Source organism: Takifugu rubripes, chromosome 8 (assembly GCF_901000725.2).
Source record: "Takifugu rubripes chromosome 8, fTakRub1.2, whole genome shotgun sequence".
Classification (NCBI taxonomy): domain Eukaryota; kingdom Metazoa; phylum Chordata; class Actinopteri; order Tetraodontiformes; family Tetraodontidae; genus Takifugu; species Takifugu rubripes.
The window spans coordinates 7,754,990-7,894,657 of NC_042292.1; the positions used below are offsets into that span (position 1 = coordinate 7,754,990).

The window sequence follows — 139,668 nt, forward strand, 5'->3', positions numbered from 1 at the left end:
GTCCAATCTGGGAGTAAAAAATGCATGGACTAGGAGGAAATTTGAAGACATCCAAGACTTGATGTCACTGATTCTCAGTGAGGCTGCTGCACCTTCAGCAATAGCGTCAACCTCAGCAGGGCTAAGATTATAATGATTGATCCCTGGAGAAACACACGGTGGTCCTGGGATCAGCACAGGGATCACTTCCTTAAACTTAGCTACAGCATTGTCTGAAAGACATCTGCTATAGTAAGACTGTGTTCTGAATATAGAAGAATCCTTAATAATAAATGTAAACGTGATTAAAGAATGGTCTGACAGGAGGGGGTTCTGAGGGAACACTGACACATGTTCTACCTCAACACCATAAGTCAGGACTAGATCTAAGGTGTGGTTAAAGCTATGAGTTGGTTGGTTTATCTGCTGGAGGAAACCAACTGACTCAAGTAATGAGATGAAGCCATTTCTAAAGCGGTCATTTACAACATCTACAATAATCTGGTGGTTTACTTTGAGTTTTATTGTTTCTACATCATAGATCCAAACATAGAATATAAGCAATGACTATATTGTAAAATAAAACTGAAGACAGGATGTGATGCTGTGGAGGTCAGGATGGTGAGGAGGAGGAGGAGGGCTTTGGGAGCTCTAGAATTGTTGTTTGCTTCCTCTTTTTCCAGAACGTCCATCTCCAGAAGCTTTTTTTCTTCTGCTTCTTTAACACTTGAAGCTGCAGAAAAGAGAGATTGTGTTTTAGATTTCACTGATCATCTGAAATCTTCTGAAAGAGGAACAAAGGTGAAAGCGTCTCACCTCAAGTTGGAGGATTGCTTCAGAGAGCCTCAGGAGCTCCTCTTTGTTCTTCTCCTCCTTGTGTTGCCTCAAACTTAGGCTCTCCTGGAACCTGTGCTCCAGCTCTTCATTCTTTTGTGCCCATTTCTGAGCTGTGCTCTCCAACCACTGACAAACTTCAGCCACCATCTTGTTAAAGTTTTCTTCTTTAGCCATCAGCTGCTGCTTTATTGACTCTTTCTCTTCATTATTCCTCCGCTTCTCTTCCTCCAGCTGCCTCTCAAGTTCCTCCTCGATCACAAGGAGCTTGTGATTCAGACCTTCCTCCTGCTTCATCAGCTCTCTCCTGCGTCTCTCCTCTTTCTCCTGCTGCTGACTGTGGAGGGTTTCCTCCAGAGAAGCAAATTTGAGTTTGCTCTCCTTCAGAGCAGCGTGTGTGCTGTTCAGCAGGGTCAGGGTCTCCACATGGGCCACAGTCCTCATCTGTCTCCTCTTCACTGCCCTGCTGAGCTGCTCCTCCTTCTCAGCCAGGGCTTCTCTGAGCTGCTGGACCTCTTCCCTCCAAGTTTCCGCTGATGATTCCCTCGGTTCTTGCTCTGCCTTCAGCTGCTGGATACCTCTCTGTGCCATTGATGTGTCTGCTGGTCACCAGTGTGGTACAAGAGTGTTGAGCTCCTCAGGCGTGTGCTGAAAGAGGTAGAGCTGCTTGTGTTTGATCTCCCAGCTCTGATTTCTCCTTTGATCTCTTCAGTGATCTGACAACTTTGACATCAATGACATAAAGGAGATCAAAGACTAAAATGCCAACTTAAGATCAAAGACAACAATGACAACTTAAGATCAAAGACTTTAAAGTTTAATCTTAAAAGTAGAGATGGAGTCAGCCTCCCGTACCTGGACAGGGAGCTGGTTTAATAGCAGGGGGCCCTGGTAGCTAAATGCTCCCCCCCCCCCCCCCCCCCCCCCCCCCCATTCTACCCCTAGAGACTCTGGGGACCACAAGTAGACCAGCATTCTGAGAGCGGAGAGGTCTATTGGGCTGGTAAGGTGTCACTAGCTCCTCCAGGTAGGATGGAGCTAGGCCTCTGAGGACCTTGTAGGTCAAAAGAAGGGTTTTAAAAATTATTCTAAATTTAATGGGCAGCCAATGAAGAGACGCCAGTGCAGGAGTTATGTGATCTCTTTTGTCAATACCTGTCAGAACTCTGGCTGCAGCATTTTGGATCAACTGGGGGCTTCTTAAAGAGTTGTTTGGACACCCTGATTATAAAGAATTACAATAGTCCAGCCTGGAAGTAACAAATGCTGGACTAACTTTTCAGCATCATGCTGTGTCAATAATTTCCTGTGATGTGATCATTGTGATATTTCTCAAGTAAAAAAAGTTCTTGTAGAGACTGTTTTAATGTGTTTTTCAGGAACTATTCTCACAGATATCTGATATTGGGACTACCAATGTAAATCAGGATTTGGCTGCTATTTGGGGAATCTATTTTATTTTTCTTAACAAGAACAAGAAAATGTAATTAAAATAGATGCATTTCACATATTAATGCTGTCCATCCAACTTTTGTCAACTTAAATTAAGGATAAAGGGAGCTCCTTTTTTTTTGGTTTTATATTTCTTTGCCTTCTTTGCCTATGTTCCTGGAACTCCTTGTGCAAAGCTGACCTTGAATGGGTCAACATTGGCAAGGTGGAAGTGAGTTCTGAGACAGGATGACAGAGGGCGCTATAATCAAGGTTAAAAATAAACACTTTGCAAAAGACGTTGAAGGCCATTTGCGTTTGCTTGTACTGACGAAGAACTTGCAAAAACTTGCAATAATCTGTCTGTCTGTCTGCCTGCCTGCCTGTCTGTCTGTCTATCTATCTATATAAATAAAAACGATGGTCACACGGGTTTTGAATAATGGTGAACAGTGTTGTTGTGTTACTGAATCAACCCCAGTTAATATTCTTAGCCTTTCTTTTTTTAGCAGCTGCAACTTTCTCACCTCTCTGTCAAAGACACATTTGGGTTGATAAGATTATCTCAAAGGCCTCATGTGTGCTTGTGCGTGCGTGTGAGTGTAGGTCATACATGGCAGCCCGTGAAATGTGGCCTATCTGTGGCCGTGCAGCTGTCATCCCCTCAACCTGAGGGAGTTGGAGGGTGAAGGAGGGAGAATCAAGTCTTACAACACGAAGAGGGTTAAATGTTATTTGAAAATGTAGTCAAAAGGTTGCTGATGGAGAAACATTTGAGCAGGACCCAAGTGCTTTGACATTTAGCATTAAAAAAAACCTCTGTCTCGCCACTTGGTTCGTCGGGGTTAAAACGGTTGAAAGGACTGTGGCAGCGGCTGCTAATGCTACATGATCTGCAGTGGACTTACACCTACAGCTCAAGCTCACCAAAGGACGCGCGCAGACACGGGTTTGGCAAATGATTAGAGATTAAATATTTTCCTCAATGGATCGTGTTGCCTGCACATTGACTTTGTGTGGGTATGCAGGAGGATGCCTTTCAGCTTTAATGGCAGAAGTGAGGTGAGTTTAAACTGGTTTCATTACTTAGTAAAAGTCTATTTTAGTCAAGTGTTTGGATCAGCATTTTAGCAGACTAACATATTCTAGTGTATCTGCAATTGATTTTGTTTTAAATTCTGAGATCTCAGTTTGAAAGAAGTCATGAAAATTCACATTGGTGGCTGGAATAATAGGTTTTAGTGTATGACAGCTTTAAAATAAGCTTTTTCAGCTTTACAGAGAGCCAGAATTACTAACACAAAACAAAAGAAATGCTGTGTATGTGCAATCGCTATTCATGTGAATTTAAAATACAGAGAAGTACCCACCTGTTGGCTCTAGTCCAGATTTATTTTGGTCCCTGGTTGCAGAAATACTCAAGATACCTGTGTGCAACTCACCCCCTCCAAAAAAACACAGCTAACCAACATAGTCACATATAAGAAGCCCTACCTCCAGGAGGGTTTATTGTACCATTTTTACGATACTGTGATTGTAGGCGTGTGCGGGTCAGCCAGTGTATTTGTCTCGCTGCATAACTCAAAAATGAATTTAATTAATTCCTTGTATATTGGAAAAACCCAGTGTCAATAATGTCATGACGCATGGACAACTGTTAGTGACAGTAGGTCCTGTAGATGGCCTTCAAAGGTTATAATAATTATAATCTGGGCATTACAGGTCACAGTGCACCAACCTTGGTCCAAGACCCTCTGTGTCCTCACTGTGAGCCTGGAGAGAGCTGACCAGATGGAGCCCCTCAGAAGAATCCTTCGTTAGCTCGTGTTAGCACCTCAGTGAATATAACGTAGTCGCTCCCTGAAACTACGAGTCGCCATGGCAGATCATCTCAAACCCAGCCCCAGTCCTAACATCCCGAATAAGAGACCCAAAGTCACCAAGGATCAAACGGTCCCTGACCCTGGGGTTGCATCACAAGAGCCCCACCCCCCGGCATTTATCCGTAAACTCCATAAGGCGGCGGTGGGAACAGGTTGTGACATCAGACTGAGGGTCTCTGTGACTGGATTTCCAAAGCCCTCGTTGGCCTGGTACCACAACGATGACCTCCTTCCCCCATCAGAGGCTCAGGACTCGGGAGGGCTCTGGATTCGTGACTGCCGCACCAGTGACGCTGGCTTGTACACCTGTGTGGCGACCAATAAATCGGGCGAGGCTAGCTGCAGTGCTGTCTTGGCCATTATGGACCTTGGTGAAGGTAATCAAAGGCATAAACATAAAAAAAAAATGTGAATTTACTTTGGGGGGTAAAGCACAACGGTATCCAAACCCAGTCCTACGAAAGCTGCGATCCAGCGGGGTTTCTTTTCTTCCAGGTAGACACCTACAATCACCTGGGAGCACTTTATCCTGCTGGATCAGGACCCTCATAGGACTGGGTTGGATACAGCATGTGCACTACAGCTGGCTTCAAACACATTGCTGGTGACTTCTTCATCAATACAAGCTGTGACATTACAGCAACCACGGGTCTGGCGTTGTGTCAGGACAGCACTCAAAGACACCTCAGTGCTTTGGATTTGAATGGATTGTAAGATATTCCTGCTGCTTCTGTGCAGAGTGGATGCACGTGCACGTGAAGAAGCTGTGGACTAACTAGGTTCAACATGACTCTGGCCTGACGTGTTTCAGGTGCAAATTGCAAAACTGCAAAAGTGCATTTTAGGAAAACTGTTACCTCATGAATGTCTCCGTTTGTCACAATGGGGATTTTTTCTATTTCGCACATTTCAGTGGAGATCTGTGCAAGAAGGAGGAAAGTTTCCCATCGTGGTCGCGGGATCAAGGGCACTGGAGAAAGTTGACAGTTGAGCTCACATGTCACCAGCTCTCTCACACATGCTGAAGCTGGCACATCACTCAGCCCCTCTCTGTTTCATCCTGCTTCTCATCTTCTTTTCCATTTAAAGTTCCACTCAAAGTTTTGTCTTCTCCATTTAACTTTAAAACTTTGAACTTTGTCTCTTTAAGATGCGACTCACCTGAGAGTTGAGGTGCTGAAGAAGTAATGTCATTAGCATTAGCCTCAGTGAACCCTTAATTACCAGGTCTTTGCTTCTGAAGACTTGCCAGAAGTTAATGCAAATTCATTTTGGTCTTATATTTCCACTAGTTTGCCTTCATATTCTCCGTCCTAAACACCATCCCGTTTTTGCATCTCCCCTCCTCTCCCTCTGTGTGGATATTTATGGGATGGTATGTGCTGTGTCGACCACGGGGCCCGTGCTCTGGTGATGTGCAGATGCCGCCAGGCCCTTCTCCTATTCCAGCAGCAGGCGTCACAGATAATTATAGCATCGCCACGGTCAAGGCGGCACTGTCACACTCCATCACACAGTCAGCGATGAAAGCGATAAAGCGAGGCGACGGGGGAGGGGCCTTGGAGATAGCGGGAGTCTCTGGGCAGGTGTCTGCTGCTGTGTCTGGCAATTTCTATTTTCTATTACCGTATAGCCTTTAACCTGACTGACATGAAACACGAGGTCTGGGAAATGGCAACATTACAGCTGGAGAGGTGCACAAACGCAAACTGACTATACGTTAAAAGTGTCAAATGCCAATACATATATATATATAATGCCAATATATGTAACTGTCACCGCCTTCACTGGGAAACGTGCAGTTGAACCCCATTTTGGTTTCATTTTGCTTCCCTGGTATTTACGTGAAATACAAACACCCGTGTTTTTGACCGACACCACAGCATGTGCTTAGCATGTGTTTTTAGCATTATGCTATGGTGTATCCAGGAGAATCATAGCATCATATGGATCCAGATAACAGGAAAAACGGGGATTTATCTTAACATTTGTCCTCTCACCTTCAGTTTTAGTTGCTTTGACTAATGTTTCTTCAACTGTTTCACTGTGTCATACCGAGAGTGCAGTTTAATGGAGTTTTACATCCCCTCTGCTCTGCTCGGGCTGCGGTGCTCCCCACATTCCAGGCAGATTGACCTCCAGAGGACAGCAGTGTTTAATCTCCTGTTGGGGAGGGAGGCCTGCCCTCAAAGGGGGTGCGGGGAGAAAGTACAGTATAAACGAAGAGGCTGTGACACCCACACCTGGAAATAGAACACTGAAGCAGTCAAAGGAGTCAGGAAGAGGGCGAAGAAGACAATCATGGGCTGAAGAGAGCTCTAACTCAGAACTTTAATCTTAAATCTTAAATTCAGCTTCCTGCATCCCCAGAGGAAGTCTGAGCACATGATATGATAAGACAGAACAGGAAGAGGAACTCTAGTTTCATTTAAGTTTTGCTCCAGGCAACCAGGACCTGCATCATGAGGACCGTTGAGGAATAATCAGCATCAGGCCTGTGTTTTGCCATGTTGCGTAAGGAGCTGCTCGATGCACGGAGGGCTTTGAGAAGTGTCAGAGAAGGTGCGAGTGGGCCGAGAAGTAAGAAACACCGAGGTGAGTGGGAGCTGGTTACTGCGCAGTGGGTTGTTGCATCATTTAATGGGGTCGTCGAGGAACTGCAGTGGAAATGAAAACACAGCCGTGAATGTTAGTGTTGCTCAAATGGATTTATTTGACTTTCTCTCTTGCATTATTCCTCAAGGCTCTGAGTAATTAGAAGGCTTTGCTTTGTTACTTACCTCCTAACCTGAGGACAATCAAAAAGACATCCGCAAAACCGTGTTGACTTTAACATCCAAAAAAAGATGCCACTAATTAGCTTAGCTTAATTACCTGGAGAGTATGAGTTCTGCATGAGAGTTAACTTTCTAGCTTTTTGCCAACTTTTTGAGGAAAGAATGGGAAGCACAAACAGAAAGTGATCTGGTTTCACAAGTGAGGACTTCATTAATGAAGTTCCTTTATTATAATCCAGGGAGCTCGGTTCAGCTGTCCCACTTGGTACGTTCCACACGTTTACCTCGTCTAATGTCTGGATTGAAGCCGACTCATGTTGGCATGATGAGGCAGAAATACTTTAATCTATAGCTGCTCCATCATTTCACATTCTCTAACGAGAAGAGGGTGATTAGCGGCTATAGGGGCACCTGAGGCAGAACAAGGACAAGGCCAGCGTGGTTCTCCTGCTGTTTGGTCTGGCAGGAGGTGTGTTTGTGTTCCATGCGGTTGGGACACGGCCGTTCGCTGGAACCTGCAGGGATTCTGTCTGGATTAGGTGCTGGTATCAGGTTGCGGTGTGGCTGTCAACGTCGGCCACACTCATTTCCAACCCACGGTGTTGGAAGCAGATTGACATGTCGCTCAAATCTTTGTATGATGAGTTTTGGATGGAGAGAATAACTTTGATGACTCGTAAAGCCACGCGTTGACATCACAGCTCGTCTCCGTTGTTCTTAAACAATAAGCATTCAGTGTGTTTTTTTAACTTCTATTTGTTTTTTAGACTCCAATTCTGTTTATCTGCGTATCTTAATTGTATAATGAGGCAGATTTGTACCCAGCTAGTTTCTGTTAGCCTATTTCTCTGTGCATTTTGTAGCATCACAAGTGTTGAAGTTCTTTCACTGGTAACCTTAAACTTATTGACTTATCTGTGCACATTGGTCAATGCGGAGGATAAGCAAGTAAAAACTTTACTGGTGTCCATAAATAAACTTGACTTTCCAAGTTTGGCTGGACAGAAGCATCAAATGCAACTTTTTTGGTCACAAAGTGGACCACATGAGGATTTCTATGGTCCAAAACCTCCCACTCTCTATCATGCTATGACTGGTTTGATATGACTGGGTCTGCACAGGGAAAAAGAAGGATGTGATTTGTTTGATGCTGAGACATTCGGAGCTTGTTGCTGAAAGAGCTGTATGCTCTGGAAGGCATCCATTACTGACTGGCCCCTCTCTCACAAAATCGATGGGGTTTCATGAAGTCTGATCTCCGCTGACGTTGCTTTAAGCTAATTAAACATGCTACAAATTCTGTCCAAGTCTGTGACTGCTGTTTCTGATCAGGGATTTTATTTTATTTTTTATTTTTTTATTTTTTTATTTTTTTGTCTTATAAACCATCAAACAGATGCAAATTCGGTCTAAACATAATTACATGCCCCAATAATAGCAAATGATCTTTTATTAACGACAGTTAAGTCTCATTCTGCAGTAGATCAAGGCTGAGTCACTTTGGCTTTTAGCGAGTGCACCTCTGGTGAGCAAGGTTTCCAGACACTATGAAATGGAAGGTTTTGCATCATATCTGGATGAGTTTGGTATCATGATGGGCTTATTGATCTGGGGCGTTTGAATTGCTACTCTGTGGTGGATCCCGTATCGTGCATAAAGCACTGGTATTGATCGCTGGAGCGAGTGCCTGATGTTGGTGATGGATGGAAGAGGAGAGGGAGGATGGGGACGATGAGGAGAGGGAAGTTTGTTAAAATAGGTGCTGCAGAAAGCGGACCGAGCAGTGGGAGTGGGAGAAGACGGCTATGAAAAGGTTTTTTGGGGGGGGGATTTAATGCAGAAAGGAAAATAACGACGAAATGCTGAGGGATAACACGGAATTAATGTGGAGTTTATTGAAATATTAAGAGTGATTGTATATGACTGGCAGTGATGGCCGTCACTGCTCCTGATGGCTGCCTGGCACTCACTCTCCTTCACTTCTGACTGGTCTTTCAGCTCATTGTCTGTTGATCTCACCCCAACTCTTCTATCTGTCAAGTCTGAACTGTTCTCATGATGGATCAGTCTCAGAACAAATAACCCAATATGATATAAAGTGTTTTCATGTTCCTTTGAAGACCTCATTTGGGTTTAGGATTAGCAAACACTAACAGTCTGACATTGGATAAAGGTAAATAGTAAACATTTGTAAATGTTGGAATCAACAAGTGTGTATTTCACACGGAACAGTTTGAGGAGGAGAGCGGTTTGTGGTTTTTCATCACCGTGCGCCTCCACTTGTGTCTGCTCTTCCGTGCCTCTTGCCCTTGGACATTTTCAGGGTGGTAACCTTGATTTACCACAGGACGGAGCCGCCAGACGCAGCGCGTCGCTAAATACTTGATGCTCCTTTCAGGGTCACTCATTAACAGTAATCAAGGCATCGTCCTTATTCCTTGTTCTCTCTCCATCCCCCCTCCCCCGCTTCCTCTTCCTCCCAGTATCATCCTTGATGCTATCTCCATCACTTTGTTTACCCCCACCCTCCTTCTGCCCTCAGTCTCTACTCTTCCCCTCGGTCTCTCCCTCCGTCACTCCCGCGGCACAGAAACAAGATCACGCTCATTTCAGGGCACTTCTCCTCATCACCGGTCTTATTCGCTGCTCTCATAACCGCAGTCAAAACCAATCCAGCCCCCACGCTCAGCCCATCCACCCCCGCCTCCTTTGTTTTGAGTGCGCTCTCCGTCGAGGGTGGGGGGGGATTTGGTCCAACCAGTGGCGAATTGCCCCTCCGAAGGCAGCGTCGACGTCATGGGGAGCTGCTGCTCACATCAGCGGATACACAGTGAGACACAAAGACACCTGGCTCGGCGCATCCTCGCTCTTTCTCCAAACGTCTCGCTTCCAGGCTGGTGGAGCACAGAAAGCTGCTGAATTTCTTTTTCCTCTTTCTGGCTTTCTGTCCCATGCCACACCCTGGGCTTGTTGCACTCACGGGGTTGTTTTTGTGAGCCGATGCCACAGGTAAATGTGCACACTTGACAGCAGAATTAGTGGAGGAAGATGAAGAAAATCTGGTCCAAGAAGAGATTTCAGGTGAGTCTGCAAACGTCAACTCTTCGCTTTTAATGGTAGAAAAAGCTGAAATCTCTGAAAAATCCATTTATTTCCATGCAACCTGCACAACCTGCACATGATAATGTAATGAAAATGAGTTTGTTGGAAAGCATTCTTTTCGTAAAATTGGGATAGACTGTATGTATTGGAGAGGTGTTGTTGTTTTCCTTTGTTGTTGACAACGCGAGCGCAAATCACGATGCAATCGTGGAAAAAATTCAAGGCGGGAATATTCTGATATCCAAGTAAATTTGGATGAACTCCAGCCCAGATTTCCGGGGCGCCCCTGAGCTCATTCTCATCTCGGTGCCGCTGACATTTTTATGTCAGGTTTGCAAACATTTGGAGGGAATGAAAAGTGTGTCAGTAGGCTACACTGCACAGCTCGGCATCGGGCCTTGCAACAGGACGCAGGTTTGCAAGACCATTTTACATCAGTCTCCTCTTTTGACGTTCGTATTGAACCTCTGAGACCAAAGTGGCATATTTGTGAGAATAAAAGCAGCAGGATTTGGATCATTTCCACAGAACATGCTCACAGATCTCAGCAGGTTCGTGGCGTTTCCTGATATGAAGGTCGCAAAACTGTCAACTCTGTTAAAGAGCATTTAGCACCAGGCAACCGTCACTCAAACCCTGGAGACACAACGTTAACCAATGGAGGGAGGCAAAGGGAACGTGTGGGGGGGTGTGAGTCACTTTGCTACTTTTGCTTTCTTCCCACTGCGAAACAGTGAGTCATTCTGGGGCTCTGTTCCCCCGAATGACTGACGGACCGTCCAGGAAACAGAAGTTTCGATTCCCAATTTAGAAATTCCAACCTGAAACCCGGGATGCGGGATCTGTCGGAGCGAGCGGTGGGCTGTGTGTTTTGTTAAGTAACGTGCTGTGCTGTGTGTCTTGTTTCAGAAAACTGGGCATCCCACACGGACATTTGGCAGATTCACCCATGGTGTGTTGTCAGTATGAGCTCTCTTTTTCAAAAATTCTCTTCCTTCTCATCAGCAATGTAAAATACTATCTCATTATTCACGCTTTTCCCTCTGCTGTGTGCAACTCCTTTATGTGAAAGTTGCTGATGTAGACCAACCGGGTGGCTTTAGTCAATAAGTAAAGGACTGTGAACAATGAGCCTGTTTCTTTGTTTTTGCGTCAGAGCCCACCGATGTTATTCCTGTAAACAGGCCTCTTTGTGCTAAATTTTGGAGTTCCTCATTTGTAATAGCGTTTGTAATGTTTATTAAATGTGTGTGATCTAAGGTGGCTCAACAGTAACACAGGCTGTACCATGTGATGGAGATCTCCTCATAATTACATTGCTGAGTCTATTCCTCCTGCCTGGCGTGCAGCAATTTAACTTCATTTGATGCAGATGGGTGGATCTACATCCGCACGCCCAGGAAAGACAACACGCTGTGAACAATGTAATGACTTAATGGCACTGCTTGATGGTGCATCAGCTTTCTTATCATCAGGCGGAACCGTCTGCAATGATCTAATCAGAACCTGACTTGCGAGATGCAGTGAGGTGCAGCCTGTTTTGTGGCCGTCGTTCTGCTCCTTCACGACCCGTCTAACCACTAAACGTATCTGTCAGGCACCCAGCAGTTTGCCTGGTGATTTTAGACCCTAATGGGTACGAAGAGGATTGGTCGTGTGGGTGAGAGAGATGCTGGTTTCCATAGTAACGGTGCTCTCCCGTCTGCCCTCTCTTGCTGCCACTATGGAAGCGAAGTTTTCCGCTCCTGCCGAAAGCAAAGCTACGGTAAAACCCGCCTGCCTTGATCCATCTCCCCCTCCGCCCCCTCCCCGACTCCATCTGCTCAGCCTGCTGATGTAATGTGATCTGAGCCCCGCTGATGTGGCTTCAGGCAGCTCATTTCTCTGTCCCCTTCCCTTTATTGTGTGTGTGTGTGCTTGAGAAATCGCAGGGCAAACACATAGCGTCCATATTTATCTTCACTGACATACGCTGTGATTATTTATTTTCGTTCAATCCTTTTTCTCTTGCCATTTTCTTCACATTTGCACCCAAACGTGGCCGTAACTTTGGCTCCTGGCTGGTTTGAAAAGGTTTCAGAGGAATCTTTTTTATACTTCTGTTGTATGTGCACTTGAAATGGAATTGAGGCATTTAATAGTCTTAATAACAATCGAAATAAAAGGATAAGATCATCCTTCTGCTGGGTTACCAATTGTTTCAGTGGAATCATTTACACACACCCCCATCGCCTCATCCTATCTCAGCTTGGCTCATGTCACGCTTGTGATTCAGCCCATTTATTTCCCTCGGGGGGCCCTTGGTTCTTTCCAGGGACCTGTCAAGCCCCGCGCCCGCGCGTCAGTTGCTGTTTTCAGCTTTCTCCAGAATGTCCTCCCCCTTTACTCACCTGCTGTTCTTCACCTTTCAGACTCTGAGACCACAGAAGATGAGACCACAGAACCTCAGATGGAAACCAAGGAAGGTTCTGGGAGGCACCAGGACAAGGCCGGACGGAGAAGAGCTTCAGGTATCGCTGCTAAAGTGCACCAGTAATCAGTAAAAAAAAGCATTTGTCGAAGCATCGAGATTTAAGGAGCCGATGCAGCAGAGAGGATGGCATCACCAGGGCCCAATATGTGAGGTGGCAAAATATTCACGGCAAAGAGTCCCTCCTAGCGTGACACACTACCCCAGATTCCAGCTGAGAGCCTGACAGTCCAGGTTGCGTTCAACTGTGTCGTCCTACAGAGGAGTTGAAGATATTTTTTGCCAAACTTCAATTGAAATCTAAATGTGTGGCTGATCAGCTGAGCTGGAGCCTGATTAGTGGTGGATTAAGATTCACCCTCAGCCGTAATGAAAATTGTTTCCAGTTTAAACTTCACATTCAATGCAACTGAGAAGAGCAGTCACACTAAAATCCAATATTCATATCCTTGTTTATCCAAACACGCTGGAAAAAGTGTAATATTTGCCATTTGTTTGTGGGTAATTTTACATTGTTACCTGCTCTTCTCATACAGACCTAGTTTGGTTTCTTTTATGTCGAGAACATGTGGCACGTGTTGCCCCCAATGGCCCCCTCTGAAGATTCTCCTTTTGAAGCTACATAGTGACCAGATGCTGGGTTTTTTTTTCTGTTTTTTGTGCTGCTGAGTCAGTGTCGGTCCTGACTGCAGCTGATGCCACACTCACGCCTCTCCCAGTTAAGTGGAGATGCTGACCGTTCTTTCTTTGTGCTGCTGAAAGCATTCCTGTCTGCGTTGATCCTCACTAAAATGTCAATCAGTGCATGATTTGCGATTGGGGGAGGATCTCTTCAGCTGTTTTATTTCCTGGTCACCAGCAGATCCTGCGTGATACTTTCTGAAACTTTCAATGGCTAATAATTGTTTCACACACACCATCCTGATGGGCTGGAAAATCAACTGGAAAATCTTAGCTGCATCATTTTTTCTCATTGATTTAAAACATTTCAAATCCAAGAACTATTCATCTCCTTTTGCTCCAGGTGAGGGAGGAGGGATGATGGACTACAATCCCGATGCCTCGGATCGAAGGGCAACTCTTCCTGGTGCCTTCGACCCAGTGGTGGAACGAGAGCTTCGAGCTCTGGGCTCCCGCCCTCCAGGGCTCCATTTGGACCCCGCAAACCAAGCCAGGCAAGCCCTCGGTGGTGCTCCTGCTGAGGGGGGCCCTCCTGTCCGTCACCTGGGTGTAGAACCGCTGATCCGGGCTTCTCGCGCTAACCTGGCCCGACCCGTTCAAGGGTCAGAGGAAAGTGTTTCTGTAGGAAGCGATTACTATGGGAGCATGTTCAGCCTCTACAGAGGAAGAACATTTTCGATGCCGTTATAGCACATCTCCGCTGACACGACATTGGGAACACAACAGACTCATCAACCCCAGATTTCAGAAAAAAGACATTAAATCCTCCTTTGACCTTGAAAATTTCCCTTTATTACATTCAAACTGTTTTTATGCAGTTGTTTTGCTTCTACCTTTTTTTAATCACACTTTCCTTTGACTCTGTCTTATAGCTGTGGTTTGGTTTTATTCTAATGGACCTTGGAAATATATTAACTTTTCTGTCTAAACAGTCTGACTACTTGTGTGATCACCGCATGCTTCCCGGAGCGAGTCCTGGGGATTGGATTACCCTCACGTATTATTTTGGTTTGCTTTGGCATGCATGAGTTTGCTAACTTTGACAAAGCTAATGTTGGCATGAACGTTCTCATGAATGCCTGATATTTCCTCTGCCTTTTGTAAGACACCACGTTGTCATTTTTTTATTACTGCCACAAACCTGTAAATTATGACTCTTGCCGAAGTGTCTGGCGTCTCCAACTGTAACATGGACATTGTTGCATTGCTTTTAAGCCTTTGTCTGACTTTTCATTACTTTACTTGTTCTCTTATAATGAGACACTGTCAAAGAGCACAGGTGAAAACCAAAATTCCAACATAAGACAGTGACATGGAAGTTTGCCTGCACCTGTATGACTCTTCCAACACCTGCAGCAGCTGCACTAGTGCTCTAACGTCACACCTCCATTTCCCCCTCAATCCCCACTCCTCTAGGACTCAAACTGCTGAAGAATCACAGGAGCTCTCCCCCCATGCCCCCTTGTTTTCTCCCCAGCCGCTTGCCAATTCCCACTCAAACACCATCCCAAACCGCAACCTGGACAAAGAAAACCCTTCAGATCCCAAGTCTGAAAGACATGATCCATCAAATGTTAAACCCGCTCATCAGGGACCTAAGATCTTAGACAAAGTCCGAGCTTTTGAGACCCGCATGGCAAGTTCGGAGAAGCCTGGTGGATCTGTTGGAAGCCGAGTAGCTTGTCACAATTCAAGTGATGATGGGAGGAAGAATGGAGGCCCCAGCGGAGAGGAGGTCAGAATTCTGCAGGGTGCAGCCCAGAAAAGAGCCACGTTCAAGCAACGAGCTTCCTCATTGGAGGACAAGACCAATTATTCCCAGATTGTCCAGAACTACCAGAGCAAGTTCGCAGAAGAGCTCCAGAGAATCAAGAAGCTTGTGGGAAAGCCGAGCTTGAAGAAGGCTTATTCCATGGAGCAACTGTCACCAAAAGACAGGCTGGCTGCGGAGAAAGTGGAGCCCATTCCGCCCCAGGTGGTTCAAAAGTTAGAAGCGAGGGAGCGAGCCGTGCGGGAGAGGGAGGCTGGGGAGAGGGAAGGCAAGTCACAGATGACCCTGGAGGTCAAAGGTCGGAGACATCCGGACATCCGGGGAAACCCAGCGGACAGCTCAGCACAGGGAAGCACAGTGCACAGCCCTGTTGCCATGGCGACAACACCAGTTCATCAGTTACCAGGACAACCACTGCCAACAGCCATTGGGACAAGTCACAGCAGGTTTGTTAATGTGTGATTATTTATTGTCTGTTTAACATTTATTTAACCAGGGGAAAAATCTCTTTAATATTCTGTCTGTGCCTCTTTGCTGAAACGTGTTACATAAGTGTTTTATGTCTTTATTTGCAGGGAAACGAAACCAAACTTTCACTCCACCCCCAAAGATGCATTTGCTGCCACAGGTCAAAAATCACCCATGGGAGGCACGGATTCAAAAGCAGCTACAAGACCTCGATCATGCAGTTCACATGGGAAACGAGCTACCCCTTTAACCGCGAGGGAACCTGGGTCCCCGTGTCCTCCCAAGCCCTTCCAAATGACCCCATCGCCCGCCCTGTCTGTTAGCCCCCTTCTCAAAAGAAGGAAGGCAGAGGCGAGTCAGACATGTCGAGCTGCAAAGATGAGCATCCCGACTATTCTGGTGGAGAATGAGCCCATGGAGACAGAATGTGGTCCTGATATAAGGAACAAAGGAACCAAAGCTCGTCAGAAAGAGGGGAGAGTTCTCCAGAGTGAGATGGGTCCTGGAACTCCAGACAAAGGCAAGGCACCAATCACATCAGTGGATCGATCTAAAATGGTCCTTCACTTTTACTTATTGAAATGTTTTACCTTAATTTGTTAGCAATTACTGAAAGTTCCTCACTCGATGTGCAGAGGATTTATTTTAACACTCCACTGAAAGTGGAGGCAGATCCTTCTTTTACTGTTAATTTATAGCAAGTACAGTAGCAAACTGTGTAACCTTAGCTCCTCGTTGAGCCTGCCTGAGCTGGCTCCGTCTTTAAGTTCTGGGGGTGAATTTTACGTGAAATTCAAGCTTGTAATGATTTCAGATGAGCATAATTATCAGATGTGATGCTCCATGTAATGTAACACGAAGTATTTATTTAGCCCTCTTAAATGTGGACTTCTTGTTCATGGACGTTCAGGATCTATTTTTTAGTCTCAGTGACATAACTTTCCTCACTCGGAGACCTAAAAACCAGAAACTAGATCAGGATTATCCTGGGGGCTGACCCACTTGGAATAGTGGTGAGTGCAGCAGGAAATTCCACTTTAACACGACCTGTCATCGTCAGGTGATCCAGACCTGTCTGTTGGTGAGGGGACTGCCGAGGGCCCCAGGTTTAAGACTCAAATCCAGGACACAGTGGCAACCAGCGGTGCAGCTATCGTACTCAAATGTGTAATTACGGGGAGGCCGCCCCCTACAGGTAAAACTTTGGAGAACAATTATTTGTCTCCATGGTTTAGTCACATAAGCAACTTCAGTCCCCCCCCACCCCACAGAAAAAAAAAAATCAGTTATGGTGTTGTGTGGGCTGAGCTGTGTGCTTTTCTGTGGGAGGTTTTGTTAGGTTCTTTTTTTCCTACAAGTGAATTTTTTTATTTTATTTTTTTACCTTTGCTGCCTCCTCAGTAACATGGAGGAAGAATAATGGTGCGATCCAGAGCGATGCTTTCCACGTGGTTTCATCTGAGGGAGACACTCACAGTCTGCTGATAAAGCAGATGAGTCCGAGCAGCGTCGGGTCATACTGCGTCACAGCTGTCAATCCAGCCGGGACAGCGTCCTGTAGCGCCACCCTTGACATCCAGCCAGGTGAGACTGAGCCGTAGGCAGATACGACGATACAAACATAACAGATGAGTCACATGATGTGACGTGCACTAATGTTCATGGATCCAGCCCTTCTTCACCCCACATTCCCTTTTAATGAATACAAAGGCCTGCCTGAGCTCAGCATCCTGTCTATGGGGCTCCTGGCAGCCAGAGTTACCATGGCAACACATGAATTCTTAAAGCCCCTGAGCTCCCTTTGGTGCCATCTGAAAACCATTCAAACCCAAATGCTCTCCGGAGCCCTCCCGGCGGGCACAGCCTTTATGATATGCGTTGTCTGAGTTCAGACTGCGCAGCGTGTGTTGAATCAGCTTCTCAACAAATGTACACATTGACTGTGGCTCAGCAGCAGCACAGGACCTGTGTTCCCTTATTAGGTCAGTGGAGTGTAACAAGCGGGGGTATTTTTAGCCACCCTCTTGTTCTCTTGGGTAATTGCAGTCTGGTCTATGTCCTCATACAAGATTACTGCTGCAATCATGAAGGGTTTTTTTTTCTTTGTCAGAGATTTCAGTGGGCTCCTAAATGGAAAAGGTGGTGGGCGATTTTGTGAGTCATTTTGTGAGTAGAGCTTTGAGAGAGTGATTTGTGGGCTAAAAAAGATGTCTTTGGTGGAAGAGATTAACACTGTATTCGTGTTATTTCTTCATAAAACATCACAGGAACTGAAGATGTTCCCAACTTTTTGAGGTGTGTGTCTGCGTGCATGCGTGTGCGTGTGCACAAGAGTCTCAGGATGTCATCAATGGTAAAGAATATGGAAGTGACAGGAAACCCTGGAAGGTTCGTGTCAGATGGCGGTTGTGTAACTGTTGGCAGGTTTGTGTAAATACTTTTGGGATCTGCAGCCCCAACGCTGCTCAAAGATGTGACTCCAGGTCAGTTCTCTGCTTTATTATTTCCATTTTTCCATGTATAATCATAGAAATTGTCACATTTTTACTTGCATGGAGAATGGGGACCTGCCTCTTCCAGCCAGTGACCCTGTTTTTCCATTTCGCAGCACCATTTGTGCACTCCTCTCCTCTCTTCTCTCTGCTGTTCCCTGTTATAGAAAGACAGTCTACTTCTCCTCAGCTGGTGGATCGTATTTGTTTCAAATGTGCATGCTCATGCCTCTGTCAGATGTCTCAGTTTTAGGTTCCTCTGGAGGAAATGAGAAGTAAAAAAAAAACCCACAAAAAACTGCATTGCGAAAACAGAGTGGCACAATTGCTGAAAAGATATTGTTTTGTGTCAGTCAATTAGATTCCTCCCTGTGACTACAAGTGAAATCATTCTGGCTCGGTATGGCTTCTGAAGTTGCCATGCACAGCAACTGTTCTGGATCTCCCTGGGAATTCATGAATGATTGGGTCAGGGATTAAGGGATTAATTCATTATCTGTTCAGTTACGGCCACTTCAGAGAGGTCCCAGTGCAGTGTGTGTGTGTGTGTGTGTGTGTGTGTGTGTGTGTGTGTTTTGATGGCCCACTTGTGTATCTACTTGATGTTGCCAACTGCTTATGTTGGCAAAGATCTCCACCCAAGCAAGCAAAGACTGTAAACATGGGAGCTTTGACAGATTGTTCCTGGCTAAAGGTTTTCAAAGAGATCTGCTTGTAATACACACATTCAAATTGGACCTGACTTTTTTTGCGGGGACGTGGTAGCTGAGGTCTCATATTTATATCTAGTTTGATGCTCTTTCAGAGCTGGAATGTAGTCTGTCTCTGTCAGTGGAGGAGTGCCTAAGCCCCCGGGAGGAGGTGATGGCGCTCGGGGACTCGCTCGCATCCTGTAAAAACGTCCACTTTAGAGACCCGCCCTCATTTCAGGTTGGACAGTGTGACTCAAAAATGAAATACTTTGAGTACGTTCCATAGCTGTGATACTTAGCTTTGTGATGCTCCTTTAAAAAGATGGCACCATATGACCAAGCAGTTACTGAAGGTCAAGATGTGGTCGTCTCAGCGAAGGTCGCTGGGCAGCCCAAGCCCATGGTGTATTGGTATGTTTTATGGTCAAGTGCCATCTCTGCAGACACTGGGGAGCTGCTACCTCAGCCCAAAGTCACCTCCCGTTCCCCCACATTAAACCATTGTGACAGCTACTTTACGTTGACCTAGGTTGAGGGACAAAGTCCCAGTGAAGACAATGGGCCGGTTTGCCTTGCGGCAGACAGATGATGGCACCATCGAAATGAGAATCAGCTCGGTTCATAGGTCAGACACAGGGCTTTATGTCTGCAGAATAATCAATGAATATGGAACCAAGCAGGCAGAGTGCAGAGTGGACGTCAGAGGTGAGCAGTGGTGGCTTGGACGGTCTGTTTCATCCTGATTTATCCCCCTGGGGTAACCCTGTGTGTTTACAGGTGCAGGAGAGACAATGCTAATGATCACCAGGGAGGTGACCGATGTAGCGGTTAGGGCTGGCGAGTCGGTCCTGCTTGAGTGTCATGTGGCAGGAGCCCCAGATGTGGATGTCGACTGGCTGTCGAACGGGAAGCTGATCCAGCCGGCACTACTCAACTGTAAAATGCACTTCGATGGCAAGAGGTGACATCAAACATACCAAGATGGTCCGAACGCAAAGCTACAACTTTGATCTCTTTTTCCTCATGATTTTTGGTGTTATTGGAACTATTTTAACACAGGTGCCGCCTGCTGCTGAATTCAGTGCATGAAGATGATAGTGGAAGGTACACGTGCAAGCTGAGCACAGCCAAAGGTGAACGCCAAAGACCGTTGGCATATTTTAGGGCAACAAAACTACAAATTTAACATTTCATCTTGGTCTGCCTCTTCTCGTATTTGCCTTCACTCACTTGAATATGTCTCTCATTCGCAGATGAGTTGACCTCGAGTGCAAACCTGAGAGTCATGCCATCCAGGGAGCCTCTCTTTACCCGTAAACTGGATATCCTGGAGGTCGTTGAAGGCCGCAGTGCCCGGTTTGACTGCAAGGTGAGCGGCTCTCCTGCTCCCCGGGTCACATGGATGCACTTTGGTAAGAATCTGTTTCAAGCTGGTATTTTGTCAGTTAACACCCCCCGCCCCAAATGGCCACAGAGGTTTCATTGTCCATCGTGTTATTGCAGAGACGAAAGTGGAAGAGGGGGAGAAATTCCGCATCCTTCAAGATGGCGGTCGTCACTCCCTCATCATCAACCACGTCAGCAATGACACCGAGGGCTTCTACACTGCAGTCGCCCAGAACATCCACGGAAAGTCTGAATGCACCGCCGAGCTCTACATGCAGGAACAGCGAGCTGCCATCTCCTCTCATATGTAAGAGGAAAAAATCAGATGGAAACGACTGAACCTCCGGGTCACTGAAAGATGGCGACATATTTGTCCTTTCTGAACAATCTGTTCTGCCTTCCGTCAGGGCAAAGATGGAGAAAATGCCATCCATCCCAGAAGAGCCTGAGGTTCTGGAGAGTGAAGTGGAGCGGCGGACCATGCCAGACTTCCTAAAGCCGCTGGCTGATGTGGAGGTTGTTGAGGGCAAAGAGGTGGTGCTGAGGTGTAAGGTAGCCGGCCTCCCGTACCCGACCATCAGCTGGTACCACAACAGCAAACGCATAGAGAGCAGCGAAGAGCGTAAAATGACCCAGCGTAAGCAAATAACTCGCCAATTAGACCACAGTGTGAGGTGTGATGGTCAATAATAAAACTGCTTATGCTCTTCAGACAGGGATGTCCACAGTCTGGTCATCAGGAGCGCTTGCCACGCTCATGGAGGCGTCTACAAGGCCGTCATCTCCAACAAAGTGGGCAAAGCGGCTTGCTATGCCCATCTATATGTCACAGGTATAAAATCACTGTCACATTCATTATTCTGTTTCTGTTACTTTTTTTTTAATCATTCCTATTTTATTATTTTAATAGACATTGTCCCTGAAGCTCCTGATGGTCCTCCAGTGATCGAGACCATTACAGGGAAAACTATAACAATCAACTGGAAGAAGCCAAAGAGGCTCGACCCTTCTCTTGGTGGGTTCTGTGGTTTCTTGTGATAAAAGATAGAGATTTTTGCTGGACTAAAATCCATTTGTGTGTACAGATTCTGGTTCCTTGTTGTACGTGGTTCAGCAGCAGCCTCTGGGCTCCATTCAGTGGTCTGTTGTGGCCTCTAACCTGAAGGAGACCAACTACACCATCACCAATTTGTCCAAAGGAGTACGCTATGCTTTCAGAGTGCTGGCATCCACCGGGAAGACCCTGAGCAAACCGTCTCCTTCCACAGATCTGATCCAGCTTCTGGACCGAGGTACCAAAGCAAAGGGAGGTTGTGGGTTTTCACCACAATTTTAGATGATCTGTTTCACCACGGCATGTTATGGTCCTGCTGCAGGCCCTTATTTAAGAAAAGCACCAATCATTCTGGAGAAACCCGACATTGTCTACGTGGTGGAGAACCAAACGGCGAGCATCAGCATCACACTGAACCATGTGCACGCTGTTGTCACCTGGAAACGGTCAGTTGCTGTCCACCACATGAATTCCCCAGTTAAAGCCGACTGAAGTAGAGAGGTATTTTAAGTTCTACAACAAACATGTTTCAACGTGTTGTCGTCCACAGGAGGGGGGTGGTGTTGACCAGCAAGCCAGGGATGTACGAGATGAGCATGCCAGATGATGACCAACACACCCTGACGCTCCAACGAGTACGCAGCACTGATGTGGGCCAGTTGGTGGTCACGGCGAGCAACCAGTTTGGGAGCGACCTCTGCGCCCTTCAGCTGGCTCTGGCAGGTGGGTTTAGTTAGGGCAAGCAAAGCACCCAATAACCATTTTTGGCACATCATGATTTTATTCTATTCCTGTTACAGTGCGCCCAAAGTTTGAAACAATCATGGAGGATGTGGATGTGTATGTGGGCGAGACGTCACGTTTGGCTGTTGTGGTTGAAGGGAAGCCTGACCCGGATATTCTGTGGTATAAGGTATCACCTTTGGACTCAGCTGTGCCTGTAAGATCAGCCTGTACATTACAACCCATTTTAATGTGATTGCTTTTTGAAGGACGATGTCCTCCTCAAGGAGAGCAGCCACTTCACCTTTGTCTACGATGATCCGGAATATTCTCTGGTCATTCTCAACGCTTGCCCCGAACACTCCGGTGTGTACACCTGCACTGCCAAGAACCTGGCTGGTGCCAACTCCTGCAAGGCTGAGCTGATGGTCCACACAGGTCAGCAGAACAACAACCGCCCATTTACAGCTATGCTAACTAAGCTGAAGATGCATGATGGTACTCCCTGCAGAGAGGAAACAAGAGGCGGAGCCAATGGATGACGAAGGAACCATTCTGAGGAAGATGAGGCATCTTGTGGATTACTATGACATTCACAAAGAGATCGGGCGGTGAGTGTACTTTGATGCTAGTGTGCGTCTGAGCTCTCAAGCGGACAGGGAGGGGTCTGCACCTGTTTACAGATGAGCAATGATTCACACCGGTTAGTGGAGGGAACAAAAACCGTGGACCAAATGCCACAGATATGTTCTTGTCTCTCCACTCTCCTGTTCTACTGAAGGGGAAGGACAAAATAATCAATATTTCATGATGGAATTATATGATCTCCAGTTTTTTTGTGTGTGTGTGCGATCTACTAATGATCGTCTAATCTGCCTTGATTTTATGTTAATAACCCCAAAAGTCTCCCCTCTCTGATGTAGGGGTGCCTTCTCGTACGTGAAGAGGGTAACTCAGAAAAAGGGAAAGGCCGAATTTGCTGCCAAGTTCATGTGTGCACGAGGCAAGAGAAAAGCCCTGGCTCTCAGAGAGATGGAGCTGCTGTCTGAGCTGGACAATGAGAGGATCCTCTATTTCCATGACGTCTTTGAGAAGAAGAACGTGGTGGTGCTCATCACCGAGCTGTATCCTTCCACAGCATTTGAAAAATCAGTCGAGAATGAATCCAATCCACTAATCCTCGTTCCGGGTACCCCTGGAGGCTGGAATGAAGCAGATCACAGATTCTCCTTTCTGACTCATCGCCGATGAGCGAAGTTAACGAAGGATTGGATGTGTGGGAGTTTTCCCCATTTATAATTCATTTGTCACTGCTCCCTTGCTTTCCTTTTTGTTTTTCCTCAACTGCAGTGTGAAGATGTCATGAGGAGCTGCTGGAGCGAATGGCCAAGAAAACAGCAGTCAAAGAGCTGGAGGTTAGCGTATTTGTGCTGACTGCACTGCACCATCCTTACATAATGCTCACGTTCACCCTTTGTTTCTCCTCAGATCCGCTGTAGCATTCAGCAGGTTTTGGAAGGTCTGTGGTACCTTCACAAGAAAAACATTGCCCACCTTGATGTGAAGGTCCGTCTCGCCTGTGACATCATTTAAATGTTTTTTGGGGGGGATTCAGACTCCAGCACTAAACCTTTGGTCTTCCTTCTTCTAGCCTGAAAACATTTTGATGGCAAGTCCTGCGAGCGATCAAATCCGCATATGCGACTTCGGCAATGCGATCAGATTGGACCCGTCAGAAGAGTACTACTGTAAATATGGCACGCCGGAATACATCGCGCCAGAGATCGTGAACCAAACTCCCATCTCCACAGCAACAGACATATGGTGAGCCACCTTCTCTCCAGGGTATAAAATCACAGTGATTCTGCAGCATAATAAAAATGTGCTGAATCATTCTTGGTGTCTCCTGAACCCCCACAGGCCCGTCGGTGTCATCACTTACCTCTGGTATAATCTATTTATTTCATTCATCCAATAAGTGTATTTACAATCTGAATAAAATGGGGGAATCACCACAAAATTTGTATTTCAGCCTGACTGGCGTGTCTCCTTTTGCCGGTGAGAATGACAGAGCCACTGCCTTGAATATCCGGAACTACAACGTGGCGTTTGAGGAGAGCATGTTTTCTGACCTCTGCAGAGAAGCTAAGGGGTTTGTCATCAAGCTTCTGGTGGTGGACAGACTGTAAGCATGTGAGAAATATCTCCGATTGTGTCTCCATATTCTGCAACCTCATACAGAGCTCTTTCACTCTCCCAGGAGGCCCAGTGTTGCCGAATGCCTTCGTCATCCTTGGTTCAAGGTGTGTATTTTCATTTAGGAGATTCACTCAGAATGCCTTAATCTTGGTGTGTAAAAGTGCTGAGTAATGTTTATGTTTGTGTTTACGCGGCCGTCCACAGAGAAATCCAGGTAAACTTCCCATTGAGATGATTACATCTGTCTTATTATGTCTTCTTTCCAGTTGTGAGTGATTAGGACGTCCGGCCACAGCCATTTTCACCCATGCATTAATGTTTTTGTTGACGCTTATCTTTTGTATGCAGCAGTCACCGACAAATAAAAGCATCAACACAGCGATGTTGAAGCAAGTTTTGTCTCGAAGGCGATGGCAGGTCAGCTAACTCCTGATGCTATCAGTTAAACATACTGTATATCTTCCGACCTAATTCATTGAAAATAAGATATGTTTAACTGATTATGATTGTAGGCATTATTATCAATAATTCTGTTGATTCTAAAATGAAAAAAATATTTGATTGCTTCTGTTTTTTTAGCGGTCTCTTATCAGCTATAAATCCAAGATGGTGATGCGGACAATTCCGGAGCTTCTGGATGAGTCATCCAACCATGTCTCCATCGCTGTGGCTCGACATTTAAAGGAAGGCTCCCCGCCACCCTCCTCTTCCTCGGATTCAGATGCAGATGTCGATGAACTTCCTTTTATCCCAATGCCACTTTCAGTAGTTTTTTCAAGTTCCAGGGTCTCCCTTAATGAGATCCCCGGGGATGAAGATGTCACTGCATCACAGATGGGGTACAATGACAGATTTTGTGATAGGACTCGAAAGGCAGATGACACAAGGGTCTCGACGGCCAATCAAAACATCCCACAAGATGAAGAGGCTCAAAATGAGGAGAAAATAGAAAAGGCAAAACGAGCACCCCTCAAGAAAGGATCTAGTGTGGAGTCAGAAGATTCTGAGACAAAAGCCAGGAGGACAACCATGAGGAGAGGCAGTTCCGCAGACTCGGCATTGCTTCTCCATGTTGAATCTGAAGAGGGAAATTCCTCCGGTTCAGAATTGACAAACAAAAGCCTGAAAAAGGCTGTTTCAATGGAGCTCCCCAATCGCAGTCCAAGCCCTGGCCTGGCAAAGATAAGCCAGGAGGAATATGCCCTGAAACTGGAACTAATGAGACAGCGATTGCTCAGAGGAGGAAACGTGGATAAAAAGATGAGCGGTCTTCGTGGGCCATTGTTTGAGACCCTTGGCATAGAAGATGAGAGGAGCACGGGATCCCTTGATCGGAATCTGAGGAGATCCAGAACAGGGCCATCAACACTGGCCAGAGCAGCATCCTCTGAAAGTCCATTGGAGGACAAGCCACAGACGAAACTTTTTCGCAAAAGTGCCTCCTTCAATCAGGGTGATTCAGAACCAATGCCCCTGCATCGCAGGTATGGAGCCCCCTTAGAAATCCCATTAGTTGGAAATGGGAGTCTAGAAGATAAGAAGCTCCAAGAAGCAACCTCAATGTCTGCACTTACAGAGCAAACCACACCGGAATCTGCCTCGCCTACAAAAAAGACCTCTTTCACGTTCCAAAAACCTGAATTGGACCAACAACCAAAGCAGAACAAAGTGAGAGAACTTGATGACACGCACCATGTGAAAAAGAAAGCAGATGGTACTTGGGAGGAAAGGACCAAAACCCAATTGGCAATGGCAGATTATGGAGAATCTGAGGCTAAATCACCTTCTGTAATTACTCCTATAATTGTGATAGAGGAAGATGATGAAGATGAGGAGAGAAAAGACACGCAGGAGTTGTATATTAATGAAAAGGACTATCAGGAAGAGAAAGAAAGTAGAAAAAATAGTAAAATGTCATCGGCATGTGTTGCTCCTTTGTCTGATAAGGCCCAGCCCAGACCAAATACCGTGGATAAAGGAAGTACAAATAGTATAAATTCTACCAACATCCCAGCTCTTCCTGAACATCCGGCAGTGTTTTCCAAGGTAGCAACTATGGTCGGACCTTCAGCATCTGCAATATCTAATTCCACCACCCCTCGCCAGCCTGTGCTGCGGACGGATATCAAAAACATCGACTCGGAGGAGATCTTTGAAGCCCGTTTCAAGAAGCGCGAGTCGTCTTTAACCCGAGGCCTCCGGAAACTGACCAGAAATAAATCAGAAGAGAAGTCACCAACGCTGAGCCGAAAGGGGGCAGACAGGGCCGAGGAGGTTTATAGGCCAGGGCCGAAAGGGGCACCCCTGGAAATGGTATCCAGGGGACTACAGGAAAAATCCAAATCTGTCCAAGATTTGAGAGCAGAGGATAAGGAGCCAGGCCTTGGCCTCATTGGAAGGTTTTCCTTGCGATCCAAGAGGTCATCTTCAACTGATAAGACGGGAGAGAAGCCAAAGGAAGGAAGGCATCCAGATGTTCAGGAATCGGCCGTGAACAAGAGAGTTTCGTGGTCTGTTGGTCGCAGCAAGTCTTTGGATACAAACGAGCCGAGTCGCTCGAAAAGACAACAGGATGAAAGAGAACAAAGAAAAGCTGCTGAGTCATCCGTTTCTGCCATGAGGCAGAAGTTTGAGTCCAAGGTGGCAGAAATATCTGCAAAAGTGAGAACTCAGTCGGCAGACAGGAAGGATAAAGCTACCGTTGGGAGTCAGAAGGATCTGGGACAGAAAGATACAACGAGACTGACTGATTCGCCCATCATGGCAATACGGCACAAGTTTGAGAACAAAGTGGCAGGATTATCCTCAAAAATCCGCAGTCAGTCCGAAGAGAGGAACGATGATCCCGATGGAAAACGGACACCTGTGTTTGCTCGCCATCGCCATTCCCACTCAGAAGGGCGAGGACTAAAGGGAATGGGAATACCTGAGAATCAACTGGCGAAGCAGACCGGCGCCACTGCATCCAAGGATTCGATTGAATCAACTTCCAGCCTCCCGTCTGAAAAAGTCACTGAGAGTGACAGACGGTCAAGATGGGACAGGTGGGGTTTGACCAGGAGTAGGAAAGACAAGACGCCGTCCCAGCCTGATCTGTCCTCATTAACCCACAAAGAGGAACAGCAGTTTATCCGTTCTGCTTCTGATTTTGCCCCTGTGTTCCACATCAAGCTGAAGGACAGCGTCTTATCAGAGGGGGAACCTGTCACTCTGAGCTGTCTCCCAGCTGGAAGTCCACTTCCTAGAATTACATGGAGGAAAGGTAACAGAGTGCCAGTTTATTGGGTTCAGCGAGCTTTGCTATTGATTATTTACTTCATTATTCATTCATTCATTGCGATATTTTCCCAGATCGGAAGCCATTGCAGGTGGATGACAGAATGAGCCTCGTATCCCACCCAGATGGCAGGCAGATCCTCCAGATCATAAAGTCCAACCAGAAAGACGACGGAGTTTACGAATGCGTGGCTACCAACCCCATTGCTACGATCACCACCTCCTGCACATTGTCTGTAGCTTGTAAGTAGCTTGCTGAGTCTGTCGCCACTGAGATATCTTCTAACTAGCTGCAAATTACAGTCGTGCATTCAATTTACAAGCAAATCACAGTCTATATTCTAGCATGTGCCATAGTTATTATTGAATAGCGCGCCAGGATAAATGAATGCCTCACGCTAGATTGAATTTCTGTTTTTAGATTTATAAATATTATACAGAAATGTCATCTGAGGTTTCTCGGCTGAATCAGCTCCGACGACAACAACAACATTTTCATTCTCCCCATGCTGCTGCGGAACAACACACTGATCAGTTTTTGGTTTTCTTCTACTGGAGGATTTATTTCCCATTTATCAGATGCAATCATCTGTGGAGATCAAATGTATTTGTCACGGCTCTTGAAATGCCATTAATCTAAGTCCCTCATCCTGTGTGTCTCCCCCTTCACCACTGAGCAGCTGGACAAAACTGTGTGTCAAATTTCATAAAACTCAAACCATAAATTAGATTATTTTCCAAATTTTCCAAATAACACTGATCAATGCTGTGATGACAGTTTCTGAATGCTCTTTTGAAGCTGTCCCAAAGCGTCCAGGGACCCCTGAAGTTGCCCAGACATACAATAACACAGCCCTGGTGCTTTGGAAGCCGGCAGACACCAAGTCTCCATGCAGCTACACCCTGGAGAAAAATACAGAAGGTGAGCCAGCGTAGTAAAAGTTCCTCATCACCATTTTTAAAACTTTCATTTCAGCACTCTGTTCCTTGTGCCGGTGTACGTCACCACCTAATTTACATTGAACTGCAAGAAATAAGATGCTTCAATAGTTCATACGTACCAAACAATCGTTTTGCTCATTTTGCCTCCAGCCTGTAAAAAAAACTCCACTTCACTTTGACAACACTTCCATCTAGTGGCCAAAGTAGGAAGTATAGCAAGTGTTGCTACGGTCTTTTCTTTTATAAATTATTGTCTTAAAACTTAAAATGTGTGTTAAAACTCGCGTCTCCAAAAATTCAGAAACTTCCAAATTCACTCATTTATCATTTTCCTTTTCTCTCAGGTGACCCTGACTGGACAACCGTGGCCACTGGAGTTACTGACTGTTATTACAATGTCACAGATCTCCCACCTGGTAGCACTCTGAGGTTCCGCGTCACCTGCAGCAACAAGGCAGGACAGGGACCCTCCAGCAACTGTTCTGGTCCCGTGAGTTTGGACCCAGCAGGTATTTTAGGCACAGAATGAAAATGACTGACTGCTGTTGGAGTGTCAAATTTTGAAAATTGGGTGTATGACTGACTGTTTTTCACAGGCGGAGGAGCTACACCTGCCACAATAGAAGTAAAGACAGTTCCAGTTCAACCTCAACCAGTGCCTGAACCTGAAGTGAAACCAGTCCAGAACACCCCCAGAACTGTTATTTCCACTTCCTCCCCTCCAAAAGGTGGAGCTCCACCTCTGTCCCAGACGGAACTCGGTTTGTCTCGACCTCCATCTAGTGCAGAAAACCCGCCCAAACCCAGCAAGGACAGTCAGAAATCCCCCTCGTTTCCCTCATCACCCCTCATTAAAATTCCTCCACCTCTTATCACGCCCAAACCACAGAGTCCAGTCAACGTGGTGTCCCCTCTGACCAAAATACCACCCATACTGCCACCGCCTCCTGTAACCACCCCTTTGACACCAACCAAGCCTGTGGTGCCAACATACGTCCCCGTCACCTCCGTGGTCACCCCCCGCACGGCCCCGACTCCCATCATCTTTTCCCCGCAGGTGCTCCAGACCTCCAGTCTAAGCCCCTTTGTTGATGGGACGACTACGCCAACCAGGGGGACCCCGTCTGGACGAGTGACACCCTCGACTGGGCTGCGTCAGGGAATTCCTCAGAAACCTTACACGTTCCTGGACGAGAAGGCCAGGTGAGGCGTTTTGGACCCATCTGCAGGACTCATCACCTGATTTCACGATCAGGTGCAATAATTACTTTTGATTCTTCGTGTCAGGGGTCGTTTTGGCATCATTCGAGAGTGCCAGGAAAACAGCACGGGTAAAATGTTCATGGCGAAGATCGTTCCCTACACTCAGGAGAACAAACAGGAAGTCCTGAAGGAGTACGAGATCTTGAAAACCCTTCACAGTGACAAAATCATGGCTCTGCACGAAGCATACGTCACGCCGCGCTACCTTGTGCTGGTGGCAGAGTACTGCACAGGCAAAGAGCTTCTCCACAGCCTCATCGACAGGTGAGAGCTAGCGTTGCCGTCAACTTTATTTTAAATACAGGCCGATCCTCCTGCCTGTTTAGTAACAGATATGCGTCTCTGCTCCTGAAAGGTTCCGCTACACTGAGGATGATGTCGTGGGCTACCTGGTGCCGATATTGCAGGGAGTGGAGTACCTCCACAGCCGGCGTGTCCTCCACCTGGACCTGAAGCCAGACAACATCATGGTGACCAATCTCAACGCCATCAAGATTGTGGACTTTGGGAGCGCTCAGAGCTTCAACCCGCTCAGCCTCAAGCAAAAGGACTCGAGGACAGGAACTCTGGAGTACATGGGTGAGGCGGGGGTCTTCTGTCTTAGAGTCCGTGTGGTTCCCCTGTTGATGCTAATTGTGTTTTCTTTCCTCGACACGATCGAAGCTCCTGAGGTAATCAAAGGTGAAGTAGTCGGTCCTCCTGCGGATGTTTGGACCATCGGCATCATTACTTACATCATGTAAGAGTTCATGTATGCTTAGACACACTCTCTCCAGCGAAAACCTGTTAAAAACAAACTTATGTTTGAGCTTCTGGAGCTAAAATTTCCAACTCGGAATCCTCTTGACTCTTCAGACTTCTCTATTTCTAAACAGGCTCAGTGGTCGACTCCCCTTCGAAGATAAAGATCCTCGACAGGTGGAGTCGAAGATCCTGGCTGCAAGGTTTGACCCGAGCAAACTTTACCCCAACGTGTCTCAAAGCGCCTCTGCCTTCCTCAAAAAGATGCTGAGCAGTTACCCTTGGTGAGGCATCTTCCTGGATCAGGGAGCATCTGATTCAGAGCCAGTTTGTGCGGTGTTGATATTCTCGTTGCCGTTTTCAGGGCTCGTGCGGCAACCAGAGACTGCTTCGCCCAAGCCTGGCTGCAAGACTCCTACCTGATGAAGCTCAAGCGTCAGACTCTCACCTTCACCTCTAGCCGGCTCAAGGAGTTCCTGGCGGAGCAGCAATCCTGCCGCTTGGAGGGCGCCACCAAGCACAAGGTGCTGCTGCGCACCTACCAGAGCACGCCACGGTCCCCGCTGGCTGGCTCCACGCTTCACGTTCCCAGCCCCAAGTGACAAGCTGAGGGGATGCTAAAATCTGGTTATGTAACCCAAAACAGCTGGGATTCTGATTAAACATCATGAACGCTGAAAGGACATTAGATGTGATTTTTTTTCCCCCCACGTGCACCGTTTCTTTATCATATTTTCCCGATATTGCACAATAACCTTAGTTTCTCGAAACTCGGCACGAATATAACGGATGATCGGCACTAAATTTAGTCGGAAACATGAATGTACCATGATTGAAGCTGCTAATGTATAACTGTTTGCATTTACTTAAGAAATTTGAAGGTCGAATTTGTTTTTTCTTGAAACTGTTTACTTTTTTTCATGTTAATTTATTTGCATGTGTGTGCACAGCATTTTGAACTCATTGAGAATTAGCGTTGCAAAAATAATAATAATAATGAAACTAAGGGGGGTCTTTGTGATTGGTGTCGATTAGAACACTCTTAGGATGATCATAGAATTGTTTTTTGGTGTCACTTGTTCCATGGTGAAAGCTGAGCCGTAACAGCTTGGACAGAGCCTACGTTTTTTTATCAGAAACATGACAAACTGGTGAATTGCTGTGGTCCTGAATGTCAGTTTTTAGGGTTAATCGGATCGTCCAGTCAGTGCCTAAATGTCTCCAAATGATGACCTTGGATAGCAGCATATAGGTTCTTAGGAACACGTGTACGCGTCTCCACAGCACAGGCAGAACTTAATGTAACAATAGTCTTGTGTAACGATCGATCACGTAATCGTTTTTGTATGAATTCAGACCGTCGAGGCTTTGTAAATGTACCAATTTGCGGTGTTTTTATGTGGAAAATGTTTTTAAGAGCTAGTATGTAATAAACTGTTGATACAATTGCCTGCAGTTTTTTGTTCGTTTTAAAAAAATAAAATAAAGCTGTTTATTGTTCACCAAATTTATAAAAACAAAACCAGTTATTATGAAAGAACTTGTTTTTTTTCATATTTCTGAATCAGAATTTCCTATTTCTATCTGTTGTAAAATCGCTCCACTGGTATTTACTAGTAGCCACGTGAGCTTCAGTTATTTTAGTCAAATTCAACGATTCAGTGATAAAACATTAACATTCCTGATTTCTTTGCATTTTAATACTATTTCTTATCCTGATGGTCTGATTGTCTTGTGCATAAACAATCTGCAACAATCTTTCATTGAGATGTGCATAATTACCTCCTCAAGGTCGGAGGTCATGTAATCACTGGCATGTTTGACTTTTATCAAATAACTCAAAAATGTTAAGTATGGATTTTCATGAAGTTCTCAGGAAATGCTGATAATGGGCCAAATGTTCTGGATTCCGAAGGGACTCTGAACACTGATTTCCCAACAATCAAGACCAAGTGGCTTTGATCATGAAACAACCTAGTATATTATGTAAGCTTGTATTGCTGCTACTTATATACAGTACAATACAATATATATGGTACTGTACAGGCATGAGTTTCAATATGTGGGGAAATGGGGAAATAGGGACCTGCATGATGGAGGTCTGTGATGGAGTTTTTTGGGTTTTTTTTCTTGTTGAAACCTACTGTTTGTTTAAAAATATTTTACTCTTTAAAATATGTCACCACATTCCATCAATTGCCAACTAACTTCGAGGGTAATTAACCAACTTATCGAATGACAGCAGGAAAACAACATTTTGGAAGATTTATTTTTTTTTATTACCACGATTTAAGAAGGTGCTAAACTTTGTGTCCTTTCAACTGTTGTCCCCGTCCTTCCTGCCAAATATATGTTGGGGGGCGGAGGGAAACGCAGACTTCGCTTGTGCGACGGTTCCTTGAGGAGTCAGTTTCAAGGGGGCCCAAACTGGGCGTTTCTTCGCAGTTGGATCTGAAAACATGCTCTGTTGAGCAACTGTTTACAAACAAACTGTTAAAGTAACGCATCATTCATCGGTAATCCAGTTGAAGTCGATTATCTGCTGAGTAAAGATCCCAACAAATCTATCGAAACGTGCAACTTGAGATCCTAACAGCTCAAAGTTAGCTTTAGCTGCGGTGATTGCAGCGATGCATCGCCTTCGCTCACTTGTCACGTTAAATCAACCGCTTTCGTGCCAACTGAGATGTAGTTTTTCGCAATGCACCTTTCTACCTGTCATTTGTGCCTGTAAAACCTCTGCTCGGTCTAGCCTGTTGGCGTTAGCTAAGTTTTGGACGAAGTTTGCCGTGAGATACTTTTAGGGACCGTCGTCAAAGTTTTAGACGTCAGGGGAGGGCGTAACTGTCCACGTCCAGTCCCTCTCTGCGCCACTTTAAGTGAAATGGGAAGCCTTGAAACCTCCATGTTTGTATCTTGAAATCGCGAGCGCAGCCGAGCACCATATTGAAATCAAAGTTGCCATATCCTTAACAAATGTTGTTCAACTTTGACGCGTCAACTTTTTTGGCGGCTTCGCGAGCGCTCGACGGCGGCCGGGCTGAAATGGCCTCGCTCTAGGCGACCTGTTGCGCTGTTTTCCGCGGCGCTTTGGCTTCGCTGCGTTTTTTTCCACCGTGAGCGTAAACTTCGGTTTTAATGCAGCTCCGAGTCGCCGAACTATCCGTAACTTTAAAGCTTGAAGTTAGAACAGCGGAGAAGACGTGGATGTGATGGACAACCCGTCCTCAGTGATCACCCAGGTCAGCCGGGATGAGGAGGCGAGTAAAGCGGCACCAGATCGGGGTGAGTCCTTTTATTTTTGTCCCACTCAAAAAAAAAAACTTTCGCCAACTCTGAGCGTTACAACTGAGAAACTTCGCTTTGGCCTGCTTAGTTGCGGCGACACAGACGCCAGAATGGTTTACTTTGCACGCCGGGTAACTTTAATAACTTTGAAGTGTCACGGTTTGACGGTTCTGCAAAGATTATTATGGTCGCGGCCCTTTGGCCTGTGATGAAAGTGGCGGAAGTGACGTCAGAAAGCCGTCCAGGCGGGAGTGTGTTGTTATTACGAGCGTTGAAACATTATAATAACCAAAAACCAACCAAAAAACCCTAGTTCTGTTTATTTTTCATGCGTTATTATACATCCTCTTGAATTGTTTACCTGCCCAGTGAGGCTCTGTTATCTTGTTATCAGTTGCGTTTTTTCTGTCGCTGCAGTATCGAAATGCAGGTTACTGAATAATCCGCTGGCCTGACTGTCATCACCCCTGAGAAAACGCTGTCGTCAAACCTTTTTTCTCTCTTGTTGCTCACTCCCGTGGACGTGAGGCGAGGACCTCGGTGGTGGCACGGCCCTGCGCGCCTCAGGCTGTCCAATGATGAGCGGGTCAGCGGTGGTAACCGTGTAGTAGCGGTTACGTAATAGCGCCCCCATGCTTTGGTTCACATATTAACCAGAGGGGTCACTTAGCTGGTGTTTCCATGGCACTCTGCACTGAAACCGCGTTTTTTTTTTTTTCTGTCATTTTATAAGGAGTATTTGCCGATACTGAGTCCTGTCCTGATACTTTAGCAATGCAGGAAAAGAACACATCTTTTTTTTTTTAAGAAATGTTCTTGTTTTGTAACCTGAAAACCAAAAGTTGTTTTGTAACCTGAGAATTACGTAAGTAGAGACGCGTTTTCCATGTAAATGCCCTAATCCGTTCCAAGCCCCCAAAAATTCAGACATAATTTTTTTTTTTAAATCATAAAAATGCATCAAAACATGTAACAAATACATGTTACAATTAGATTACCACACAATAAATGTAGGAATTCAGTGCAAGGCTTCTCCAGGAACAAAATGAACTTTATTACAGGCTAATCTTACATTAGCCGTCATTACCAGCAATGAACGTTAACACTAGTGGTAACACCGCCATCTAATGGACAAACATTCGAACTACAACAATAAATCCTGGTTACGGCCATATTCTTTGGCCAGATCAACCAAACGCATCCCTTTTTCATGCTTTTCTATTATTTCTTGCTTTGTTCGTATGGACAAAAAGGCTCTCTTCTTCTTCTTTTCTTCTTTTTCACTCTTATCCATCACTTTCCTGGGGTCCATAGCGAATAAAAGTTAAACGGAGACGACGCTGGGACACACACACCTGTAAATATTGACGTCCCTCCTAGCCAATGGGATGACAGGAAGATGCTAGGCGATAGCCAATGGCAGAGCAGCTACTAGGATGTTTGCGTTCGCTAAACTCCACGAGCTGCGAGTAGCAGCGGTAGTGTATTTTCTTTCTTTCGTAACGAGGAAATATTTTCCCGTTGAGACGTTTCGTAACCTGAAAATTCCGCATGTAGAGACGTTCGTCAGTAGAGGTCCCACTGTATATGCAACACTATTGAGTTGTAGTTATAGCACCACCTAGTGGTGACAGGAAACTACCCGCTTTGAGCACTTGGAAAAAGTTGTTAAACTTTTTGCATGAGTCAGAACTGTTGAAGAATCCAAGACCATTGAAGTTGTCACTAAAAATGCAGGTATTTTAATTGCACGAGGGCGTGCCCAACGCTGCCTGCGGCTCTAGTTGTTATGGGGATCAAAAGTAGAAAAACCTGCCATTTTATCATAAATAAGTATCTTATAGCCATATCATTTAGTTCCGTTTAAGTAAGCCTCTTTTCTGAAATGAACAAAGGTGTCGAAAGAATCAAATATCAGACAAAAGTACTTCGGTTGGCTTTGTGTCTGCCTACATGGACTCAAATTGTGCTGCTTAACTCTCAGGTGCCGAACCTTGTTTGGCACGTGCGCATTTCTCCTTCCCACCACACCGAATCCCCATCCTGCCGACACTGCGTGTTGCTGTAGCATCGGCGATCCCGATCTTTTCCACCCAATTCCGATCAAAACTGTTGCGATGACCCCACAGTTGTCGTCAAGCATGTTGACAAAATGAAAACTCGGGATTGTCTCAGCTGATTGCGTTAGCCTTGGTTCGCTGCCTCACGTGATTGCGTTGTGAGGCAAGATTTTTTGGCAACACCGGGGTCAAAGGTTAAAAAACAGGCAGGAGAGCGCGTACTGTTGCTGCTTTTCCAGACGTCTATAAAAGGCAACATGATTTTTGCCAGTTCATCATTCACCACTAATTATGGCATTCATGGCTTGTGTAACCCGACCTCAAACTGTGTGGCGGCATGCTCGCGCACAAGCCTGTCAGTCAGGCAGGAGACTCTTTCCATCTTTTTTCCCCCTTTGAAACGACAGATATCAACTGGTAAAGGTTCTGCCTCCATTCTTGGTCCATTTCGTTGCGCTTTTTTCCTGCGATGTGGGAAAACGTATCAAAGACATGAGTCCAGAGACACACACATTCCTGTTTAGGTGCATGAATGAGGTCTGTTGCTTTTCTCAGGCTTCAGAAGGACCTTTGTTGCCTGACATTTTGAGGACCTTCCAGAGGTTTTTTTCTGGAGGAGGAGCACGTCATCTCTGACTCGGTCGTGTCGTTTTTATCCTGAAATGGCCTCGTGGTTACGCGTCGTGACCCGTGACCTGAGGACATTGACATTTGAGGAGCCTTAGCATTTTAGCACGCGTCAGCCTGCCAGGCACGTTCTTCCTGGACCAGAGCTGGTGGCTGTCAAACGAGAGGCTGCAAAGCTCATATCAACACCAGACAGAATGCTAGCAAAGCAATAGCGACCTTTTCAAACTTCAAACATCTCTGGCAGTCGGCCACCAGCTGCAGAGTGAATCAAAAATGGGAGCTCACACGTCATTTAGACAACGCAGGCGTGAAAGGCGATAACGTAATGGAATGTATCGTTTTCGTCCCACACTCGTGTCATTCCTAAGTGCTTCCTCCTCCGTTTTGAGCAGGATTTTATCCCAATTCGTATCCATTATGACCTTTTGGAACCTGTCAACATGGCAGCACACGTTTGCTTCGTCTGGGGGCTGCTGCACCGCCCCCCCAAGCCTGCGAACGTTAAATTTTGAGGTTAACATCTGACGGCTGTTTTATCTTTGTTTTACAAACAGCTGTTGGTGGGTTGTTACACAGCGCAAACCACAACTTAAGATCCTTCAAAATGACAGACTTGAGAACATGAAAAAACTGCCATTTTTATTATTTTAGTGCCGCTTTTTTAGTGGCTTCGACTCCTCTTTTCAAAATGTAATTTACGAAGGGAGGGAGTCTAAGTCGGAGGGAGTGAAATTAAGATGAAGTCTAACAGGTATAATTGAATAATGGAGCAGTCGCCTTGATGACCAGGCGGTTTTGAGTGTCATAATAGCATCGGGACGCTATCGAGGGTGTTTACATGTCTGTTGTTACATGTTGTTCAAACAAACAAAACTCCTCTTTAGCTGACAGTAAGACAACCACTAGGTGGAGCCACTGTGTCTTGTTGGTAAATAAAAGTTTGCATGTGGACGTGAGATCCACCGTTCTCCTCTGCGAAAACTTTAAATCCACTTCCGAAGTCTCTCACTTTGCTAAAACCTGGTGGTATGCAACTTCCTCCGCTGATACCCGTCTGTTTCCTCTTCCTGTTTTGGCCGGAGCTCGGCGGGGGCCACCACAGGGTCAGTTGAGGTTTGAATCCACAAATGCAGTAGGAGGGCATGAGAGACGGGGAATGAAAGGGGCGTGAGAGATGCACAACAGAGGCCTGTGTGTTGGTAAAACAGTCACGTCTGGACACAGAGGGAGCGCAGTCGGTGCACGAAGAGGCTGAGACAAAGTCCAGCCCAGCACAACCAAATGTAACCCAAAAGCGCCCAAAGGTCATTACTTCTGCACCATTTCAAAATAAAAGTTTACTGTCTTGGCAGTGTATTCAAGGTCTGAAATGGCGGCGTCATCTTCGCGACAGATCCTGTCTGGTCGTGTGCGGCGCCGCGGTGCACGCCCCCGCTAGGATCTGTGGTCATGACACAAATATGAGGAAGGTTTCAGCGCATTCATCTGAGTGGAACATGTCGTTGCTGCGTCTTGGCGTAGGTTCCCTGATGTCTCCGCAACATTTCCTCATCCAGGTTGTTGTCTTCTTCTCCTGCAGGTTCTTCGCCCGCCGTCTCCACCAAGAAGCCCCGCAGCAGGGGCTTCTTCTCCAGCTTCTTCTGCTGCCTGTGTCGGGACCAGCCCGACCCCCAGCCGGTCAACAACAATGCCCCCCTGCTGGTCGAGGAGAACGGAACCGTCTCCAAGGTCCAGGTGAAGCCACTACTGCCTCCAGCAAAGTCAAAAGACTCTGGGAAGATCTGTGTGGTCATTGATCTGGATGAGACTCTGGTCCACAGCTCCTTTAAGGTTAGAGACTTGTGTCATGTATTGGAATGGTAACTGTTCCAGCACAGCTGTGTCTCTGCGATGACAACACTTCTCGCCTTCCTAACAGCCAGTGAACAACGCAGATTTCATCATTCCAGTGGAAATAGATGGAACGGTGCACCAGGTAATGTTCACGTCTCCACTCTACGAGTCTCTTCCCTCTCGGGTCTGGTGTTTTTGAGGCATTTCGGAGGATGACCGCGACACCATGGGTCTGGGCCTGATTCAAGTAATCCAGGATAGGTTTGTTCAGACAAGCGTAGCCTATTCTGGACGACTTGGTTCAGGAACGCTGCCCGCAGCCACAGGCGCCACGGGAAACTGGAAAAAATGAAGGAAGAGCAGAAACATTCCAGCGTTAATGCGGCAGCGGAATGTTGGGAAATCTATAGAGCGTCTTTACAGAGTGAACGTGATGAACCAGAAGTGTGTCCTGTAGGTGTACGTGCTGAAGCGGCCCCACGTGGACGAGTTCTTGAAGAGGATGGGAGAACTGTTTGAGTGTGTCCTCTTCACAGCCAGTTTAGCCAAGGTGAGAGACTCAGCCCACCCAACCCCCCCCACCCCTAATGTGCCGTGAATTAACCAACATGTCTGTGACCTCAGTACGCAGACCCCGTATCTGACCTCCTGGATAAGTGGGGGGCTTTCCGTTGCCGCCTCTTCCGCGAGTCCTGCGTCTTTCACCGGGGTAATTATGTCAAAGACCTGAGCCGCTTGGGTCGCGACCTCACGAAGGTCATCATCGTAGACAACTCCCCCGCCTCCTACGTCTTTCACCCCGACAATGCAGTAAGTGTGTGAGGGAGTTGATGCCACTGTGAGCTTGACCTTTGACCTATGAACACCAAGTTTATACTGGAGACCAGAAATAAAAATGCTCTTTTTCTGCCCGTAAATTAGCTTTTACAATTTAGAAAAACAGCTGCTGATGAGGCCCGTTTGTCAATAGGTGCCCGTGGCCTCGTGGTTCGATGACATGTCCGACACTGAGCTGCTGGACCTCATTCCCTTCTTTGAGAGGCTGAGCAAAGTGGACAACATCTATACAGTCCTGAAGCAACAAGGGACCACAAGCTAACGGCGCTCAGCTTGTCATCTCAGCTCCGAACAAAAAAAAAAACACATTCACAGTAAAGTTGCACTCACCGGCTCCCACCTGAGAAAACTGCTCCGTGGTTGCCAGAACCTTCACCTTACCCGGATCCTGTCTGGGAGCCTCCAGCGATTTTAATGCGCCATCACTGCCATCTACTGGTCAAAGAGAGAACTGCTTGAAATTTGCCTTTCCTCCCCACCAGCCTGCCATGAACCAGCTGATGTGGATCAGCGTTTTTTCTTATTTTCTTTTTTTGAGGACATTTTAAAGGTGCCAGAGAACCTACAGCAGCAGACGCCTGCAGCCACAGAGCCAGTAACGGACACAGTTTGATCATGCAAGCGAGGCAGGAATCGAGTCTGGAATCAGGTAAAATGGAATATTTAGAAGCGGGAAGCATAGCGATCCTGGCACCAAATGTGCCTGGATTTTAAATAAACGGTGTAAAACAAATTAATACTGTGGGATGCTGTGATTGGATATTTCTGAATGGTGACAATGTTATGCATGTTTAAACCCTAACAGGTTGTAATGTCAAATAATCAGTCGTTAGATTAACTAATAACAAATAATAGGACAGCAAAGTTGTTCTTCAGCTCCTTCAATTTGAGCACATTTGCCCAACAATTAAAAGAAATAATTTGGACTCTCATTTATAAATGATGCAAATTAGACCCACAAAAATTGATTTTTATAACTTTCTGGTCATGGCCTGGGAAGTATTTTTTTGGAAAACCCAGTCGGACAAGGAGCAGCTTCCATCTTTGGCGTACGGCCGTTGTGCAACAAAGGTCGACAGAATGGTGTAAAAAAAAAAAGTTTGGTTCCTTGCATGTTTGGTTCTGAAAAGGTTTCATTTCGACGGTACACGATGACGCGAAGCCTTAAAACGATGTCATCTATGAAAGATGAGTATTACATCAGAAACCCGGATTGAGTCGGAAGGTCGTGCCTCTCACATCGTATCCCAGTGCAGCTATGTGGTGTTCAGGAACGGTGAAATCCAGGGTTGGTGGAACAGTTAGCAAATCAATCTCTTGGACCAGAGTGGGCGGGGCGGGGGCGTGGCCTGGGGCGAGGGCGTGGCCTGCAGCAGCCCATTCAACTGTTGTTCCCCACGTGCGTTGACAATGGTGACGTTTATAAATGAATCGGCGCATTTGACGCAGAGCCTTGAGCTCGACAAGGGCGGGGTGATTATTAAATCCACCATCTTGAGAGCTATGACTTTATTTTTCTATGTTTAAAAAGTGACTGTCAATCAAATCTCTCTCCTAATAGTACTGATTTGTCTGTTTTGCCCAGGACGGGGCCTCTGGTAGAGTATTCGTAGTCCCTTCTTTCTGTTTCTTGCAGTAGGCCTAGAGATCTGGACGAGAAACGCCAGCAAATGGCTGAAGAAATGGTATGTTACTGTTGACGGCACATAATTGGTCTGTTTGAGTCGAGTCGTGATTTGTCTCCACTGGGGTTTTAGTGCTGTTCATTTGCTCTGGCAAACAGTGTTGACAGGAATGCTGACTGCATTCACGTGTGTCACTCTAGGGTCCCGTTCACTGATACTGTACATCTCCACGTTCAGTAGATATGTATATTTTGTTTTGCACAGTTAATAAAGCAAACAAATGTTCATTAATATATGGAATATTCATGTGGCTGTACTCATGATTGAATAGGTGTAACCTGTTTTTGTTGTTTTCATCATACCAAATTATATGACTTGTATGTAACAACGCACCCCCTCTACCCCCCCCCCCCCCAAGTTAAACATTCTTGCGTATTTCATCTTCCCAAGAACATGAATAAAATCAGTTTTTCTGTTCTAAATTGAATCTGTGGTCCAGTGTGGACTTTTATTGATTGTTACTTTAGTCTCACTTCAGATGTGGTTTGAATAAATATTCACACGGGTTCCGTAATCAATGAGGCAAAAGCGACAAATACAATCTGGATTGAGTTAGCGGTTGTAGAGGTGATTTTCTTTATTTTTAAACATTTTTATGAATGTTCAGTCTCTGAAAACTGCTCTTTTTACTTCGCCGTCTCTCTGGTTCCTTTTTTTTCCTTTTTTCTTTCCAGCACTGAAGCCACACCTACGGTTCACATGTGATAGAATATTGTGTGGAAAAATGCATCTCTGGATTAGTAAAATACAAACATCTTTTCCACTGCCCTCTTAGAACAATACTTAAATGTTGAGAAACTATTAATTGTTGAAAATAAAATATATAGTAAACCTATCTTTCAAATATTGAGAACTGGGATCACTCTTGTATGAATTCTAAATGAGTTAGATACTGGTTTTCCATCCTGGATTTCGTCATGTGCAGGCATTGCTGTATCTTAGTACAAGTACTCATCACGTGCACGATCCAGCTCATTTCTGCATCGACTTGTATCCTGAATATTTATTACAGACAGCTTGATCTTATGGTATATTTAATCATTCGTGCATGGAAATAGTGTGGTCACCTGTGGACCCTGAGGTTTAGCCTGAATATAAAACAGTGACACCGTCTTCTGGTCTGTGTGAGGCATCTCGTAGAGAATTTGGTGTCTCAACAGGCCATCGGCTGCTTTAAACAGCTAAAGAGAAGCCAGTTAGAGAAAATGGAACCATTGTTTTTATTAAAATTATGTCTGCATTTATGTAAAAACTTGGTTTAAAGGTGTCGTTTCAAAACACATGAGAAATCGGTCAATTCATTTGGCCTCAGACTTCTAGTGTGTCTCCACAGTCCGTATTTGTTGATGAAGCTCGTTCTCTGCAGTTTTACAGGCTGGTTTGTTCCCCGACTACCTGCTTTGGTGACACTGGCATACGGGGGAACAGGCAACACCCAGAGAAGTTAGAAAGCCGTCAAACGTTTGGTCTGAATGTGATCCATAATGGCTCAAATAAGGGACATATTTACTCTGCTGCTGAGAATTCTGATGGAACCACCTTTTATTATAGATCAAAATAACCCAGACTGGTGCAGCTGACCTTAGGTTTTAGAGAGAGTCCATCCCTCTTTTTCTTTACTAAAGGAAGGAAATCCTGGACGGAAGCAAGGGTCCACCTGCACTGTCCTGCTCTATCCATCACAGTGCCCATTGTAGCATGTGCTTCCTGCTCCACCAGCAGGCGCACAGTCAAAAATCAAATGCCAGGAAATCTTTCAGCCCCCCCCCCCCAGCATTGCCAGCCACCACATCAGCATGGAAACTATCCGGTGTGGTCTGATGGGACGTTTGTCATGCAATAGCCCCAGACAGAAGGTTGACTCGACATTCCTCAGGACATCTGAAATTGCAATTTTTCCCACTGCTTGTCTTCCAAAGTTCGGCTTTTGTCTTTGCTCCTTCTTCCGACGCGTATTGTTGATTCTCCGCTGAGCCCAAAAGTTATCGCGTTATATCTCTGAATGTAAAAGAGGATGAAAATTCACACAAAGCCGCTTTTGTTCATGTTTAATTGTGGCAGTTTAAGTTATAATCAGAATACAAGAAAATATAAATACCTAGTAAAAAAACCCAAAAAGGTAGGGTTTGTATTTTAATTCAAAATGTAATTTCAGTTGAATTTAGGACAATGTAAAAAAAAAACAAAAAAACTTGGCTCGTATTTTTTCTTGCGCTACTTCACGGTGAGCGTGGCACTGCTCCTGGCCTTGCCCATGGTGAACTTCACCACACCGCTCATGTCTGTGCTGGTATTTCTTAGATTGAGTTTGTAGGTCGTGCCGTGGTTTTCCACGTGCACCGAGGGGCCCGGCTGAAGGTTGTCTCCATTGAGGCTCCAAACGGGAGGCTTGTTGATAGCGACAGACACTTGGCACTGGAAAGATGCTGGTTCAGGTGCCGTAACCTCCAAATCTTCTAGGTGTTTGACAACAACCAGGGCTTGAGCTGCAGAAACGCCAAGAATGGCGTCAAAAGGAAGAAACGGAAAGCTTCAACCAGGGTCACATGAGGGGGTGGACTATTGTCAACAACAATCTAAATATAAGAACAGTTTGGTGATGTAATGATATGACCAAACTCCACAACCCGAGGCAGAAAGGTGTCTCCAATGGCTTACCTTCCACCATCAGTTTAGCCGTGCACGTGTGCTCCCCGACCTCGACACTATAGGTGCCCTCGTCCTCGACAACCACCTCCTGGATCACCAGCTTCAGCGAGCAGCCATCATCGAGAATCTCCACCCGGCCTGAGGGAACCACCTCCTTCCCATCCTTGTACCAGGTGGCGGAACAGCGAGCAGAAGAAACTGTGCATTCGAGAATGACCCGATGTTTCTCCAGGGCCGTTCTATCGCGTAGGGGCTTTACGATAGAAACGGGCAGCTCTGAAACGGGGAGCGTTGCTGTTAAACTGGATTGGATCCCGTTTTTTTTATTTTGACACATCCGAGCAGACCTACCTTCTACCTCTAGGTACGCTATTGATTCAACATCCCGAGCTGCGAAGCGGATTTCCCCAGCATCCTCAGCTTTGACGTTACACATCAGGAGAAAATGTTTGGTCCCTGAAAGAGTCTTTCTTTAATCCATTTTCTGTTCTTTTTAAAATTGTGATACTTTTAGAATGGTCAGATTGTGTCATGGGGACTTTGCGTTATGATATATGGGGAATTCGACCTGACTTATCCTCTGACCTTCAGTGCGGATCTTGATGGTGCTGGAGGGTCGGATCTTATGGCCATCCTTGTACCACTCCCCAGCAACCTCCTCCAGAGAGACCTCACACATGAAAACAGCATTCTGGTCCTCTTGAATGTAAAGGTCCTCCAGATCATGTACTATCTCCAACTTGTGTTCTGTGATTTGAGTAAGAAAAACCAGCCTGAAGGTGGAGGTGAGGCATCTCAGAACTGTGGTAGTGTTGACTTACCATAAACCTCCAGCAAACAGGAAGTGTTAAGCTCCCCCGTGTCACATGTGTAAGTGCCAGAGTCGGCTCGAGAGCATTGCATGATCTGACAGAACCTCTTCCGGCCCATGGAGTAGATCCGGCAGTTCTTTCCTGCCTTCAGCTCCTTTCCATTCTGACTCAAAGAAACAAATGCAAGAATTTCTCAAAGTTGAACTGTCCCCTTAGCCCAAAGGACCCTTGCTAGTGTGGAGCATTTGTGGCGTTTACCTTAAACCACCTGACTTCGATGATTTGTCTAGAGAATTCGCACTCAAGAGTGGCTGGAAAGTCTTCTTCAACCCGGACATCAGACAGCGTTTTCAGGATAGACACTGGAGTCTCTGGAAGAGTTCAGAAATCCAAACACTTCAACGTGAGTCCAGATCTGAGTGTAAGCACCATCCCCACCCGTCTACAAAGAACAGGATTTACCTTTGACAGTAAGCCGGGCAGAGGTTCTTACTCCTTCAGCTGAGAAGGCAATAGTGCCCGTGTCCTCAAGGGTGAGGTTGGACAGTGTCAAACTGTGGACCAGCCCATTGGTGCTCACCCGCCACTGATTGTTAGGTTTCACCCTGATGCCATTTTTCTGCCAAATTCCCTCCACGTCTGTGTGTGAGAGTTCCACTTCAAAGGACGCCGTCTCTCGTTCAAAGGTTTCTTGGTCAGTCAGGGCTTTACGGATGCAGATTTTACGGGCTGGAACAGACGAGATTTTTTTTTTAAAAGAATCATTTAAATAAAATGCGACTGTGCTGCTTGTTGCAGGAGATTCAAGGGCAACAACGGGGAATTCAGATATAGTCTCCTTACAGGAGCTTCATGTTAGCATGAGGGTCAGAATTCCATGGTATCAACAGAATGGCAGTGTTTCAGACATGCAGGTCGAACCTTTCTATTCCTGGCCTGTTTTAGATAGTAACATATTGCGAAACACACCCAGTGTACTTCAGATTCTTAGAACACATAAGTGACCGATGAGCCACACGGCAGCGTGACAGATACAGATTCTTCTGATGTCAGCAACCAAGCTTCTGTGCGTGCACACATGGGTGTTCTGCAAAATATTTCCATTTTGGGCCCTTTGTCCCCCACAAAAATGGTTTAAATGTTTTTTTACTCCTGTACTCACGTTCAACATTGAGCTTGACCTGTGTCCGGTCATGGAGAGTCTCGCAGCGATAGGTTCCCCGATCTGATATAGTCAGGTTGTGGATGGTCAGGCTCCTCTTGCAACCGTTCTGGGCAAGTGTGTGCCGAGGTCCGGGTTGGATCACCACCCCTTGCCTCATCCACTGGACCTCGCCTGTCTCAATGCTGATCTCTGCCTCTAAAGTTGCTTCACCAAACTCTTCTGCCATGACAGCTTCTGCTTTCTTCATGAACATTACCTGTGCCTCTGTAAACAGAGAGAACACATAACTTGAGTGTAACTGATAAATTCCTTTCAAATTCTAGCCAGGGACGAAAAAAAATTTCAGACCATGAAATTAGAGCCAAGGCGATTGTAACGACTTTCTTACCCTGAACTTTCAGAGTGGCTTTGCTTATTTGCCCCTCTGCTTCTGCTGTAATCTTCGAGCAGTCCAACATCTGGCACTTCTTGATAACCAAGGTGTGACAAAGGCCATTCTGGGTTGTTTGGAAACGATCTCCCAGAGAGATGGGTTCATTGTCCATGAGCCAGACCAACTGAACATCATCAGGGGAAACGACACACTTGAACGTCGCGTCTTCTCCCTCCAGCACAGTTGTGTTGTGGAGCTCTGTGAGGAATTCCACCACTCGCGGCACTTAACAGATATGAAAAATTGATTAGTATCCTGCTGCATCACCCTCTGAAACTAGGTGATTTACCTGGCCACACTTACACTCTACTCTCAGTCTCGCCACAGTCCGGTCATCTTTAGACTCGCAGCTGTACTCTCCAGCGTCCTCTCTGGTCAAACGATGAATGGTCAAGCTTCGCTCTGCTCCGTCCGCACGAATGGAGTACCTCCTGCTGGGCACCACCTCAACGCCGTTTCTCAACCACTGAACATCTGCTTTTGGCTTGCACAAATCGCAGCGAAGGGTCACCATACCGTTAGCATGAGCTACCATGTCTTGAAGTGGTCTCACAAACTTGATTCTCATTTCTGCAACACAAACTCAAGCGGTAATTTTCCATCCAAACAGAGGAGTTAACAACAACATCAAACATTAACAAAGAAAAATGTTTTAACCTTTGACAAGCAAGCTGAAGTGGATCTGGTCTGTGTTGATATCGCACGTGTACTCGCCAGCATCAGAGCGCTTTAAGGGCTCGATGGTGAAGGTACGCTTACGGCCCTCCATCCGTGCTTGAAAACGATCCCCTTCAATGGGTGTCCAGTCTTTCAACCAGCGCACAATCGCGCTTTCTTTGGACACATAGCTCGTCAAGGTAACACTCTCTGCTTCATAGCCCGTCACAACGATGTCATCTTCCTTGTTCAGAAATGTAACTGGAGGCTCTGGAATGGGAAAAATGAACTGAGGTCAGTACAGCTGTGTGGAAAATCTGAGAGACATCATGTCACGATTAACCTTGAATTCTAACGAGGCAGATCATCTTGTCATCGACGGCATCGCACATGTATTTCCCTGAATCTGAAGACTGCATATTAGAGACGATGATTTTCCTCAGTGTGCCATAGCTCTCGATGCAAGTTCTGGAGTCAACGGTGAGCAGCCTTTCATTGCAGTACCACTGTACAGGAGCATTGACACGGGACACCTCACAGGCTAAGATGAGGTCATCTCCAGCCATCATTTCCTGGTATTCAAGATCGTTTGAGTTGCCCACGATTTTCACTGGAGGCTCTGATGCCCAGAGGACACAGAAGTTTTATTGAAGTTAATGTGTTTAAATGTTTCAATTGATGCCGTTAAAGGAATCTACCTTCCACCAAAACATCATAGCAGATGTTGTCATCTCCAACATCCAAGAAGTATTTCCCCGAATCTTCTAGTCCTGCGTTGAGTATGACCAGTGAACGGAAGGCCCCTTCTTCCTCTTCACAGTACCTTTCATCTCCCTCAACAGGGCAGTTGTCTTTGTACCACTTTGCACCAACATTAGCTCTGGAGAGCTCACATTCCAGCACAATGTCATCGGATACTAGGAATTTGAGCTCCGTCTTGATGCCCGACCTCCTCAAAATTTTTACTGGGGGCTCTGACAAAAAAAAGGACATTGGGTTAATCATAAACACCTCAGGAAAAACAAAAAAAGTCCAGAGATTTTACCTGAAACTTTGATTTGGAAATCAATCTTGTCATCAATGACATCACAGGTGTATTTTCCAGAATCTTCAGGAGTTGGGGAATGGATGGTCAGGCGATGGATTAACCCATCCACTATCATGGTAACTTTGCTGCTCTCCACAAGTTCTCTTCCATTTAGTCTCCACTTGACTTCAGAGTTTGGCCGGGACATCGTGGTCTCCAGGATGATCGGTTCACCTGCATAACCCTCTAGTTTCTCAGGCATGTTTTGTGGACGAGAAAGCTTCACTGGTGGCTCTACAGTTCAAAATAAAGATAGGCTAAAATGAAAAACATGAGTTGTGCCATCAAACTGTCAGACTTTTTGAGCATTCTTACCTGTGACTGTAACAAGGAAGGCCACTGAATCATCTTTAGTGTCACACACATACTCTCCCATGTCATCCACTGTTGCTATCGGTATAATCAGTCGACGCTGGGTTCCATTGACTTCGAGTTTTAAATTCGGACCCTCCTTTACTTCCAGACCATCTCTGAACCACTGGACGGGAGCCTCCCCCTTGGAGATCTCACAGCTGAGCTCTAGCCTCTCGGAAGCCAAATGTGTCAGTTCCAACTCCGACTCACTTGGAGAAATAATTCTGACTGGTGGATCTAAAAAGGAAGAGGACAGTTAAAGACACATTTGTCACATTTTATTAGGAACAGTAATTAACTTTTGATCTTACCCTTAACTGTAAGCTGGAAAAAGACAGAATCTCCATCAGTTTCGCAGACATACTCTCCTCCATCATTTGCTGTGCCCTTTAGAATGCTCAGCCTCCTGTAAGGACCCTCAGATATCAGCTGGAGTTTGTGGCTTTCCTCCACCACCTGGCCATCCTTGAACCACCGCACCTTCCCGCTCGAACGCGACAGCTCACAATGTAGATGGATGTCCTCTGAGATGTAGCTCTCCATCACAACATCATCCTTGGGTTCCACAATCATCACAGGAGGTTCTGTGTTTGGAGAAGCAACATAATGATGTTTAATGTGGTGTAGAATGCCCACTCTCATCAGGTCAGAATGCCGTACGTCTTATGTTGACGCTGAACTCAATGCTGTTGTTTCCTGCCTGGCAGGTGTAGATCCCAGCATCTGAGGCATCAGCAGAGCGTATGATGAGTCTCCTCATGGTTCCTTCTGCTTGTAGAGTGATGTTCTCACTGGGATGGATCTCACAACCATCCTTATACCTGTTGCCACACACAGTAGGAATTGAGAAAAACTAACTTTTTACACCAAATATCAGACACAATTTAAACACAGTTAATGCGTATCCTATAAGAGATTTCTACGGTAACTTCATGGTCACAATGATTCCATGATATGGCAACAGTGTCTTACCAGGTGACTTCAGCGTCTTCTGAAGAGACATGACAAAGCAACACGACTGGGTCCAGTTCCATGCTGTGCTTGTGCAGTTCCTCTTCTGGAACGGGGCAGAACTCCACAGGCGGTCCTGAAAACACAGGAAGACGGAGTCATACCACTTTAGTGCGACGCTACATACAGCCATAAAATGAGAACAACAAAATAATACTTAGGATAAAGTCATGGAAAATTGATAGTTTAGGGTAAATTGATGGTCTTTTACCTGCAACTTCCACATTGAATTTGATAACATCTCCTGATGTCTCACACGTATAAACTCCAGAATGAGATTCATCAGCTGAATGGATCACTATCCTCCTCATATTCCCCTCTGACTGGATGATCATGCCATCAGTCTTCAGGATCTCTTTGCCATCTTTAAACCAGGAGACTTGAGCAAAGGGGTGGGAGACTTCACAGTAGAGGACAATTGTGTCGCCAGTTCCTACACGCTTATTGCTGTCGGCGTCTGACAGAGGACTGAACTTTATCACGGAAGCTGCAAATAATTGAAACCAATTATTGTAATCCCCAAATATTTTTGTGTTGAATGTAGAAACTGGAACTTTCCACCTACGTGTAACCTGGAGCAGAGCAGAATCACGAACTCCATTGGCGATGAACGTGATCTCTGCTTTATCCTCGCTAATACAAGTTTGATGGATCACCAAAGAGTGTTTTGTTTGGCAATGCTGTATTGAAAGCCGCCCACCATGCTGCAGTTGAGCGCTGTTCAGAAACCAGGTTCCAGCCATGGTTGTCGACAGTTCGATGAAGAAGGGAGCATCTTCCCCTTCGGAAACCTCACAGCCTTTGAGGCGACATTGGATCTTTGGCCCGGGTACTAAATGGAAAAATTGGAAATACAAGTGAATACTGCAACAAAGACAACAATCAAATGTCCCTGGCAGGTTGTGCTGCACCCTCAACATACATCCCATAAATATCCTCACCCAAATGGACAACTTTGGGAAACTCAACATGGCCGCTTCTTCCATATTTATTGATGCAACAGACTCTGAAACGGTAGTTGCCTTCGCACTGCACGCTGTCGCCGGTGATCTCAGTTGATGTGGCAGTCTCTGACGTGAAGCACTTGAGCCATTCTTGAGAACCCGCTTCCTGCCTTTCCACAACAAAGATGGATCGGGTGGAGGTTTGACTATTTGGAGCAGGGACCCACGTGAGCAGGGCGCTATTGGGGCGGTCCATGTCCATTGTGGCTTCAACTGGGCAGATTGGAGGACAGTGTCTCGAGGCTAAAAAGACCATGGAAAAAGTGTATTAACTCTAGAAACAAGGTGAGGATGACTTGATCAACTTTCTGAGCGCACCTCTGACTTTGAGACGTGATGAGGTCTTGGATTTTCCTGCTACAAATGTCACTACACCCGAGTCATGATGTGCCACGTTGATAAAGACCAGAATGTGAGTTTTTCCAAATGATTTCAGGATCACCTGGTGCGTCTCTTTTAGCTTCAGACCATCCTTGAACCAGTGGACCTCCATGTCATCATTGTCCACCTCCACACAGAAGACTCCGTTCTCACCCTCCATGACCTCCAGCTTCCGCGGAAGTTTACGAACAATAGTCCCTGTAAGATAGAATTGATGAACTTGAGGGACATGAACAAACTATGAGCACTGATGAAAGTTGAGTTAAATTCAAGCCAAAACTTGGTCTTTCTTGCACTCCTAACCTGTGTAAGTGTATAACTTGTCCTACCTTTGACAGTCAGCTCTGCGATGCTCTTGGCTCCATCTGGCATCTCGCAGAAATAAACCCCATCATCGTCGGCAGCAACGTCACGAATGGTCAATCTTCTCCTGGTTCCTTTTTGCTCCATCCCATATTTACTGCTGGGCATCAATCTCTGGTCCTCCAGGTACCAGGCAGCCTGGACCGACTCCTCAGGTACCTCACACTCCAGCACGGCAACATCTCTCTCTCTCACCTCAACGTCCTTTAAGGGACGTCTGAACCTCACAGCTGAGCCTGAAGAGATTGAAAAGAAGGGAAGTTATGGTATACAATATATAATTATGTTTATTGTATCTTTTTCAAGATTTTATTGCATTTTTTTCTTGGAACACATGACTGAGAAATATACCCTTCAAAATACCTGATGTCCCACAGCAGGAGATACATTTAAAGTCACAGACATGTAATATGTGTCAAAAGTTAAGAGGTGAAAAAAAAAGTTCAAAGCTTGAACTTTTTATCTTTAATAATTCCAAAACAGCATTTCTTACTAATCAGATAGATAATCAGATTTATGAACCACAGAAACAGCTTCATCATATCTCTGTGTGTATTAGTATAGTCCAGTACAGGATAGTAGAGTGTATATAGTCTACTAGATGTCTCTGTCTCCCAAGTGCATATAATATGGCAAATAATGCAAAATGGCTTTTAATGGAGCAACTTAAAGCAATCTGACATTGTGATTTTGATTGGATGACCAGCCTTAACTTACTTTTGAAAGATATACTGTTCAGAACTTTGCCAAACATTCCAACAATGCAGAGGAGCAATTAGTCTGTGCAAGTGCAGGTCAAATGATTTTCTGGTGTAACTGAGTGACACAACAATTTATCCATTCATCAGTTTCATCTCTTTGTTTGTGAGGAGTTTGAGGAGAGTATTAAGAAGAAACCACAGAAAAACAGTTGGAGTTTGTGGGATTACTCTAACATTTATGATGGTGTGTCCTGGAAGATTTTCCCTACCTTTGACGGACAAGTGTACGGCGCTGAGTGTGTTTCCTAGAGCGTTTGATGCCGCACACACATACAGTCCCGTATCCTGCACTTTACAGTAGAGAACCTTCAGGGTGTAGTATCCTTCCCTGTCTTCAAATATCAGATGGCGTCTGCCAGGTTCCAGAGGAACACCATCCTTCTTCCAAATGATCTCCGGTTTGGGTTTTCCGGTCACAAAACAGCGAAACTTAGCATGTTTCCCTTCTGCCACTGCAAACCTTTTAGCTTTAGAAACATCAACAGATGGTTCCTGAGTCACCTTGGACAACCCGAACCTCCTGTGTTTTGGAGATGAGGGACTATTACTTTGACCATTGGAGGACATTTTACTCTCCCCCCTCTCTGGCACTGGTTCCACAAGCAGGACTGCTCCTGCCAAAGCCTCGCCGCAGCAGTTGGTAGCCCGACAGGTGTAGACGCCTTTGTCGGGCATGCGAGTCCTGTAGATCCTCAGCTGGAACCAGCCACCCTCCTGTTCACTGACGCTGAAGTGGGAGCTCTCAAAGATGTCATTGAGCCTTTTTCCATCTTTCTCCCACGTCACCTCTGGTAGGGGGGTTTCCCAGAGTTTGCAGGAGAAGTAGGCATCTTCTCCTCGATCCACCCGCAGTGAGAGCGGCTTGATGAGGAAGCGCGGTTTCTCTTTAGATGATGTATCATTGTCGTCTCGCTTGTGTTCTCCTTTCGGTCCATTCTCCTTCCCGTGTCCACCATTCTGCATGGTGCTGTGCCCATTCACAGGTCCTCTGAGTTCTGCACATTCTTTAATCAGTCGCGTTTCCTCATTGACCTCTGGTTGACCTCGTCCTCCCTCCTGTCCCAGGGCTCCTTCTTCAACTTTAAGGGATGCTGCTGCATAAGTTTCACCAATGCTATTTTTGGCCTTGCAGATATACTGGCCGGCGTCCTGCATGGTCACTTCTGTAATGGTCAGTAAATAAGATTTTCCCTCCTCAGAAAGTGTATAGTGTCCTCCTGACTCAATCTGGACATTTTTACGCTCCCAGATCACATCAGGACGAGGATCTCCATCGATGAGGCACCTCAGGGTGGCGTCTGAACCCAACTGTGCTATCACAGGCCGCGGGTAGCCCAAAACTCGAGGGGCTCCTCCATAAATATCCATGATGGCGTCACTGGCTGGTCTTTGTTGGGGGGGGGGTCGTCTCAGTTATTTTTGATGAAACAGCTGAAGGACGGAGACACAGAAATCACACTAACTGGAAATAGCTGATCTAAACAACACAGAGGGAGCGATTGATCCAGAATTATGATCTGTAGTTTACAAGAGGAAGTATTACAATTAACAATTAATTGCAATTGATATTTTCAAACTGCAATCAGAGTGGATTGTATAACTTTCTCACCAATAAATATGGAACGAATCTATTAATATTTGTAGACCCGAAACCTCTCCAGTGGAAAATAAAAGCTGCAAACAGAAGTTTTTTTTTTTTTATATTTGACCAACTAGTCCCCAGAAATTCTATAACTTGTACATTAGATGTATTAAGACATTAAGACAATTTGAGAAATGTTAATGCTCAACTGTTTGTGTTAACTGACCTGACAGCTGGTGTTAAAACCAACTGAAAGGTATATTTATAAAAAGGTCCAAGAAAAGCACCCACAGACGGCACAGCGCAATGATAGCGCACATGTGCACTGCCTGTAGTTTCTCGGATTTGTCCTTTCTGACACGATATTATTACCTTCCGCATTGGTGCATCAGTTAGAAATACTCAAAAAATGTATTTTTTCATTCTAAAAGCCATGAGTTTGGGTTTTTTGTCACAATTTGCAGCCCATATGCACAACTGATTCATTAAATCCTATTAGAAGATTGCCTCAGAAATTGTAACCTGATCGAGTAACACACAAAAGACAACCTTACCACTTTTCCGGGTGTCTTCAAAACATTCGTCTCATTTTAGGTGCGACTAATTTACAGTTAATCAGTGTTGGGGTCTGGAGCGACTCTCTGGTGTGTCTGGTTTCTTCTTCCTCGCCGTCACATAGACGGAGTCACAAATGTGATTCCACCTCCTGGTTACGCATCGGTCCTTTGGTTGGAGGTGACAGAGAAGCAGTTTGCTTGGTTTGTATGTCAGCTCTGGTTCTGTCATTGTCCCACAGAGCTGAAACGCGGGGTGGGGGTGAAATGCCTCAGCAGCTGCCGCTGCCGTGAGCCGTTGCCTAAAAATAACAGCAGCAGTTAGGACGACAGCGAGATAGATAAAGTTCAGCAGATAAAGATAGAGCCAAGTCCAGGGTCTGTGATGGCTCAGATTAGCAGGAGGTGAAGCTCAGGAAGGTCAGGACACCCCAGCTGCTGGAACCCTGTGACTCAGGGCCGCTAATAAGGGGGAGGTTACCCCAAAATGTCACAATTCCAAACCCCAATCTGACATCACATTCTGAATTTATTCCTGTCATCCTCAGATCGTCTTTGATGAATTGTTACGTTAATCTCAAATTGCCCCCTCACAAGTCTTCATAAAGCACAATTTTATAGTTTAAAATGACAAATTTAGTCTCTTCCAAGAAAGACAGTTGCTCTTTTTTGCTTCTTTTACACCATCGCTGCTCCTGAGAGGTCATAATGCTGCTGTTTCCGTAGATATGAGCTGGTAACTGTGACCTCCTACAGCAGGACAGCACGCTCTCGTGATGAAGGAATAACCGATAAAAGTACAACCATGTGTCTGAAACGGTGAATCCATCATGTCTCCCAGTCCTGACGTCTCGGGCGATAGCTGCTATCAGTGATCCCCGCGCCACTGAAGCTCATCGTGGACCGTTGTCGTAGATACTCGACCTTCAGCTCAGGTCACATGTGTCACTCATGGGTTTGAAACAACGGTACAATTCAAGAGTTGTTTGTGGATGATGTGAAATGATAAAAATAATCTGTAATCTCAAACTGAGTCATTTAGAGGACTCGCCACAGTAGCTTCCGGCCCCCCTGACCTTCTCTCCTGAGCTGTCAGCTGTTGCGCTAGTACACTACGAGTTAAGGGCAACGTGTCTCGGCACCGTTCAACATCCTTACTTTTGCTCTTCGTCCAATAAAAACAAATGTTCATGACCTTGTTCAAACAAATCCAAATGAAATGTTTTTGGGATTCATTTGTGTTAGCTATCATGCTAACGTGATTGGCTCCAGTTATGGCCTTCCTTTATTAAGTTTACCTGTTCTCCAGTCTCCTACAGAAACAAACTAGACATTATCACACACTGTAAAAAATCACATGCGTCTATTTTTTTATATGGAAAGCAAAATTCTGATACCCACGTTTGTGCACATGGACTGTCATGGATAGTTATGGCCACTAGATAGAGAGAGAGAGTCATTTTTAAGTATCTCACCATCTCAGGAAACAGTGAATAAGATCTGGTTCATGAAGTCATGTCGGTGGATGGATGTTGAACACTGCACTTCAGCTGACTGCTGATATTTATGCCATGCTCACATGTCCCTGTGATGCATGCTGGGAGAAACAACAAGGGATTTGGGGGGGGGGGGGGGGCGTTTTTAAAATGATTATAATTATAACGCTTGATTCTCCCAAGAAAATTTGTTTTTATACTTAAAGGGTAAAAATCTTCTCAGCTTCTTGACAGCTTTATCGCTTTCGAGGTCACGGGGAGGGTACTCATCGGGCGAAGGCAGGGTCCACCCCTGGATGAGTCTACAATTCATCGCCGAGCCCTTTATGAGCTATTATGGATTTGGTACCTTGCTCAAAAGGACCTTGGCAGTGCTCAGAAGGTGTTCTGGCACCTTCATTGTGTTTAGTAAGCACTTTAGACTAAAGTCAACCAGACAAATTTTAAAAAGATATAATGTAATTGTCATCAGGCTTGAGCTCTTATTTATGTCCTATACTATTGGGTATTATTGGGTGTGTGTCAGATACCCCTGTGTACCTCAAGCCCTCACCATTCTGTGTTAGGTGTAAACTGGTACCAGTATTTGGTGTTGCACTGTGTAAAGATGCTACACTCTGACCTTTAGCTCACCTCCACACTGTGTTTGCTTTAATAATAAAAGTCACGTGTTGCATCGGATAAATACTGCATTCGTTTGGAATTGGTTGTGGAAAATGATGGTTCCCTGAGGGTGGCTCAGGCACACATGAGCTCTGTTTCTTGCGGATGGGTTTCCAGTCCAGTTCCACTTTAGTGTAGAACCTGTGCCATATTGGGCTGGTGCTGTCTGTGGACCTTACTGATGCCCCAGTGCATTACGCAACACCATTCGAACATGGTGCCATGGTTTTGTAGAAGTTTAATTAGTTGACCAGAATAGTGACACCAGCACATGCACCACAGAAGGGTCCCGGTCGGCCCACAGGACTTCAGAAACTCCAGTTCTTCATTTCTCCCATTAGAGCATTTAGAAGCTCCACTCAGAAAACCTGGAATTGAAAAAGAATCAACAAAAATGTGAATTGACTGTATGCCAACAAGCATGTTGTTATAAAAGTCCACCGACAAGCAGTGATGTTTCTGGTGGGTTGCGTGAGTAACGCAACGCCTCCTGAAGTGAGGTCGGCTAATTCAGTGACGAGAGCGAATTACAGGGATCTGACATTTGCGCTCCAGCGGAATCGCGTAAGCTCAAGCGGCAAATGCAGCTGTGCATCACCAAGGATCTGATACACACATGTTAACACTGTGGCAGATGTGAACGGAGCTGTAAATACCATCACGCCGCTGGGTTGCCACTGGCAACCATCTGCTGCACACAATGACCCTTTAATGCAGCTCATGGGTTTCCTTCACACGCTCACTTCCTGTCTTTAGCTAGCATGGATATTGCAAATGACCTCCATTTTTTTATTGGAGGAGTGCGTTTAAATGCACACAAGGAAACCGAATCACTGTGGTAATCTCAGGACGCCATAGAGCGACTAGAACTGGCCCAGGGAGTCCAAATACCACCATGTCCTGACAGCTAGTCCATTGGTGCCATAGATTTAGCTTTGGCTGCTACCTTGCTGGCTTATTTCTTTGTGGATTGTTGTGATGTGACTTAAAGGCTCAACAACAAAGTGAAACAAGTCGCCAACTATTGGGAGGAGGTGGTTTAGCTCCACCCATAATCTGGCTACAGTCATCTCCTTTGTAGACAAAAGTCCAATGGCATAAATCATGCCCACCACTCGAGGGACGAGTGTTGTCTGATTTCGGGGCACATGTAAGATGGGGGGGGGGGGGGGGTAGGGGGGGCAGGGCCCTCAACCCCCACCCTCCTCTAATCAGCCTGCTGCTCACACAGCTGCTCATGGTGAAGCCCTTGAGCTTAGTTAGACTTAATTAACTACTGACTAACGAGTGTCAAGTAACATATAACAAATGTGTGTGTGTGTGTGTGTGTGTGTGTGTGTGTGTGTGTGTGTGTGTGAATGACAGAATGAAGACATGAAATTGCCTTCCAACTTTTCCTCATATCTTATCTGAAGGTTGTTCACTAGAGGGCGCTGTTCAGCATCCTGCGGGATAAGAGGGCTAGCTGAAGAGTTAGTAGTTCATGTCCGAACTTCCCCAAGTGAATAAATGCCAGTTAACAATTCCGAGGTGCCAAAAATCCTCCGCATTCAGCTCAGCATTCTACAAGACTGACCCCCTGGTGGTGCGCATCACTGAAACAAGAGCTCCACCAGTTTCTGATGCTACGTCCAACCTGAAAAAACCCAGTTGTTGAAAAGAAGAAGAACTTTTCAAACCTTTAGTTTCTTTGCAAAAACAAACTAATTTTCACTTTAGAAATGGCAGACGGAGAAATACGGCCCAGGGCTATTTAAGGCTTTTATCAGGATGGGAGACCTGATGTTACCATGGCAACAAATGCACAGGCATTCAGGCCCGTGCAACGAAATCTGTCCTCCATGTGAACCCAGACGGTGAAAATCAGTCACATGTGCACAAAAGTTGGGGAGGTTCTGGTGTAGATGATCCCTTGCTGACATTTTTTTATCAGAAATTGAAAGATGTTTCTTTGCTCTTCTGAATCCAGCAGTTATGCACTTTGGTGTCGTTATCGCAGGGAAACACTTGAACACACACAGTCGTGCTGATACCATCAAACCATCTATTCAGGAGGAAAGAGACAGAATAATCTGCAGTGTCTCCACTGGGAAATCCATGTTCTCCCTCTTTACTTCGCTCATCGTGTCTGTGAAAAAAGAAAACTGAAACCTCGTGTCCCTTTACTGCCGCTCGTTCTTCAGTTAGCCGTTAGCAACGACAGCGAATGAAGAAATTAATTGTTAGCGTCTTTGTTTAAGGGGTTTATTTTCTTTGCTCTGCCCTGGGTTCATCTTTGGTTGGTCTTTTCTTCTCAAGACTTTGTCTGATGTTTTTTGTAACCACCACTGTAAAGCTGTTTGTGGTTTGAAGGAAAATTTGAGAGATTTTTCCCACAGGATTCCACGACTGAGGTGGGTGGTCTCACGCCGTCCACGAAGATTTAAACCCGCCGACAGAAATGCGATGGAAAACAACAATTACACTAAATAAGATTTTAAAAAAAACAAAACAGCAATTATGGAAAATAGGAATATTTGACATTGAGCCATGAAAATGCTTACAGAGGTAAAATCTAGCTTAAAAGCAACACAACAGTCACCTTCACCACTTACCTGTTATGTTGTGTGTTCTGTTTTATTTCTGCTGTTCAGCTTCTTTCTTTCCTTTTTCAGCTTTTACCCCCAAAATTCTACTTTTATTTCAGATTCTGCTGTAATTACTGGCATTATCATGGCCTCACGCATGCTAATATTAGCAATTAGCTCAATTAGCTCTGGGAGACAAAAAAAAATCAGGTCGTTCATTGTTAAAATTAAGATGCTGAGAAAATCCTGCAATGTTTTTGACACCAGATCTGCACGTCTTCGTATCATAGGTGAAAAAAGACACGGTGAATAGGGAGGAATGCTGCAGATGAGGCACGTGTGTCCTACATTAAACTGGTGTTGGTTCTGGGCAGAAACCAGCGAGCTGAATGAAGCGTTAGGTTACATAAACGAACACGTGATCCAGCAAACAGCTCGGAAAAAAAATCTCTCATTCACTGACTCCTGAGTGTGTTTGCATGAGTGAATTTAACTCGGACTCCGAGATTACACGCAGTGAAATGTCAAATGCCTACACCATATGACATGCTGCGGGTGTGTGTGTGTGTGTGTGTGTGTGTGTGTGTGTGTGTGTGTGTGTGTGTGTGTGTGTGTGTGTGTGTGTGTGTGTGTGTGTGCGTGTGTGTGATCGACTCGTTTTGGAGACTGTGAAAGTCTGACGGGCAGACAAACAGATGGAAGGAGACCTGGTGAGACAGCGGGGAGGAGGGAAAATCAATACAAAATGTCATTTATCATCCGCCAGTGACAAATGACTGAGCGTCAATTATTCAGCTGGAAAAATGTGGTCGTATGTGGTCAAATACGCACGTCTTTGGTTCGTGATCACATCCTGCAAATCCGCTCCTGATCAGATTGAATCGACTTTTCCAAAAATGAGGCTTTTCTGAAACAGCTGACCGGCAACAGACTGTAATCCACAAATATATTCATGTTTTTTTATTCCCAGAGGAGCTTAAATAAACACGTCAGTAGACACGTGACTCTGGCAGCATTATTCAGCTCAGGAAAAGCTGCGTTCACAGGGGCAATTGTCCAAAAACACAAATTTAAAGAGTTCTCAGAAACCTCAGCTACACAAACGTGACAGAAGACCATAAAAGTGATTAAAAACACCTTTTTCCTTTGAGTGCTGAGACTCCAGCTATGATGCTACATAGATTAGCATCTTAAAATGGCTCCAATCTAAAGGGGCAACCAGCAAGGAAAAGTTAGAAAGCCTGATCATGCTTAAACTGAGATAAGAAAATCACAACAATCTCGCCTCACTGGAATATTTCAGTGTCTTCAACGTCGTATCGGATCACTGCTGTCATCTTATTAGCTCCGTTAAAGCGAAACGGAGATGATCAAAGACATTTGATATGCTAGCGCTTATTAACCACACTGAACTGATCATTTCCGTGTTTTAGCCGGTAATCAGTTAACTGAAATAACAGGTCAACTGTCCTTCACCAACATGCAAATAGATCTGTATGTCCTCAGCAAATACTGTCTTATAAGATGGGAATAAAAGGACTCAAAGCCAAATGAGAATATTTTTTACATTTCCCTGATTAATGGTCATATTTTACAGACTTAAACTGCAGGAACAGTTTAAAATATAAGTGGTCCCAAAAACCATATGTTTACAAGGCTTCAGATGTGATTGATTAACATTTTAAATTGAGATAAACTATAAATCAGAACATCGTCTTAGGGCGAGGCGACATCGTGACCTCGTTATCGGGCCTTTTCTGTCCATTTTGTACCAATTTTGGAAGCATCTTTATCACAGTTGAAGTGCCGATATACTGCTGCACCATCTGTCTTGGGGGACAGTGGCCTGGCTTGTTGCCATGGAAACCAACTCACGGGGTTAAAATCCAGATATCTGATTTTACTGTTAATACGGCGCAAATAGCGGGTGCAGGTCACATGTTCAGGTCATGTGATGAAGGGAGAGAACGAGTTGAAAGGACACAGAGAGCAGAAACTGTTGACCAGGCGTGCTGCTGGTGCGAGTGGTGAAAACCTCCATCACGGCCACCCTAACACCCCCCCCACCACCACCACCACCACCCGTAAAGCATCACAACTGAAAATTACGTTCTGATCCAAATGCAGGCTCGTCTTTTTCATTCCTGGGGGGTCCGATACGATCCAACAGAGCCAATAAATGAAGCAAAGGTCTTGATTCTTCAAGGGTGCATCTGCTGTTAAATTGGTGCCACCAGGGGCAAATCCATTACCCTTCTCTGAGTGTGAGGAATCGTCCACTTTTCCCTTGTTAAAATGGCTCCCTGAGGACTGCCTCGGCACAAGCGCCTCATCCATGGACAGTGGAGACGGGGGGATATCAACAGAAAATCAGAATGGATGGAGAAAAATGAATGTGATGTAGGAGCTGGAGAAAGGGAGACGCTCCCTCAAGTGTTGGACCAGGAACTGTGTGAACTGTGAAGTTATCTTCAGCGGGAGACTTAATCCTCTGACTTGAACTGTTCTATATCTATTAGATATAAGAAGCACTGATCTTTGGACTAAAGGCACCGTGGGGCCGTTGTGCCTTCTGCAGCACACTCTAAAACTGTGTCTGATCGTAGCTTTGTGTGTAAACCATTAGCATCACCTGCTAGCTGCTGGTGTGGTGGATTTAAACAAAGTTATCAATCCTAGTCCTGCAGCTGGAGTAAATGTAGTCAAAGTTGCCCGTTCCTCTGGTGTGAACGGTACTTCTGGTGGAACCAGGAAGTGGTTTTATCACGGCGAGGCTGCAGACAGGTGAAAGGTCTCTGATATTTAAATCTAATAACTGGCGCAAACTTATTGTACCTGTGCTCAGAGGCGAACAGTCTGGGATAAATGTCCCACGTCTCGGGGGTCAACCTGACCTGGAGATGAATGTAACTGTCTGAAATCACAGCGAGAGCAGATGGAACCTTCCAGCAGAAGCTCTCCTCTCATAGCGGAGGCACTTCAGCAGGAAGATGAGTGACAGACCAGTTTGGGTTTGCTCTGGGTTATCATGGCTTCCAAAACACATTGTTCTCCACTCAGTCTTTCTCAGACTCTGTTTTTCAGTTCTTCTCAAAACATCAGTCACCCCCTGAAACGGTCCCCAACACATCTGGAATAAAACCATGTCGGCGCCTTGTGTGTGTTATTACATCATCTGAGTCTCATAGCAGGGACACTGTCAGGCATATATATTTTGTACGTTCCCTCTAATCCTCTATATGGCTCACAGTTAAGCTTAAAGCAGCACATCTGGCTGTCAGTATACACATCTGGATGTTGCCTTGAAGCAATAAAGCTGAGGAAAACTCATTACTGCTTGAGATTTGTTGGCGTCGCATCCCAGTTTAAACATTGTGCATTAATAGGGCATCGAGTTCTGCCTCTGAGAAGAATATTCAACTATAAAGAGTGTCAGACTGCTTAAAGTGGAATGAATGGAGACCTGAATGGCTGCTTGAATGTTTTTGACTAAACATTCCATCTGCAAATACAAATATAAAAAAAAAAAAAAAATAATGATGATTTATTCTGAAGAATTACTGAAGCCAAATCCTAATTCTGATGCTCCTAAAACTGGAGTTTAGCACGTAGCAATGCTCCTTAGCTGGTCAATCACCTGTTGTTGCATCATAAATGAACAGTCTGAGGGGGATTTGAGTCTCATTTTCACTAAATTGAGCTTCAAACAATCAAAATAATAAGAAAATTCAAAGTAAAAAGGGTGAAGAGCGCTGGAGGGCCGTGGGTGAGTGGAGGATTAGTCCAGTGGGAGGTGGTGTTGCCCTGTCCTCTCTGTTACACGTGGAGGAACAGCCACTGTGTCAAACTGTGTCCTCTCAAGGCTGCTGGGAATGTAAATATTGGAGCTGACATCTGTGTGTGTGACGGCGTGTTTGTGTGTGTGTGTGTGTGTGTGTGTGTGTGAGGACGAAGAGTTATGCTTGTTTAGAAACCACCTTAAAAACAATGTATGTTCTATTCATGTTGTCCTGCTGTGTCAATAACTCACCTTCTTTATTTGTGTGTGTGTGTGTGTTTGTGTGTGTGTGTGTGTGTGTGTGTTTGTGTGTGTGTGTGTGTGTGTGTGTGTGCCTGCAAACTGGTAGTTTTCCATGAGGGAAATTCATGAGCGTCTCAGAGGGAGGAGTCAGCAAAGGAATTCTTTGTGTGTGTGTGTGTGTGCGTGTGCGTGTGTCCTCATATTTAGTACATTTTTAGCACCAAAGTACTCAATCTCCTTGCAACATTGGTGCATGTTTGCAAAGTGGTGCCATTTTGCTGGCCCCACAAATTTAAGGCCAGTTTGAGGTTTAAGACATGATTTCACTATTGAGGTGAGAATTTGGTTTATAGATTACCATTGGGGTATTTAGATTATCATTGGGGTATTTAGATTATCATCAGGGTCAGAGCTCGGAGGGTAGTTGGGCTTGATAGGGTTAGGGGAGGCATTTGGTTCATGTATTACGTCTAGGAAAGTCCCTACACAGATAGAACAGGATATATAAGTGTGTGTGTGTGTGTGTGTGTGTGTGTGTGTGTGTGTGTGTGTGACAGGGAATGTAGTGGTGGTATACAGTGTAATAGGAGCAATGCTACCGGGTGGGTTGGGGGGGTATGAAAGGATTGTTGTCATAACGTGTGTCATTCATGTGAGCTGTCGTTGCGTAACACCACGCACACTCGGGTCTGGTGAGACCCGGAAAGTTTTTAATCCACATTGAAAAAAAAAAAAGTTTTGGGAAGTGGAAGAATTAAAAGTGAAACAGATAAGAAGCGGCGTTGGGGGGAGGGGGGGGGGGGGGTACAGATAGAGAGACAAAGAAATCACTTGTGAGATGCCAGTGTCCTTCCCAAGGACAAGCAGACATGCCACCGCTGTCACGTGAGGAGGCTCCTCCCCCGCTGCTGCTCTGTCTCCTCCCCCGCTGGTTTAACCCCTCGCTCGCCTCCATCAGCGCATGAATGAAAGAGTGAGGAAGTCCACTTTAGTTCTGCTCCAAAAAAGCATAACTGTGTTACATAACCATCAACTTTCTTTGGTGCTGATGGACAGATTTCAGCTTTTCCCGTTCAGAACTCTGACTCTCACTCAGAAAAAGATCTTGTCAAGTTGTCATTTTCCCTCTCGTCAAACTTCTGCAATTAGTCAGAATTCTGATTTTAAAGCCCGCTAACCTCCTGCCTCAGCAAAGCTCCACACAGGTTCCGATGAAGAGCAGAATACTGAAAGTAGAAGATTGGAAAAGTCCAGTTCTGACTTGTAATTACACCCATGACAGAAAATAACATGTCATTCAGACTGGAGCAAACAGATGAGGTTGTTTGACGCTAAAGTCACCTTTCTCGGCAAAAACAAACAAAGTCTGTCCCTGGTCCCCTCCCCCCCCCCCCCCCTCCCGCCCAGGCATTGTTGAACAGCTTTGCAGTGACCTTTAACCCAGTTAGCTACTTCAGTGATGTGAGGGAGAAAATTACTTTTTCAGTCCGCCGTCCGAAGTTTTTTTTGTCAAACTTTGGTCACACTGAGTTCAGGAAGTAACAGACAGAACAAAACAGTGCAGCGGTCCTGCTCGCCAAAACACCTCTTCGCTGTTGAACAAGGCTGGCAATTTGTCTTGGGAATTACCGGGCACTTGTTGAATGTGGTGTCCATAAATCTCTGTCTGGAGTCGAGTCGTGCGCGCTTTTTATAAAATCTCTGATAACACATTATGGAGCACTTATGCGGCATTACGCCGACTATTTTGGTTCCATGTATTTATCGCTTTGGGCATCGGCTAGCATTACACTGGTTGAGCACAATTACACCTTCCAGCAGATGTTTCCAGAGGTGGGAACTGTGGGATGTCGTAATGAATAACTTTTGCGTAAAGCGCCGCATTTTAGGAGAGAATGTTATTTTCTGATAACAGAGTTTACTCAGCACGAGACAACGCCTTTTGCCCTTATTGGTAGTTCATGACCCCGGAACAATTTGGTGGTTTAAACACTCATTTTAAAACAACTGCTCAAATCAACCGCTTGGTGGTTTGGACCCAGCGTGACACCGAACCAGATGAGCAACATTGATTGTTGTCTATAAACGGCTCAAAAAAAATGATTTTATTCAGCTGTTCGTGGCAACATACAAAACCAGCAACGCATCTTCCACAGTTACATCAAGGGATGAAAGAGGCAACAATTTTGAGTTCTTAGATGATGGTAGGACTTGATCCTCTACTGGGAGTCATCACCAGAGGGCAGCCAGGATCAGCCAAGCACCTGCACCAGCGCTAACTTTGGCGGTTTTGCCATGAAAACTGCCGCCAGTTTTACTTTCTTGGCTGCTAGCAGGCTGTGAACGCGAGACACTGGCTCCTTCAGGTTACTAGGGTGGCTGTGACATCACGTGGAGAGGTCGCTTCTGTGTGCGTTAGAAAACTTGGCGTGTCCGCCTGCGTGTCAGCGCGAGGCAACACTGTTGCTCTTTGTTGCCGTTGCCAGGGTTTGGGATCGGCCAGGCTGCCAGGGCCTACACTGACTCTTTTCTTTCCCCTCGTTCATTCGTTTTCACTGGATTCTGATGAACATCTGTCCATAGAGAAATGTTTGTTTTTGGTTTATTTGGGGATTTTTAGAAGTTGACGATGGTAGTTTCAACCTGCTTTTGTCCCTCTGGTGGCAGCCGTGAGCTCCGATTAAACGATGCTTCCGGTCTGAGTGGGTGTGACTTTGGTGTGAACAGACTTTTCTCAGATTACACATTTGAATCCAAATCTAATATTTTCTCTTTAGAATGTGATCTGACCGACAGTGAGGAATCTTTTTTTTTGCCTTTCCTGCACAGACGAGTTAGGTTTGTGGCCCTGACAGCTGCCACATCCATCACCACTAATAGTTTATCAGATATTAGGAATGATTCGATTAATCTAGCCCAGCTCTTTTTAATGGAGCACTGATGAGTCTTTGGCAACTGTTGGGAGCTAAAAATAGCAGCACCGTTGCTTTTGTATCTCCCTTTTCCTTTGCCTGCCTTCAGTCTGAGCTGTTTGTGAATACAGTCTGATCTAACTGTTTGTCACACTGTGGTAGTTCCATTTCAGAACTCATAAATAGTTAATAAAAAAGGTTATTTTCTTCCTTTAGCTGAAGAGGAAAGCTAAATCTTTTCCAGGCTCAAATTCTGAGCAGGAACATTGTCATCTTGTGACCTGAAAACGTCTGTCTGAGTACAAGATTAGTCGAATATGAAGAAATTTGTTAAAGTTACAGTCATAAACAGTGCTGAATAAGTAATGTTTGCACAACCATGGAGCTAGCTGCAGTTAAACATTACCGATTTAAACTTTGGGATCAACTAACCAACTTCGAAAGTCAGTTTAATTTGGTTGGAACTGCGTCCCCTAATGTCGGCGTCAAGATCTACAGTTCTTGAAGTCCAACAGTGCTGAAGCGTCTCTGTTAGTGGCTGCTTGAAAGGCCCCAGAAACCAGTCGCTTCCAGTCAAAAAAGAACGAGCATATAATATAAATACAGCTACGACAAAGGTGGAGAACTGAGCTGAAGCCAGTGACGGAATCAGAAGTTTCCATTGGGTTCCAGGTTGACATGAACCAGTCTTGTACAAGAGTCCAGATACTCTGTGTTTCCCTCCTTATCTCCAGATTTAGCAACAGAGCTGCTGTTTACCTTTTGTGTTGTCACTTTTTTATTTGTTTCACATATTTTCTGCAAAGACAGAGGCCATGGCACAGATATGGCCAGCAGTGCATCTGCTATGCATGGCGCCATATAATTTCTTCCTGTCTGCAATCTCCTAAGGCCATGTTTGTCCAGCGATATTACATTATATCAAAGTAGTCTCTGTTCTCCCCGGAACAAAATTAGATTGGCAGTGAGACTGACAGAAAGCACAGGCGCTGGATTCAGGTGGGGGTGAACAGACACCCAGGCTGGGAATTTGGAGCAAATGTGTGAAAATTGTTGTTTTTTAGGAGTCAAGGCTTCGACAATGAGCCATGGTCGTTTTTCATCTGTTTGAAGGCTCGGAAAGCAAAATAACCACAGGTGGATTAACACAGAAATGAACCTCTGGCCATTAAATCGGCGCGTGTTGGGCAGTTGCTCCTTGAAGATTACCAGTACGACCAGTCAATGACTCCATGATTAGCATGTTTCTCATCTCTGCTCCATCTGTAATCCACCACAGATTACCTTTCAACCTTTTTACTGCGTCATACATTGACTTCAAATGTCTCGAGAGCCAAAAGTTGAGCGGTGTCCTTGTGGAATTGCTGCAATTATATGTAACTAATTGACCTACTGTCTCTCTTGTTAGCATTAATAAAGCTAGGACCAAAACTTTCAGTGGTGTGAAGGGCAGCAGGTTAAAGGGGAGACAAACATCCCAGTTGGTCGGTAGCACATTCATTTCCTGGCAATAAACCCCAGGAGAAGACGTCCAGGTTGGCTCTGATACCAATCCCTCTCAGAAGTGAATAGATTTTTGGGCTTACTAGTCACATTAACTCCCCCCTCCTAATGCAAACCTGTGCCAAACCCGGGTAAAAGAAATGGTTTGTTATGTGTCCTCAGTTTAAAAGATCAGTCTCCGCTGGAGTCATTTTTTATGATATGTTAGCTCAGTGCTAACAGGCTAACTGACTCAGTTCAGTCAGAAACTTCATATTTATATCACTAACCCCCCAACCCTCCCCTAAGCATCTTCTTGGGGATTTGCTAGAATGTGGTTTGTTCTGTTTTGGTGCAAAACCTGTCCCCCTAGTGTTTTTTTTAAGGTTGTGACCCCTCCCCCCCCCCCCCCCCCCCCCCCCCCAGGGGTTCTCCAGAGACCTTTCTCCAGTTTTCCAGTCTAGTCGGGGTCAGGCAGAGAGCAGATCAAGGAGAGGTGGCAACGATTTGAGATGAAGATGACATGATATAATCACCAAGATAGTGTCCTCAGCATGGTTTGTGGATTCCTCCGGGACGCCTGTCGATATGTCGTTTCCATGGCGGTTGGAAAGTGGTCACAGGTTGGCTGGTTCTGGTCTTGTGACGGCTGCTGAAGAACACACACATCTTTGTCTGCCCGACAGGGCTGGAGTTACACAACATGGCCTTTTTCCCCGCCCCGCATCAAATGTATGAGTACGTTAGTGTGATGGAAATGGAACATTTTCTCCCCCCTAAATGTTGGGCACAAGTCAAACGTGTAGATAATGCATTTGTGTTCAGGGTTTACGTATATTTCACAGTAATCAGTCATGTGATTTTAGCCGGAATTTAGAGTTTAATAATCAATTTTGATGCTTTAGCACAGGTAGGCTGGTGTACATATGCCACTATCTGAAACATATAAGACACTATTTTGGTATTCGTATGGCATTTTGTAATAAAAATGATTCTCAAATAAACTGCCCCAGAAAAACTTTACTTGGTTAGATGAACTCACTGTGTTTGTCCTAATAATAAGACTGGGTTTGCCCCCCGCTGGGTCGCTCCAAAGGCCGTGTTTTACCTCTTAAGCTCCCACGCATGTTGCCGTGTTTGGGGTTAAACATGAAATGCTTTATGCCTTTAGTTATGGTGGAACCAAGAATCTCTGTGGGGTTATTGGTTCAGCTTGGGGGGCAAATTCGCAAAGATGCGTCTCAACCCCACACGTTGAAACGCAAGTTGTTGAGTGTGTTTGAGCAGAAGGCGTGGAGAAGAGAAACAGGAAGTGGGCAGGCGCTGTGTAGTCAGAGATTATCATCAACCAGGTTCCGCTGCACTAAAAGCATTGTGGGTAATGCCGTCATAGTCCACGTGTGTCCTTCACTGCTGCCCTTTCTTCTTCTTCTTCTGTTGTATTAACGGAGCTAGAATCTACTAATCTGTTGTCAAGAATGTGGTTTTTAAATTTTTAATTCATAGATCAACAAAATATTTGTCAGACTATTGTCAAGTTTTCTAGGTAGTTTCTCCATATTTCCTGTTTTATTTCTGTACTTTTTATTTCTGTACTAATTCATGGTGACAGTTATTATATAATAATAATAATATAAAGAATTTACTTCTGAAAACTGGTGTATTTTACATTAACTACCCTGGTTTTTATGATCCTCCTTTCATACTCTGGTGACTATAAACAGTAGGAAATTAAATACAAACACCCCCACCTCAGTATTTAGGAAGAGCACTAGTTTGTCACCAGAAGACATCAGGGTCACTGGGGTTGTGATCATGTTGGGTCCAGAGCGTCGGTCGGTCCTTCCTGCCCCATTGAATGTGTCCGGGTTGTGAAATCCCTTCAAGGACACTTTAGGTGGTTCAATCATTCATCACAAATGCTGCGAGTGAATCTTTATGAGCCTTAACCGCAGCAACAATGACTAGAGGTCGGGCAAATGTTTAGCCTTTAGCCCCCTATTAGAGTCGCAGGTATTTCTTCCAGCCGTTTGCCAAGTTAGCAACCAAATCTCTGCCCCCAAACCAAGCATGATTTGGCTGCTCTGACTGGATTCTTTTTGGGATCATGTTATGTTCTTTAACATTTCACAGGTCGGTTAAAAGGAAGTAACATAATTCGCTTCTTTGTTATCTGTATATTTAACGGTGAAGTTTGATCTTGGACAAAGAATCAAAGTGACAGATTCCATCTCGTTATCTTTGCTGAACTGTTATTAACAGTAGACACAGTTTTAACACACTTTTATGTCACTTTTATGGAGAGTATAAGCTAACTAAGGCGGTTAGCATTTACCAAAGACCTTTTTTCCTCTGACTTGCAAATGTAAAATAAGTTTGCTATATATGTTACAGTAAACTATCTTCGTATTAAAGGAAGTGTTGCAGCTAAATGTGGTTATTATGAGAATTTTTTCGACCGCATTTATTTTTCAACGGCTCAGTTCTGCCTCCTCCTTCTTTTCCTCGCTGCTCTGTTATTCAGGCTGTCATTCAGCCCCAGGCCATCAGTCACTGGTAGAACTGGACTTTCACCTTTCCTGCATTCAGCCCCCCCAGCACATCTCTCTGTTTTACTATCTCACCTTTTCTCTGCTCATCTTTGTTTGTACTATAAACTCTGCGCACAGACTTAACACACACTTGGCCGCCTAGGCTAAAGGACGTGTAGCGGACACTTCTGATGTACTTTTACTTTATTTGGGAAGTGTTAGACTGAAAGTGCCGGCTCAGGCTAAAGTTCTTTCTTGCAACATGGTTAGTGCTACATGCTACGTGAATGATTGGTGACTGCTTTGCTAAAAGCTAAAATGGTCAGGAGTAGTGCTCAGCTGATACATTCTGTTGCATTCAGTGAAGTGTTTATGCTGGGATAGACTCCTCAGTTGGACACTGTTGTACCATTCAATAGTCCGATACCTCTGTTACAGTTTGACCTGCAGCTAACAGAGGTCAAGAGAGTGAATAAGTGAAAGACAGGAGGGAGGAGGCAGCAAGTAAAAAAAAAGACAAGTTGAGTCAGCTTAAAGCCCTCCCCTTCCTGAACACTCCTCCCCAAACCAGTATCTCCCTAAAGCCCCCACCCTTCACCTTTTGGGCTGCTAATTCTCCCCTATCTAGTTGAAACCCCTTCCCCCCCACCACCCCTACCCCATGACTCCACCTATCTGAGCAGGTGGCTATAAAGGTATGTTAATGCCCAGCAACTTGTCTTCTCTGTTCGGGGGAGTGTGAACAACTGGGCTGAGGAGAGCAGGCGAGCGAGCGAGCGAGCGAGCAAGAGAGAGAGAGAGAGAGAGAGAGAGAGAGAGAGAGAGAGGCGGGGTAGGAAAGCTGTAATTTAAAAAAGACAATTGGATTGAGTGTTCTCAGACCTACGCTGCAACCATGGGGCTGGGAGTAAGTACACAGCAACTTTGTCACATGGTTTGGCTTCATTTCTGAGAGTTTTTAGGTTAAGGCCAAAGCTAGAGTGGATTTCTAACTCCCACCAACTTTTAGTCACAAGATTTTGCTAAAGGTTGCTAGTTGTGGCTTTTATGGTTGTACCTTCTGTGTTTTTAGCTTTTTAAAAGCCGGAGCTGGCTCCTCGTCCCGCTAACAATGTTGAGAATGTTTGAAATGGAATCTTCTGTTTGGCCCCATGCACCAGAGGGGGGAAGTTTGGAGCGACGCTGCCACATGTGCTCCCTCGGAAGCTCACTTTTTCTTCTGTTTGTTCTGCTCCCAGAGAGGAAAAGAGGAGTACAAGCTGGCGGCAACTTCAGATGGCGAAGCAAAGAAGGCCAAAAAAGGCAAGGGGCAGAAGGATATGGACGATCTGAAGAAAGAAGTTGACCTGGTGAGTAGACGGGCACCTCATCAACATGAGAAGGCTCGGTGGTGTGTCCTGATGCGGTCACGGCTGAGACAACGCTCTTCTTTGGTCACATGAGTCTGTCTACTTTCACATTTCAATGATTGCTGCTTACGCAGCTCTCAGCCACTCGGACGTGTTATTACGGCACTGCTTAAGTCCAGATCCCGCTTATATCCCCATGTTTGCCTTCACTTTCTCTAAACTCAGACCTGGTGTTTTAGTCACCTCCCATAAACAGACATTAACTGTCCACCAACTTCCTCTCTGGGCCTCACATGTTTAGTACGTCAGCTCGTGATGCGTTGAAGAGCTCCGAAGTTGCACAACTGGAGCATCAGACAACATATCCTGTACAGAACAGCTGCAATGTTTCTGCACTGAAATCGGTCAGATTGTGAAATTTCAGCCCGCAGAGCATTTATTTAATGCGCTACGGTGGTATCTATATCGGGTTTCACGCGTGAATGTAACAGGAAGTTTACGCGCATGTCTGTGATGTGCCCTTGAGATGACTTTAAAAGACAAAGTTCCTTTGTGTTCCGCCAAGGTGGCGTCCTTCAAAAGGTCAGCAGGCTCATCTCTGAGGAGCAGCCTGCCTTTAATGAGCTAGCAAAGGTTTCCCCAAAGGCTTGAACTCAGCTCTTTGTAATTTAACAAGTGAAAGTACATTTAATCTATATGATATTCGAAGAAGGGTATCAATTCTTTCATTTAAAGACTGAATTTTAATGGACTTTCTTTAAATTCCATCCAAATGTGCCTCAGTCATGCTATATAAACTGTCACTGTAAAAGAAACAGAAACGCTACAACATTTGCATTCAAAATGGAAATTTGAACCTGTCAAATATGGAAATTATCTTACTAGTTACTACAGTAACGTTAATATTAACAGGTGTACCATTGATCCTCATTAGTTTTATGTCTTTAATTTCACTTTGTGCCACACAGGTTACAGAGTCCTGCTGGTTATTAGACAATAAAATTCCCATTTAGGTGACACATTAATGATTATTGTCTTAACAACGTCTCAAAGTCCTGCAAGGGCTGAAGGACTTCGCCACATTGTCGCTTGACTGTACAGTAACTTATCGCATCGTTACTTTTCTTTGATGTGTCTTCAAAAGCCTGAAAGGATGTTCAGTCTCTGGAAAAAATGACCTCAAGTTTGTGCAAATAAATGTTCTCGAGCTAACCAACAGTTAGAAAAATGATAGCGTGTTAATGATTATGGCCATCAAACTCACACCATCGTCGTATTAACGGAGGCACCAAAGTCCAGCCAAAGACAATGAATCCGTTCCCATAGAAACTTAAAGCCATCGGTGATTTCAATCAAAATGTGACAAAGTCCAGCAGGAAGCACTAAACGTAGAGTCAGTGTGGGGGGGGGGGGGGGGCACATTTTCTCTGACATCTATAAAAGCAACGATAGGTTAAGACACCTGATTGCACCATAGAGGGTTTTAATAAGGCTGTTGGTGAATAAAAGTGAAAGATGATTGAACGCTCACACGCCAATCATAAAATTGCCAAACCAACCCAGGATATGGCAATTTAAGGATTTCTGAGCATTTATATACTGAACTGATGTCCATCTGGTTCCATTGGGGGAAGGTGTTTAGCTACATTTGATCCTATCAACAGAAATATCAACTGAAATATCTACCGGTGCTACATTAGATAGCAGCACAGCGTGGCTCGCACGATGGCTTCAAAGGAAGAAGATTGTGATTCGATCCCCAGATACGAGACCTTTCTGTGTTGAGTTAGAATGTTCTCCCCGTGTCTTTGTGGGTTTGCTTTGGGGGCTCCGGTTTCCCCCACCATCAAAAGCATGCAGGTCAGATTAATGAAGAGTGCTGGCATGGCCTGAGCTGCATGGGCTCAGAGCGACCCTCCATGTGGCCCCCAGAATCACATTGTGTGTCCTTGAGAGCAAAAGTAACGCTTGTTAGTGAAAAAGTGAGGGGTTTCTCCACTGCCAAGGTGTTTTACTCCCTGATGTGACCAGATGAGGGCTGGTGGCAGCTCAGTCTGTTTGGAAGTGGGCTGAGAAGTGAAGGGTTCTCAGTTCGAGCCCCAGGGCAAAACATGGAAGGTGGTCGTGTCGGGCCTTGTGGTGAACTGGCAGCTCATTCAGGGGTGGACCCTGCCTTCGCCCATTGTGCACCCTCCCTGTGACCCCTGAAAGTGATAAAGTAGTGAAGATAAGATGAGGTTAGATGAGTGACAGGATGAAGGCTCAACCGTTAAGCTCCACACCTTAAATACAAGCAGCACTTAATCTTGACATTTGACCATTAACTCCCAAATTTAGACCTATTTACTCTAAACACACTATGTCAGGGAACATCTAGTCTCAAATGGGTTGCAACTGGAGTATCTATGGCACCCCTCTCTGGTGGGAGAGGTTTGTGTTTGGAAGCCTCACGAGGCTAATTTGTCCTGCTGTTAGCAGATGTTTATTTTCAGTAATCATTGATTTCACATTTTTGCAAACACAGTCAACCTTGTGTTTTTCTCGGTTTTGGGTTTATGCATTTTCTGGAAATGAGGGGGAAAGTTAGACGCACGTCACTCACAGAAGTGGAAAATCTGAGGTCTCAGAGTACCGACGACTCGACACCAGCGTGGGCATATTTGTTTAACTTTCCTGGGCTTTGTAGTTTCACAGCATGCTAAAAACAAGAATGGTGGGAGTCAGAATAGTATTTCAGGTCATCCAAATTACAGTCTAGGAATATCTGCTCATTCACTTGCTGTCGTTGTTTTTTGAGGCAGCGCAGCCACGTGGCTATTTTAGATACACACTCAGTGAAATCAGGGATATTATGGAACATTTTGATGGCGCCCGTCTGAATAAATGAGCACTACTGTTGATAGTCTCCAGCACCGGAGCGACACTTTAGGCTTCCAACGTGAGTGTATCAGTAGGGCGACACTGATTCAGGCCCCAACAGACTGTTTGCTCACAGCAAACCAAATATTTGGAGGCTGGATCCAGTGTTTTTCGGTCCCAAATGCATGGCTGCTGACCCACGTGCTAGCTGCTTCCAGATGAGTCTGGCGGCATGCCTCCATCATTCTACTCTGGGTCCCAACACCTGCTCTGAGGCGTTCAATTCAATTGATCTCATTAATTTCTCAACCTTTGTAGGAGATAACATCTGCCGCTTTAACAGTCCCCCTCTCTCTTCTTTTTTCACAGGATGACCACAAGTTAACTCTGGAAGAACTTCACAGAAAATATGGAACAGATCTGACCAGGGTGAGTGTGTTTGTACTGGTGCATGTCTCTGAGCAACACCCTGTGGTTGTTTTACTGGTTGCTATTATCAGCCACCGTCATCAGAGGCAACTGTTGTGTAATTTGATTATTAATTATCTAGTAATTCTCATGCAATTAGTGTCTGGCTGAGCAGGATTTGTCTTTGTGAATGATATTATGCTGGAAAAGCAAGAAAATAATTAATTAATATGGAAAAGTATCCTAGATGGAGGATTAAGAGCAGCCAGACGATACAGAGAGCTAAACTATTTTAGTAAAAGGTCGTGGACGGATAAATTATTATTATCTAACCAGTCCTTTGGCCACGCTGGCCACATGTCCATTGGGAGGCTCATCTTTGTATGTTTCATTAGTTTGGATCAGTCATTCCAGATCAGTTTGCTGCTGTCACTGAAAGGTCAATGAGCTGGACAACTGCAATAGAGACAGGGTGAACAGTATCAACACAACACAAACAGGAGAGGAAAAAAGAACTGAAACCAAGTGCAAAAATGGCACCAAGATGACTCAAACGACAGCAGTCAGTCAGTTTTAAGGAACAGATGCAGTATAAAAATGAACTAGTAGCATTAAATGGATAACTGAGTCAGTTAGCATCATGCTGGCTATTATTAGCCTGCCATGACGAGACGTGAGTATTCTCTGGAAACATGTGAACTCTGTTGACTGCCCTTTAGAACTCAAGTCAATACTCAATAGTAATTGTTGTCTTCATTCCCAAATTTCCCACTTGAGAGAGAAAACATTATTTATTTTGGGGGAAAGCTCCTGTCTAAAAGAAAGTCATCGGCCTGGGGAAATTGTGGTCTAGAATTTGGCCCAGATCACCTGACTGAATTTACCTAGCTGGGGTGATCGTTTCACAAACAACAGGTCCATGGGCTAATTTGGGCCAGGCAGAAATCTAGTGCTTTTATGTCAGAGGAAATAAAAATCAACCTGGCTGAAGCTCAGCCATCCAGGTACAGTCCTGTCTCATGAGGTTCACCTCTTTCTGAAACCATCCACATGAAAAGAAACAGTCACTACCTTGTTTCCTGCAGATGTGGTTTCAAGAATCTGGTAACAGTACTTGTGGAAAAAAAAAAAACAGGACTACGGGAAACTTGCTCCTATATGACCTATGTTGTGTGTCCACCATTGAAGGAACAAAAGGACTTCCTTTGTTTATACTGACATCACGCAAGATGTTCATAACTCTAAGGTTCTGTTTCCTGTCAATTGTAATTATTGTGTCTCTGTTCAGGGTCTTTCAAACTCCAGAGCCAAAGAAATCCTTGCCCGAGATGGCCCAAACGCCCTCACTCCTCCTCCCACAACCCCCGAATGGATTAAGTTCTGCAGACAGGTAAGACTCGCTCACAAGCTCAGCAAATCCTAGCTGTAATTTTCATTTTGCTCATTAACGTTGCGACCCGTTGAACTGGTCTTGAAGCTGGAACACTGTTTATTTCTTGTGCTCAGCTGTTTGGCGGTTTCTCCATGCTGCTGTGGATCGGCGCAGTCCTCTGCTTCCTCGCTTACGGTATCCAGGCTGCCTATGAATCCGAACCAGCCAATGATAACGTGAGACCCTTTTGGTGGTTTCTGGTGGATTGTAAGCATCTCTGTCAGGGTTGCACAGTAGGGGCCAAGTAACAGGTCTGTTTCTGTTGTTGTAGTTGTACCTGGGCGTTGTTCTCTCTGCTGTCGTCATCATCACTGGTTGCTTCTCCTACTACCAAGAGGCCAAGAGCTCAAAGATCATGGAGTCCTTCAAGAACCTGGTCCCCCAGGTACCTGTGCCACAGATTTCACCACAGCAGGGGTTTCACCTCAGGAACAAACCATGTTCTTTTTAGTTCGGACACAAAAATGCCACCTGGTGGCTGAATCTGAAAAGGATGTAAATGCCATGAGAGTCATCAAAGATCTACAGTTGCAGGGCACAAAGCTACAGTAGCGCTGATTCCATAAATGTTTCAAATTTAGTTAGTGTAGACAAATTTAGTTTCAGTTTACATTGTAATTAAAGTTAGACTGCTGAAGGTAGATCACCGCTTTCGTGTCAAAACATTGCATTACCAGTGGCTAAACATCACAGGTTTTAGGAGAATATCATGTCAAATGTAAAGAACAAAAAAATGGAGCATGTTGTGCAAAGTTAACAGCAGTGCGACGTCATCAGCCCGACTATGCTGCTGACTGGCTGTTAATCATCGACTTCATTGATACTGAGAATGATAGAACAATGTCTGCGCTTAACCCAGCAAGCCCTGGTCATCCGCGAAGGCGAGAAGAAGAGCATTAACGCTGAAGAAGTGGTCGTCGGAGATTTGGTGGAGGTGAAAGGTGGAGACAGGATCCCTGCTGACCTGAGAATCGTCTCAGCTCATGGCTGCAAGGTGGCGTAACTTTGTTGTCAACAAAGAAATAGCTTACCAGAAAATCATAAATAAACGTATTAAATAACCATTGTTTATTCATTGTTTTGGGGGTGTTAGTTGGTGAAGGTCTTGGTTATAACTCATTTAAATCTTGCCTTATTTTTTTCTTCCAGGTGGACAACTCCTCTCTCACTGGTGAATCTGAGCCACAGACTCGTACTCCAGACTTCTCCAATGACAACCCTCTGGAAACCAGGAACATCGCTTTCTTCTCCACCAACTGCGTTGAAGGTAAAAAGCTTACAAATATTAGCTAGTGTGGAAATAAATGAATTCAGGAAGCTATAGCTAAAGAAAAGCAAGAGTTTCCCCGCTCTTACCACTCAAAACAACCACCAGGCACTGCAAGAGGAATCGTCATCAACACCGGAGACCGTACCGTCATGGGCCGTATCGCCACACTTGCCTCCAGCCTAGAAGGTGGCAAAACTCCCATCGCCATTGAAATCGAGCACTTTATCCACATCATCACCGGTGTGGCCGTCTTTCTGGGTGTTACCTTCTTCATCCTTTCCCTCATTCTTGGGTATGGGTGGCTGGAGGCCGTCATCTTCCTCATCGGTATCATTGTTGCTAACGTGCCTGAAGGTCTCTTAGCTACAGTCACTGTGAGTCTTGGTCACCGATTGTGTTTTTTTTGGCTTTACTTCACATGGGATACTGTTTCAAGACCAGGTTTCTGTCTCTAGGTGTGTCTGACCCTGACTGCGAAGCGTATGGCCAAGAAGAACTGTTTGGTGAAGAACCTGGAAGCTGTGGAGACCTTGGGCTCCACCTCCACCATCTGCTCAGACAAGACCGGCACCCTGACCCAGAACAGGATGACCGTGGCCCACATGTGGTTCGACAACCAGATCCACGAAGCCGACACCACAGAGAACCAGAGCGGAACCTCTTTTGACAAGACCTCCGCCTCCTGGACCGCCCTGGCCAGGATCGCCGGCCTCTGCAACCGAGCCGTCTTCCTAGCAGAGCAGGGCAATCTTCCCATTTTGAAGGTGAAAATGCGATACCCTCCTCTCATTACAAAAGGTTTTGCTTGAGTTCGTCTATTCTAACCGCCTACAGTGAGTTTGAATAATTTACTGGTGTTTGAGGAAAACAATCACACCGGCTTGGATTAAACTGACTGTATGAACACGTGGATTGATCTTGTTTCAACAAGAGGCCCCATATGAGTATTAAATGAGCTGTGTTTTTCTTAACACCCCCTGATTACTGGCAATGCTGAAATCAACAGAGAGATGTTGCCGGTGATGCCTCGGAAGCAGCTCTGCTGAAATGTATCGAGCTGTGCTGCGGCTCAGTCAAGGAGCTGAGAGAGAAATACAACAAAGTAGCTGAGATCCCATTCAACTCCACCAACAAGTACCAGGTCAGTACCGAAATGCCATATATAAAACGAGGAGTCACCTGCTGCTTCAAATACCCCCAGCGGATGAAATAGGTCATGACCAAAATCATTTCCTCCCAATAGCTTTCCATCCACAAGAACTCAACTCCTGGTGAGACAAAACACCTGCTGGTGATGAAAGGAGCCCCAGAGAGGATCCTGGACAGGTGCTCCACCATCATGATGCAGGGCAAAGAGCAGCCTCTGGACGATGAGATGAAGGATGCTTTCCAGAATGCTTACGTGGAACTCGGAGGTCTTGGAGAAAGAGTCTTGGGTAAAACATTGCTCCATTTTTTACAGCACTCTACTGAAGAAAAAATACAGGATTACTAATGTCTTTATGGTTCCATCAGGTTTTTGCCATTTCAACCTGCCTGATGACCAGTTCCCAGAGGGCTTTTCCTTTGACACTGATGAGGTGAACTTCCCCACCGAGAAGTTGTGCTTCGTTGGCCTCATGTCCATGATTGACCCCCCTCGTGCTGCTGTGCCCGATGCTGTTGGAAAATGCAGGAGCGCTGGAATCAAGGTTAGCGCGAGAAAGAGAAGCTCAACTCTGCATAGCATTAAAATCTTTCATTCAATTGTCATTGGCTAACATTCCTGCATGTTCAATACTTGTAGGTCATCATGGTTACGGGTGACCATCCCATCACAGCTAAAGCTATTGCTAAGGGTGTGGGTATCATCTCTGAAGGCAATGAAACTGTTGAAGACATAGCTGCACGCCTGAATGTACCCATCTCAGAGGTCAACCCAAGGTCAGTACTGTAAAAAGATCTGAGTTTTAGGAAGATACCTTAACATTAGCAGACTCTAACATAACATTTCTTTCTGCTCGTCCAAATGGAGCTAAATTAAATCAGTGCTCCAGATTGTGCTCAGCCAAAAAGTCTTTCTTGTTTATGACCAACCAATAAATCTTTGCCAGTCTCCGAGTTGCTGACAGCACACTTTACTCGGCAGAAAACTTTGAAAAAACATCACAGACCTGCACTATCTGACTGATCAAATGAACCATGGCATCTTTAATAAATCTAGTTTGCTGACAATACCACGTTATTTATGTTTGCATCCTATTGTTAGATTATCCTTTCCTGTTATTAGCTTAAACCATCAGATCTCGTGGTTTGACTGTCCTAATGCTGCTGCTGTGTGGATTTATTGTCCAGGGATGCCAAGGCCTGCGTCGTGCACGGCGGTGAGCTAAAAGACATGACCGCCGAACAGCTGGACGAGTTGCTGAGCCATCACACTGAAATTGTCTTTGCCAGAACCTCCCCACAGCAGAAGCTGATCATTGTGGAAGGCTGCCAGAGACAGGTGAGTCTCCAGCTGGGCTTGAGATTGCCTTCTTTTTTTAGCGACATCCTGACTTTTCTTTGTCTGCCAACCCAGGGCGCCATTGTGGCCGTGACAGGTGACGGCGTGAACGACTCTCCTGCTCTAAAGAAGGCCGACATCGGTGTTGCCATGGGTATCGCTGGCTCAGACGTCTCCAAGCAGGCCGCTGACATGATCCTGCTGGACGACAACTTTGCCTCCATTGTTACAGGAGTGGAAGAAGGTAAGTGTGTCCTTTAAAAGCAACCATTTTTATTCACCGCAGGGAAGAACATGCTAAAGGAGTAACTTACTCTCATCAGGCCGTCTGATCTTTGACAACCTGAAGAAGTCCATCGCTTACACCCTGACCAGTAACATCCCCGAGATCTCACCCTTCCTCCTCTTCATCTGTGCCAACATTCCCCTGCCCCTGGGAACCGTCACCATCCTCTGTATCGACCTGGGAACCGACATGGTGAGCCCTTTTTTTTAATGACAGGAAATCTTCACAAATTTACATCTCTGAAATAGAAGAAACCACACTAGGATTGGATCATGGATCTTTCCTGTTCATCTGCAGGTCCCTGCCATCTCCCTGGCTTACGAAGCTGCTGAGAGTGACATCATGAAGAGACAGCCCCGAAACCCCAAAACAGACAAGCTGGTGAACGAGCGGCTCATCAGCATTGCTTACGGACAGATCGGTGAGATTTTGCTTTATGGGAGTGGTTAAAATGCAGGTTGATGTTCAACTCAACCTCAAATTGAATGAATGTTGTTGGTTTTTAGGCATGATGCAGGCCACTGCTGGATTCTTCACATACTTTGTGATCCTGGCTGAAAATGGCTTCCTCCCTTATGATCTGTTGGGAATAAGAATGATGTGGGATGACAAATACGTTAATGATCTTGAAGACAGCTATGGACAACAATGGGTCAGTGCTGCTGCTCTTTTAAATGGAGAGGATCGTGGTAGAGACAGAAAATACAAAACAAAACAAAGGAGGCCCATGAAAAATGTCCTCCTCTCATCCTCTTTCCAAAATCTTATAACAGACGTACCAGCAGAGGAAGATCGTGGAGTTCACCTGCCACACCGCCTTCTTTGCCAGCATTGTGGTCGTGCAGTGGGCCGATCTCATCATCTGCAAGACCAGGAGGAACTCCATCCTTCAGCAGGGAATGAAGTGCGTACATGTGTGCTTTGGAATTAATATTCACATGGGAGGAAAATTGTAGTAACTTTGGTCCGTTCCTTCTTCCTCAGGAACCGAATCCTTATCTTTGGTCTGTTTGAGGAGACCGCTCTGGCTGCCTTCCTCTCTTACTGCCCGGGCATGGATGTTGCCCTAAGAATGTACCCTCTCAAGTGAGTAACTGCCCTCCTGGCCACCAACTCATCTTTCTCGACAGTTGGTACCTTCTGCCATCCTTTTTGTTATTTGTTCCTCCTTTTAACTAATTAGCTAGATTCTCAGAAAACCTTATTTAGTTAAAAGAAAATCAAAGACCTATTCAACAAAGCCAGAGATTGGCGGTAGTGTTTATGGGAAATGATTGGATGTAGTGCCCTTTAAATGGGAGCGTTGGGGGTGTGACTCCTTTATGAACAAATATGAGCAAATATGATCTAAAAACGTTTGTTGTTACAGTAAAATAAAATTCCAAAACAGATTTTATAATTCCACCTGAACACCGTTTTAGGTCTTAAAAATAGAACATGTTATGGAGGACATCTGGTTATCCTCAGCAAACACAATAAGTAGAATAAGTAGCTCCTTTGTCTTGTCTGGAATTCCAGTGTTTTCCCCAACTTCCTGACATTTTTGGCACATCCCGCTTTGTGATAAATCTTTTTGTTCATCCCATTTCTAGGCCAACTTGGTGGTTCTGTGCGTTCCCCTACTCCCTCCTCATCTTCCTGTATGATGAAGGCAGAAGATATATCCTCAGACGCAACCCAGGCGGTAAGATTGCCGAGTCTGCTTTTTTTGGCTTGTGGATTAAACATCACTTTATCTGCTCAGTGTCCTCGAGATGCAGCCTGACAGCAGCACCGGAGGACGCTTTTGAATTTTAAATAGTCGGGTTTTTTTCAATTGGTTTCTAGTAGTAGCCCTCTGGTGGAGGTTTGAATTAACGTGATCAGCCCGATTTTTCCTTCAAGCTCACTCAAACCAAACTGAAACCAAAAGTTGTTGATTTCCATGTTGCGAAACAACTGGAACTCTATGAACAACCATTAAGATTTTGTAGCCTCTAGTGGTGGGAACAGTGATTACAAGATATGAAGACTCAACCCCTTTAGCTTGTCAGAGCTAAAGACATTTCCACAAGCTCATTTTTGATCATTACTTAAGAGTTTTATTTTAAAAAAAATATATTATTCTTTTCTAGGCTGCTATAGAAATAAGAGAGAGAAGAAGTCCTAAATATGTTCTCAAAATCTATTGAAAATTGATAGTTTCATCAAATGTTTCAAAAACCTAGCCAGCCAGCCTTGGCCTCTTTTCACCCTCCTGACATGTAAAGCTAGCAGTATCTCTGCTCAGAATGAAATGGAGTCCGGAGAACAGAAGCAGTGGTGTGTAGCTGAGCTGATTTTTGTTTGTGTTGCCCCTGCCATAAATGCAGACCAGTGAACTGCGGCAGATGGCAACGCCTTGAACCCCTAACCTTGCCATGCCTTGCTGATGCATTGTTCCACCCACCGGTATACTGCCCTGGCATAGATGAATCTGTGTGTGTTTTATGTGTAAGGGTGGGTGTGTGTGGGTCTGCTGCAGCTGAGCCCTCACGGCACAGATCAGTGAACATCATATTGTCCATCCACAGTGAATAATATTTCAGAATCTGCCTTTTGCTAGTTTCAAGCAAATGAATCCCTCACCTCTAGCACTGTGTTAACCGTTGCTCTTGAGCATTATAGCTGCGTTCAGATCGGTACGGTTCACGTTGTTTATCTATTTGCTTGTTCAAGCATTGGGAACATTAACAAAATACGATTTTGGTTTGAGAACTAGCGATATTTTTGCTGTTTCTGTATCATCATCTGTTTTACTACCTATGTAAACACCTGGCTTACACATTGTGTACTGGACTGAATTTCCCTGTGAATCCACAAATATCTTATCTTTATCCTTGTTTGATAAGACATGAGGCTTGATGGTCAGCGACCACAAAAGAAATTCACACTGTCTTCTTTGATTTTCAGGTTGGGTGGAACAAGAAACGTACTACTGAGTCCACACGACAATCGCAGAGAGCCAAGTTTGGTCACTATTTAATGCCATGTTACATGTATTCCGGATATGTTAGTAAGGCCCAGAAAAAAAATAAACCAAAGCATGGATAAATTAAACATTTCTTAATGTGTTTGTCTTTCACAATAAAACATGTCCGTATCACTGTATGACATGGCTGCTGTGTCTTTACCTTTTCAGTTCACTAATATCACAAAAATTCCACCTTGAAGCTATGAGCGAGTGTGTGTGTGTGTGTGTGTGTGTGTGTGTGTGTGTGTGTGTGTGTGGCCATTATCTCGAGGGCCAGTTTGACACAGATGTTTGCGCTGAATTGCCCTGTTGGTCTCAAATGCAAAGAGGTCCTTGGTTAAAATAAACTCTCATGCTGCTGCTTCTGTGTTTACCTTGCTCATTATGAACGCCATGGTCCCCCCTTATACCTGTGCGTGTGTATGTGTGTGTGTGTGTGTCCAACTTGAGTTGCTTCTGCTTCACACACTTGTACAATCACCCTCTGTTCCCTTCCCTAAATGGTAGGTTATCGCTAGCCTAAATGGTGCCTGATGTTTGCACTCATCATCTCAATCGTTTGTTTCTTTTCCTCTCCAGCTTCTCCGCTCCTTCCTCCTGCAGCAAAGGTCTTTCAGAGCCAGCAAGGCTCTGCAGACAAAGGATGGAGAGATGTGGAGAAACTGGGAAGAGAAAGATGCTGGGAATGGGGGCGGGGGGTGGGGGGCACATAGCGGTAAAGTTGCAGAGGGAACAAAAAGCAGACAGCACTATTAACATGCCTCCATCCTCCATTCGCAAGCAGGGCCCCTCAATGTGCCTGTTGCTATGGCAACTCATTGAGAGTGCTCTCTCTCTCTTTCTCTCTCTCTGTGTGTCCAACATCTAAATAAAATCTTGGCTATTTTTAGATCGACATGTGAGCTACACTGATTGCACGGAAGTGAGCCCAATCATCAAAACAAAAACACAGCTCATGGCGAACATGAGCGTGGACATCTGCACATGCCTGCAACCTGATTTTTATCGGTTTTACTTCACATTTTTAATTCTATTTTCATGAAAAAGGGCAGGTTTTTGCCTGTGCACGGGGGGGGGGGGGGGGGGGGGGGGGGGGGCGCGTCAGTGATGTGTTCTACCGCGAAATTTCTGTCTGATCCCTCGTCAGGGTTATCTTGCCCCTTTGTGCAGAGTGCTCTTCAGGATAACAGTCATGGCTCAAGCTGCACCTTGAACTTGAAGGATTCTCTTTTTCCCGCCCTTTGGATAAAATATGAACCGAATATGAATCCAGTAAAGGTTCCGTGGCTGAAATTCACAAGTAGCGAGTGTGTTTTCAGGCTCAGATCCAGGGATGAAAGCCTAAATCTCTTGCTTGTGTTGTGGGATAAAAGGGCTTAAAAGCTCCTGGAGCAGATGCAAATAGCCGCGATGGGGGCTCCTGCAGAGGTACATTGTAGCTCGCCTTGGAAGACAACATCCCATGAAGACTGAAGTGCTGAACATTAGAGGAGGCTGTAAGTGGCAGCAGAAACACTTTCAGGGGAAGCAAGAACAGGCTGTGGAATTTAATGGCTTCATGTTTTGCCTCATAGATGCTTTCATCTGAATTTAGAAACAAGTAGATGAAAGAGTTTTGTCAGAACAGCAGGGGAAACAGGTGCAGATGAATCACAAGCATTTAAAAAATGAGTGTTGTTACAGGTGGAGGAGGTGGATTGGAGCAATGTTTTGCAGTTATTATTTTAGAATTTTACCCAAAGAAAATTGAAATAAAGTAAGAATTGTGAACTGTCCAGACATTTTTAAACAAAGCTGCTGATTTCCACCACTGCAAAGTATTCTTTTGAAAAAAATTTAGATAAACGTGCTTATTTATTGTCATTGTGTTTTCTTCAACGTGCTCCTCTATGATTCAATGAACCAAATCTGCAGCGTGAAACGAATGAGAAGAAGAAGAGGGAGGAAAAGAGGAACGCCCAATATTGGCGGAAACCACGCCCATATCATGTGGTATCCATGGTAATCGGCGTCGACGTCACAATGGCAGGAACGCGGTCTATAAGAAGCGGAGGCTCCGCGGCCGCGGCTCGCGAGCTCGGATGCGTGTTGTTGGGGTGTGAAACGTGCAGGACGAAGTAAAACAGAAAAACACTAAAAAGAAAAAAAAAGCAGTCCCATCCAGTTTTATTTTTATTTCGGTCCAACTGTACATAATTTAAAGTGGATTTTCTTTGTCATTGACTCACTTGAACTGGGCAGAAAGTCGCAGGAATCATGGGAAGAGGAGTAAGTATACATTTTAATCAGCATTTATCGGAGGATTCTGTCTGTTTTGTAACGTTTGCCGGGTGATTTCTTTAAAAAACAAACAAATAAACAAACGAAACCCCTCAAACAAGTGGTTTGATCGATGTCGGAGCTGCCAGACTCACAAGAGGCTAGTGAAAGACAGATTTCTTTATTTCACTCTTAAAAGCTCCCTCTTTAGCACTTTCATCATTTCCGTCTTTCAAAAATAAACAGAAAGACCCGCCGCGCGACAGCTCCTGTCCCACCTGCATGAACTCACCTTTTAAGGTTCATCAAGGGTCGCAGTGAGCTCCTTCAAAGAACTCCAGTTACATAACGGGAGGTTTCCTGTCAAAGTTTGGGGAGCTAACGTGTTAGCAGCGAGGCGGCAGCTGTGGGAACCGAGCTGGGGGGCTTTCCCCCCCCCTTCGGCTGGTTTCAGACCCAAAAAAGTGCCCAAAACAACAATGCTTGGCATTACCCTGCCTGGCTGCAATGTTTGGTCCAGCCTTGGTGCACTGCTTTGGGGAAACGGGGGTGTTTCTCCCGGGTTTTGGAGGAGTTTGGGATGTGTAAAACATCTGTGATCAATTAAGTCTTGCTCAAGATATGTTCACGTGTGTGTATGTGTGTGTTAGATTCTGTTTTTAAATGGTTTTAAATGAAGCGCTGCAGGGACTAAATATTGGTAGATATTTTGTCGTGTCCCGATTGTGTGAAATCATCCAATTTGTCTGTAAACGATTTCTGTTGGATGCAAAATTAGACTTTTATCATCTGGTCAGAAAAAACATAAAAACAGTGAAATTGATGTCCTCGAATGGCTTATTTTGATTAACAGTCTGTAGAGAAAGAAACCAAATTCTTTAGATTAATTAAAGGTCTCAGTTTTGATGCATGTTTTGGAGCCCTTTTAAATTTTGATGGGACCAAACTGTCACGTAATTAGTGACATTAAAATACAAGGGAAAAATGCCTTTCCCTCATTAAAGTGATTTACATTTTATCCCCAAACTATCAAACCATGGTGTAAAAGCAGCAGAATGACCTAAAACATCTGCAAACTTGTGTGTTTTTGCCTGGGCTGAAGCGGAGCCGTCCCCGATGAAGAGACGAGGCGCCGCCACACCCTGCCAGGCTGCGCAGCACGGTCATTATAGATTCAGCTGGCGAGGGATGGAGAGGTGGATGGAGAGGGAGAAGATGAGCGGAGAGAAGGAAGGGAGCCGAGAGAGGCAGATTGAGACAGGTTGCTGGTTTCTGTGGAAAACCGTTTTTTTTCTCTCCTCCCATGCGTGACGAGAGCCAGTGCCCTGCCCCCCCCCCCCCCATCATGCATCACTCCACTTTCACGCTCTCAAGAGGGGCGCAAGAAATTGTTTTGTTGTAGGGCAGACGGGGAGACGAGGAAGAGTGTGATGGTATTTCACCGTTTTTCTTTTTTTTTTGGGAGGTTGCCATTGGTTCCTTTGAGAGCCGAGGCTGGTTGGGATGGTGGGGGTGGGACCAGAAGGTACCAGTTGCCTGCCGCATTGCCACCTCGGAGCATCTTGGCTGGTTAACGCAGTACGTTGGGGATGGGAAGCTTGCTCCGTAACGGAGGGAGAAATCCTCCAGGTATCGAGCAGGCAGCTGTTGAGCCTGCAGGAGGTCAGCAAGGGTGGGGGTGGGGAGGAAGGAGGTGAATTTGAATATTTCATCATATCGCAACCTTTTCAGGTCTTTCTGAATGATCCACTGGCAGAAGTTTCTCAAATCTTCCACATATTTAGATCTCCTCGCACAGCACCGCTGATACAATCAGTGTTTGAAACCACAGCACAAAAAGCAGGCCGCCATGTTATGTTTCACAGATTAAACGCCAGCTCGTTAAGGAAATTCATGATCTGAAATAGAAAGACCATTTCTTAACCCCACTACAACGGAGCGCTTGACCAAGTGGTTCTGTATTTGTTAATCTCAAGAGAATCTTTACAATGAAACGGACATCGGTGGTGTCTCGCGCAGCGTCAACACCCTGCAGCATGTTGTCCTCAGTGTTCCACTTCTGTCCACCTGTTACGCTGCTGCTTGAGTTTTAATGAGATGTATTGATCTCTGCACTGGGTCCATTTCTGTCACCTTGTAGACGTTGCTTCATTCACGTAAATGTTCTGGAAGTGACATTCTAAAGGTTTGTCACCGTATTCTGCTCTGATGGGGATGAAGTGATTAATAATTAGGTATTTTAAGTTTTGTTAGCGGCGTCAGATCGGACCCAGAAAGCCGACCCTGAGGGGCTCCACGGCTGCATCTGTACATCCATTCTTCCAGGCTGTTTCTCCCCTGTCCTGCCTGTTTAAACCTTCCCCCCCCCGTCCGCGTCCCCTCCCTCCCAGGATTTAACATTCTTTCCGCTCAGCAGTCAGCGTGTATTAGCTGGGGCTTTTGTCACACGCCACCACGCATCCCCGCTCTCTCCTGCTCTCTCACGCCATCTCTGCATCCGTCTTTGTGTCTGTTTGGCCAAGCAGCTTGCAGCCGTGTGATTTGTTTTCTGTGGCAGCTCTCTGAACTTTCACTGCAAGCCTGTTGCTCAGCAGAAGTGGAACGTTTGCATCAAAAATAACAACCCCCCCCCCCCCCCCCCCCCCCCCCCCCCACCCGCACGAAGGAAATAGGAAAAGCTGCACGTCGAGGGAAAGGCACGCGTGAGAATGGCAGGTGTGACTGCAGGTGTGATCATGTGATTCATTTTATTCACAAAATAAGTGCTGCAACTTGTAGCTGTGCTGTCCAGTCACAGTAATGGAGGCGTGGCTTAAAAGGTGTTGCTCGCCGATGGAAAGTGAGCTGTAAAATAGCTTCATCCCTGCTTACAAAGGTTTTGTTTTGCTATTTTACACTCTCCCCAGATTGCAGCAGTAATTTCTCTGATACACTTTAGGTGCATCATCGGTGCTTTTGTGTTGAAGGGTTACGTAAGGCAATACATTACCTTCCATTTTCATTTTCACTTAATCTGGCCATCCCAAGCGCACCACGCCAACTGATTCGTGGCCTCAAAAGACAAATGCACAATGTCAGAACACACGTGTGCCACTGTGTGCTGGGGAGAATGAGGACAGGTGGATTTACAGGGAGGTAATAACCCTTTTTGGTTTTACAGGGAATTATTAGTTTTGATCGTCAAGGCTAGCTCATTTCTGGTGTATGGCATGCTAATTTAACTCTGTTGGTTGCTAATTCCCTTGAAACAAAGCGGAGAAAATTGGCTTATTAAACGCAAATAATAGTGATGAGAGTTATAATCTTGTTACCTCCAGTAATGGCATTTTAAGAGCCGGAGTACAAGCTGCTTTCCCGGCCACTAACTGTCCAGAGAGTGTGGGTGATGGACGAGGGGAGAGCAGTGTCATTGAAGATGGCTGACCTCTTCCAGTACAGAAGCTTTTTAATTGGTGAAATGCATCTGAAGGATGTGCTCCCAGGCAACTGTTCCTGGACTCAGCCTGATGCTGGTGGTTTCTGCAGATTTATAACAACTGGACTCTTTTCCATCCTGACGTTGAGCTCGGAGTGGTTCCGTTCTGCATCACCCCGGTGCTGCAGAAGCACCCACAAAGTTTCCAACAGTGAAAGGTTGATTCATTCATTGATTTCCTCATTCAGCCTGAAGAAAGCAGAAAGGTTTGCCGGACGTGAACGGCATCTTAAATCAACGCGCTTTCTTTTCAGTGTAAATGGGGACAGTTGGAGGGAAGTAAAAGAGGTAGAGAACAGTGAGGACATGGGAAAATGAGATGAAAGAGAGGGGGAAGGGCTAGAGCCCTTGATTCTGTCCATTCACATATCTTCATAGGGGTGGTAATAGTTGCTGGTAGCAACCTGGCAAGGACCCATGGTTGGTGTGCTCATTTGGAACAGTTGAATGAGCAGCTTGTGGGGAAGCCAGGAAGAACTTTGCCTTCTGTTCGCACTCATGGATCATGGCACCACTCGCTCAATGGTGGATGTCTCAGAAGCTGGAGAAAAATACCACCCTTGTTTTTCATCAAAAGTTCCTAAAGATGTCATCATTAAACCCCCCTCCATCTACCAGTGACATCATTGCTTCATCCTGTAATCCTGCAGTATAAGCTGCACCCAAACTGAGCTGTTTCGCAAACAGACTGCAGCAAATGATCAAACTTTCACAAACGCATTGTTCTGGGCCACAAAATTCCTGCAAATCTCCACAAAATCTGGAGATGATGACGCATTAATCGGCCTTACAGTCAGCTAAAGTGGTCCATATGGCCATAGCATCACCAGTCACACGGTCAGACTCCTGCACCTTCTGTTGGCGTTGGTGGTTTAAGGAAATGGAAACCCTGAACAGGACCAGGCTCATATGGAGGGACCCTCCTGGTGATGGCTGGCTGGGTAAAGGAGGAGGGGCAGAGGGGATAAGGCCAGGGAGAAGGTCACAAAGATGAGAGGACCAGAGCCATCATAAATGGTACCCTGGAGATGCAGATCCATACTGCTATTATGTTAAAGCTGTCATGTTTTTGTTAAAGCGGTGACAGAGCAGATTTGCCATCTAATAAACAGCTGGTTTTCATGGGAGCAGCTGTCTAGAACAGGAAATGTCAGTTTAAGTTTAAAGGTTAGACTGGGGCGGAGGCTATCGGGGACAATGTGTCCTGAATGATTTAACATTTCCATCTCTCCGTTCCCTCAGTCGCTGGCGATTTACCTGTTGCTTCTGAACTAGCTCTCAAGCACACGTTCATTCTGTCCCATCTGTCAGAACAATCACCCACTTTCAGCTTTTGGCTCAAAACCTTCATTTGCGAATTATTTTCCTCCGTCCAGATGGCCCCTAGGGGTCCTTGTGGGTCCTGAGGTCAGGATCTGTCCGTGGACATCCAGAACCAGGTTCAGTGTTTTCCCAGCTTAGCTGGCCGGGGGGCTCAGCAACGATAACAACATGTGCTGGGATCACACACTCTGCTCTGGTGACTCCCTGGGAAACTTGAAAAGGCCAGTCCTGTAGAAAAACAAGCTTGCTTCCACGTCTTGGACCATGAGCACGATGTCCATATCTGGCTGTGCTGGAGTGAGGAGCTCATGAAGGAACGTCGTGCCTTCATGAGTGTCTGCCAAATATTTGCCAAAATGGCTGCGTTCACTCACTGATAGCCATTTGGTCTGTCGGCAAACAGGCTAACATCTCTGACCCTTGTAGAGTCCCGAATTATTAATGCTGCTTAACTTCTAATCGATGTTATCTTCTGGTGTTTGAGCTCTAGTTAGAAGCCAGAGGATTTCCCTCACCTAGAACAAAAGCAACACTGTTTTTTTTTTTTTTTTTTTGCATGTGTGTGGTAACATCAGACTCTTGTCCATTGTCTTTCAGCTGATGGATACTAGCATCATCTACTGCTGACACATAATTGTGGAGCAGCTCACTCTGAATTTCACATTTCATTCGCCATAAAGGATGAAGTGGAACAACCTCAATGGAGCGTTGCATTTTTTATTTTTTAAATCTGTATTCGAGTCCAACACTCCAGTCTCAAATCTAAATGGTCTTGGTGGGGGTTGCTAAAAGCTCCTCTTGCTCATCTTTGCCTCCATATCTGGTGCTTTCTGTGTCTCGCACATCTTCTGGCTCGTGGTCGTCTCAGCAGGCGTGATCTTTTTGCTTTGTCAGCAGCGGCCAATGATAAGGAGACGAGCTGAAGAGGACGACTGTCACCCCGCTGAAGAGCTGATGGCGTGATGGGAGAGAAAAGAAACAATTGTTTGGCTTCCGCTCTGAGATCCTGAGCTGGAGCTGAAAGAGTTGCTAAAACCCAACAAGACTCCCCACATTTAGAGGCTAAAGGCTCTTGCGTGATGAATTGTTGAGCTTGGGGATGAGATGGAGAGCTGCCGCTGACGGCTTACACGTCCAGTCTGTTCCAAAATTGTGGGTGTGAAAACCAGTGGGCTCTGATTTCCCCCCGCGGCCTAATCCATCCCACCATGCAAAAATAAAACTGTCGTACAACTGACCTAGAAAAATGAAAACCTCCCCACTGTTTGCAGCTCTGATGTTCCTCAAAGACAAACAAGTCGGTAAAGAGACGGAACACTAAAGTTTGTGTTACCTTGTTTTCACGCACGCCAACCTCCTCCTTTGAAAGGGTCCCTAAAACGTTCTGACCCAAATATTTAAAAAAAATGCATGACGACACAATGTCTTCTGGCACTTTGACACATTTGACACTTGCCGGATCAGATGCACCTCATCGGTTCTCATGCAAGCTCTCCTTTGAAGTCAGTCAGGTGAAGATAAAGTAGCCTTGTTTCCAAAGTTTTACTTTCAAAGTTTGAGAGCTGCTCATCAAATATCAAATATGGAAACATGGAAAATGTAAAGTTCCAGCGTCAGTGGCTGAGTTAAGGCTGTACAGCATGTTCAGACCCTCTTTCTGCAGCTCTGAATCCTTTTTTGATGTTTAATCTGTTTCTATTTCATATATCCAGGACGGACGTGAGCAGTATGAGCTGGCTGCCACATCAGAGCAGGGCGGTAAGAAGAAGGGGAAGGGGAAGGGGAAGAAGAAGGATAAAGACATGGATGAGCTGAAGAAGGAAGTGGACATGGTGAGCACTTTGCACCCTCTTTAGGGGGTCTTCCTTTGTTTGTGTCCCACTTCTTTGACAATTAATCTGTCCCCTAATTCTCTTCTGAATAATGGTCAGAATATTACTTTCACAAAGTATAATTCTATCTTTTTTTTACTCGGGTGTGTTCTGAATGAACAGCCAGTGAATTCAGCTCTGCTGTTCAATGCTGTCCTCATTCTGTCCCCACTGCCTCATTTCTTTTGTAACTTATTCCCTTTTTTCACTGAATAGAACTTGCTTTTTTCCATCAGGTAGTTATTTTAGCAAAGGTCAGCACACACCGTGAGATAAATGCCAGAGTGAACACACACAAACACACACACACTCTGGACTGTTACACTTTTCCTCCGTGTGTTTCTTCAGGATGATCACAAGCTGACCCTCGACGAGCTCAACCGCAAATACGGAACCGACCTCAACAACGTAAGTGGCGGAACGCAGCGCTTTCGTTAACGTTTATTTTGATGATGGAGCGAGAGCATGCGGCAGATTATATAAATGATGGTATGATCGCGCCTCCTGGGGCTTCATTAAACATCGATGAAGGGGAATTGGGGCTGAAAGGGGGAGGGGCAGGTTGATGTGGTCAGAAACACACGCTTGGTTTCTTGTGAGATGTGGAAGCGTGGATCCTTTGATAGCTCATACTGTACGCTTCCATCCAGGATGTAATAATGCTGACAGAGCTCTCACGTCGTGCTAAGCTAGCCTGTTTGGGTTTGAGGTAGATGTGGCTTCAGGCTTTCCATAAAACCTTGTCCCCGACTTTTGAAGCGCTCCATAACCCTCAACTCAGTCGCTCTTCTTATGCAAATGTGCTTGTGGTCATGCAGGAAAGATCAAGGAGAATAGTTAATCAGTGCCTCTTAACTGGGGTCCCGGAGCTCTCAGTGAATGTGTGCATGAGCAGTGCTCATGAATAAATTATCAGCTGCTGGAGCCCCTCTGCCCTGATTTCTCATGCTCACATTAGCATCATTTCATTCACCTGCTTCTTTTATCTTCAGTCTGTTTTTTCCTCCTACCTGGAAGCGTAAATGTTTTTCATTCCCAATAGCGCTGTGTTGCTAAGCAACCAGCGCTATTCACAACCCCCCCTGGCTTTGAAGGTATGGTGCTGAGATCATAGGGGCGGTCGGCATCTGCGCGGTAAAAGCATTTCTGTCCTCGCATTAGGGACTGACCAGTGCAAAAGCAGCTGAGATCCTGGCCCGCGATGGACCCAATGCTCTCACACCTCCTCCCACCACACCAGAGTGGGTCAAGTTCTGCAAACAGGTAATGTCGGCTCAGGATTTCCTCTGGTTGTTCGCCAGATCAACCCTTAGAGAGTAAATGTTTGTTTTCCTTCAGATGTTTGGCGGTTTCTCCATGCTTCTGTGGACTGGTGCCATCCTTTGTTTCCTGGCTTATGGAATCCAGGCTGCAATGGAGGATGAGCCAGCTAATGATAATGTGAGGCCTATCTGGAATGGCAAGATGGATGGATAGACATGTTCTCTCTATCCGGAATTGTCACCATTTTCTCTGCTCACAGTTGTACCTGGGTGTTGTGCTCTCCGCCGTCGTCATCATCACCGGCTGCTTCTCTTACTATCAAGAGGCCAAGAGCTCCAAGATCATGGACTCCTTCAAGAACCTGGTCCCTCAGGTGCTCCTTGCAGGTTCAGTTTCTGAGTATGAGTGAGTTGATCTTCCCTGCTTTTAAACAAGAACTGCGTCCACTCTCGTAGCAAGCCCTGGTTGTCCGCGACGGTGAGAAGAAGCACATCAATGCTGAGGATGTGGTGGTTGGAGATCTGGTGGAGGTGAAGGGTGGTGACAGGATCCCTGCAGATCTGAGAATCATCTCTGCCCACGGGTGCAAGGTGGGTCTCCTCAACAAAAACATTTTCTTTTTATCTAAAGCTGTAAGTGAACTCCGGGAAAGCAGATTACAGATTCGGCCCCCTGCTGTGCTCAGGTTCTAAATGTTTGTGTTAAATGTTTGGACCTCTGGGAATTTCTGACAGCACAGCATTCCCTGGTACTGTAAAATTTGCTGTCTCACCTGCCTCTCCCAGCTTCTGTCCCATTTTGAACCAAAGCACCTGACCAAATCCGGCCACCAGAGCAGCTGTGGAAGCTGTCTCAGACTAGGGTGTGATCACCTCTCAATGTAGCCGTCATCATGGTGCCTGTTATTTTCTATTTTTCCTTTCTAAGGTGGACAACTCCTCCCTGACTGGTGAATCAGAGCCCCAGACTCGCACCCCTGACTTCTCCAACGAGAACCCTCTGGAGACCAGGAACATCGCTTTCTTTTCCACCAACTGCGTTGAAGGTATGAGGATGGGTTGATCAGAGCTGCTTCCAGATGTGGAGGTTGTTTTCTCTGTCTACCAAGAGTCTGACTTCCTTTGCTGCAGGAACTGCTCGTGGTGTCGTGATCAGCACTGGAGACCGTACCGTCATGGGCCGTATCGCCACGCTGGCCTCTGGACTCGAGGTTGGGCGTACTCCAATCTCCATTGAAATTGAGCACTTTATCCACATCATCACCGGTGTGGCCGTCTTCCTGGGGGTGTCTTTCTTCATCCTCTCCCTCATCCTCGGTTACACCTGGCTGGAGGCCGTCATCTTCCTCATCGGTATCATTGTTGCTAATGTGCCAGAAGGTCTCTTGGCTACCGTCACTGTGAGTCCTGCTCTTTTTTTATTTGCAAGAAAAACGAATGAGTGCTACATCAGGTTTCTGTCTCTAGGTGTGTCTGACCCTGACTGCGAAGCGTATGGCCAAGAAGAACTGTTTGGTGAAGAACCTGGAAGCTGTGGAGACCTTGGGCTCCACCTCCACCATCTGCTCAGACAAGACCGGCACCCTGACCCAGAACAGGATGACCGTGGCCCACATGTGGTTCGACAACCAGATCCACGAAGCCGACACCACAGAGAACCAGAGCGGAACCTCTTTTGACAAGACTTCCGCCACCTGGGCCGCCCTGGCCAGGATCGCCGGCCTCTGCAACCGAGCCGTCTTCCTAGCAGAGCAGGGCAATCTTCCCATTCTGAAAGTATGTGAAAACAAACAGTATCCCAGCTAAACCCAACATGCCACCTTTTATGTGGAAACTGGACTCTGCATCTTTTATCCCTTTTTTGATAGCAGCACAAAGCCTGTTCGTTAGCTCGCATGCTCATTATGTGGGCGGGAATCAGTTGTGCTGACTCATTCTCTATTTTGTCTTTGCTATGTTGTTCACTTTCATTCTTTTAGCTTCACTTCATTCCCAGTACCGCCAACACCTGCTTGAGTGTGGTCATGAAAGATGAGTGTTTGTTCACAACCGTGGCAGCATTGTCAGGACACGGTGTCATCTTTCATAATGTGCAACTTGCGTTACCACACAAAAGACCTTACAATGCTGACACAAAGGAGCAAAACTGAAGAGAAATGCTACACTAATGAAATTAGCTGCTGCTTGGTTCATGCTAGATCTGTTGGTCCTTGTGACTCAGATTCTGATGGATGGCAGATGGAGCTAAAATAAGCTGTTGCCTGCTAACCAGCTGGTGAACAGCCTCTGCAGCTGTCCTAGCTGTACAAGCTTTTTGCAACCCACATCCACAGGTGTCGCACAAATTCAAGTCATTCAAGAGGAAAATATCTCCTGCTTTCATGTTGAAAATTATGAGCAGAACATTTTGCTGATCAAATCAACCCTAATTCAGGGTTAAAGTGTCACGTTAAATAAGCAATGAAAAGAACAAATGACTAGTAAATTTTCCGTGTTGTTGATTAAATGTGGCGTGACTAAATTGTTGAAGCAACATAAATATGAGATGTTGCCAGTGTTGCAGCCTTGCTTCTTTCTCCCTCACACATATTTCCAAAAACAAACCAGTGAACACACTATAACTGTTGGTTTACAGTTTTTCTTTTTGATGCCACTTTTCCGCCCCTTTTTAATAACATGTTAAAGTGCACGTGTGTGCCTGCCTGTGTTAATCCCCTGAAAGTGTCTGGCTGGCATCACGGCTCCTTAATTACCTGTTATTCTCGCCTACTGCTCGTTATTCCTCCCTGACTGGGACAGCTGTTAGAAGAGGACAAAGGTGGCGATGGAAAGATCTAAAGAAGGAAATTTGCTTCAAGTTTATTTCCAGTCAGGAAGAGATATTCAGCAAGAGGGAGCCTGATTGGGCTTCTGTTTGTTTCCCAGAGAGACGTGGCTGGTGATGCCTCGGAGTCCGCTCTGCTGAAGTGTATCGAGCTGTGCTGCGGCTCAGTCCAGGAAATGAGAGAGAAGAACTCCAAAATAGCCGAGATCCCCTTCAACTCCACCAACAAGTACCAGGTAGAGGAAAAGCAGTCTGACAGTAAAAGAAAATGACTTTGACTTAATTCTCCTTTTTTTGATTGTACGTTCAGCTTTCCATTCACAAGAACAGCACAGAGGGAGAGTCCAAACACCTGCTGGTGATGAAAGGAGCCCCAGAGAGGATCCTGGACCGGTGCTCCACCATCATGATGCAGGGCAAAGAGCAGCCTCTGGACGATGAGATGAAAGATGCTTTCCAAAATGCCTACCTGGAGCTGGGAGGCCTGGGGGAGCGAGTGCTGGGTATGGACTGACAGCTGAAGGCACATGTCGGGACGTCACTTTGAGGGTTCTTCTCAAACTAAAACCTTGTTTACCACATTTTTTCCTTCAGGTTTTTGCCATTTCAACATGCTTGATGACCAGTTCCCAGAAGGCTTTGCTTTTGACACTGATGAGGTGAACTTCCCCACCGAGAACCTGTGCTTCGTTGGCCTCATGTCCATGATTGACCCCCCTCGTGCCGCTGTGCCCGATGCTGTTGGCAAATGTAGGAGCGCTGGAATAAAGGTAGATTTTTTTTAATGTATAAACTGACAGCTCTTTTCGACCTGGATGACTGAGAACTTTTATTGACATCAGCTCAAATGTTTACATCTCCTAGGTCATCATGGTAACTGGTGATCACCCAATCACAGCTAAGGCCATTGCTAAGGGTGTGGGTATCATCTCTGAGGGCAACGAGACTGTTGAGGACATCGCCGCACGCCTGAACATTCCAATCAATGAAGTCAACCCAAGGTACTGAGCAAACAAAGACATTTTACAGGTTATCCCAGGGTCACTTCCTGTTCCCGAGATTTCATTGAGATTTTGCCCCTTCAAACATTAGATGTGGTTTTTGTATTTCCTCCAGAGATGCCAAGGCCTGTGTTGTCCATGGCGGAGACCTGAAAGATCTGTCTCCAGAGCAGCTTGACGATATCCTGAAGTACCACACGGAGATTGTGTTTGCCAGAACATCCCCGCAACAGAAGTTGATCATCGTGGAGGGCTGCCAGAGACAGGTACCCCAGCCTCCAGGCTCTCAGGAGCCTCTGCTGTGTTTACTTCAGCATCTTATCATGCTAATTCAGGCGTGACTATTTTAAATTCGCGACTGCAAATGCTAATGTTGAGCGCTCTGCTTTAATGACTTTAGAGTTGCAAAATAATCAAGCATGACGTCTGTTTGGACATAAACTTAACTTGCAAATGAATATTAACAAGCTCACCGTCACTCCTCATCATAAGTAAGGAGAACCATATGTCTTTGCTAAGATTTATTCAGTGATGCCAGTTTGGAGGTCAGCTTTCACATTCAGAAGTGACCAGAGATGCCATCTGGGGTCCAAGTACAGCTGAAAGTCAGGAAGTATCAGAAATGAATGTATAAGAAGGTGAAAGATGAATAAAAAGTTATGCTTTTCTGCTAAAGAATACAGCAGAATGAAACCCGGTACATTTGACCAATGTGTTTAATATCTAAAATATGACTTTTATTTACTGTAATGCACTTTTCATCATCTCAGACCATAATTTCCACCCTAAAACATGAATGCTGCTCTTTTAAGGGCGCCATTGTGGCCGTGACAGGTGACGGCGTGAACGACTCTCCTGCTCTAAAGAAGGCCGACATCGGTGTTGCCATGGGTATCGCTGGCTCAGACGTCTCCAAGCAGGCCGCTGACATGATCCTGCTGGACGACAACTTTGCCTCCATTGTTACAGGAGTGGAAGAAGGTAAGTGTGTCCTTTAAAAGCAACCATTTTTATTCACCGCAGGGAAGAACATGCTAAAGGAGTAACTTACTCTCATCAGGCCGTCTGATCTTTGACAACCTGAAGAAGTCCATCGCTTACACCCTCACCAGTAACATCCCAGAGATCACCCCCTTCCTCCTCTTCATCTGTGCCAGCATTCCCCTGCCCCTGGGAACCGTCACCATCCTTTGTATCGACCTGGGAACCGACATGGTAAAGATCCAGCTAAAATGGAAACAAGCAATAGCCACCGTAGCTTCTGCCTGCTAATAAATAATTATGACACAGGTTGCTCTTTAGCTTTTTATCTTTTACTGGTATTGGAATTGTCCACAAGATGGTTTTTTATAGCAAATAGGATGAAGACATTTCCATTAACACCCTAAAGTTTGACCTGCTTTTTAACGGTGCGATGTTGTTTTACAGCTGTTTTCCAAAAATTGGTTAAAGTTTCACCTAAGCCTACCTATCAGGCACATTTCCCTGTCTTTTGATGATTCACACATCCTTCCTGCAGGTCCCTGCCATCTCCCTGGCTTACGAGGCAGCTGAGAGCGACATCATGAAGAGACAGCCCCGAAACCCCAAAACAGACAAGCTGGTGAACGAGCGGCTCATCAGCATTGCTTACGGACAGATCGGTGAGCAGTCGCTTAAAAAAGCCGACCCGTGGGGCAACAGCGGAGCTCTTCGGACGGCCAGCCGTGCATCCAGACAGTCACAGATAACGAGACAAGTGGCATAAACCAGAAATAGAGCGGCCCTGATAAGTAGCGCTCCCTCTCGCTTATCCTGGAACCATAAATACTCCACAGCAGCAGGATGCAAGAATTTGGCTCTCATTAATCCTATTTCAACCAACAAATTCACAAAGGCTGACTATGACACTGTAACATGGTCCAACTCTCCTTCCACAGGTATGATCCAGGCGCTTGCTGGCTTCTTCACTTACTTTGTAATCCTGGCTGAAAATGGCTTCCTCCCATCCACCCTGCTGGGAATCCGAGTGTCCTGGGACAACAAATACATCAACGACCTGGAGGACAGCTACGGACAGCAGTGGGTCAGTGTCTGGAGGGACAGTATGGAACCTTTCAGAACTTCAGCTTGTTAACTGAATTGTTTCCACTTTGTTCTGCCGCCTAGACCTATGAGCAGAGGAAGATTGTGGAATTCACCTGCCACACAGCATTCTTTGCCAGCATTGTCATTGTCCAGTGGGCCGATTTGATCGTCTGTAAGACCAGGAGGAACTCTGTATTCCAACAAGGCATGAAGTGAGTACAAAATGAAAATGAAATGACTAACCAGGACGTTTTTTTGTCTTTTTGAGTTTCTTAAATCTGAACTCTTTCAACGTGTCTTTCAGGAACAAGATCCTGATCTTTGGACTGTTTGAGGAGACCGCTCTGGCTGCCTTCCTCTCCTATTGCCCTGGCATGGATGTTGCCCTCAGAATGTACCCTCTCAAGTGAGTGAAACTCTCCAAACCTTCCCCTTAAACCCCACTGCTGTGTCCTCTCAACTCTGTGGCTCCACTGACCACATGTTCCTCGCTTACACCTGGGGTGCTGAATCAGTTTTTCATTCCCAGCTTTTGTGTGTTTTCCAGGCCCAACTGGTGGTTCTGTGCATTCCCTTACTCCCTGCTCATCTTCATCTATGATGAAATCCGTAAGCTGATCCTCAGACGCAGCCCAGGAGGTGAGTGCACCATCGGCGCCTTTATTATCTTCCCTTGTTTTTCTCCACTCTTCTTTTTCTATCGGCCATTCTGACCCATCCAAGTCTCTTCTTTATGTGCCTTTAAATAAAGCTTTATACTATCTTCACTGTTGCTCTTTTCTCCAGGTTGGGTGGAACGAGAGACCTACTATTAAAACCATCAGCCCAGTCAGCTCATGTCTTCTCCTACACTCCAGTCTTTGCATGAATATTGTCTTGCTGCTCGGAATTAAAATTAACCTGTGTGGGAAAAATTGGATCATGTTTTTATATTAGGGAATGCTTGATTCTATTAGATCTATACTGAGATGGAACGTGCTGATGATGCTGTTAATAAATGATAATGCTAATAATGGGGTAAACACTGAACATTGACATGACTATGCGTGCCTTGTTTCTGAAACAGGACCAATTTTATACATGTTTTTAACAGTTATGAACGTTCAATAAAAATGCGCTCAAGTCAGGTCCCACAAATGTTTCCTGTGCTCATTTCTTGATGGTGGAACATGACAAAAAGTGAGGAAAAAACTTTTTGACTGTTGAGTGATCAGATTGTATTGGATTATGGAAATACAGTTATTACATTACTGAAACACTTTAGAGTTTTGAAACGTATTTCTTTTAAAATGTCAGGATTTTAATAACATCACTGACTTTGATTCATCACAACTGTCAAGCAAAGGACGATTAAACGTCATTATCTCGCCATAAATTAAATAACGCGGCTGTATTATTATTCTTGCCCTTAATAATTATATATATATATTTTTATTTTTTTTTTACTTTGAGACACGGTGACACATGTATGGCTTGCAATAGAAACTTCGTGAGTTTTTTTGGTCTGCCAAAGTTTACGATGCTAGCTCGCCAGCTTCTGCGGAAACCACAAATATCACGAGTGAACGTCTCAAATGAAAGGACGATCGTGTAGTACTTATCTCATCCAAACTTTCAGATATAAGTTGTTGCAATATTTACTGAGTGAACTTTAGCAACACACATAATTAATAAGGTAAATATTCCTGGAATAATTTATGTGAATTTATACACCCCCTTACGCCACACCAAATGGTTTAGTCCCGAGCGAGACAAAAGTGCACCAGTCAAGAAAAAATGCGATATAATTTAATAATGCGTGCCTCTGGAAAATGAATCGGCATGAATCATTTGGTTTTATTGGTTTAATGATGCTCTTTCAGAACTGTTTCTTTATTTTCAAAGGTTTCAGGAGTTCTAAATTAATTTAATTAGTAGCAATGCACAGGTGTCACTCATAACCTGCGCGGGTTCAGCGCGGTCACCTGGTGTTTGGATAACGTCATTTTTAAAAGCAACATCGAGAGGCGGGAACTCACCCAGAGAATGTAAGTTGAGACCTGTATTTATAACGTTTGACGGTCAATCGCAGAAATGGTCGTTTGGGCTTCACGTATAAAACCTAATACTGAAAATAAAGCACAGCAACAATAGAGTATTGGCAAATAATTTTCACTCAATCTGAATTAAAGTGTGGAGCAGCTTTTACTCAGACATTCTGTTGATTCCTGTCCAGTTCTGATTCACGGCAGTGCAGATGGTCCAGTTGGTTAAATCCTCAGTCCAACCACGTGCTGTTTTCCTCCGTTGTTTTCTGGAATTACAATTAGTATTTTAGTCTAAGGTGCTTTCAGAGTCCTCGCACAGACTTGTGACTGAACGCTTGTTTCCCCGGCGGACCTCAGGGTCAGGTTCAGGGTCACATCTGACCTCCGACCTCCGTAGAGTGGACGCTTGCCTGCTGACAGCTCATCTTTAGCTCAGCTCACATCCCCTTCGTCTACGGAGGACAGGCATTGTTCAGAGGGGTCAGTGCATGGTGGCAGATGCCGTGTAAGCCGGAAAGGCGGAGAGAAAGATTTTTATCTCGTGTTGGGAAAATAACTCAACAAGAACATGGGGTCTTCATACTGATCAATTATCTCTGGCTGTTTCTCATCCCAAATTAGAAGTATAACTATATTTGGGGAAATTGACGTCAGGATATCTCATCACAGGAAGCTGTTTGGTCATTTTAAAACAAGCTTATATCCTCTTGTTTTAAGATTATTTTTTCCAAATTATTTATTGATTACTGACATAGTTAGCTCTATCAATGAAAACCAGAAGAAGTTCCAGTTATTGAGTAAATTTGCCCTCCGAGAGCATAGCTTACCTAATCTGTTTGATCAACAACTTCAAGAATCTAAACATTCTATTTCAGACTCCATTTTCTGCATCTGTCCTTGTTACCGACTGATAAATCTTCCTCCATAAGGACACACATCTCCTACAATGCATGCTGTTGAGTTCAGGATCTGGTTGGGGTATCCTTTGCTCCTCCGGTGAAGGCCTTGGGGTGTTCAGGGGCAATATTGCCAGGTTATCTGAACCATGAATGGACACCGGCAACAGAAATAGGATGATAAAAACACTTTTATGATTATAGAGCTCATTGTTTTTGGAGCTATAGGGAGCCCGCCTTTTCTAAAGGGACTCAATGAGGCAGAAAACTTGTGCAAGTGTGGAGACGAAGCCTCTTGTCCCCGTGTTTTCCTTCACATGACTACACATGTGTTTTGGGAGCGGATGGCTCTCTTAGCTCTCCTGAGGGCAAAACCAAGTTCTCCCTCCTCCTACCACATCCACAGTGGTCTTGGCACAAAGCAGCCCTGTGGCAAAAGGTGTTTGCCAGGCAAGTGCAGCTCGATGCATACCTGAGCTCGGATGAATAAAGCAGGGATACCAACTGCAGTTCAATTGTGGCAGCTAAATTTTAGCCACATTCAGTATGTATACATGTACAATTTAATTGCGCTATGTTCAAAATTAGACTGGTGTCTTGTTGAAAGATGGTCTCAAGCAATGGAATTTTCTCCTCAACAGTAGTTAACGATAAGCCTTGTTTTGGTGAGTGAATCCAGTCCGCTTTCTCGTTTGACCTGATCACATAATAAACAACAGGTCTCAGGCAGCAAAGGATGGATAATGGTACAGTTTTGTTCATCTTGTAGGTGTTATTTATTGTGGAGATAAGATGCCCGCTCAGAATTTTTTGTTTCAGGGTCATACCTCAGTGAAGGGCTGTGGAGCATGACCACATGTCTTGTCTAGTTTAACTGTGATTAAGGTGTAGACATGCCAGAGAAAATTGCACATCTGGGTGTCTCAGTCACATTAACATGTTTACATGCACTTCAGTTCTTTTTCAAGTGTCATGTAAACATACTGATTGTTGCTGAAAATGGAAAAATTGTTAAAATCTTAATCATATGGTCAGGAGATTGATGATTTTCTGACCACCACCAGGGGGCAGTTTAATAGTCGTAAATCTTTGTCTGTTGACCGTGGCGATGCCTCTGCTAATCTGCAATCATCCTCGATTTTTACACTTGGGTCAAATTTTGCCAAGGAAGTTTTACTGTTTATTTGCAACTGTAACCTAATGAAACCTCGCGTTCAAATAATTTCTGATCTTGTGGTCGCAGGTGTTGTTAAAACCACAAAGCCTTGAGTTTTATTTGTTAATGGGAGAAATGAAAGTTTTCCTTGTTTTTCAGGACATGAATGTTGACAAGAAAAATGGGTTTTTGCCTGCTGAGCTGTAATCGGTAATTCTGCACATCTGAAAAAGAAAACATTTGTGCTGCCGGAGGGCTAAAGCGTCCTGAGCTGGGTTAGCATCTGCTATAGGAACGGGCAATTACAGCTCGTTGGAGCTGATCTATGTGCGTGTTTGGTGTGTCTCTGTGTTGTGTGTCCTCAGAGAAGAAAAGAGCCTGAAATGCTCTGACTACTTTCAGGACAACACAGAGAAACCCAAAGCAAATTTGATACAAACAAGTTTGGGGTTTGATAATAAAACAATCTTAGAATATTTGTGTGTGTGTGTGTGTGTGTGTGTAGTCGGAATCATGACGTCAACTGTCAAAGCTGACAAGTTCTGCCAGTGACAAATTAAATTGTCGGTTTGGTTGCCAACATGCAGTTTTGTTGGCTCTGCAGTAGCTAAAGGCTACTACAGGTTGCTACAACAAAAGGGGAGCTGTCTCCAATACATGTGCGGGGTAGAAGGGGCAAGACTAGAGGGGGCAAAACTTCAACAGATCCAGTGAAATAAGTCAGGCAAATCTAAACTTGGATAAAAACCTTTTAAAAGATGTATAAGACGTTTTAGCATCAATTTTGATTTAATTAAGTCCTTGTGCTTTAGGCATTGACAGTGATCGGTCACCATGACAACCATCTCCTGCACCTTTCAGCTTATTTCTGGGTGTCAGGGTTCCCCTCAGCCATTAATATGCGCAGCAGCAACAACGGTCCACTGCCGGTGCGCTTTGGATGGGAAATTTCTGCTCCACGTCCTCGGCAGCATGCAGGGGAAAAAGCCGTGTATGAAATCAAACATTCAACAATTCCTGTCGACATTCACTAACTCACAGGTGGGAAACAAAATCCTGTCCAGGTAACTTGTTTTCTAAATGAATCCATGTTTCCACCACAGCAAGAACAGGAGAGAGCCAACCACAGCAGTTTCTGTGTGTAACTGAGATTGTTGCCTTTCCCAGAATCCTCAGAGTATTTCCTGGAAAGAACAAATCCAGTTATCTTCAGGCAACGTGGGTGAAATGACATTAAAGCAGCCTTTTTAAATCTGGCTGAGGGGCCAACATCCACTGTTCGAGCAAGTCTAAATGCAACTCAAAGTTAACATCAACCTTCTGAAGTGTCTTTTACATCTGTTAGCTTTATGTTACTACAGTAAATAGCTGACATTAGCATGCTAATACTTTACCCTCTGTATTTTTTCAATCGAACTGAATCTACAGGTTAAGTTTGGCAAGGCCTCCTCTTTCCTCGTAGCCGCCTCTAAAACTAGGTTATCGGCCACCAGAGGCCAAGGAAACAAGATTCAGTGTCTGTTGGAGGCCGTGGAGCCTGGATCAAATGAGATTTGAGTGTCATCTCTTGATATCAACCCGAGACGATAACGGATCAGAAACGACCTGTAATAGGATACAGGGATTCATGCTGAAGTTGATGGAGCGATAGGGCAGGCAGGGAAGGAAGACATTTACCAGCGTTTAACGGTGCTCTAAGGGGAAGACGGATTAACCACAGGACGGACACAGACGAGAGCAGTTGAGATATCGCCGTTAATAAACGTTCTGGCTTGTCTTCATCTTTATCTGGTTCTGTCGATCCATGAGAAAGCAGTTCTAAGAAGATGTGATACCAAAACAATGTAAAGATAATTGTGCATTTATGCACATGCATGACTGTAAACAAGCAGATTTGAGTTGATTGTTGTTTTTCTGGTGCCTGTGTGGGTGTAAATAAGCCCACGTTGACAAACAGCGCTAATGACATTTTCTTCTTCTTCTGCCGTTAATTCTGGCACTGGCGCGTCTTGTGAGTGTGCCACCGCGCACGTGTTTACCACGGCCAAGATGAATGTGTTTTTATGAATAGAGCAAATTTCAGCTGTAGATTAATGGGCCAGGCAGCCCCCCCCCCCCCACACACACACATGAAACGAGCATCCAGGGACCGTGCACATACACTCAGAGGAGGGGGCCACAGAAAGATTAATTATCGTCATGTTGCTGAAATGACCTGAGGACAGAAGAATGAGAATAAACCATAGGAAAAACGAAGCCACACCCACACCAGACTGAGGCCACGCCCCTTGTGTTTGTATAGTAGAGGTGTCACTGTCACAAATTCCATGACGTTTAAAAATCTTTCTGTTTCAGTGCATAACTCTACAAGTGCGTCATTAAAATTTGATGATTTTTCTTGCCTTAACCATGAAATATGGCCACATGAATGGTTCATGAGGGAAAATTAATTTGACAGTATAACCTGAGAATTGGAGGGCACGCGGGAGGGGGGGATCAAGGGTGGGCGTGCAGCTCCAGGTTAACCACAACCGTCATTTATTTGGCCTGCATGACACAAATGTTGTGATACCTCTCTGTAAGAGCACGGAAGCTCAAAACATCCCTGCAGCACCAGGTTTAATGAAAGTCATACAGATCAGGCACCTGAGCCCACGTGCTCAGAGAATTGGTGCTGTGTGTCATGTTAATGAGCACGTGCAGCCAACCAAACAAAATCGTGCTGTTTGCGTTTTCTCCAAGACGGCTGTTCTGCTAACAAAGCCTCCGTTAGCTTAAATGTTTGTTTACATGTGATAGTCCGGCTTTACTGTTTTTTTTATTATTTCTAATTTTTCTCCTGTTCCCCAGGGTCAGAACACACCCCTGTGATCCAAATGAACATTTTCTTCGTTAGCATCCGTACCGTTGAGAGAGAGCCTGCATTTCACCACTCACACCTGATTTTTGGTCCACAAATACGGCGTTTAATGGTTGCCTTTATTGTTTCTGCAGCCTTGAATTAATTGCAACAAATCCGCTCAACAATGAGTCTGTTAGCAATCATCTTGCCCCAGAAACAAAGGTGTTATGGTGGAGAATAGGAGGAGAGACAGTGGAAAGAGGGCAGCTGCTGTATTATTCTGGTGCACTCTTTGGTTATCATGGATTCTAATGCTGACGCCATAACATTGGCAACAAAGGCGGGAAGTGGGGGGTGGGGGGGGGGGGCAAGTTTTCTCTTTCTCTCTTGGAACCACATTACAGGTCGTCAGAGGTGGCAAAAGCATATGTGAGTAAAAGAGGAAGGATTTTCTCTTGCTGACTGTTCAGCCTGTTTGGGAATTTGAATATCCGCCATCTGTTCCCCAACAAAAGCAGCAGTGCCAAGATGAGATCTAGGCGGGATGGACGGGCGGGGGGGCGACTGTGTTAGCGTGCATGACTACCTGTGCGTGTGCCGCTGCATACATTTATGCATGAGTCCTGTGTGCAGTGTGGGGAGGGGGGGGTTATTTATAGCCTGTAGCCTGCCACACCAGGCTGTTAGCTACATGTTTATGGGGAACCGAAAGGCATGATGGGAGTCCCAGCAGACAGAGCCTTGCATCTCGATGTTATGTCACACCTCACACCACCACTACTCGCTGGCTCCCTCTATTCCTTCCAGTGTGTCTTGCAGCTTTTCCGGTCTTCTGCGGTGAGCTGGAGCCTGTCGTGTCGAGATCTTCATTCATCCCTGTAAAACATCCCAGCGCTGATATGATATTCCAGAAGAACCGCACTATATTGAAACCATCACTCAGAACCTACGTTCTAAGCTGTTTTCCCACATCTGTTTCCTTCAATACACCAACTTAAATTGCTTCCAATTTTGAAAGATGTTGAATTGAAGCCACTGGATTTTGGGGTTTCCTTGTGGGAGCGTTTGTCAGGATCTGGGACCGACTTAAAATAAACAGGTTCTGTGTCATAGCTGCCATCTGTTCCTGCCTGTGTCTACCAAGGGATTCGGGAACAGGAGGCACTTTGAGTTCTGGCTCTCAGCCCGACAACGTGTCTTCATCAGGTTGCACTTTGGAGACGTCCGGAAGTTGCTCGTGCATTGATGAGCCTGTGGACGAGCGCGCAGCAGCAGTTCAGAGGTAAAAAGCTGCCTTTGACAAATTCCCAGCCTGAGGTCCAGCTGTTCAGAGCTGGGAATTGTGGCCCTGCTGGGAGTTTTACAGACTAATGCAAAGCAAAGCCGCCTGTGCCCACGCTGCTGCCTGAGAGGTCGACGTGGAATTACAATCGGATTTAAAAACCAGGCGCCCACAGAGCGGAGAGGACCGCACGTCCGGGTCTCATTTATTGCAGTTGACATCAGGTGTAACACAGGTGAAAGCAGGTCCATCACTGAACGCCACCCGTGTCCTCGTCTCGAGCTGCTGCCGTGTCAGGCTGCAAAGATAGTCCAGGATGGAGGCTGGCACCGGATGGGTCACGGGCTCGGCATCAGAACTAGAGGTCCACCCCTCAGCAGAGGTGAAATACGGGCTCAGGTGACCTCCCAGAAGGTCACATCCATCAGAATTTCAGTCCATTAGTAAAGTGAGGCGACCTCTAGGACTCCAGCAGTGGATTGCCATGGTGACATCCTTGGACACCAGGATGACCCTTTGTCATGTGGTTTCTGTGTTGGGTCAGGTCTTTGGGCTCTGATGGCGACGTACAGATGATCAGCCTGATCCATTTAGGAGCTCACATGGACCAAACTGGTTCCTCTGACTTTATTTCCAGAACCATGACTGACAAGTGTCACATGTTGGCGAGTCTCAGCTGCTGTGGCCGCCGATTGTCGATCGCAGGTTGTTTTAAGGATCTGGAAAAAAGCAGTTTGATGTGCGGCGCTTTCAGTCAAGACCCTTTGAAGCTGCTTCGAATAACACCACTCTGAAATCCGCTGCTTCTTATGGATTTACTGGGAAAGGATCGACCACACGTGGTGGGGAAACGGGGAAAACTGTTCCAGTTAATCATGAATTTCCAGGCTAGAAAATAGATGCTGCGCTGGTATCGAAAGAGACTGCAGTCCGACTATTAGCATGTAGCTTTCTGTCAACATGTCAACGTCGTGGACAACGTTGCCTTTTTGATGATTGATGCAGAACAAGTCACAGAAATAGTTCCTTTTGTGGGGCCTCAGGAACCAGGTTCAGCTCTCCAGGCTTTCCAGCTCTGACCTTGAGGTTCTTAACAACCCCAATGACTCCCTTGGACTGGTTGTGCTGGTGCCACTTCAAACATTTGAATGGACAAAAAAACGCAACTAGCCGGATCTGTTGGGAGGCAGAAGGTTGAAAAGTGAAAGCAGCAACTGTGGTCGACACAATCTGAGAGTCAACAATGTTTCTGGGTGAGTTGCTTCTGGAGCAGATGGATCTTCATCCTTCTCCCTCCCTCTTCATCATAATTATTATAAATTATAAATAAAGGGTGCAGAGGATGGGGAGATAATGTGAACATGAGAAAGGATGAAGAGGATGGGATGGAAAAGGAGGCTGGGAAAACTGGGCCGCTGGGAGGAGGAGAACCGGCACAATCGGGATGAGGACATGGAAAAAGAGGCAGAGGTGGCGAGGCGTGAAAACGAGGAGCGATATGTGCTGGGGGAGAGTATGGATGAATTTGATGGTATACTGGAACGGGGGGAGGGGCAGTGAGGAAGATGGAGCAGTATTATGGATAAAAAGAGGAGGGGGAGGGGGAGAGGAGGTGGATCTGATTCGGCTCTTTTGTTCTGCTGCTTTTTCCAGTCGGATCATTTCACCTCAAACAGGAAGTGGAGCCCACACGCTTAGCGTCACGGAGCATTTGTAGCACTAATGGTCGCTAATGGGAAACGTGCTACCCTTTTCCTTCATTGTCAACAGAGAGATGGGAGGAGAGGTCGTAGAAACGAGGAGAATCGTGAGGCTGAAATGAGATGCTAATGTTTTTGGCTTCTGAGAATCCTGTCTCGCATCCTTGTCTCGGTGCGCTGCCAGCGTGCAACTACGAAATAGTTTCACTTGTTTGACACAAATGGGGGGACCGCACACGTTTACAATGAACGAGTGAATGGTTACCGCCACCTACTGGAGTTACCAGATTAGCTGAGCTAAACCCAGAGCTTGATGAGGTTTGTAAGCACAGTTGCAGCAACTTTTAAGTATTTCTGTCAGAACAGGGGCGCCTGGCGGTGTGCTGGATTTAGAGGAGCTCGTTGGAGATTAATTAATCCCCTTGTGGCGCTGAGGCAGACAGACTAGAACAAAGCCAGGAACCGGAGAGCAAGCCAGCACTCTGGTCTTCATCTTCCTCTCCTTTCATCAGCATCTGTCGTGAATTCATGCAGACCTTCCCAGATATCCTGGTGGAAGTCCTGCGGTTCCCGGGGAGGAACCCACCATTCCCGCGATGACATCTTCATCCTCATCTGATGATGATGGGATTGACATTGGGAGGTTGGAGACGGGTGTAATTCCCACATAGTTCAGGAACGTTCTGCCCAGAGATCTTTGAAGTTGCTATATCGTTTTTCTCAGTTTCTCCCAGTCCTCAGGTTTGATCCATCATGCTGATAAACTAGCATAAATGATCCAAGGGTCTGCCTCGGATGTCTCCACGGCATTGTTGCCCCCAACTTGGAGGCTTTTCAGAACCCAGTTTTGTTGCAGGAGCTCCGTTTTATTTCTAGATTTTCCGTATTTAGAGCTCACGTTCAGCAGGGATTAGATGCAGATGAGTTTAGCAATGCTAATGTCTGAGCTGCTGCTTCTGTAGTCGGCGGAGTTTTAAGTCTTCAAAATAAATGAAAAGTGGAATAACCTTAAAGCTTAAACGTACTCCCTGAGTTGGAAGTTCAAGGCTGAGAGGTTGATTTTGGATGATTCCTCTGTCTATTCTGTCCCTCTGATGTTCACCTCTGATGTTTCTAATCTCCAGAAGCACGAAGATGAGCAAAGTCCTCTTCATAAGTCAGCGTCCCTGTAGGAGGCTTTAGCAGTGCGGATGGTGACGGTGCCCCAGCAGCCGGATCTGATCTGGCGTCTTTGAAGTGAGTCTGTTAGGCTGCAGGTTGAGAGCGTCCCGGCTGTCAGAGGAGTTCCCCAAAATTCTTCCTGGTTTTCAAAAGCACTAATATTAATAAACTAATATTTAAAAGTGGGTTAGTCAAATATATTTAAAGATGGCCTGATTTTTTTTTTTTGAGCCCTTTGGGTGGAGAAGTTTGCTGCGGTAGCTAAACACCAGATTGACGCTTAAAAGGAGCCCGACCGGCTCATTAAATCCACTTGAAAGCGGCGCTCTGAGGGAACTCTGCTTCATTATGGCAGAAGAGCTGAGCGAGCGCAGACAGGAGGTCCTGGAAGGCTCCTGCGATGAATTACTGGAAGAGCAATAAGTCCAGATCTGTCAGTGGTGGAGCTCAGCAGTCTGGAAGTCCTGGATTGATGGCCTCTATTTACCTAAAAGCCCCCCGGTGTTAGCTAAATGACAACAAACCCGATATTGGGTTCGTTCGTTAATTGTTGAGACCGAATTTGCAGCTCAAATATTGACTCGTTTTCATGGTCTGCGTGTCGCCGTCATTGTGGCTTCGCTCTCCCTCGTCTTGCGTTCCACTGCAGAGCGTTGTTTGTCTGGGCGTGTCTGCTGGGGGGGGCGGGGGGCTTGTGGATGCAGACAGGCCGGGGGGCAGTGCTGCGGCACTGTGGCGCGACCAGCTGCTAGCAAGATTTCACTGCCGTTCAGATGACGGATGCTAGCAGACGGAGCATCGAAGATAGCTCTAAAATCTCAACCCAGAGGGGGGAACTTCCTTCTTTCATCGATGCTAACGTTCATGGGTTTCTGGCTTTCACACAAGGAATTCTTTGTGTGTGTGTGTGTGTGTGTGTGTGTGTGTGTGTGTGTGTGTGTGTGTGTGTGTGTGTGTGTGTGTGTGTGTGACAACGTCCTGCATTCTATTAAGTTTCTTGAAACTTGACAACATTTTCCCTGTTCCTGCTGCCTCTGTGTCGTCTCCTCTGTGTGACCGCGTGTGGACGAGGAGCTGCCCACGGCGGCCAACGATGCTAGCAGACGCGCTACTTGGTTAGCTCGACATTTCCCTTGTGGCGTGGCCGCCGACCTGTTGGTCTGCAACATTTACGAGACTCGAGTCAAAGCGAAGATTTAGAGTTCAGCACGGCGGCGCTGCAGGAAAGGCCTCCATCTTTCAGGTCGTTTGAGATCGATGAAGCGGTAAAATGTGTCTCCGTCCTGCCCGTCGGGTTTCAACGCTGCAGTGAAAGAGGCTGCAGTGAGGGCGCGGTGCTCAACACTCAATCTGCTGCGGCTTCTCCTGCATTTCTGAATGTTCCTCAGCTAAATGAGCTGTTTGGGAAATGTTGCGGCGGAGGTGTCTGCTGCTGTTCTCCAGCTCTGCTTATTAAAGTTTAATAATTGATGGACAGAGGAGGTGCACTCACATCACACGCGCCCCACGGGGAAATTAGCAAAAGTGCTCCTGTCTCCTTTTATTGAGTTTCAGTTTAGGCTCAGTCTGGGAACGCTGACGCTTCAGCCACAGCAGCAGTGATCTGGTCTGTAGCAGAGGCCTGAATAGGCTCACGTGGTCGACCGGGATGAGGAGAAAAAGAGTTCTTTGTCAGATCTCTGTAGTCTAATCATGTTACACAATCAGGCCATAACACACTCACACACACACACACACACACACACACACACACACACACTGAACTCTGCATTTCCCTCACGTTTCTGCTGTCACTGACCAGCTTTTTCGTACGAGACAAAGCAAAGCTAAAGAGGGTGTGTGTGTGTGTGTGTGTGTGTGTGTGTGTGTTTGTTGGGCCACAGTGGGTGGGGAAAGAAGACCTTTTCTTTAAAAAGTCAAGTTTAAGCGGCTCTGGAGCCTCACAGCCGTCATCTCTGATTTCGCACCGTCAGATAGCATCTTTAGCATGATTTCAACCGTTCTGTCTCGGCATTTCATCAGAATTTTGCTCCAGATTTAAATTTAAATTTGGTTCATTAGCCCAGTGTTTGTTTAGGTGTGAATCCAGTGAGGCCCATTTAGCAGCATTAGCTAAAACGCTGTTCTTTTGATGCCTTCAGTTGACGCTCACACATGTGATTTAAACCTTCAGCCGAGGCTAATGTGACATATGCTAGCAGGAGCGGTCAGAGAGCCGCGGGTTTATGTTGTCAGAGGTTTGGTTTTCCGGTCCAAACTGCAGAGAAAATCCATCAAGCTGCTAAAATTTCCGACCTCTCGGCTTTCCAGACTGATAATGGTGTCTGAACTCAACGTCCCAGAAGAGCTACAAGATTTATGACCCGTTGCTTTCAGTGCGGCCCAGAGGCCGCCCCACCCCACTCGCTTCTTTCCACAGACACTCCTCTCCTCACACGTGATGTATGTTTGATCCCCATCAGGCGTTAATTAAGGAATGTGGGCCGCGCTGGCGAGGATGGCGGTGAACAGCGCAGCACCAGCGTTATCATATCAACACGCTAACCGGCTGAGCTCAGCGCCGTGAATCAGCCGCGCTTTTATTGAGGTCAGAGCAGATCTGGTGACGGCAGAATCGGTTTAGTTTCACTGTTTCGGAGCGCTCGTGCAGTGGGAACTGAGCATGTTCGCATACGTTGACGTGTGAGAGCACAAATGTTTTACCCAGAAAATCACCGTGTGAATTAATGAATGATAATGCCAAGGCTCGTTATTCAGCCCCTCCAGCACCACATTTCCAGGAGGCTTCATCTCTGTTACAGCGACAAATTTATTCACAGAGCACGTCCTCGATTTTTTTTTTTGATCCTTAGATGGTTATTTTAGCATGAAAGTTTCAGTTTTTGTGTTCAAAATCTGCTGAGGTGACGACGGTCGTCTGCTCAGGCCTCGATTGAGGCCAGACTCACCCCGACCTCCCGGAGGCAGAATCCTTTGATGGTCGTTTTGTTCCCAGACGTTTCGGGAATATTGGTTGAGTCGACCAAACCTAACTGGAATTCCAGCTTCTCCCTCAGATGCGTGTCCCGTATTAGCGTTTGTGTTAATGAGAATAATCGAAGCGTTCGTTTAATAGCATTAAAAGACGTGAGGTTCCTAATGACCCATTAATCCGGGTTTACATTTTCACGCCCTGCGGGGGGGGGGGATCGCTGCGGTGGCGGCCTGTTGCTGACTCAGATCCGTGTGAAAGCACCAATAGAGGAGGTTTAGCTAAAGTCTCGTTGATCCCACAGCGATGCAGCCGAGCGTGGCCTCGGGACGCCTCGGTTATGTAATACTTGCGTGCGGGTCAGCGCTGCGGCCCCAACGGGACAGAAACCATTTAGACCCGCGGATGCTGTCGGGTTCAAGCTGTCAGCGCTCGTCTGCCAATCAGCCGATTCTGATTGAGGAGGATTTAGAATTCAGGCTGAGGCTCGAGCTCCACCCACATGGGAGGAGCTTAGAGGCGCCCGAGTCCCAAATTCTGCATCCTCCAGAGAGAAGAGGCCCGATCAGCAGGCTGGTGTGACAGGAACCAGAAAAGGAGGTGGAGGCGCTGGCGGCTGCAGAGGTGGATGGTGGCAGATCACTGACCCCCCCGGAGGTTTAAATGTTCCATCCCCTCAGGGGCAGCAACTGCACACTTATATGTTCAATTTAAACACAACTGATGACGCCTGAAACTGTTATTGATGAAGAGAAGCATTCTGGGATAATAATCGGTCTGTGAGGACCCCTGGTGGACGTGATCGGAACTGCAACAATCCTTCGAACAGCATGAAGTAAAAGTTGAACTCTTGCTTTTCCAGACCATAAAAATCTGAATCTTCAAATAACAACCGGAAAGTGATACTTACAATCTTAATCCCATAACGAGTTCAACACAGTTTGTTTTCTGTTCGTGTTCGTGTCCGACAGCAGGCTCGAGCCTGCACCGCCATTTCCTACCACTGGAGGGCAGCACAGTTCTGAAAACGAGAGATGGTCGATGGCGATGGTGCGTGTGTGTGTGTGTGTCATTTGTACTGAATCTAAAATTGAGAAAATATCACACTGAAATTCTGTCTAATAAATCAAAGAGTCGACTGATTGTTTGGCTGAAATTGCTGTTTCCCCACAGACGTCTCAGTCTGCTTTTTTTCTTGATTGCAAAAGTACTTTTACCTCACAGAAAGTCTGTTAAATAATGTTTTCTGGAGTTAAGAAGCTTTTCCAGCCCACAGATTATAATCATCTCATAAAATGCATCTTATAGTCTGATCACCATATTTTAAAGAAAGATTTCCTGGAATAAACACCTGTTATAGCCAACAAATGACTGTAGATATTAAAATCGTTGTCCTGCCGGATGCAAGCTTGTTGCTAACGTCCTCGGTCTTCTTCCTCTGCATCCGTCAGCCCGAAGCCTTAACTGCAACTCCATCCATCCACCCGCAGATATTCCTGGTTTCATTTTTCATCAGTCCCCCCCCAACAAGATTTAGCTCCCACTCGGCCACTCGGCCCCTGTGCAGCACCGTAATTTAATCTTTCCAATCTTTCTAATCTAAAGATTTACTTTTCATTTTTCTAATACTGTTTTGTGGTGGAGGGGGGGGGGGGAGGGGCACATTTGTGAATATTACAACCTTGTTTGATTCCTTGCCTTTATTAATCAGAGACTTCTTTCGAGCCCCTCCTCTCTCCTCTCTCTATCCCCCCTGAGTCCCGTCCCCGTCCTAAATCTCCCTGATTATTCAGCCTGATGGATTAGGGTGTCCAGATTGTCCCTTTGAATTAAAGAAAATGATAAGAAAAGATATGAAATGGAACATGAACATAAACTTTCATTCTGAAGGAGAAGCTGTTGTAATGACTTGAGGGCGGGGCCACAGGCCATCACATGACACCAACCCCGTAGCCCCTCCGCCTGGAGTTCACAGCTCCTCTCGTCCGTTAAAGTTGTCCCCTAAACGTGACCTCTGAATGACTTTCCCACCCTCCCACTGTCACCATCTTTACACCTGAGCGGCAGCGTCTCCTGACGTGACCCTGGATTAAATCTGCGTGTTGATGCGTGACCACCAAGGTGACATTTGGACTAAAGTCTGTCAACAGATAACAATTAAAACCTTTTTTTATAGTTTTTGTTTGGATCAGGGTCCCTGAGGATCAGAAACGAGGCTCTGCGCTGTGTAGAAGCACCTAAAGCAGCAACAAGCAGGCTGCTGGGACGCATCGAAAACCTGTGTTTGAGTCTCGGTGGCAACAAACGGCTCATTTCAGAGCGGTTCAATCTCTTCCGCTCTGATCTCGCCATAAAAGCAAGTCTGCAGTAAACTTCAAATTAAAATGGAGGCTTTTACATTTTTACAGAATTTTAGCTGCATTATTTGACTATAAGTAAAATGAATAATAACTCAGCCAAACTTTCTTCTTATTTCTGCTCATTCTGAGACTTCATTACTCAATAAAAATGAAAGATAAAGCCCCAGAATCTCTGGACCAAAACCTCAAATGTTGAAATTAAAATGCATTAGCAGAAATGCCTTTTCCTTTGGGCTGAAGCAGCATTATTGGACCCATAAATATCTAATCAAGTGCCTGATGGTGCTGAAACTGTTTAATAGCTAAACTATTACTCTGCCATGTTTGTGTCTAACCTTATTATTCCAATGGTGACTGATCAGTGAGGAATGAGCCATAATTCTAATTCTTTTATCTTTAACGTGTGGGTTAACGAGGGTAACTGTGTTGACCCTGGTGTGTGTGGGCAGAGTGCTGCCAAGCTCTGTATAATCTGCTCAGGGCCGCCGACTCAGACCTTTTATGGACTCCACATGGGACGCTTGTTCTGATGAGGGTGGGGTGAAGGTTCTGGAGGAGCAGGTGTGTCCAGGTGTGTGGAGGAGCAGGTGTGTCCAGGTGTGTGGAGGAGCAGGTGTGCCCAGGTGTGTGAAGGAGCAGGTGTGTCCAGGTGTGTGTGTGGAGGAGCAGGTGTGTCCAGGTGTGTGGAGGAGCAGGTGTGCCCAGGTGTGTGAAGGAGCAGGTGTGTCCAGGTGTGTGTGTGGAGGAGCAGGTGTGTCCAGGTGTGTGGAGGAGCAGGTGTGTCCAGGTGTGTGGAGGAGCAGGTGTGCCCAGGTGTGTGAAGGAGCAGGTGTGTCCAGGTGTGTGTGTGGAGGAGCAGGTGTGTCCAGGTGTGTGGAGGAGCAGGTGTGTCCAGGTGTGTGTGTGGAGGAGCAGGTGTGTCCAGGTGTGTGGAGGAGCAGGTGTGTCCAGGTGTGTGGAGGAGCAGGTGTGTCCAGGTGTGTGTGGAGGAGCAGGTGTGTCCAGGTGTGTGAAGGAGCAGGTGTGCCCAGGTGTGTGGAGGAGGAGCAGGTGTGTCCAGGTGTGTGTGGAGGAGCAGGTGTGCCCAGGTGTGTGAAGGAGCAGGTGTGCCCAGGTGTGTGGAGGAGGAGCAGGTGTGTCCAGGTGTGTGTGGAGGAGCAGGTGTGTCTAGGTGTGTGAAGGAGCAGGTGTGCCCAGGTGTGTGGAGGAGGAGCAGGTGTGTCCAGGTGTGTGTGGAGGAGCAGGTGTGTCCAGGTGTGTCCAGGTGTCTGGAGGAGCAGGTGTGTCCAGGTGTGTCCAGGTGTGTGAAGGAGCAGGTGTGCCCAGGTGTGTGGAGGAGCAGGTGTGCCCAGGTGTGTGGAGGAGCAGGTGTGCCCAGGTGTGTGGAGGAGGAGCAGGTGTGTCCAGGTGTGTGGAGGAGCAGGTGTGCCCAGGTGTGTGTGTGGAGGAGCAGGTGTGCCCAGGTGTGTGTGTGGAGGAGCAGGTGTGTCCAGGTGTGTGTGTGGAGGAGCAGGTGTGTCCAGGTGTGTGTGTGGAGGAGCAGGTGTGTCCAGGTGTGTGGAGGAGCAGGTGTGCCCAGGTGTGTGTGTGGAGGAGCAGGTGTGCCCAGGTGTGTGTGTGGAGGAGCAGGTGTGTCCAGGTGTGTGTGTGGAGGAGCAGGTGTGTCCAGGTGTGTGTGTGGAGGAGCAGGTGTGTCCAGGTGTGTCCAGGTGTGCCCCACCAGCCCAGAGGACGAGCGGCCAGTGGCGCCACTCTCCTGCACCACCTGGGATCACCAATTCAAACTGAAATGTCCTCTGTGTTGTCTTTTATTTGTGTAGTAAAATTTAGTACAGAAATGTAAAGAAAACAATGAAAACGCAGTTTGGATGAATTCGTTTTCCGTTTCATTTAGTCTAATTTTGCTGATATATACTCAAAGGTTTCCTGCTACTGCATTTTATTTTTTAAAACTGACATTTCAAAATGCATCCTGGCATTGCCAGAACTTGCTGGGGCTTTTTTTATTTTTGAAAGTTGAACCATAAATGTTTTTTTTATTTGTTACATATACAGAATGAGCAGTGCTGAAGAAGAAAATGAAAATACAGTGCGGAGAATCTATTTTTCCTTTTATTTTTGAGTCAAATCATGCAGCTATATATAGTAGAAAGCATTTCTGTTGCTCCCGTTTAATTCTAATATTTTAAGATCCCTCAAGCTCGTCACATGATCGTAATATTCCCATTCCATTATTCTGCCCGTGTCCCTACTCAGAGCTTCAGGTTTCCTGCTCGTCTGGATGTGCAGGAACAGGCAGGGGGCAGCAGAGCGTCACATGCAGCTGCGGCTCAGGCAGGACATGTCCAACAGGACATCCCAGTGGTTTTAAACAAACAAAGCCTTGACACGGCCAAATCTAACAGCAAAAATGTCATTTATTAAAACATGATCTGATTTTTGTGATTAGCTATCAAACCACACTTGGAATTTCATTTTAGTTTAGAAAGTCATCAAAGCCCAAATTAGGGAAATTTCTTTGTTCCTGCATCATTTTTTGGTGAAAGGAGACGGATGAAGGACTTGCCGTCATTAAACTCCAAACCTTTCACTTCCAACTGTGCGACGACCGATTCCTCGGGGTCCCGTCATACTGCAGCGGGAGGACGTGCGCGATGACCACGCGTGAGATTCTTGGAGCGTCTGGCTCTGAGTTCCTGCTGCACGCGCCAACCTGAGCGTTTAACCTTGTTTTAACCCCATTAAAACTCTCTGGTCTTCTCCTTCGGCCCCATTGTTGCACCTCAGAACCTGCTTAGCCACCAACTGACAGCTGTCCACGCACGTGTGTGTGTCTGTGTGTGTCTGTGTGTGTGTTTTCCACATTGCGTCGGCTCGTACAGCCAGCTGACCTGCAGCTGAACTCTAGAGAAGTCGGTGAGCCTGTGGTTTAGGCTGTGTGTGTGTGTGTGTGTGTGTGTGTGTCTGTGTGTGTGTGTGTGTGTGTGTGTGTGTGTTATCCTGAAGTGGTGTCTTCCCAGGTCCTGATTAATCAATCAATCACTGTGGGGTCTTCACAAAACCCCCGAACATTTACCACATGTACAGCCGTACGAACTACCAATTCTGCTCATTTTAGACGTGTTTATACACAAAGGAAACAGGGGATCATGAGCTAAATTGCTAATTTGCTAACAAGTGATTGATTACTAAATACCCTGGAATAAGGAAACAGACTTTTGTCTTTGTGGAAAGGTTGCAATCTAGATGTCACCATGTATTTCTGTGCCTTGAGATTTAAGCTAAGTGTTAGCGTTGGATAGCAAGATGTTCTGATGATCTTCTGACCGGGCAGCGCTGATTAGGACAAGATTGTCCAATGCTGACTGAAAGGAATTAAATCAGATCAAATCATTTTTTTCTTCTGATCAGTGCATTGCAAAACCTACACATTACATTAATATATTACCTTTTGGCCATAAAAAAACAATACAATGTGTTACTCATCATTAAAACATAATGTAGCTCCAGCTCGCTAATTAGAATTAGCCCAGCGTTGCATCACAATCCTGGCTGTTGCACAGTCAGTCTTGGTGCGGCAGAAAGAAGAGGTGAAGACACGTAGCTGATGATTCTCTTTCAAAGGCCCCATTTTCACAGCCTTCTCCAGAAACAGCAAAACAGGCCCCGCGCAGACGACAACACGTCGGAGTGCCTGTTGATGCTAGGTCAGCAGGCACCGGTACTGAAGCAAACATGCAGACACTCAGAGCTTTAACGAAGATACTGTGTGTAAGCACAAAAAAGAACATTTGCAGAGCAACCGGTAAAGACAGGAGAGTGTCAGGAGAGGTTTGGGATTCCACTGAAACGCTGGCGTTCGATTCTTCTCTGGCTAAGACCAAGTTAGAAGAGAAAGTTCTGTGTGTGTGTGTGTGTGTGTGTGTGTGTGTGTGTGTGTGTGTGTGTGTGTGTGTGTTGATAGGACCCCTGGCATTCTTGAAAGGCTCTTATTGACGGCCTTAACAACCTTATTGGACACCAGACACGTGGCTGACGCCCCCCTGCAGTAAGCACGTCTCTGGGCAAATGAGGACGCCCCCCGTGGCCGCGCAGCGTGATGCAGCATTGATTCCCCCCTCGGACGAGTTTGACCCAGGCGGGGTGCCTGGATGCTGCACCTCAGGGCATCTGAGTGCTGTTGGGGGGGAAACGCGGGTTTAAAAGCTTTGATTGGAGCAGCGTTTGCTAATGTGACCCCCGCAACCTGCGCTAGTGCGTTTAACCGTCTCTGTGGAGGAGTACGGCTGTTGGAATATTATTTCAGTAAACTTTTGGCATATTTTAGTGAAAAGTGTTCAGTCACAGTTCAAGAAGAATAATCTGAATTTATTTACCGGGACAGATTGATTAGGGCCCTATAAAATTAATGTTTTCCCTCCCAAATTTCCCCAAGATAATTTTTTTTGTAAATTCTGTATTTTCCATTCATTTATTTTTATTTTTTTTAAATTTTGTTTTTAAAAAATTAATTTTCTCTTATTTCACTTCCAAAAATAGTGTTTTAAATGTAAATGAGTAAAATTCACACAAGTCACATAGAAATTATGTTGCGATTTTTTTTTTTTACAGCACTTTCAAAAGTGTTCCTGCTAATGAGCTTTAAGCAAGAGCACCTGCTCAGGTGGACCATGTCCATGCACACAATACAGGTTTTGCCACCCATATTTGCCTCCTCCTGTGGACTTTAGACACAGGGGTCTCCTCTTCCACATGAAAACAGCATATTTCAGTCAAATTATTCAAATTCAGTGCTGTTCGTGTTAAAATTAAGTCCACGATTCAGTGAATGCAAAAACCATCGCGCCTAAAACGAACATAAGCAGCCCCCTTCTTAAACTTTAAAGTGACCTTTTGAAATCCTTGTTTTTCAGTGATTATTTTAGCATTGCCGGTGTGCAATTAGGGAAGATTGTTGCTAGCATGGTGGTTAGTCACCTATTAGCAATGCTTTTATGGCTTGATTTATAGTGCCAAACCGCAGCTCGTGGTCAAATGCTGGTCTCCCCCTGAACCATCTCAGGTCACATGGTGTTCTCTGTATGATTTCCCCACCTCCTATGTTCTTTTTATGCCCGTTTGCGTTTAATGTGTTAAAAAAAAGTGTGGTATTGGCAATTCAGGCTGGTATAAAATGCTCATAAGTGTAAAGGGAGGCCGCGTCGGCACTGCCAGCCAGTGTCGGACCGCATGCCAGCGCAACGCTGCGTTGGAACATCTGGCCAATCTGTCCGAGATTGGTTGGGGAAGTTCCTCAGGATATAACACTTGAAAATGTCTTGGCAGGTTCGCAGCGGCGCAACGAGCGCAGAGCGATTGCATTTGTGGTGCGCGTCGCGTAAATGTGACTCTGATTCTTGATCGTGTTCTTACACCAGCGTGCTGGCGGTGATTATTCAGGGCTGCTGAGCGAAACTGTAATCTTATGTGGAAGCTTTGGGAGCCATTACTTCCCTTCCATTAGCACAAAATCCTTTTCCTGAGCAGGCGGCTGATTCTTCCCCTGATCACTGTTTAGATCACGGAGCGGCGTCTCTTTGTTTTTATCTCTGTTTATTTTCTTGCGCTAGCTGGTTAATCCCTTTTTTTTTCCCAGTATAATTTCATTACTTCCTGTTGGTACCGCTCGGGTTCAACATGAGGCCACTGAAGTTTTTATGTTTCCTTTCTCCTTCATCAATTCTTCCCTGCTCTATTATCATGCACTGGGTCGCAAACATGCAACCCCCCGACCCGCTCCGGCGGAGCAGCGTCGGGCTGGCGGCAGGTGCCAGGACATGGAGGACGCCGTCCGCGGCAGCTGCTCCTGACAGGTCGGCGATGGAGGGACAGATGGTGTTTGATTAGAGAGCAGCTCGTTAATGGAAGGAACGATGGAGGGAGCAGGAAGAAAGTGGACGTGGCGGAGGAGATGAGATCTTCAAACATCAGTCGTAAAATGAAAACAAATAAATTTAGCGGCAAATTCGAGAGGAGAACATTTCCGTCGTTTTATTTCGGCGGCGGAATCGTCTGATGCCGGGACGCCGAGCCTGCTGCGAGGGTTAAGTGGAATCTCATTCAGGAAAGCTTTTCCAAACAGCAATTAGCTGTGTTCACTGGGGGGCCATCTTAAAGAACTGCTGGAAATAAACCTGCAGCGCCGGCTGATTAAAGTCTGCACACAGAGCTGACAGGGATGGTCCAAGCCAGAGCGGCTCTGATTCAATCGCTCCTTCATCTGAGCAAGTGTTTGAAATGAGCCGCAATCAAGTTTTCGGGTCAGGCTGAGGTCACATAATCCCTCGTCTGGGTTCGTTCGTTTCCATCCTGAAATCACATACGCAATTTTTCTGCTGGTCAATTTCTGGGCAGAGCCCAAACGCCACGAAGCAGACCAGCATGTGGAGGCTCAACATCCTTCTGGAAAGCTCTATTTATGCTGAAAAGCTCTATTTTGATCAACAAAGCCACAGCGTCACAAGCGACGTTCTTTATTCTTTATTGTGCTTGTGTATGAAGATGATTGAGGATCGTCTGAACACACGCAGCAGTTTGCAGGGAAGACGGTTAAAGGCATTAAGAATATGCTGAGGAGAGATCGGCGCCATTATAAACTCGCTCCCTTCTCCATGGCAGCAGCAGCCATTACCCAGGATGCATCAGGATCAAGCCATCTCTGCGGACAGTTGAGTGTGCGTCTGTGTGTACGACAGGGTGAATTAAACCATCAGTAGTCCAACACAAACACAGCTGTTTTATTGTTGAACAGCTCAGATGTGCTTTCATAAGCAGACAGGGTGTGTGTGTGTGTTTGTGCGTGTGTGTGTGTGTGTGTGAGAAAGAGAGAGAGAGAGAGAGAGACATGAACAAAGAGTATAGGAGGCCATTTGAGCACAAAATCATTCTTCGTTTCACACATAACATCACTCACACATGCACAACTATACCCTTACACACATTAATATACCCACACACACACTATCAGACTCTCTCACGTGCACTGTTATACTCTTTTACTGACTCATCTATCTTTTCATTTATTTTAGCATCCCCTACAGAGGGACAGGTGGTGTGAATGAATGCACTTTGTTTGTGTTAAAACAGAAATAATAATTCTCATTTCCTGATATCACCCACAAAAAGTCAACTCGCTGCAAATTTACTCAGCAAAATGGAAATGCAGCTCGCCTAAGGATGCATATTTATTTTGGTCTTGAGAGATGCATTAAAAAGACATATTTGACCTTTTTCTCTCTTTTAAACAACACATTTCTGTAGTTAATGATAAACTTTCGACCTGTCAAATCTCACATTACTCTCAAACTGACATGAGGTGAAGTAAAAGAGCTGAAAAGAATGTTGAATACTAGCATCAAAAATACATATTTATACAAAATACTTATTTAGGAACCTTGTATTTAGGTACTTTCATTTGTTTGTGTGTGTGTGTGTGTGTGTGTGTGTGTGCGTGTGTGTGTGTGTGTGTGTGTGTCCTAACCCAAACTTTAATTTCAGAGAAAGATGACTGAGACTGAGGCCGGAGATGGTCAACGAGGCCTACAAGGCTTTGTGTGTGTGTGTGTGTGCACGTGTGGGTGCATGTGTGCATCCCTGTGTCTTTGTAGCGGCTAATCTGAGCGTCAGCAGCTTTTTGAGGCTTTTGTGCTGACAATAATCACATAGTGCTACTCTTTTGTATTAATCAGCAACAAGTGTGAGGTATCACATGTCCTCTGTACAGAATCGGGGGGGTCAGGAGGGCACGGCTGGTTAAAGTGGCAAATTTAGGTATTTCCAAATTAATAAAATCCAAAAAATATTTATAGTATGAAATACAATATAAATAATTAAAGCATGAGAAGCACAAATTTCCAAAAACTGGCTTTTTCACAACCCAGATCTTTTGAAACCAACCTCTGCCGGACCAAGCCGGCCCTCCAAATGGCCCAGCCGGCTCCGCTCTAAAACATCAAGAGAACATTGGTTGTTCCAGTAGTTGATTGTTCAAATGTAAATCAGTACAAACCTGTCAAAAGTGGCCAGAGTTACAGGCTAAGACCCAATGAGGGTATTTGTGAGGCTTTCAGCCTTCATAAGTGATTCAGTAGATAAGGAACACAATATACTCAATAAGTGCCTTTACATGGAAACAAGGAAACCAAGTTCGTGCAGTCATTCAATTACATAAAACGCGCCGAATGTAGGTGGGCTACCCCCCCCCCCCCCCCCCCCCGATAGCTTGGTTGAGAGTGGACCGGGAGCATGTCGACGGTGAGCCGGCCTTTGCTAATCTGCACATTGCACTGCATTTTGTTGACCTGGAAACAGCAACCGGTAGTGACCTAGTCTGGCCAAGAATGATCAGAACCGTGCGGATAAAGAACTCAACCCTGAACTCGACCCTGCCTTTTCCTGATTTTCTTGTCTGACCTTTGCCCCAGACAACCACCTCATTTTCTCTCTAACATCTGCACTTGCTTCTTTTCTGTTTTTGTGTGCCCAATTTCTTGATCCCAGATTCGTTTACTCTGTGGATCATTACTTTCTTGGGGGAAATATTTTGTGAATTATTTCCCATTTTGGTTTTACCTGTTGCAGCAAGACACGATCCTTCTTGAAACTGTTTATTCTGTAAGAAAGTTTTTCTTCAGCCACACAAATGTTGCACACACATTTTTGTGTGCTGCCTTTGGCTCCTGTCTCCAGACGTGTCAATACAATCAGGATTGAGGGGATTCTGGTGCTGTCCCCTTGTCAGATTCAGCGGCTCCTCTGTAAGTTGCTCCTGGTCTCTATCAGAAGGTTGCCTCTCAAGCCCTCCATTGCCAGTGCACCAAACCTCCGGTCAGACTTGCTCCAGACTTGATCTGTCAACCATTATGCAGCCTCAGCCAATCAACGTTGCACTCCAGCACCCACCTACCGGGTTGGCCAGGAAGTTCTACAAGAAACATTCCCCTTCGGGACGTCACAGGTATCGGCACCCTAGTTGATCGGTCCCTTCACAACGGGGACGATTATCCATCCCATAGCAGAGTTAAACTGCCAAGGCCTATGCACATCCACTCAACAGTTCATGTGTCTAGAGGCCATGCACATACGCAAAATAAGGGCATCATGATGGGAAAATTGCACAAGCAATAAAGTGCACATGATATTTACCTTAGTGACTTTTGAAATTTGTTCTTTCACTACATAGTCTTGTGTAGGGGACAATCCTTGCATCTGATTGCAGAAATCCACTTATCTCGTCGACTGGGCACCAGGATTCCTTTAAACGTCTGCCGGTGGCCAGTTCCAATCCTACACATTGTGGAGTTTTTGATGAATAACAGCAACCGTATTTACGATGGCTCATCTCAGTCACAATCCCATTTTCTCATTTCCATTTAACTGTGTGGCACAATGCAGAGTTCCTGGTTTGACAATGTCATGTCAATAACCTCTGTAAGCAACCTGAGGGAGAGCTTCTCAGATAATCAGTGACTTGTGCCCCATGTGTGGACCCTTCAGCCTGCCCACAGGCTGCATCAGGACCAGAAGTCGATCCATGGAAATGAATGATGTTGGCGCACAAGTTTTTCAAGCAAGCTCAGTGAGACACACACAGGCAGTAGTTACTGGCTTATATGAAACATCCACGTCTTGTTTTCATATAAATCATTAAAACAAAAATACAACCTCAGGCAAAATTTCAAAAACTGAATCCCTCTTTTATGACAGATCAGTTTTAACTGCACAGAAAGGACTTTCAAAATAAATTTGTTTGAAAAAAAAAAATCTAATCACACGAAGAATCAGCAATTCCACATTCGAGTGAAAAGGATGGGTTCAGCCATGGTCGCGTTCCCAAAATCCAAAGGAAAAACAGGGGCTGTCCCTCCTACTCTTGGAGGGAACAAAATAAATGGTCTTTTGTGGTTCGTTTCATACTCTACATAGTGGTAATACTGCACGATCATACGTGGATATGTTTTCATTGCACCATGCTGTGCACTGAGGATGCAGCCGGAGTGTTTTGGCGGAGGCTGGAGCGGATCAAAACCGTTCTGCAACGCAGACGCATCCAGTGTATTACCTGGGTTACCGTCAGTAATTTGATTTTATCCGTTGCGTGGAAACTGGGACAAAGACCAAACTCAAAAGTGACATCGTCGAAGTCCAATTTTGAGCATAGCTAATTTAAACTGCATGTAAATGTCCTGTCTGCCACAGAGAAGCACCGACATGCAGAGGAAGGGGAACCCTTATTTTTTTTAACTCGAATCAAATCAAATCAATCTTATACAATCAAAATTGTTTCAAGGTGCTTTCCAGAATCCCAGGGCCTGACCCCAGACAAGCAACAGTGGCAAGGAAAAACTCCCCTTTAACAGGAAGAAACCTTGAGCAGGACCAGGCTCATGGAGGGGGACCCTCCTGCTGATGGGGGGCTGTGTAGAGAGAGGAGAGGAGAGGAGAGGAGAGGAGAGGAGAGGAGAGGAGAGGAGAGGAGGGGAGGGGAGAGGAGAGGGGAGGGGAGAGGAGAGGAGAGGGAGAGGCGAGGAGAGGGAGAGGAGAGGAGAGGGAGAGGAGAGGAGAGGAGAGGAGAGGTTTTCTAGTGGCTCACCTACGATCACTATTCTGGTGCCACTAGCAGCACCTGGACGATGTTTTAGAGCTGACACATGCGAGGCCTCACAAGTGAAATCACACACTTTTGTTTTTTTAAAGAATAATTTATTTCATGTTGTAGCTTGATGGATAAACAATTAGTAAACCTGGTCAAATCTGTAGCGAGCACTAATAATCATTGGAATAACATTAATATCAATATTTATTCAATTATAAATAACATTATCAGAATGATCAGTGAAATTATTACATCTATACAAGCTACAAATATTCAGCCTTTCTGTCTCAAAGGTCTTCTACTGCTGTTAAAATCTGAAAAACATGATCCTGCCAGTGCATCCGCCCCCTGTTGGCCACCAGGAGCAACAACAAACCAAAAATATTTGGGATTTTAATGGACACTGTTTAAAGCTGTGCAAATTTTGTTTTGCCAGTTTACCTAAATTATCTGGCAAGTTGTTGGGTAGAGTCACCTGTGTTTTTACTTTATATCACTGGAATGGTGAACCAATCCCAAAAAAGCAAAGAGTGACTGCATCAACAGCAACAACAATGATAGTACATTGCTACTACCTACCATTATGCAACAATGGAGCCACTGAGCACGCTGGTGGAGCCTCGTGTTTCGTTCTGGGGATCAATCATTTAAATTTAATTCTAATTTTTGACCCAATGTAAAATGCCGGGGGTGGGGCTTATCCTTGTACCGTAGCCTACCAGTAGAGGTTATGAACAGAAGAATCGGTTTCACCTGTGGATCAGCTGTTAGCATCAGGGCTACACGCAGAATTACAGACCAGCAGATGCAGAAACAGACAGGAACAGCTGGAGGCATTATTTTATAACTGGTTAGATTGATGCTGAATTGTCTGTTCTTTTGTAAACTCTGGCTGTGTGATTGACCGAGCCGGGCAGCACAGGGGTCTCATGGGGGGGGGGGTCAACACAGTCAAACACACTGAGTACATCTCAGTACAAGAAAAAGAAAACAGCTAAACACCCACTTTCCCATGGTTCAGGTGAGGTTTGGGAATGCTACTGTGCTTTTCCTATGAAGGAGGTGTGTATCTGGGTACGTGGGTGCGCACGTGTGCGACTGTAGGTTTCTGGAGAAAAAAACTGAAACATCAGTTTGATTTTTTTTTTTTTTTTTTTAAAAACAGTCTCTGCAAATTAAAAACATCCACGGTAAAAAGATTTTCATATATCATCATTTTCTGACAGCTCCTTCCAGAGGTGCGGCCATGCTCCTCCTCACCTTCAGCCCGGAGGAGCCAGATGAGGAGGAGCCGGCAGAGTTTCTCAGTCCAGAGGAGCTTTTCTGTGAGTGCAAACAGGTTCAGTTTTTTTTCCCCCCAGTTTTGCATTTTATTTCTGATGTCTCATCGTGGACTGAAAACCAGAATCTCAACACGTGGTCAAACTGCATGGTTACTGGTTCCTCCCGACACTCTCGGAGCCTTCCCTCCTCATCGCACCAGTCAGTCGTGGAGGAGTTCTTGCAGACAATTGGGAGACTTGAAGATCTCAGGGACTTCACTGTCCAGCTTGCAAATAACTTTGTAGATGGCCTTCTTCCATGATGGGTCTGCATCCTTTCCAGCCACGATGGCGTTAAAGAACTCTCGGAGAGTCACCTGGGCCACCTCCAGGAACCGATCCGGTACCTGTGGAGAAGGACCACGAAGAAAACACAAACCACAAATGATGAGGAACAAATTAACATCCCAGAAAAATGTAAATCTACGAGAATTCTAAATCAGACACGATTTCTTGATGGGAAAAGACAGATTCAGTCAGTTAGACTTAATCTTCAATGACAATTTGAAGATTAAGTTTGTGTTGAAGATTTTAGTCGCCTTGTGTTGTGTCCAACTTGTGGTTCTCCAAAATAAAATAGAGCTTCAAGGAAAACCTTTTAGCGTAAAGTTACATTTGTAAATGTCACAGTTCCATCATCAAACATGTGAAAATATAAACCTTCTTTGTCGCGGTTTTGTAGTGTGTGTGTGTGTGTGTGTGTGTGTTTCAGGTGTGTATGTATGACTCTTCCTGTATGAAAGTTCTTATTAAGCGCTGAACTTCCCACAAATCTACTTCTGCTTTCTCAACAGCTCCCAGGTGTGTGTTTGAGTTCCTTTTCTCAGTGTGTGTGTGTGTGTGTGTGTGTAATTGGAAAGCTGTTTGTAGATTTAGCAGTGTGTCGATGTTTGACAGCAGACCAACTCTGCTCTCCATCTCTCTCTCTCTCTTTCTCTCTCTCTCATACACGCACACACACACACACACACACACACACACACACACACACCCGCACACACACACACACACACACACACACAGGACAGCGGAGTGCTGTTTGGGTATAACCCCTGTTATGCATGGCAGGACATACCAAGGTTAGCTGCCACCAGAATGAATGAATTACATTCACACACACCAAATGATTCCCTGGACTCTGATGTACTCTGTTTCCTCACGTAGCCTCTCTCTCTCTTCAGCGAGCCCCCCCAGACTGCTGTTATTTCAGTGAGGTCCTCTGTCTTTGTCGTGATTTAGACCCCTCCACACACACATACGCCCACACATGTACTTGCGGAAGCATGCATGTGCACGCAAACATGTCAACATTTGAACTATGATGGGAGATGCAGTAGATTTAGCATAAAATTGAGCAGTAAAGTTCTTCTGTTTTTTGTTGAACTAATTGTTTGGATTTCAGATTATAGCAAAAATTGAATCCAGGTTTCAATTATCTGGATGTGAATGTAAATGATAAGAAATCAAAACAGTATTGTGGGAATCTAATGCCAGTGAACATCTCTCCATCGTGTTAGCTGTGACAGGTTTGGATAAAACTAAAATCAGAGTCAAAATCTGATTTAAATCAGTCTCAAATACATCTGCATCTCATCATCATTTGTTTCCTAATGAATCAGAACATGAACAAACATTTGGGTGACCTCGACTCATTCAGCCAGCCGGCATGCGTTTTCATCGCGTCTTAGGAAGAGCCGACAACAGACGAGAGAAAAGGACACAATAGCCAGAGGGAGCAGGATGGAAGGACGGAAGACTGACTGGACAAACACGTGCAGATGCACACGTGGGCCCAGATGCTCAGATCAGTCTGGTCCTTGTGAATCAGCCCAATAAAGAGACCTAAATTAAGCCATCAATGCAGATGGGCCTGTTTCCTGGGTGTGTGTGTGTGTGTGTGTGTGTGTGTGTGTGTGTGTGTGTGTGTGTGTGTGTGTTTGTGTGTGAGAGAGAGAGAGAGAGATTCCTGGCCTGGGTGTTGATATGGGGCCTGGTGCCAGGAGGGTGAGGTGGTGGACCAGTAGGCAGACTTGGCACCGTTAGCTGGATGAGCTAACACCTTGGGCCCTCCCTTCTCCTTCGTTCCACGAACGTCAACAGAAGTTTCATGTTTTTCACGGAGATGTCGTTGGTCCGCACGCTTTTCATGCCAGTCACGGTGGGTTTGCATGTGCAAATGCGTTCAACTCTAGCTTTAGCTTTCACTGTTTGCGTTTCGGTGTCACTTTCTCATTTGCATGGAGAATGTTTAATAATGAGTGGAAGTTTACGACCATGAAAATGTTTAAATGGAAACATTTGAATATTTGAACAAATGATTCACAATCAATAATAACTTTAAAAAATATGGACAATCCCACAGTAAAACAACTGGTTCAGCAAATGTACATAGACAGTTATTAGGGTGCAAAAAGGTGAAGGCAGGGTTTGTTTTTTTTAGAGAAATGCAAGAATCAAACAGAATTTAAGGTTATTAAGGTCTACAGGAAAATACTCTTATCTTCTAGATTGGGTGTCCTCAGCTGACTTCACCTTCATACACCTGCCCTCTGTACACACATGCAGGCACACACACATGTACACACACACACCAGGTTCTCAAGACATCACTGTGCAAACACCATATGTCTGACTCTCAAGGTGTGCAAACATAGTGCGTTTGCTGTTTTTCTTAACGCTGCGGACATACAGAGTGTAACAGTGTGTTTATGCACGTGCATCAATATGTTCTGCATTATTTGTTGATGTGGCTCATGTGATCAGCGTTTAACTCCCCAGCACCTTTTCTAAGGATCGGTGGTGCGTTTGCAAGGTGTTGCTTTGTTCGTGTCAGGTGATCACAGGACTGCAACCAATTCAATGTAGTGCTGCTTTAATGTGTGTGTGTGTGTGTGTGTCTGTGTGTGTGTGTGTGTGAGAGAGAGAGAGAGAGAGAGAGAGAGAGAGAGAGAGAGAGAGAGAGAGAGAGAGAGAGAGAGAGAGAGAGAGAGAGAGAGAGAGAGAGAGAGAGAGAGAGAGGAGTAGTAGAGAGAGAAGAGAGAGAGAGAGGAGAGAGAGAGAGAGAGAGAGAGAGAGAGAGGAGAGAGAGAGAGAGAGAGAGAGAGAGAGAGAGAGAGAGAGAGAGAGAGAGAGAGAGAGAGAGAATGAACACATCATTTTTGTGCCAACACAGAAGCATCTGCTTCCTTTTTCCTCCTCATTTGCCCTGAATTCAATCTCTCCCTCTCTCTCTCTCCCTCTCTCTCTCCCTCTCTCTCTCTCTCCCTCTCTCTCTCTTTCTCTCTCTCTCTCTCTCTCTCTCTCTCTCTCTCTCTCTCTCTCTCTCTCTGACACACACATAAAGACACTTCTTTTAAAAGAACATCATGTCGTTATCTCTATCACATTGCTGGATTTAAAAATTAGTTAGTTTTTTTTAGGAATCTCAACAACTTTCTCCCGGAGAAAAAGGCATAAAACTCTCTAACTGTCTGAAATAATGCAGGAAAAACACTGATCCGAGCCCTAAATGGCCTTGAATGTCTGGCTAGAACATTTCAAAACTCTTTAAACCTTTCCAGGACTGTCAGGATTTGATTAGTCCTCAATCCTGACCTGAGGTCAGACGGTAACATGACGGCGGAGCTGTGGGAGGACACTCCAGAACTGACCTGTTATGTTTACGGACAGAAGTGTGTGTGTGCGTGTGTGTGTTGATGGGTCGAGTGTCAGTGAGACTGAGAGGAAAGGCCTGCGTCCTCTGATTACCATTCTCCTGGCTATCTTCGCATCTGTGTGTGTCTGTGCATGTTGTAGCGCTTCTTCAGTGTTCCGTGTCCACTCGTGTGCAAGTGTGTGTCACCCGGAGAGGACAATAGCCCGGGTCATCTGACCGAGGGGCTGCGGACCGCCGGAATCACATGACGGAGACTGAAGGCCACGTCTTTGTTACCAGACCTATTGTTAAAGCTCAGAAGACAGCTGGGACACACACACACACACAGGCACACACACACACACACACACCGCACACTGGGAGAAGATAGCTATAATTATAGTGAGGGAGACTGGCAGGTGGCATTGTGTGTTGCATACCGCTCCTTGTTAGGCGGCGACACGGTTTGCGGTTGCTTAAGTGGCTCCGACTGGCTTAATGACACAGCGGTGTGTGTTCACTTCGACTAAGAGTGTGTGTGTGTGTGCATTCTGAAGTGTGTTTAGATAAAAGTAAAAACTTTTAGTGTCGCTAATTCTCTATTTTTACCTCTAATTATTGTGCTATGATTCCACTGGTAATGATTTCGACTGGTTTTTGTTCATCATTGCTATCAGTCCTGACTTCCTGTGCTGGTTTTACTGGGATAACTGGAGGAATGGTCCAGATACACACAATCTGAACCAAACAAAAGGCTACTCTTTGGTGGTTTGGAGAGTAAAGGTAAAAGATGTTAACAGGGGGCTCATGGGGGCCACTGTTTCTTAGAGGTCAGCGTTAAAAAAAAGAAAAAAGATGGAGGACATAGAAAGGAAGCAGGACAGACGAGCCCCTTCTGGGAAGGTTAGAAAAGGTTGGGACAAGGAAAAATTGAGTTAAAAATACCGAAGGACTAAAAGGGAGACATAACTGAAGTGGAGCTTCAGGAAATAGCAATCTGACAATCGATTCTCAAGATCCCTCCATCCTTCCCACCTCCAGCAGACTGTGATGAAGATGAAGCAGAAGATGAGTGAAAGGATGAAAACGGAGACACAAAAGAGGGCAAAGTGTCGCAAATGTGGGAGAAAGAAACAAAAAGCTCAGTCTTTGATGGAGAAACCAGAGAGCCCTGAAATGTGAGTCTGTGGGCCCCCAAGTGAGTGAGTGAGTGAGTGTGTGTGTGTGTGCGCGTGTGTGTGTGTGTGTGTGTGTGTGTGTGTCCGCTGAAAACAAGCTTATTGCCCCCCCCCGGTTGTCTTGACTGGACATGAATTCCAGGTTCCCAAAAACAACCAACCAGACATATTTTGATTTTCATTTGTTACAGTTGTTTTCTCCATTTTTCTTCATCTTTAGAATCTGAAGCCTTATTTTAATATTAATATGACTAAAGTTAACGGCAACATTTAGTTTGTGTTAATAAACTACAGATCCCAGTAGGTTTTCTTGTCAGACAGGTCAGTATTTCTGGCCACAGCAGTGCCATAGAGGGCCTGTAATCCCCAGAGGGACAGAGTTATTCTGGGGATTCCTCAAACTGTGAAAAGTTTGAAACGCTCGCTTGTGAGCGGCGCGGCCGCTGCTGCTGGCACGCCACCGCTCATCAATCTGTTCCCAATACAGAGAAAGCAGAAAAAGAGGAAATGTTTCTCTTCCTCTTGGCAGAAGGTGGAAGCTGACACCTTTCCCTGAGTGTCCTGGCAGGGAAAATCTGTGGGTTTGTTTGTTTTGAAGATGGCTGCTCATCTCCTCCTCTCCTTCTTTCCTTTGCCTTCCTCATTAGTTAGTGGGCAGAGTTGCAATTAGGGCAGAATAGTTTTCATTTTTGGGGGGTGGGTAAAGGAGTCAGGATGAAGACAGAGAGGTAAACAAGAAAGAGGAGTTAAAAGAACATGGCTGAAGAGGAGGAGGAAGTAATTAATGATGCTGCTATAATTACTGCTGCCTGTTTATGCCAAGTTCCGCGGCACACAAGACAAATAACTTCACCTTTCTGCAGCAACAACCTCCGTCTCAAATGTGACAGACGAAACAAAGCCGGGTTTAAGAGTGCAACTCCAGGGAAATCCTGATTCAAAAAAATGTTGATTTTTACCTGCAAAGACGGAGAAAGGCGAGGAAGAAGACAGGTGAGAGGAGGGAAGGACAATAGAGGAGAAGGAGAGAAGGTGACATAGGACTCGAAGGAGAGCAGAGGAGGAGGGGAAGTGATGGGGGACAAGCCAAGGTGGAACTCCGGGGCTAAATTTGGCAAAAGCAGAAGATGTGTGTGTGTGTGTGTGTGTGTGTGTGTGTGTGTGTGTGTGTGTGTGTGTGTCAGGAGACTTGCTGAATCGGCCGTGGTTCCAGTTTCACGCCTCCGAGTTTGACAGAGGAGGAGAGAGAGGGAGGGTCCCTCGCCGCTAATGTTCCCTCAGGGTGGAGGGAGCAGAATTTACAGCCACCTTTGCAAACACACCATTGCTGGGTTGCGTGAAACACACACACACACACACTCTTGTTTGCTGCAGCTTCTGACAACATCAGAGCACCATCTGGGCTCTGATTGGTGCAGCACGTCGGGAGCGAGCTGACTTTTCTTGACTTAAAGGTTCTGAGAAACAGTTAAATTTAGCTGTCGCTACCGACTGTTTCTACATGTTCCAACATGTCGGTTCAGTCGGCGCTAGCATTAGATTTTAGCCTGTTCTAGTTAATCAGCATCGACGTGCAGAATATGAAATTTGAGACGTAATGTTGATCAAAATGCAACTTTTATCAAATTACTACATTTCATTATTTTGCATATAAATCTGTCCATCATCTTCTCCTCCTTTTAAAAATGTACAACAATGTTATTGACATGCAAATGTTTAACGTTACATGGTTTAAAATTCGGCCTCCATCTTTTATTGCACTTTTCTTACTCCATAAACCTACTGGCTCAGTTTATCTGCATAAAACGCTTCCATGAGTCACGTTTTCAAATTATTTTCAAAGCTTAGCTGCATATTTACATAAACATATGTAAATGCAACATTATATTTAAACCTCGGCTTTAGAAAAAGTTGTTTTTTGACTAATCTGACTTTCTGGTTACATGTGTCTTTGAGACAATTTTCATTTTTAGATGAACAGAAACTTCCACAAACATAAACATAAAAACAAAGAACCGACACTGATGGAGTTCAAACCAAACATGTGTAGTTGTCAGCACAGTTCCACTCTTGACCCCCCAATTGACTCCAGCTCAGAGCCAAATAAAGCGCACACGCAAATTGTGTGATTTGCATGTGCCAGCGCAACCTCTTTAGACGCACACCTGCGAATGACTACCTTACTCTCGTCACGCAAAACATGCAAAACATGTCCTTGTCTCACACACACACACACACACACAGCAAGATAATCGAGGTGTATGCTAATGGACATCTAAATGTTTCTGATCCCCGTAGACCAATATTGGGAGAGCGGAAAAGAGAGGGAGGGAATGTGACTTCTGCAAATCGCTTTGACAAGGACGCCCACGAAGGGAGCAGCGTCCTGTTTCGCCTCATCGAACACACACACTTTTACTGAGACATACACACCTCAGCAGAATCGTGAGGTGACTGTTGGGTTTGGAACAGCTGAGTTGGTCGAGCAGAAGAGGCGTGTGTGTGTATGTGTGAGGTGTGTGTGTGGTGTGTGTGCGGTGTGTGTGCGGTGTGTGTGTGTGTGTGTGTGTGTGTGTGTGTGTTTGTGCCCGGCTCATCTTACCTCGAAGTCGTTGGCCTTGTTGTAGTGCATGTTTAGCGCCCTGAAGAGCTCGGCATCGCGACCCACTGCCAGCTCCTCCGCGGACGTCACGCCCTCGTTGATGGCCTGCCGGGCGAACTTCTCCATCTGGATGTAGTAGAACTCTCGGAAGTTGCTGAACCACTTGATAAGCTGGGAGGTGATGCAGCGGTTGAACTGCAGTAGAGAAAAGTTCAACATTTGATGAGCACCCTTTTGTGGCTACACCTTACATTAGCAGATCGCTAAAGCTATGCTGTGCACGTGAGCCACCTGGTCCACCTGGTCCTGCCGTGAAGCACAGGTGTGGCCGTTGCACATTGTAGGAATTATTGTGTATTATAAGTACGCAGAAAGGACTTGTGTACATCCGGATTACGTCTGTCCGTACTTTCTGCCATGCTGCTGCTGTTGCCGGACTACGTGATGTCCAGTATAGACCAGTATAGGATTAGCAATAGCATCCATGTTAAGATTTTAATGCTGAGTCTGAAGGGTCTGAGTTAAGTTAGAAGAAATGATCAAGTTTACGTGACATCTGTGGATCTATCTATCTCTTGTAAAGTCTGGAAAATGCAAATATTGTCCTCATGTTGCACCTGATTTTGGGAAAAATCTTTGTTGGTTAGGCAGCATTGTTAACATTGTTGAGCGTCAATATTAAAATTAAACTAGCTTAACAGCTAGAGTGAGGACGTGAGAGGCGCCTCTGATTCTGTCCGTGCCAACATCAGTCGGGCAAACAAACTTTTCTAATGAATGTGAATGTCTGTTTTCAGGGGAATATGGATATAAAACACTCCACATGGGTGACTGAATGCATTCCAATAAACCTGAAGTAACACACACAAGCACACACACATGCACAAACTAATTAATTTTTCATTTATCCACCTCATTAGCTGCTAAAATGCTGCCTACACCTTCAGGGTCCTCATTGAAAAGACGGGAAAATCGCCCCCCAGAAACCTTTTAAATCAAACAAGAGTGACCCAAATATTATCTTATTGTTAATGCCATCGAGTCCTTTCGTAGGGAGCCAAGCCGACATAAAACAACTGTGTTCAAACGTCAGAGCTGCCCCTGTGGGCCGAGGATGGCGAAGACAGCCCGGGAAACATTTTAAGCTAAATTTCAGACGTGATGGTTTAGTTTAGGAGAGCTGGCAACTTCATATCTGCTACTTTCAATTTCCCTCTCTGCTTTAAAAAAAAAGCCCACGGCGGACAGCTCAGTGAAAGTGTGTGTGTTCAGCGAAGAGGAAAAACGGCTTTGATACGGAGATTAAGCTCGCCATTGTTACAAGACATTGTCTCTCACGAACGAGGAATGATAGAGGGAGGGAGAGAGAGAGGGAGAGAGAGAGTGGAGGACAGTGGAGAGCGAAAGCTTTTGTCAGCGGCTGTCAGAGGGGGTGACATAATGGAGCATAATTAGGAGGGAGGGTGGTTGAGACTGCAGCAGAAGGAAGGGGAGTGGGACTCAAAGCACAGTGACAGCAGGGAAAGTGTGTGTGTGTGTGTTTGTGTGGGGGAGGGGGATAAATGACCCACAAAACACGACAACCTGGCAATTAAAGCACACATTATCAAAATGGAACCCTAATAATTAGGACACAACGAGAACATGCAGATGACACCAAGTGGACGTGGGAAGATTTCAACTTTTGATGGTTGTTTTCTCCGAACCTTCGACGGTGCAACAACGTAACGCTTTTTAATGTCTTATTAACAGGCGCTGTCTTATTTCAGCATGTGCTGATTTGAGGTTTTTATATGTGTTACTCATGTCTTTGCCAGGAAAGACCTGCTTGGTGTAAACTGGTGAACGAGGGCTAAGTTACGAGGCAGCTCCCATCTGGTGTCATACCAGCGATGGCCACTAGGCGGCCATCGGGACATGCAGATTTACAACGTCAAAAACTCTTGAAAAGTCTGAAACTTTCAGAACAAATCTGTCCAATTCCGCCGCCTACGATCCCATGTTCACGTCGACTTGATCGGCTCATTTTCAAGGGGGGCATTTCAGCACTGGCGTCATAGCCGTGTGCGCGCTCCTCCCGCAGCGCTCGACACTGTCCTGTCCAGCTCATCAGAATCAGCACACACGCGAAAAAACATGAGACAAAAGAGTAAAAGAGAATGACGTGGGGGTGGGGGGAATGCTGAGCTCGAGGAATGCCATTTTGTGTTTAGAACCAAAGAGGCATCAGACAGTGTGCCCCCCCCCCCCCCCTCTCCCTTTTTCCCGGGTGTTGTCAGCGCCCCCAGGCCATGTCGGAAGGGCAGCCACATCCTTGAAGAGTCTGCCCACTCCAGCCGCAATCGTTGCAGTTTGCACATTGTAAATGTGCACCATTGACACAAATCTACCAGTTGAATGAGTGAAAGTTTCCTGTGGGTCCAGGAAGGATAGACGTCCCGTTTCTGCCTCACTCGACAGAAAACGCGGCAGGAAAGTTGCTTAGGCGGAGTTTTTGAGCCGTTTCCAGGCTTTCAGGGGTTAGAAAGTTTAGCCCGTGTGCATGACTACAGGTTAGCTTGGAGTTGTTCTGGATTTCTAGGCAGGGTGGAGGCACCGCTGCTTCTTCCCGCCGTGGCGAAATTGGCAGTGTAGCTGTAATTGACGAGGAGGGTCAGAGGCAGCTTGAAAGCTAATTGATTCCCGCTGAGACGATCGCGGCGGCGATTAGGCGGAATCTTCAGGCTTTCCCTGATAAATATTTCCGCGCAGGAAAAAAAAAACATCAGCTGGCAGCGAGCGAGTGCACGTCAGAAGGAACTCCCTGAGCTGGGGACCGTCTAATTAATTCTCACTGCTCCAGTCTTAACGAGGTCTTAATTACTCCCACTGACTCTCTCAAGACGAGAGCGCAGGGGCCGCTGAGCAACACGCTAACGGATGAGTGTCTGGTCAGAAGGCAAGAGCGCTGTGTGTGTGTGTGTGTGTGTGTGTGTGTGTGTGTGTGTGTGTGTGTGTGTGTGTGTGTGTGTGTGTGTGTGCATCTAAAACAGTCATCAGCTCAACCCACTTCCCACACGGGTAAGAGGCCCATTCTTAAGAACCAGTTTTCTTGTAGACAGAGTCCATTCAAGCCCAATTAGGGACCTAATTCCCTTACAGTGAATATCCCTGATCCTCCTAACACATGCTACTTATTGTGGGGGCGGGCGCTGACCCGGATTTCGGAAATATGGTAATGATGACGGTAATGAATGCGGCGGGACAGTGAGACGCACACATCCAGAGACAGACAGCATCAGCACTCATCACAAACAGGATTACCCACGATTCATTAAGCCCCATAATATCAGCAGTTGCTTGAATATGCTGGATTAGGTGGGATTACCGTGCAATATTCACGAAAATTTGTGTAAACAACTGTTAGCATGAGACGCAGATAATGAGGAGTTTTGTTCTTGGAGGATGCTGTCACATTTCCAGAGGTGTCGCCTTGCTTGGTGGCCCCAGCAACACTGTCCACAACACTGAGGGATGGCGTTACAATGGCTGATATTTTCCAATAATAATTTCCCCTCTTTCTGGAAATACTAAAGCAACAAATGTGTATTCGTGTATTCTGTGTTAAGATTGGAAAGTAGGTTCAAAACTTCGGAGCCACTGAGGAGTAGCTAAGTTGGGACTGCTGACCACTAGGTGGTGTCATTTTAGTTGGGGATCAGTTGTTGATTTAACTGCTTGTTTTACTGGTGATAGCAGAGCTTACTGGACTTAATTGATTGAATTAGCTTTTCAGTTCGTGATCACTGTAAAGCTAACATTAAAATCTCCATTTAGAGTTAGTGCGCTGTTAACCTAAATTAGCCACAATCAGCGCTGATTTGGACAGAATTTCCATTGTACGAGTTATGCTTTTCTTTATCAGAAAACGCTGTTGACTTCAAATTAAACCTATTTTTCTGGCCTCCATTACAGACGGACATGTGTATCTGTCCATCTGTCTTGGAAAGTCAGGTTCCAAACTCTCCACATGCCTTGTCTCCTAAACCTAATTCACCAAGATAAAGCCACAGATTCAGCTAAAAGGTAATGTCAGTCTCTGCCGCGTGCACACTCTCAGTCTATTAGTCCGAAATGAGCACAGTCATTAGCCAAAATGCTAGTGAACAAACCTGCTGAAGAGGTTTTTTAATCATTTTCCTTAAGCAACAGGAAAAAAGAGCTCCAGAAAAAATCTTTTCTCCTGGCTGATGAATATTTTACTGAAACTTTCTTCATTATTTGTATCGATTTAAAATATGTATTCTTCAGGATAGACTTAATCTTTTTGTTGATAGTAAATTACTGGGGTCACGACCTCCATTTTTACCACCTTGAGAACTGGATCAGTCCAGCCCATGCTGGGAGCAGGTCGGCATGGCAACATGCATTTGCCTGCAGTCGGTGATGAGGATGTGGCGCTGGTACGAGGAAGTGGTCACCACAGACCAGAAAGGGCAGCTGGTGTGTGTGTGTGTGCGTGTGTGTGGGTGTGTGTGTGTGTGTGTGTGGGTGTGTGTGGGTGTGTGTGTGTGTGTGTGTGTGCACTGCTCATTTGGATACAGCGTCCTGAATCCGCAGAGGAGCCGTATGCTCCTTTGCAAACAGCCTGTAAAGCACAAAACAATCAGTGTCTTTGTTTCAAATCTGTTGTTCTGTTGTCACTTGTTTGTCTTCCCCTCCCCTCGCTCCCTCTGTCATCTACTCCCGACACATGCGCACGCACCATCCACGCCGTATTGTTCTGGTTTCATTTTCCTCCTACCTGCTGATTTAAGCTCCTGCATTTAAAATAAAAATAAAGCCCCGACAGGCTGAGAGAAGAGAAAGAAGCAGTTTGCGTGTGTGTGTGTATGTGAGTGCGTGTGTGTGTGTGTTTTGCGTGAAAGGGAGATGGAGGTTGGTGGGTGTGTGTGGACGGGTGTGTGAGAGGGAGAGTGGGCATGGACAGCCACCCATTCATTAAGTGTGTTTACATGCACACAATAATACCAAATTCCTGCAATAGTTTGATCACATGAAATGTGACCAGATGGGGATCAGAAGCTGGCCTATACACTCTGTGCATGTGCTCCATTTCTCCTACATTTCACTGAATTGGAAGCGGAAGCTTTCCGGTAGTGACTCGGTAGGATTTGTTTTTGATAACTGCGGAGCGACTGTATCCTCCGCAGGCCCATTGCAATATACATCAGCCAGGTGCATCACCTAATACGCAGAAAGGTCTTACCTTGACATCGGAGAAGAACATTTTGAGCATGTTGGAGGACGGGTAGCGGGTGTAAAAGAACATCAGCTTGGCCTTCTTCAGGTGGTTGGGAGACAAACCCTCCTGAATCTGATGGGAAGAGTATTAAGGAAGCAGATCTGGGATCAATTTTAGTGACTAATAGCACCATTTAGCCCAACCTTGGTTTCCTCAATGATTGCTAATCAGTTCAAATCATTGTTTCATGATTTGCGATTGATTTAAAATCCACCTCGACAAAATGTTGGAATGACAGGAAATCAGAGCAAAGCAGGTGTGTTTTACACCTGGAGCAAGAATACAAGCACCTGCTAGCGTTGGATCAAATCCCAAATACTGTGCTTGTGTGTCTGTGTGTGCGTGCGCGCGTGTGTCTATGTCTATGGCTGTGTCTGTGTGTGTGTGACAGCAGCTGTGCCCCACCATGCTGCCATTTCCTCACCACATTACCAGCCCTGTAATCTATTGGAGAAGATGAGGCAATCAATGAAAC

General features: G+C 45.6%; 7 protein-coding genes and 3 long non-coding RNA genes across 28 annotated transcripts in view; 5 read left to right on the forward strand and 5 right to left on the reverse strand.

Annotated features, from left to right (window-relative positions):
- Positions 1–497: 497 nt before the first annotated feature.
- LOC115250781 (GRB10-interacting GYF protein 2-like) lies at positions 498–4,117 on the reverse strand. Of its 2 annotated transcripts, none has more exons than XM_029840872.1 (3): positions 3,983–4,117; positions 796–1,536; positions 498–712 (listed from the first exon to the last, which is right to left on the reverse strand). In XM_029840872.1, the coding sequence occupies exons 2-3, from the start codon at positions 1,402–1,404 to the stop codon at positions 593–595; spliced, it is 729 nt and encodes a 242-aa protein (XP_029696732.1). In that variant the 5' UTR covers positions 1,405–1,536; positions 3,983–4,117; the 3' UTR covers positions 498–592. The 2 variants fall into 2 exon arrangements, with proteins under 2 accessions (XP_029696732.1, XP_029696733.1); XM_029840873.1 differs by lacking the exon at positions 3,983–4,117 and adding an exon at positions 3,615–3,956.
- spega (striated muscle enriched protein kinase a) lies at positions 4,096–31,610 on the forward strand. Of its 16 annotated transcripts, none has more exons than XM_029840855.1 (40): positions 4,096–4,504; positions 10,916–10,958; positions 11,737–11,771; positions 12,418–12,516; positions 13,501–13,651; positions 14,574–15,374; positions 15,504–15,916; positions 16,457–16,591; positions 16,798–16,980; positions 19,358–19,541; positions 19,640–19,713; positions 19,834–19,992; positions 20,084–20,273; positions 20,374–20,603; positions 20,679–20,798; positions 20,877–20,981; positions 21,052–21,258; positions 21,343–21,466; positions 21,571–21,743; positions 21,821–21,933; positions 22,013–22,181; positions 22,255–22,354; positions 22,667–22,867; positions 23,101–23,158; positions 23,232–23,309; positions 23,395–23,567; positions 23,664–23,690; positions 23,776–23,928; positions 24,004–24,046; positions 24,291–24,359; positions 24,522–27,204; positions 27,294–27,461; positions 28,018–28,140; positions 28,505–28,669; positions 28,757–29,363; positions 29,448–29,687; positions 29,779–30,002; positions 30,087–30,162; positions 30,299–30,448; positions 30,529–31,610. In XM_029840855.1, exons 1-40 carry the CDS (start codon positions 4,123–4,125, stop codon positions 30,764–30,766), a joined length of 9,666 nt encoding a protein of 3,221 aa, XP_029696715.1. In that variant the 5' UTR covers positions 4,096–4,122; the 3' UTR covers positions 30,767–31,610. The 16 variants fall into 16 exon arrangements, with proteins under 16 accessions (XP_029696715.1, XP_029696717.1, XP_029696716.1 ...); XM_029840857.1 differs by having other exon boundaries at positions 28,565–28,669; XM_029840856.1 differs by having other exon boundaries at positions 24,294–24,359.
- Positions 31,611–32,433: 823 nt separating this feature from the next.
- LOC115250675 (uncharacterized) lies at positions 32,434–33,942 on the reverse strand. Its single transcript, XR_003889251.1, has 2 exons — positions 33,814–33,942; positions 32,434–32,639 (listed from the first exon to the last, which is right to left on the reverse strand). It is a non-coding gene; the product is annotated as an uncharacterized lncRNA (long non-coding RNA).
- On the forward strand, positions 33,036–40,924 carry LOC101066941 (carboxy-terminal domain RNA polymerase II polypeptide A small phosphatase 1). Its single transcript, XM_003966590.3, has 6 exons — positions 33,036–33,449; positions 37,722–37,972; positions 38,061–38,117; positions 38,433–38,525; positions 38,600–38,785; positions 38,946–40,924. Exons 1-6 carry the CDS (start codon positions 33,377–33,379, stop codon positions 39,072–39,074), a joined length of 789 nt encoding a protein of 262 aa, XP_003966639.1. The 5' UTR covers positions 33,036–33,376; the 3' UTR covers positions 39,075–40,924.
- A 1,605-nt stretch (positions 40,925–42,529) lies between these two features.
- Positions 42,530–53,526, reverse strand: obsl1a (obscurin like cytoskeletal adaptor 1a). Its single transcript, XM_029840266.1, has 25 exons — positions 53,311–53,526; positions 51,384–52,605; positions 50,380–50,649; positions 49,988–50,248; positions 49,607–49,912; positions 49,231–49,497; positions 48,877–49,152; positions 48,627–48,741; positions 48,315–48,475; positions 47,966–48,238; positions 47,616–47,891; positions 47,259–47,534; positions 46,912–47,187; positions 46,557–46,832; positions 46,214–46,483; positions 45,860–46,126; positions 45,512–45,781; positions 45,121–45,387; positions 44,421–44,687; positions 44,217–44,329; positions 43,968–44,121; positions 43,732–43,893; positions 43,498–43,602; positions 43,156–43,422; positions 42,530–42,983 (listed from the first exon to the last, which is right to left on the reverse strand). The coding sequence occupies exons 2-25, from the start codon at positions 52,540–52,542 to the stop codon at positions 42,712–42,714; spliced, it is 6,606 nt and encodes a 2,201-aa protein (XP_029696126.1). The 5' UTR covers positions 52,543–52,605; positions 53,311–53,526; the 3' UTR covers positions 42,530–42,711.
- Positions 53,527–62,862: 9,336 nt separating this feature from the next.
- LOC115250714 (uncharacterized) lies at positions 62,863–67,315 on the reverse strand. The gene is made up of 3 exons (XR_003889282.1): positions 66,988–67,315; positions 63,236–63,283; positions 62,863–63,051 (listed from the first exon to the last, which is right to left on the reverse strand). It is a non-coding gene; the product is annotated as an uncharacterized lncRNA (long non-coding RNA).
- Positions 67,316–69,678: 2,363 nt separating this feature from the next.
- LOC101066712 (sodium/potassium-transporting ATPase subunit alpha-1) lies at positions 69,679–82,200 on the forward strand. The gene is made up of 23 exons (XM_003966589.3): positions 69,679–69,889; positions 70,221–70,331; positions 73,560–73,619; positions 74,887–74,988; positions 75,105–75,206; positions 75,302–75,415; positions 75,890–76,024; positions 76,180–76,297; positions 76,406–76,674; positions 76,756–77,064; positions 77,307–77,441; positions 77,544–77,736; positions 77,816–77,991; positions 78,087–78,223; positions 78,635–78,785; positions 78,861–79,029; positions 79,109–79,263; positions 79,369–79,492; positions 79,578–79,723; positions 79,845–79,975; positions 80,056–80,157; positions 80,664–80,755; positions 82,003–82,200. Exons 1-23 carry the CDS (start codon positions 69,878–69,880, stop codon positions 82,029–82,031), a joined length of 3,072 nt encoding a protein of 1,023 aa, XP_003966638.2. The 5' UTR covers positions 69,679–69,877; the 3' UTR covers positions 82,032–82,200.
- A 1,908-nt stretch (positions 82,201–84,108) lies between these two features.
- On the forward strand, positions 84,109–99,282 carry LOC101066343 (sodium/potassium-transporting ATPase subunit alpha-1). Its single transcript, XM_003966587.3, has 23 exons — positions 84,109–84,331; positions 90,833–90,952; positions 91,340–91,399; positions 92,153–92,254; positions 92,330–92,431; positions 92,514–92,627; positions 92,710–92,844; positions 93,182–93,299; positions 93,385–93,653; positions 93,721–94,029; positions 95,179–95,313; positions 95,388–95,580; positions 95,672–95,847; positions 95,942–96,078; positions 96,194–96,344; positions 96,891–97,059; positions 97,139–97,293; positions 97,598–97,721; positions 97,998–98,143; positions 98,227–98,357; positions 98,450–98,551; positions 98,693–98,784; positions 98,932–99,282. Exons 1-23 carry the CDS (start codon positions 84,320–84,322, stop codon positions 98,958–98,960), a joined length of 3,081 nt encoding a protein of 1,026 aa, XP_003966636.1. The 5' UTR covers positions 84,109–84,319; the 3' UTR covers positions 98,961–99,282.
- Positions 99,283–99,917: 635 nt separating this feature from the next.
- Positions 99,918–127,089, forward strand: LOC105416791 (uncharacterized). Its single transcript, XR_964717.2, has 2 exons — positions 99,918–100,172; positions 126,400–127,089. It is a non-coding gene; the product is annotated as an uncharacterized lncRNA (long non-coding RNA).
- LOC101066115 (prospero homeobox protein 1-like) overlaps positions 126,312–139,668 on the reverse strand; it is a 21,402-nt gene continuing 8,045 nt past the window's right edge. For all 3 annotated transcript variants that reach the window (XM_029840449.1, XM_003966586.3, XM_029840448.1), the window contains 3 exons: positions 139,158–139,265; positions 133,910–134,104; positions 126,312–126,842 (listed from right to left, as the gene is read on the reverse strand). In XM_029840449.1, the coding sequence (XP_029696309.1) occupies positions 126,657–126,842; positions 133,910–134,104; positions 139,158–139,265 (489 nt within the window). In that variant the 3' untranslated portion in view covers positions 126,312–126,656. The remainder of the gene's footprint in view (positions 126,843–133,909; positions 134,105–139,157; positions 139,266–139,668) is intronic.

Coding starts and splice junctions, on each gene's coding strand:
- LOC115250781 (XM_029840872.1), bottom strand. CDS start 1,404: ATGGCACAGAGAGGTATCCAGCAGCTGAAGGCAGAGCAAGAACCGAGG. Junction 713..795: donor AAGCAATCCTCCAACTTGAG/GTGAGACGCTTT, acceptor TCTTTTCTGCAG/CTTCAAGTGTTAAAGAAGCA.
- spega (XM_029840855.1), top strand. CDS start 4,123: ATGGCAGATCATCTCAAACCCAGCCCCAGTCCTAACATCCCGAATAAG. Junction 16,592..16,797: donor GGGGAGGCCGCCCCCTACAG/GTAAAACTTTGG, acceptor CTGCCTCCTCAG/TAACATGGAGGAAGAATAAT. Junction 28,670..28,756: donor CGTGAGTTTGGACCCAGCAG/GTATTTTAGGCA, acceptor TGTTTTTCACAG/GCGGAGGAGCTACACCTGCC.
- LOC101066941 (XM_003966590.3), top strand. CDS start 33,377: ATGGACAACCCGTCCTCAGTGATCACCCAGGTCAGCCGGGATGAGGAG. Junction 38,118..38,432: donor TAGATGGAACGGTGCACCAG/GTAATGTTCACG, acceptor TGTGTCCTGTAG/GTGTACGTGCTGAAGCGGCC. Junction 38,786..38,945: donor TCTTTCACCCCGACAATGCA/GTAAGTGTGTGA, acceptor GTTTGTCAATAG/GTGCCCGTGGCCTCGTGGTT.
- obsl1a (XM_029840266.1), bottom strand. CDS start 52,542: ATGGATATTTATGGAGGAGCCCCTCGAGTTTTGGGCTACCCGCGGCCT. Junction 50,249..50,379: donor CGCAGAGCTGACTGTCAAAG/GTAGGACAAGTT, acceptor TCTATCTTACAG/GGACTATTGTTCGTAAACTT. Junction 47,188..47,258: donor TTTCCAAATCAAAGTTTCAG/GTAAAATCTCTG, acceptor TTTTTTTGTCAG/AGCCCCCAGTAAAAATTTTG.
- LOC101066712 (XM_003966589.3), top strand. Junction 77,065..77,306: donor GCAATCTTCCCATTTTGAAG/GTGAAAATGCGA, acceptor TGAAATCAACAG/AGAGATGTTGCCGGTGATGC. Junction 79,724..79,844: donor ACAGCTATGGACAACAATGG/GTCAGTGCTGCT, acceptor ATCTTATAACAG/ACGTACCAGCAGAGGAAGAT.
- LOC101066343 (XM_003966587.3), top strand. Junction 92,432..92,513: donor ATGAGCCAGCTAATGATAAT/GTGAGGCCTATC, acceptor CTCTGCTCACAG/TTGTACCTGGGTGTTGTGCT. Junction 95,848..95,941: donor GTAGGAGCGCTGGAATAAAG/GTAGATTTTTTT, acceptor TACATCTCCTAG/GTCATCATGGTAACTGGTGA.